General features: G+C 38.7%; 10 protein-coding genes and 1 long non-coding RNA gene across 20 annotated transcripts; 5 read left to right on the top strand and 6 right to left on the bottom strand.

Moving 5' to 3' along the window:
* Positions 1–470: 470 nt before the first annotated feature.
* On the bottom strand, positions 471–1,781 carry kcnj12a (potassium inwardly rectifying channel subfamily J member 12a; the record flags this gene model as incomplete). The annotated part of the gene is made up of 1 exon (XM_079260832.1): positions 471–1,781. The coding sequence occupies one exon, from the start codon at positions 1,779–1,781 to the stop codon at positions 471–473; it is 1,311 nt and encodes a 436-aa protein (XP_079116958.1).
* Positions 1,782–43,186: 41,405 nt separating this feature from the next.
* On the bottom strand, positions 43,187–45,688 carry lyrm1 (LYR motif containing 1). 2 transcript variants are annotated; one of them, XM_079260430.1, is made up of 5 exons: positions 45,644–45,688; positions 44,470–44,660; positions 44,296–44,375; positions 43,643–43,674; positions 43,187–43,540 (listed from the first exon to the last, which is right to left on the bottom strand). In XM_079260430.1, exons 2-5 carry the CDS (start codon positions 44,626–44,628, stop codon positions 43,437–43,439), a joined length of 375 nt encoding a protein of 124 aa, XP_079116556.1. In that variant the 5' UTR covers positions 44,629–44,660; positions 45,644–45,688; the 3' UTR covers positions 43,187–43,436. The 2 variants fall into 2 exon arrangements, with proteins under 2 accessions (XP_079116556.1, XP_079116557.1); XM_079260431.1 differs by having other exon boundaries at positions 44,315–44,375.
* A 2,418-nt stretch (positions 45,689–48,106) lies between these two features.
* Positions 48,107–57,577, top strand: dcun1d3 (defective in cullin neddylation 1 domain containing 3). Its single transcript, XM_079261444.1, has 5 exons — positions 48,107–48,467; positions 49,538–49,604; positions 50,642–50,684; positions 50,829–51,370; positions 55,658–57,577. Exons 4-5 carry the CDS (start codon positions 50,940–50,942, stop codon positions 56,172–56,174), a joined length of 948 nt encoding a protein of 315 aa, XP_079117570.1. The 5' UTR covers positions 48,107–48,467; positions 49,538–49,604; positions 50,642–50,684; positions 50,829–50,939; the 3' UTR covers positions 56,175–57,577.
* A 930-nt stretch (positions 57,578–58,507) lies between these two features.
* On the top strand, positions 58,508–73,602 carry katnip (katanin interacting protein; the record flags this gene model as incomplete). The annotated part of the gene is made up of 28 exons (XM_079260315.1): positions 58,508–58,598; positions 60,401–60,489; positions 60,763–60,938; positions 61,363–61,475; positions 61,566–61,667; positions 61,820–61,963; positions 62,851–63,088; positions 63,246–63,377; positions 63,510–63,661; positions 63,834–63,937; positions 64,148–64,244; positions 64,337–64,546; positions 64,944–65,081; positions 65,981–66,842; positions 67,437–68,204; positions 68,295–68,503; positions 68,584–68,662; positions 68,750–68,927; positions 69,041–69,206; positions 69,523–69,689; positions 69,778–69,842; positions 71,709–71,819; positions 72,314–72,453; positions 72,540–72,641; positions 72,727–72,887; positions 73,085–73,111; positions 73,353–73,438; positions 73,544–73,602. Exons 1-28 carry the CDS (start codon positions 58,587–58,589, stop codon positions 73,600–73,602), a joined length of 4,887 nt encoding a protein of 1,628 aa, XP_079116441.1. The 5' UTR covers positions 58,508–58,586.
* A 1,742-nt stretch (positions 73,603–75,344) lies between these two features.
* cox6b1 (cytochrome c oxidase subunit 6B1) lies at positions 75,345–77,642 on the bottom strand. Its single transcript, XM_079261109.1, has 4 exons — positions 77,518–77,642; positions 76,643–76,756; positions 76,297–76,397; positions 75,345–75,567 (listed from the first exon to the last, which is right to left on the bottom strand). Exons 2-4 carry the CDS (start codon positions 76,746–76,748, stop codon positions 75,514–75,516), a joined length of 261 nt encoding a protein of 86 aa, XP_079117235.1. The 5' UTR covers positions 76,749–76,756; positions 77,518–77,642; the 3' UTR covers positions 75,345–75,513.
* A 1,416-nt stretch (positions 77,643–79,058) lies between these two features.
* fam234a (family with sequence similarity 234 member A) lies at positions 79,059–85,403 on the bottom strand. Of its 4 annotated transcripts, none has more exons than XM_079260768.1 (12): positions 85,329–85,385; positions 84,420–84,727; positions 84,222–84,332; positions 83,952–84,122; positions 83,476–83,600; positions 83,219–83,351; positions 82,700–82,817; positions 82,453–82,593; positions 81,517–81,598; positions 81,271–81,423; positions 81,080–81,182; positions 79,059–80,951 (listed from the first exon to the last, which is right to left on the bottom strand). In XM_079260768.1, the coding sequence occupies exons 2-12, from the start codon at positions 84,688–84,690 to the stop codon at positions 80,743–80,745; spliced, it is 1,617 nt and encodes a 538-aa protein (XP_079116894.1). In that variant the 5' UTR covers positions 84,691–84,727; positions 85,329–85,385; the 3' UTR covers positions 79,059–80,742. The 4 variants fall into 4 exon arrangements, with proteins under 4 accessions (XP_079116894.1, XP_079116895.1, XP_079116893.1 ...); XM_079260767.1 differs by having other exon boundaries at positions 79,060–80,951; positions 84,420–84,724; positions 85,329–85,403; XM_079260770.1 differs by having other exon boundaries at positions 80,826–80,951; positions 81,057–81,182; positions 84,420–84,724; positions 85,329–85,403.
* A 392-nt stretch (positions 85,404–85,795) lies between these two features.
* luc7l (LUC7-like) lies at positions 85,796–93,032 on the top strand. Of its 4 annotated transcripts, XM_079260791.1 has the most exons (11): positions 85,855–85,998; positions 87,270–87,340; positions 88,462–88,556; positions 88,741–88,839; positions 89,018–89,128; positions 89,278–89,421; positions 89,574–89,750; positions 89,886–89,974; positions 90,072–90,101; positions 90,210–90,377; positions 91,257–93,032. In XM_079260791.1, the coding sequence occupies exons 4-11, from the start codon at positions 88,744–88,746 to the stop codon at positions 91,375–91,377; spliced, it is 936 nt and encodes a 311-aa protein (XP_079116917.1). In that variant the 5' UTR covers positions 85,855–85,998; positions 87,270–87,340; positions 88,462–88,556; positions 88,741–88,743; the 3' UTR covers positions 91,378–93,032. The 4 variants fall into 4 exon arrangements, with proteins under 4 accessions (XP_079116916.1, XP_079116915.1, XP_079116914.1 ...); XM_079260790.1 differs by lacking the exon at positions 87,270–87,340 and having other exon boundaries at positions 85,796–85,998; XM_079260789.1 differs by having other exon boundaries at positions 85,809–85,998; positions 87,270–88,556.
* A 130-nt stretch (positions 93,033–93,162) lies between these two features.
* On the bottom strand, positions 93,163–101,697 carry eps8l1b (EPS8 signaling adaptor L1b). 3 transcript variants are annotated; one of them, XM_079261244.1, is made up of 19 exons: positions 101,674–101,697; positions 100,906–101,003; positions 100,630–100,788; positions 99,923–100,072; positions 99,739–99,818; positions 98,619–98,731; positions 98,325–98,383; positions 98,105–98,234; positions 97,924–98,012; positions 97,547–97,621; positions 96,297–96,445; positions 95,787–95,931; positions 95,394–95,440; positions 95,214–95,316; positions 94,946–95,071; positions 94,692–94,845; positions 94,133–94,298; positions 93,859–93,991; positions 93,163–93,470 (listed from the first exon to the last, which is right to left on the bottom strand). In XM_079261244.1, exons 2-19 carry the CDS (start codon positions 100,933–100,935, stop codon positions 93,384–93,386), a joined length of 1,995 nt encoding a protein of 664 aa, XP_079117370.1. In that variant the 5' UTR covers positions 100,936–101,003; positions 101,674–101,697; the 3' UTR covers positions 93,163–93,383. The 3 variants fall into 3 exon arrangements, with proteins under 3 accessions (XP_079117370.1, XP_079117369.1, XP_079117371.1); XM_079261243.1 differs by having other exon boundaries at positions 95,394–95,443; positions 101,674–101,696; XM_079261245.1 differs by lacking the exons at positions 99,739–99,818; positions 99,923–100,072; positions 100,630–100,788; positions 100,906–101,003; positions 101,674–101,697 and adding an exon at positions 99,248–99,269 and having other exon boundaries at positions 95,394–95,443.
* A 676-nt stretch (positions 101,698–102,373) lies between these two features.
* On the top strand, positions 102,374–109,479 carry LOC306771964 (sodium-dependent neutral amino acid transporter B(0)AT2-like). Its single transcript, XM_079261333.1, has 12 exons — positions 102,374–102,396; positions 104,150–104,369; positions 104,674–104,831; positions 105,175–105,295; positions 105,419–105,594; positions 106,886–106,996; positions 107,092–107,333; positions 107,446–107,626; positions 107,787–107,988; positions 108,253–108,412; positions 108,522–108,684; positions 108,962–109,479. Exons 2-12 carry the CDS (start codon positions 104,150–104,152, stop codon positions 109,199–109,201), a joined length of 1,974 nt encoding a protein of 657 aa, XP_079117459.1. The 5' UTR covers positions 102,374–102,396; the 3' UTR covers positions 109,202–109,479.
* A 6,503-nt stretch (positions 109,480–115,982) lies between these two features.
* LOC306771769 (vesicular glutamate transporter 1-like) lies at positions 115,983–126,252 on the top strand (the record flags this gene model as incomplete). The annotated part of the gene is made up of 13 exons (XM_079261085.1): positions 115,983–116,044; positions 121,244–121,496; positions 121,911–122,029; positions 122,116–122,230; positions 122,328–122,415; positions 122,540–122,626; positions 123,468–123,604; positions 123,949–124,098; positions 124,279–124,411; positions 125,022–125,132; positions 125,240–125,367; positions 125,739–125,808; positions 125,957–126,252. 13 exons carry the CDS (start codon positions 115,983–115,985, stop codon positions 126,250–126,252), a joined length of 1,749 nt encoding a protein of 582 aa, XP_079117211.1.
* Positions 126,253–133,026: 6,774 nt separating this feature from the next.
* Positions 133,027–134,547, bottom strand: LOC306771328. The gene is made up of 3 exons (XR_013771760.1): positions 134,468–134,547; positions 133,404–133,439; positions 133,027–133,245 (listed from the first exon to the last, which is right to left on the bottom strand). It is a non-coding gene; the product is annotated as an uncharacterized lncRNA (long non-coding RNA).
* Between the last annotated feature and the right edge of the window lie 7,518 nt (positions 134,548–142,065).

Here is a 142,065-nt window from a genome sequence, read left to right as displayed (position 1 = left end):
AGTTTTAGAGAAGCATCATAACAATATAATTTGTGCCCAAGAACAAGTAGGAATGACAACTACTTCTCAGAGGTGTTTTTGGAAACTGATACTGCACACAAAACATAGCTTACCTAAGAAATGTATTTACACCTATAAGATTTGTTTATAAAGTTCTGTCATAACAGTTGTTGATGTACTAGCATTAAGCACTCTTAAATCAAAAGGACCATGTGAAAAAAAGATTCAAGTTTCTGTGTCGGAAGAAGGTCTTTCTTTAGCCTTTTCCTTGATTGTAGACATTCCTTACCACATTTTTATAAGCTGTGCACGCTTGTTTGTCCCCCATTCCTTCCAGCTATGTACCTTTGTAATATTTCTTTCCCACTCTCTCACAGTAGTCAGCTCCTCCTATGGCACTTTGCATTGTTCTGCATTTTTACGCTTGGATTAAGTTAATTGAAGTCTGACCCTGGGTCAGTGGGTATGGGTCATATCTCTGACTCTCTACGATAGGACCTTTGATCCAGCCCCCTGGTGGTCTGCAAGCGTTCAAACTCATGTCGGCTGTTCCGGTCTGGACTGAGATTTGCAAGAGCCCTGCTCCCACCACCTACATCCTCCTCCTCCTCCTCCTCATCATCACGACTTAAGAAGGCCAGCTCATTTTCATAGCAGAAGGTGTTAGAGCTGGGGACAAGGAACTTGTTCTCCACCATGTCCTTGGCACTGCAGCGTGGGGTGGACGGCACCTCGTAGGTTTTGTGGAAGTGAGAATAATCCACCTTATACAGGTTCTTCTCCTCAAACAAGACTGGCTCAAATCTGTGACCCCAAAGGATCTCAGAAGCCAAGTAGGAGCTGCGAGCTTGTGTGGTCATGGCAGTTGCTTCGACCATCCCCTCGAGGATGACAACAATCTCAAAGTCAGCTGTCTCCAAGTCCTGTTTGCTGATCCCAAAAAGAGGGCTCTCCTCATCTATCTCATGCAAAATTGTAATTGGCGAAACCAGGAAAATCCTGTCCAAGCCTTTGTCGAAACCCACATTAATGTCTATCTGGTCGAGAGGAATATATTCTCCTTCATCAGTTATACGAGGTTTGATGAGCTGCGCTCTGACATGGGCCTCTACAATGTGGCTCTTGCGAAGATTCCCTACCCTCCACATAAGACACAGCTTTCCATCTCGCATGGCAATGACAGCATTGTGGCTAAACAACAGTGTTTGTGCTCGCTTCTTGGGCCTTGCCATTTTAGCCATGATGGCGCCTATCATGAAGCAGTCAATGATGCAACCAACTATTGACTGGAAGACCACCATGAAGACAGCCACTGGACACTCCTCAGTCACACAGCGGTAGCCGTAACCTATAGTAGATTGTGTTTCAATGGAGAACAGAAAGGCAGCCACAAATCCGTTGACCTGCAGTACGCAAGGAGTGAAGTTGTCATCTCCGGCTGGGTTATCCAGATCTCCGTGCAGCAACGCGATGACCCAAAAGGCGAGGCCGAAGGCTAGCCAGGAGACAACGAACACAAGAGTGAAGACTACCAGCATCCATCGCCAGCGAATATCAACACATGTGGTGAAGATGTCAGCCATGTAGCGCTGTGACTTGTCGTCCATGTTGGCAAACTGCACATTGCATTGCCCATTCTTTTTCACAAAGCGGTTGCGGCACTTGCGGCGTGTGTGAATCTTGCCATTGCCAAAGCCGTTCATGCCATGCATGGTAGTGAGGCGGAGACCCTCTTCCTCAGATGATACAATGCTGTAGCGGTTGATCCTTCCCACACTCATGCTCCTGAAGACGCCTCCACCTGCAGAGTTGAAGCAGAAGGGCAGGTCTGGAGTCCAAGTGTGTGATCAGGGGCCCCTCACAGCTTGATCACTAGCTAAGCTGCATTTTAGCAAGTCATTTAGGGAGCAGGATTGGAGCTTTGTGTGTGAATCCAATCCCTGTAAAAGTGTCAGAAGAGAACATGTGTGAGCAACATAGTAGCCAAATCACATCATGCACATGTTAGAACATGTCAAAGAACAGAATGGAACCTGAAAAAAGGCCATTCATACATCCATGTCTTACATTTTAAGATTTAGTTTTACTGGTTAGATCCCATTCATGAGATTCTTGCCATACCCTTTGAGAAAAAAAGAAGAAAATCATGGTGGCTTGCTGCAGGCAGCTGCCATTGCATCTTTCCATTAAACATTCTGTACACATGACTTGCTCTTCAATTATATACTTTACAGTGATTGAAAGCAGTTTGAAACAGGAGTTGTGCCCACATCATGTAGAGGGTTTCCCAGGAAACAAAACAGTGGTCAGGTTTTTGTAACAGCATCACACATTGGCAAGTAATTTTGAACAAATTAATATTTTACATCGATTGAACCCTTTGTATGTTCATATTTTGCTTGAGATTTACTGTCAAATAAAGCAGCTGTATTTTCTTTTATCTATGTATACCTCAAGTCCATCTTTGAACTAACTAATAGATGTTGCAGATTTGTAACTGTTTAAATTTAGGGTGTTTTCAACGTTGCCATGACAACTTCATATACATGTTGCAATTCTTGGTAAAAGATCTGCGTTTTAGTATCCATAGATCCAGTTATTTTGGCTACTTTCCGCTCTCTCTGCTCACCATCTTGCCCACTTTAAATCACATGCTTCAAAATCCAAGTGGTCATCACCTAAGGTCCTCCTGCTTTTTGATGTCAAGTAAGTCAAGTGAAGAGCTGGGCTCACATCCCATCCACTTGTGTTAAATGGTCTTTCCTGAGCTCTTTTCATTCAAATTAGAAGGTTGGCAATGAAGACAAAGTCCTCCCTTGCCAGATGCTTATTATTACTCTATTAAATTCTTGACTTGAATGAGGAAAATCTGCTATATTTTGTTTTAATTTTCGTCACACATCACTTGCACTCTGTCAGCAGCATGCTGTGCAGTTATCACACATATAACAGACAAGTTGTGCAGCTTTATGTGTTCTCATGTGGCCCAAATTTGCCATTGTCCTCTCATTGCAGTATTTATATTAGGGGTACTAGAGGGAGTTGTTTGTGTGTGAATATAAACTCCCAAGTGACTTTTGTGTGTGTCACTGATTCATTGGACATCATTTCCAGATGCTGCATACAAAGATGGAGAAAAAGGGGCTCTATTTATTTGACCCCATTCTGTAGAAATTTGTGGTGTTATTGATCATGCTGTGAGGAGGCAGGAAATTCATGCTCTTTTTACTTAATAGTTGTCATCAATGCTATGATGACTTGCAATATTTTGTGGTTACACACTGGAACTTTTTCTCTCATTCAAGAATGTTATCAGATAGGATAATTAAGAATGTTTGTGTCAGGTCGAGAGTTTGAAATAAAGTGATTGTTGATTACATCAGAGCATCCTTCAGATCGCTGCCTCTGCCAGGCATGAGATAACCTGACCAGTGATCTTCACTGCTGTGCCCTGGGGTTAAGGAGTTTTTCTCCAGGGAGCTGGGCTGAGGTCCCTCTGGGTGCAGACAGCTCTTATCGCCTGGCCACATCCGCTGTGTGTCTGCCTGTCTGATTTGGACTCTGAAGACTCACTCATGTGCGTTTCCAAATCCCAAGTGCCCTGCCGTCTGCCACACACTAAATCCCCTCTCACTCGCACCCTTTCAGGTGGAAGTTCTCCCGATCCGGGGCCAGATCTTAAAAGTGTCCCTCAGGGTCACGCACAGACCTGTATCAGGAAAACGTACTGTAGCTAAATCTGCTATTTTTATACTTGCAAAGTATATTTAGCCTTTGACGATATAGCGGTGCACTCCCACAAGGGCACAGCTGTTGATACTAAAAATAGTCATCCTTTCTCTCCTCTCAAAAATGTAAAAAAAAACAACAAAAAAAAAAAAATGTGAAACAAGTTTCTTCATTAATGGTACATGTTTGACTTTTACACAGATAAAGTAAATGTCTTTGCTGTCCTTAGATCTCCCATGTTGAGGCAAAAGGGCTTGATTATATTAGATAACAAAACCTACTCAGTAACTACATTGGCTATGTTATGTAATAGAAATTAATCTTGAGTGTAGACATTGTCTCTGCGTGTCACATTATACATCTCATGTCCTGAGCAGCTCAACACGGTGCTCAGTCTCCTTATCATACTGTAGCCGTGCAGTGTCAGGTGTCCATTCAATTGGATAAATGAAAGTAAAAACCCCCGCAACATCACTGGAGTCATTAGATAAGTGCTTCAAAATCTCAAACCAGGTGGAAAGCCTTTTTCTGTAGCTACACAGCAAGCTCTTCAAATCAGATTTGCCTTTAGAGAAGATGTGAATTTAAGACACATGCAGTGCATCTTAAAGACAAATCTTTTCATTGACAGCTACCACTTTACTAACCAAAAAGTTTAAACTGGAGTTGAATCCCCATCTGATAGACTTGATTACAAACCTACTATGAATCTGAAGTGTCTTTGCTCCTATAAATTGGCTAATTGTCAGCCTCCACTTCGTTGGATATGTACATTACAAACCAAATTTTTTCATGTTATGCTTGAAAAAATACATTTTTGCCAAAAGGAAGAGTTGTTTTAGAGTTGATTTCAATTTTGATTAATGCATCTGAACTTTAATGCCTTAATTGTTATAAATCCAAGAATCAGAAACTTCTGTTCATTTAAGCAAAAAAACAAACAAACATCAGATTTAAGCTGAATTTTGCAGCAACACGTATTTTTTCAGATAATGTAAATATTTAAATTCAGAAATAACTAAAACAGAAATCAGCATTGTCCAAAGAGCATGATTTGCTCTTTACTGAATCGTTTCTTGAATAACCTTTTATGACCTAGCGTGCTGCGTGTGTTATTAGAGGAGTTGAGAGGAGCGGCTAAAAGGGGGGGACGATAAGCCTGCTGCTGATTAGGACGAATAATTGGATGAGCAAAATTATGAAAGGGATTGGAAGAACAATGAAGTCTAGTGGGAGAGAGTACTTCATCTTCAGACAAGCACGAAGGAAACTGAGCTACTGAGGAACTCCGATCTGGGCCCACCTCCCAAGGCCATTGTGAAGGAAGAGCCGAGTCTCAGGTGTCACTGTATTTTCCTATAACATACCACACGGAACTTACATGGTCTCGCGTGACCCACAGGTATTTTCCTACAGAATGTAACACCACTTTAAGACAGCAAGAAAGTATTCTGATTGAAAGTTTGTTCTACAAACTAGCTAAATTCTTGTTTTTGGCTGCAATTAGATGCAATGCAATAATCAGTGTGTGGTCTTTCAAAGTTTTTAATAACTTAGAACCAAACAAGCCTGCAGATTGGTTCCCACTGAATGATCATTGTGTGCCTCATTAATCCTGTTTTCAACTTTGAAATATGTGGACTTATTATATGTACCCATTGACGATGAATCATCAGTATTACATTCACACCTGGTGATTTCAAATTGAATGAAATACTGCCTGGCTAAAGCACACAGGCTTACATGAGTACATGCTAAATGTCCTATTTCAATCCCTGCTGAATCAAAACAGAAATAAAGGCAGAATGAGGTCACTGACCTCTCATTCAACATGGTACGATCTTCATCTTGTCTTTTGTTCGTCTATTTTGCACCTGCACATTGCTTATTTCTTTTATACAGTGACAGAAAAGTGCAGAGTATCAGAAGCAGCTTCAGCAGAACAATGTGAGAGATGTGATGTCAGGAATTAAAAAGATCACCAGCTTCAAGTTAAAGGGGATCAGACTGACAGCAGTCTGGACGGAGCTAATGAGATAAACATGTTCTCCAGTAGGTTCAGTTCACCCACTGCCTCCAGCCCCAACAGACCCTCCATGAGCCCACAGCTTTCCTGTCACCTTCACTCTGTCGCCTTGCAGCTCAGTCATGCACCTTAACACAGCTTCCACATCAGAATACACTGAGACCTCCTCTGCCTCCACTGCTAGCCTGTCTGGCTCCTGCAGGTGAAGAAACAACACTGGATAAAACGGATCCAGAACAAGGCTGCAGGTCCGGATGGTGTCAGCCTCAGGTTTCTGAAGACATCCGAACAACTATGATGGATTCTTCAGCACATTTTCAACACCGGCCCGATTAAGAAAAGAGCTCCTGTGTTGTGGAAAATATTCAACCTTGTTCCAGTGCCTAAAAAAACACCAACAGTCTGAATCAAATGACTAGTTTCCTTAACATCTCACGTCATAAAAGTCCTTTAGAGACTGCTCTTGGATCACCCCAACAGGCAAGGAAACAGTTGCTGGACCCATTATAGTTTGCATATCGTAATGGGTCTGGGGTTAAAGGTGCCATCATCTGTATGCTTTAGAGAGCCCACTTTCATCTGGACCAGTCAGGCAGCAGATTGAGGATCAAGATCTTTGACTTCTCAAGTGCTTTTAATACAATTTAGCTGCTCTGTTATACGAGAAGCTCCATAAATTCCAGCGAGATACCTCCACGAACACCTGGATTTACAGTATGACTTCCTAACAAACAAACCACAGTTTGTGAGACTGACAGGTTGTGTGTCTGAGATAGTGGTCATCAGCACAGGAGCACCACAAAGGACCGAACTCTCACCATTTCTTTTCACACTGTCACGTCAGACTTCCAACGCAATGCTAGGTCCTGCCATCTGCAGAAATGCTCTGATTACTCTGCAGTTAGGGGGTGTATCAGTGATGGACAAGAAGCCTAGAACAGAGAACTGGTCAGTTAGATTGTGAGATGGTGTGGAAACAATCTCCTCACCTTGAACACAAACAAAATTAAAGCGATGCTTGAATTTAGGTGGAACAAGAGTAAACAGAGCACTTTCTACATCCTGGGAGAAGAGGTGGAGGTAGTGGAGGAACAGGAATACCTCCAGTTTCAGCTAGACAACAGACTGGAGTGGAAGTGCAACACAGAAGCATCTCCAAAACAGAACAGAGTGGACTCTACTTCTTAAAGGCGCTAATATCATTCAATATCTGCACTAAGATGTTATAATCTATAATAATACATATAGATAATCTATAAGTGTGTGTGGAAAGTGCAATCTGCTTTGGGTCAGCAGCATCAGAGATTTAAAGAAGCTGGAGAAACTGATCGAAAAGGCTGGTTCTATGCTGGGGATGACTCTGGAGCTGCTGGAGCTGATTCTGCACAAGCTGTTAAAAATAATGGATGATTCTTCTCATCCTCTATGCAACACAGTGAAGAAACAATTGTGTTTAGTGGGAGACTTCGTTAACTCCAATGCAAGACAGGGAGGTATAGATCATTCCTTCCTACCAGCAGCCATCACCCTCTGAAAAAAGTCACTATCTTCTTCATCTAGTTATTATTACTATGTAGTAACTATGTAGCTATTTTTGTATTTCATTTACAACAACAACAACAACAACAACAACAACAAAAAGACAACATTGGAAGTACCTTCTGGGACAAATGAAGAATTCTTTGTTTAATTGTATTCCAATTTATAAACCTGCACAGAGGTATCCTGTAGCAGCATGTAAACTTTTCTCTAGTTTAGGTTTTATTTCTCATGTTAAGGACAATGTAAACAGTAGAAATAGACAATGAAGTGGTTCTTTCACCCATTTTTGTACTGGCTGGTTTTTGTCTACTGGTAGAAGAGTACCTCCAGACTCCTCCAAGTTGCTATCAACCACTGTCTCCTGGTCTCCATTGTCAGCCACATTTAGCTTGTGAACCTTCACCATTTCACATCTCATTTAATCCACCTGTACAGAGGTCGTCCTCTATGGATCCAGGATGGTCATGGCTCTTGCCATGCGTGATAGTTTAATTTGATGATAAACCTGCTTTAACGAATTATTTTGCTCAAAATAAACAGTATAAAGACAGTTAATTATAATTGTCTTTTATCTTTTAAAATAAAAGATTAGACACATATGGAAAAGAAAATACTCTCTGCACGTTTTACATTCATCATTAAATAACATAAAATGAATTAGGCATCATGTGATGATGTAACAACGCTACAGAGATGTTATCACACAGTTTACTGCCTTTTTATTGTCTTGCTCTGCTTTCCTGTCATGGTGGACTGGATTGAAGTTAATGCCTCAAACACGGTAGATTGAAATTTTACTGGTTGAACTTTAACATTTATTGTCTGGTTTTACCTGAATCGGTTGTTTGCCTTCTAGCTAATGTTAATGGTGCACCCTTTAAAATCTCTGGGCTTGTCAATATGAAGCTGTGATGCTGCCCAAATGGCCTTCAGTCTGAGGTCAAATTTAAAGATTATCAGCCCTGGATTATTATTTTTTATCGTGTTTGAATGGAAGCTGCTTTGTCTCTTTGTTACGACTTGACGACACAATTTACTCAGTTTTCATTTGTACCGTTTGCATCACTCTCTGGGATTTAAGTTTTCAGCAACACGGACAAGAGATTGATCAAGATTGACAAAATGTGTCATATTTAAGCTCAATAGCACAGCTTAGTTCAACTCAAACATATTTATATTTATATAGTGTCTCAGAAGGCCTTTAAAATCATTTCTAAAACACCATCTGAATGGATTCCACTAGGCTGATCATGAATGTGCTCCACAGCTGACTAACAAAATACATGTTGTTCCACAGCCAGACATCTAAAAACATTGGTGTGACAGGCATACACACAAGTTTGAGAGAAAGTTTTGTGGTTTTTTTCTTACCTTTATGTCTAACTGTCCTACACCAGGCTGCAGAACTAAATGTGGTGTCTTCTCTCCCAGTGTCCCTGTTAACCAAACTGATGCATTCTTGGCATCTGCCGTTACAGCTACTCCTTCTTTGTGCTACTCGAGTACCCAAAAAAAGCACTCCATCATCTTCATTGCGAGACAAGGACCACCTTTGAATTTCTTCATCCTTGAGCTCTTGTCTTCCCCTCGCTTTCAGGAGCTTTTGTCAGAGCAGATAAAATGGAGTTCTGACCCTGATGAACCTTGGGCCAAGCCTACTCAGCGCTGGACTTGAAAAACAGGTGCAGAGCTTGAAATTGATGTTTCTGTATCTCCATCTTCTGAGGCATTTTCTTCAGCTGGTCTTCTTTACTTTTGATCCTTTAATTTTTCAACCAGATTTTTGTGTTTATAAAGTCTATCTTTCACATAAAAAGCTATCTAATGTCTAATGTCCCCCAGCTCTCTCTATCAATCTTTTGCAATCTGATCTAGTTGGACTGCTTTTCTCTCTCCTTCTCGCTCTCTCTCTGCCTCTCTCTCTCTCTTTCCCTCCCCTGCTTCGTGTGGTGTCACAGAAGCTGCCATTTGCAGCCTCCCTCCCTCTCTTTTCTCCTCCTCTACTCTATTGCACTCCCTATCTTGTTGTCTCACCCTCCCTCCCACATTATGGCACTACCAGTTGACAACAACTTGATGCACAGACGCATCATTCAAAAACACGAGCAGCTCCTCTCCATTAATACAAAGTGGACGGAGGCAGCTTCATGATGAAACAAAAGTATGTATCTTGATTTCCTACATCAAGCTGTTTTGCATTCATTTTGTTCTGCGGTGTAATTCCCAGCTGGTCCACAACGCAAAACATTTCCAAAAGAATATCTGCATTTCTACTTACTATGTTGTCACAAGACTAAAATTTAAATCTTTCAATTTCTAAGGATGATGATATGTACTCCATACTATTTTTGATACTATTCAGGGTGGGATTTTTTTTTTAATTATTTGTTGGTAAAATTAAACACCACAAAATTAAGAACACAACTCAAACAATACAAAAAAAAAAAAATAAAAAAATAAAAAAATACATTGATGAATATAACTAAAGAAATTAACATTGTAAACTGAATGCATTGTTTTAAGCTCTTTTAGCCGGTTGCTCACTGTAATTAACTGTAACTTGACTGTAGTTTTTTTTCCCACAATGTTTGTGAACAGATCAGGTAAATATTCGAACGAACAACAAGCTTTAAGGCTTTTTAGATTATTTGATTTAAAAAAAAAACATTAAAAAAAATTTTTTTTTAAATTTTTGTCTACATTCTACACTAAAGGCCAGATGGGATCACCCAGTGGCCGCTTTAGAATCCGGTCATGGAGCAGGGGTGAACATCTTCTGCTCTGACTCCAGCTGGGAGCTGAGTGCTGGGACTGCTGCTGAGCTGGACCGAGCGTCTTCTGAGTGCTTTTGGACGGGGGAGGGGCCTACGGCAGCACTCGTTGCTCAATGAGCTCAATGTGCTTTCCCATCAGTCACAAAGTCACTAATAACACCAAAAAAAGTCACTAAATTTGTCTCTTTTTTTTGTAAAAGAGTCACTACAGGGGTTTAAAAACTCTCTAATGTCACAGTTGAGTCACCAAGTTGGCAACACTATGAAGTATCAGTGACTAGATTTGTGTTGGTTAAAAAGAGGACACTCTATTAGCAGGTTGTGGTTAAAAAACCCCAATGAGTGTGAAACCCATCTGAGACTATGAGGAAAGAGTCCGTCAAACTTTCTCTACATTTTTGCACTAAAATCCATTTATTTTTATTGATCTATCAACATTAATATTAAACTGCCATTTTTCTTCATTTGAATAATAAAATCAGTAAAGGTTACAACAAACATTTGTGTTTAAACTAAATTAACAACAAATAAGTTGCAAATGAACTGATTTCATGACAGAACATGAGCTTTAAGGTGCAAATCTCCACAGTTTTACTGCAGACATTCAGAACACCAGTAACAGCATTTTATTATTTTCTTTTACTCTTTATTTGTGGCATGTCTGATACATGTATTTCTGTTTCAATGCATGATTACGTTGATGATTGATGTCCTCTCTTTCACTGCCATCTACAACACTGCCATTTACAGGAAGCCAAGATTAAGACCCATCCAACACATTTTCCACTGTCCTGTCGATTTTTCAACTGTACTTTCATTCTTGATTCATCACTTTTCTAGTTTATTCCCTTTGTAAATAAAGTTTATATGTTGTTCTTTTCACTGACCATATTTTCCCTTACTGCAAATAAATGATGCAGCACTTGAAACAACAGGCGATGGAAGCATTGTCATCTGACAGTTTCCAACAATATGTAACTGGGGTCAAACATTGTCCTCGTTCAGTGAACTGGGAAATGTTTTTTTTCCCCCTAATAACAATTACTTAATTAACAGTGTGGTAAATGTCCCATTACAGAGCAGCACTACCCTATGTATGCAGGTGATAGACATTAATTGAATAGATTGTACTACCTAACAACATTGCTTTTGCTGTGTACGATGTGCCAGTGGTAGATGGGAGCAACTTGAAATATTGTTTCTCCTTGTTTGATTACTGTGTATGATATTACTTGTACAGTAAGTGGTTAAATCCCCTTGTAGTAACTAGAATAGGGCTATTGTCAGGTCACAAGGGCTGAAACCAAAATTATGTTTAAAGTATATCACTCACCCACTTGTCAGAATTCTGTTAAGATAGTCTTTGTAAAAACCTTTAATGCTCCAAGTTATGATAGTATTGAAAGCTTGATATGCTTGGACATGGCTGTAACTTGTTTATTAAGGAAAAACAGATAATATGAGCACCAAAATATTGCCTACATTTCGGTTGTTGTATTTTTTTTAAATCAAATTTGTACTGTGATGAAAATTATATTCAAGTCTTAGCAGGTCAGACCTTAAAAACAAGATTAAAACAAAAATCCAACACACTGAACTTTCTGTCTGCATATATGTAGCATATTACAAGTTAGTCAGACTTAAAGGCCTGCAAAGGTATTTTCAGAGTTTTTTTTGTGCCTAATGCTATTATTTACAAGATGGAAAATGAGCAGTTTATCTAATAAAGAAATGTGTTAAAGCTCCTACAACATTTCTTGCTGAGTGTTTTTGTTCCTGCATTTTCCTGTAAAACAGAAGATTAGGAGGTTGACTTTACTTTACGCTAATAAAAAAAAGTCTTTTCTGATTGATCAACTCTAAAATCCTGAGAAAGCACCATCAATTGTTCTGCATTAGGGCTGGTGTCCTTACAACTAGAAAAAAACATTTAACTGGAAGGAAATTAATGATACTGACTGCAAATGAGTCATAAACGTGTTTTCTAAACAATGAGAAATTCTAAAATTATTAAATAAGAATCTGTCATATCGCAGTTAGGAGGAATGAACTAAAAGTAGATTAATTGAAATAATTTCAATTTAAAAATAAAGGCCTTAAAAACACAGACACAACAAAACTCGATGGGATAAAGGAAGAAGAAAAGGGACATGGAGCAAAAGAAAGCGAGGGTAGAACATATACTGAGGGAGCTGATTACTTAACAAGGCACAAGTGTGTCGGTCAGCAACAGATGACCAGATGCAACATGGGAAAAAAAAAAAATCCTGAACTTGAACTTAAAGACAACCTAAACTATAAACCAAAGAACAAACTGAGAAAATAACACCAGAAACAGAAATGCAACAGGATTCAATCCATGATTCAGAAGCTCCTTGATGGCTGAGAAGGTAATTAGTTAGGAAAAACAACAGATCACATCAAATCTTGACTTTGTTCCAATCCCCCCATCCTGAGCATGTATAAAGCAACAGTGATGCTAATAGATAAATAACCCAAACTTAAAAAAGCTTTGACAAAACAGATACTTTTGGCTTCTGCCCAAAAGAGAAATGGGGCAGGTTTACCTCCACAATCTTTAATAAGATTTATTATAGTATTTAAAAAAAGGTACTTTATAAAAGAGCAGAAAATTAAAGGGATGAAGAGTGATGACATGCTCGCTGCCAAATTAAACATTTACTTTAATGTTCAAAATGTTTATTCTGTTGAATTGGAACAAATTAATTGTGAATGTGTTATAATTAAATTGCACATTTCTAACTTGATCATATTGAGAAGAGTAGCCTACTTTCCCTGTATATTGCTGTGAGATCATTTTTTGTGAGTGAATGTCGTAAAAATAAGGAGAATTAAATTTTTTATGTTCATGTGACTTTGACATCATAAACATGGTCTTTGCCCCTCAAAATAATCAGTTGTAAAACATTCATTTCATTTGTCTGAAGTTAACATAAAACTTGCATTCAGTAACCATTATCATGCAAGTAGTGTCATCCCAGTTCACAAGACAAACAATTCTTTGCACCCAGAGTCATTTAATTGTCAAAAAAATGCTGCTCAACTGTGAGACCAGATGAGAGTAATGTGACATTTTAATAAGAGTCAGATGCAGATCTGCTTTAAGGCCACTATACAGAACCAGACTAAAAATTCAGACGGTATCCAAGAAATGTTTCAATTGAGTGATTGAATCAAAGTTTGCAGTTTGTTTTTTCCTCTGGAGATAAATCCAATTTTCCAACTTTCTAGAAAACTTAGTTAGCTTCTTTTGTCAGAGTGGCACAAAACATAAAAAACGCCCTGCTCTCTGCAGCAATACGCACAAGTATTTAATGTTGCTCTGTTGACCGGGCCAGAACCTCATGTGTCTTTGTGACCTGTTTCTCTAATGACAGACGGTGTGGGTTGAAAATATCATGCTACTGGGTGCTGTGTCTTATTACAGATTGATGCCTTTCACACTTGTCACCAGTGACTAATCAACCACAATTTGACCTGAGGATGCTTGTGTACTTGTGTGCATGTGTGTTTGATGGCATTACATTACTCCCGAACCAGGAACCCTTCTGTCGAAAGAAATTCAATCATTAGAATGATGCCAATCATTATCAGCACGCTCTCTTCCTCTTTAAAAAGGTTTTACATATAAAGAAAGATCAGTTGTCAGTGTTAGCACTGAAAACCGGTCTGGTTGTGGCACTAAGTCTGTAGCATTCTCCAGCGTCTCTGATTTTTTTTTTCTTTTGCCTTAAAGGTTTTTTGGGAGCAAGCTCCAGCTTTTTCTCAGTCACTGCCACCATCGAGTACTGCTACCCTTGTCAGCTTCTGAGTGTGACAATATCCTCAGAGCTGACTGCCTGCTTCTCTTTTCTCACATCTTCTCAGAGAAGCAGTCATCAGTTAAACGCAAAAAAAGATGACAATTAGTAAGGGAGGGGGTTTAAAGAGTGAGAAGTTTCTAAATACAGCCATACTGGCTTGGCGCCAGCTTTTACCAGTGATTCATCAGAGCAGGAACCCTCTGTCTCTCTCTTTTTCCCTTTCTCTCTGTGCACTCCTGTTCTTTCTTCCTCCCAGCCTCTGATTTCAGGGTTTTGAGGGTGATTTGCAATAGCCTGTGTGCAATCATCACCAAGCTATTGTGTTTGGCCAAGGACGTCAACTAATGGAGCTCAAAGCCTCCTTTTCAGGCGTCTCTGGGTCTGTGTAGGCAACAGGTACAGTACTGGTACTCGTATAATGTAAGGCCTTTGGCGGCATAGTGCGGCAAGCTTGGAGAACAGTAGATCACAAGGTTCACACATCCACACTGTAAACCCCGTTATGTAACTGCACCATAATCACAGGTGGCTTCTCAGATATCCTTTGCAAGTCTGTGTCTAAATGAGAGGGCTTTGCCTCCCAGGGAGATGGCTAAGTGGGATTCACTGCTGCTTCCATGGCTACAGGTATAACACATTTATGACTATTTTCAGACCAATAAGAGCTTCAAGAAATGAAGCGGAAAGATAAAACAAGACTATTACTGCAGACACATGAAGTATCGCTGTATTTTTGCAACCTTTTGTTGACCGGTTGTGGAATGTGATGGAAAATAGTCAAATTTAACTACAAGAAAATACTGGTAACAATGTAAGTTTAAAAAACAGACTAGATGGGGTTTGAAAATAAAAATAGAAGTAACAGGCTGGTGTTTAAGCAGCAGCTGGGAGGGGAGAGTAGAGAAAAGGAGGAGTTGGCAGTAACGCGCTCTCACCATCGTTCTGGTTGTGTGCAGCAAGGTGTAATTTGCATTAATCAGAAGGGCCCTAAGAATAAACTTTTCATAATCTCTCTGGTGATACTGACTGTGGCATTTCATTTTTTACAATGACACTCGCCTAAGGCGGTCACTGCACAGGAGCTCTGTTGACGTATTGCTGCTGACAGCTCGATCTCTCTCCATCATAATCAAGAAATACCATCTTAAGGGTTTTGGCACACAAAGGGGAATATAGAGAGGGAACACTTGCTCCGGTAGTGATGGGTAATACTTAAGCTTAATCAAATCAGCATGTTTGGCTCATTCTAATTTGGTCAGAGACTCATTTAGGGATGCTTCATAATTCGGCTCTCATGTCACACTGAGTGCTACTAAAGATAATGAATTCTACACTTTTTAAACACTTTGAAGCCACAGTTACATACTGAGAGAGAATCCTCCTCTGCTTCTTTACCTCTCATCTAAACAATCATTTGTCTCACACTAATGCATCTTATTATTGTGCAGATGCCCGGAAGAGCCGTGAACCCCCCCCCCTTGCCTCCTTGTTCAGCTTGTCACTAAAGCACCCCAATTACATTATTCTCTGAGACTCCTTTCTGATGCAGCTATTTCAGGCTTTGGAGCCATTTCTGTTCATTTCGTTTTTGCAACTTCAGTTCTCGTCAGCAGGGATCAGCAATGTGATATTACCGTAGTACTGGCTGAAACAGTTGTGAAAAGGCCTTCTTGTTCTTGGGCCAGCTGGTTGTTGTTTAGCAAGGCAGTTGTTAAGTGTGTACGTGTTGGATTGTGTGGTGATATTTTACATAAAATTAGAAAAAACAAAACAAACAAACAAAAAAAAGACTCTCAGAGTGAAAGCATAAAGCCGTACTTTGTGTGTGTATTTTCTTAGGTATTAATTCTAAGTTTTGGCACCATCGAGGACTGTAAAAGAGAAAATAATATCTTTTTATTCGTTAAAACATGCATGTCACAAATCTGCTACATAAAGTGAGTGATCTGCTGGCTGTCACCTGCCATCAGGCTGTAGCAGTTAATCCCACCTGATATTTGTCAGCCAAACCCACATCTCATTTTAAAAGAGGTTTGACACTGGTAGATTTCTAAATAGAGAAAGTAAATGTGTCCAAGAAAGCAGCCTTCTGCAACACCTACACTGTCACAGTCACAAGAGCCATGTGAGGAGAGAGTATAAACGCTTTATATTCATACACCTTTGGTTAACAGCCCTCTTTCCCCACCCCTCACTGTAGGCGGCTGGTGCTGCTTTGAATCCAGGAAAAACACCATGATGTATATTTGATCTGATGGACATTTTACCAGCATTTATTAAGGTTAGTCAGTCTTACATTACGGCAGTGGTTTCCAAACTTTTTCTGCAGGGCCCCGTTTTCATCGACGACAATAATGTCGAACCCCCCCCACCCCCGTCCCGTCACATGAACCATACTAAGAAATGCCTCTTTAGTTTTAGTAGCTGTATAGTAGGAACTTTAATTAAAACTGTGTCAGTAGTATTATCCATTCTTCAGTTTTAGAGTGAAACATTTTAAACCAGGAATCTTTGCAAACTACTTTAGGTGAGTGGAGTTTTCTACGAGACGGATGCTGCTTCAGTAAAACTACTTTCCTATATTTGATAGTTGGGTCGTTGATTTCTAAAGTAACCTGCAGGCTTTTCATCGTGTTCAGGATGAAAAGTCCCCAAGTGGTGTTGTAAATTGTTTGGCTTCATTATATTAGATGATAATATTTTGGTACATGCAAAGGACCGAAGTCTCATTGTTACCCACCATTGGTTCTTACTATTACTAGTCAAGCAGGGACAGATATGCTCCAACATATTTTGTTCTCTTTTTTTTAATTACTTGAAGTCGCTCTTGGATCTAGGATAAACTCATCATGACCAACACTTGCACACTATTTTCCAATCAGCTTACATGCAGGCGCTTAACAAAGGAGTAACAGGCAACCTGACTGACTTGTTCATTAAAACTGTATTTAAGGATACCACAAGCTGCAACACTGAACTGCCTAACTGATAAACTAAAATGGATTTAACAACAGTGGCCATTAACTCGCCCATAAATGAAGCCACTCGTTTTAGTTTAGTATATATACATATATATATATATGTATATATATATATATATATATATATATATATATAAATATATATATATATATATATATATATATATATATATATATATATATATATATATATATATATATATATATATATATATACATATATATATATATATATATATATATATATATATACATATATATGTGTATATATATCCAGAGTCCTCGCAGCCACCCCTCTTCCTGCCGACTCTGACCTCTGCTCCAAACCAAACTACTGTGTTGATCAGAGTCATACAGTCCTTTAACATTAACATAAAGGTATTATTTACCCAGAAATTTTTCACATTTCAATTCTACATTTCATTAGACAGACATAGAGCAATTAGTTTTAAGGATTTAAATATCAGTGAACCAGCTAATTAAGGTTTTGCATATAAATCATTCATGTTTTTTGGTGATTATTGTCACTGAAGGGGAAACTTTTCCCGGTTTGCACCCTGTAAGGCATGATATAAACATGAGGAGGGTTTATATCACAGCTAGTTTGAAATTTAGCTCCTTGCTGAATGTGACAACTGGAAGCTTGCCCTGTGCACGCTGCAAAGCTTAGTGACAAAGTCAAGGACATACTAACTTAATGTTTTTATGAGGTGTTAGGCCACTACATGCCTTTTGAACTTATCATCTTTATTTGATACTTTGATCATGGCAAAGTGCAATATATCCCCTCAGACAGCACAGGAACTGTTCAGCGGGAAGGTCTTTGTAATGTATAGGGTATAGAATGTATCCTACATCCAGAGCAACTGTGAGTTGATAACAGTGAACATTTTCTTCAGGTCATGCCAGAAAAAAACCCTCAGATGCCGCCATCAGATCCATTCACTGTAGGGGTCCAGCATTCAGGTGTATGCCAGGTGTATCTTTTTGTGTGACACATGATCTCACCCACTTGTGCACTTATGCATTCATCTTTGTAATGAGGGTTTATGCATGCAGCCCTGCTACAATAGTCTCTGCGTAATTGTCAACACACTGTTCTAGCTGATGGTCTGACGGCTGGTGCTGCTTTGAATCCAGGAAAAACACCATGATGTATATTTGATCTGATGGACATTTTACCAGCATTTATTAAGGTTAGTCAGTCTTACATTACGGCAGTGGTTTCCAAACTTTTTCTGCAGGGCCCCGTTTTCATCGACGACAATAATGTCGAACCCCCCCCACCCCCGTCCCGTCACATGAACCATACTAAGAAATGCCTCTTTAGTTTTAGTAGCTGTATAGTAGGAACTTTAATTAAAACTGTGTCAGTAGTATTATCCATTCTTCAGTTTTAGAGTGAAACATTTTAAACCAGGAATCTTTGCAAACTACTTTAGGTGAGTGGAGTTTTCTACGAGACGGATGCTGCTTCAGTAAAACTACTTTCCTATATTTGATAGTTGGGTCGTTGATTTCTAAAGTAACCTGCAGGCTTTTCATCGTGTTCAGGATGAAAAGTCCCCAAGTGGTGTTGTAAATTGTTTGGCTTCATTATATTAGATGATAATATTTTGGTACATGCAAAGGACCGAAGTCTCATTGTTACCCACCATTGGTTCTTACTATTACTAGTCAAGCAGGGACAGATATGCTCCAACATATTTTGTTCTCTTTTTTTTAATTACTTGAAGTCGCTCTTGGATCTAGGATAAACTCATCATGACCAACACTTGCACACTATTTTCCAATCAGCTTACATGCAGGCGCTTAACAAAGGAGTAACAGGCAACCTGACTGACTTGTTCATTAAAACTGTATTTAAGGATACCACAAGCTGCAACACTGAACTGCCTAACTGATAAACTAAAATGGATTTAACAACAGTGGCCATTAACTCGCCCATAAATGAAGCCACTCGTTTTAGTTTAGTATATATACATATATATATATATGTATATATATATATATATATATATATATATAAATATATATATATATATATATATATATATATATATATATATATATATATATATATATATATATATATATATATATATATATACATATATATATATATATATATATATATATATATATACATATATATGTGTATATATATCCAGAGTCCTCGCAGCCACCCCTCTTCCTGCCGACTCTGACCTCTGCTCCAAACCAAACTACTGTGTTGATCAGAGTCATACAGTCCTTTAACATTAACATAAAGGTATTATTTACCCAGAAATTTTTCACATTTCAATTCTACATTTCATTAGACAGACATAGAGCAATTAGTTTTAAGGATTTAAATATCAGTGAACCAGCTAATTAAGGTTTTGCATATAAATCATTCATGTTTTTTGGTGATTATTGTCACTGAAGGGGAAACTTTTCCCGGTTTGCACCCTGTAAGGCATGATATAAACATGAGGAGGGTTTATATCACAGCTAGTTTGAAATTTAGCTCCTTGCTGAATGTGACAACTGGAAGCTTGCCCTGTGCACGCTGCAAAGCTTAGTGACAAAGTCAAGGACATACTAACTTAATGTTTTTATGAGGTGTTAGGCCACTACATGCCTTTTGAACTTATCATCTTTATTTGATACTTTGATCATGGCAAAGTGCAATATATCCCCTCAGACAGCACAGGAACTGTTCAGCGGGAAGGTCTTTGTAATGTATAGGGTATAGAATGTATCCTACATCCAGAGCAACTGTGAGTTGATAACAGTGAACATTTTCTTCAGGTCATGCCAGAAAAAAACCCTCAGATGCCGCCATCAGATCCATTCACTGTAGGGGTCCAGCATTCAGGTGTATGCCAGGTGTATCTTTTTGTGTGACACATGATCTCACCCACTTGTGCACTTATGCATTCATCTTTGTAATGAGGGTTTATGCATGCAGCCCTGCTACAATAGTCTCTGCGTAATTGTCAACACACTGTTCTAGCTGATGGTCTGACGAGATCCACCATTAGAAATATCTGTCAACAGTAGATCTCTTCTTGTTTTTCTATATGTTGTACTGATTCTTAAGCACTACTATTATCAATTGGGTGGTATCTCCCACAATTTCTACTAACTATGCTTTAATCATGGCTAATATTGAAAAAAATACAAACTAATCTGTGTAATGTGCCATTTTGACACCTTAATACCTGTATAAATCAACTCAGGATCACGTGATTGGAATTATATATGTGTTTTCTTATATTTTTTCAATCTGTACAGTAAGTATTGTTTTCCACTGACACCTTGAAACATTTTGTATCCTATTTGGAAAAAGCATTTGCATGGCTAGAGATCCTTGTCTTTTATTGAAGGAAATCCTATCGATGTTCTCTTACGAATGTTAAACTCTCTAATGTTTCCTACAAATCAAAGCACCAACTTAACTTCTATCAACAAGATCCACACACTTCAGACATAAAAAATAATTTTTTTTGAAGATAGCTGGAAATATATCTATAGAATTAGATAGTTTTTGCTGACTTCAAATTGATTATAATTTATATATCCTGTCATGTCTACAAATATGGCAAAATAATGAGTATAGTAATAATCACTTTAAGTTGTTAAATGGTACCATGTAGAGAGCAGATCTTTGAGTAGTTGATAAAATGGGCGATGCATGACTGGGTTCTGTTTGAACAATTCAAGTTCCTCAAGTACTCTTAATTTGGCCATATAAAACAAGCCTTGTCTGCATTTATATAAATACTATACAATGAACTCTAACACAAAACTCTAACACTACTACAAGAGGCATTCTTCCTTCTTACACTCCCAACTCAAGATGCAGCAGTTAACATGTACAGCAGCTCACTATTCATGTTTGTAAGGTACTTAAATAAAATGTCTCTGAATAAGAAGTAAAAGTATTCACAGAGCCAAATCTTCACATTGCACTCTTGATTCTGCAGCACAAGGTATTCAACTTAAAAGTACACACCAGTACAAAAACAGCTGAACAACTGGATCAGAGTGATAGCATCTTTGCTTTTTTAAAGCTCAGTCTCTATAGAAAGATGCTTATGATGGTCCTGCTTCCCTATGAAACACTCATCTTGGCAAGTTTATTACAACAGATATTATTTTGTTTCCTGCTGGGCTCTCTCTATTTTGTGTATTTTTTTAAGAGAACACTATTAGTATAAACGAAGCCATGTCCATTTATACATCAATGGATGCACAGACCCAGTCAAAGAGGTTTGTATTTGTAAGAACTTTTAAGTCTCCAAACCTTAAAAAAAATCAACTTTTTTTTTTTTTAAAAGGACCACAAAAGCAAGGAGAGTTATGTGTGAGCAGTCACATTTTGACTTTATCAAAGTTATTACACGCGCTCCCTCTTTATTCTGTCCTTCCAACCTTGATGATGATGATGATGGTAAAGCTGCAGTGTGACTGAACAGTTTAAATCAATGTTGAAGGCTAAGCACTGAATTTTATCAGAGACTTTAGAAAAGAGAGAAAAGGACCAAAAACAATCATCTTGTCCATGAATTTGAAGAGGGATACAAATCTTTATCCTGTTCCCTTATTAAATATATCTTTGTGTAGTTTATTTTTTTTTCATCTCACAAAGGTTAGCTAAAGCTTCTTTGTGTTGACAGAAAAAGCTTAAACTGTAAAATGTTCCATGAGGTTTTGTTCAGATTTGTGTGTGGGTGGCTGTACATCTGTGTTAGAACTTGTTTTCTTGTTCTGAGCTTCTTTCAGGATTGCATGTGCATGCAAACACAGCTATTTGTAGCAGGTCTGGCTCCCTAGGAACCATCCTCCATCTGTTGGAGCCAAGCAGCCGAGCCCTAATTTTACCCTAAATTTACCAGCAGCTGACCCTTTTTCTCAGCGGTATCATAGACCCTGTTATCGCCTTGAATCACGAACGCTTTCTCCTTGATTTCTCACTGACTTTTGTGCTTCAGTCTCTTCCTCTTTCCCACCACCATACACACTCATAAAGACCTATCTTTATTCTGCGTATGCTCTTTCACACACTAAGGCGCAGTCACTTTCACACCTACACGCACTCATCTGCACCGTCACTAGAATAGATACAAGAGACAGCAGGTTTATACCAAATGGCAAGGCGCTTTTGCGAGTCAGTTATAATTTGATGACTGACATTTCATACAGAATTTCTGCATGTGGTGCTGTGACCAGCATATTGAGAGGCAAAAAAAAAAAAAAAATAGGCCTTGTGCCTTGGAAAAATGAATTAACCAGTGGTACATATGGTGGTTTTGTGTAGGCATATGGTGAAATACCACTTGCCCCTTTAGCTTGAGGCTTTTCAGAGAAAGTAGAGAGAGATGCCATTCATAAGAATATTTCAAGAGGCTCAGCTTTACATGAGAACTAGAATAAATAGGATGTTCCGAAGCCATGTAATGTATTCATTTAGATGACCATATCTGGGGTTTTGCAATGATGAAATAATTTGAACATAAAAATGTTTCAACATTTGATTCAAACTGTTAAATGTAATGAATCAAAATCCATTCATATAGCAATGAGTGGTTGAAGACACTTAAGTGTTTTAAAAATGCTCAGCAACCTTTTATACCCCAACCATCTGTGTGGAAGAAATCAAATAAGATCGAATAATATTGTGTATATTATAAAAAAAAAAAAAATCATGCTATCAAGTTTAAAGCAATATTACTGAACTTTGGAAGCATTTTGGAAGCAAATTGATTAATAAAAAATAGTAAAACATGACTTGACATTTTGTTGGCATGTATATTTGATAGTTATTAGAAAGTTAAACATGGGACAGAAGAGTTATGTTTATGCAGGAATGCTCTTCTTCTTATTGGTTGTCAATTCAACAATGAGCAATACACCTAACATTTTGTAAAACTTCAGCAACCATTTAATTTGCATCCACATCAAACTTATTCCTAAAGCTTCTCCCAACGCTTGAGCTTCTCACGTTGGGTCCCAGTGTTGCATGGCAGGAGCTGATAGCTAGGTCACAGCAGTGCCATTGCGTCAGCTGTATTCTCCGCTCAGGCTTTACGCTAATTCACTGCATCCGATCCCACAGCAAGGCGCTCAATGGCCCCGCTCACCGGCTCCAAAGGCCAAACATTTCTGCCATTGTTCCCTTGAGGGAGGCTGGATTTAAAGGGATGGATGGAAAGTTCAGCAACTTTTTTTGGACTGCTACCGTATGCATAAGGGAAGTTTACCAGTACATTTTGTCAATTGTTTGTGAAAATCTGATAGTTAAGTACCTGGAGCTTTGTGTGTATGTGGTCGAGCTTTTGGTTTCTAAATTTGTTCACAGAGACACATTATTGGGATTTATTCCCGTATAAGGACAAAAAGCAAATCCACTAAGTTAAATCAGGGCTAGTGTTCAGAACAGGACAAGTCTCACTGATTCTCAACTATGTGTGTTTACCCAATTAGAAGACTTAAGTTGCAAGAAAATAGTGAAGAATAAATAGATAAAGCACTCAAAAGTATGTGACATCTAGCTTGTAGACATTTAATCTTGAGCCATTATAACCTAAAATCAATTTCCAACTCAGGAGACACTGTGATGGGGTGCTCTCATTATGGCAATTGGCCTCCTGGGTGAGCCCTCATGTCAACATTTGGCTTAAACCCACAGCACCATGACAGAAGAGGTGCAAACTGGAAGTCACCACTGTTCTCTATTTCACTGGTGGAGAGAAGCTCTTAACAAGCTGACAATGCACATGTCAGAGAGATTAGAAACAGAGAACCCCCTGTGAGGTTTTTTCTCACCTGTAACTCCATCCCGTCCGCTCTAAACAGCGTCCTTTATTTCAAATAACAGCTGTTTCTATAGATTGCAGCGGAGAGGTCAGTAAAGTTGTGCACTACTGCTGTCACACAAATCTCTGTTTATCTTTGCAAATGTTTTCATGTTGGAGTTGACTTATTACTTGTGAATCGTCATAAAAAGGTATCTAAAGCATAATGTATTCAATGAATGTAATTGTCTTTCTTCCTGGTCAGTGCTAGAAACTTGTATTTTCCAATGCCTACCCCAGAAAACTGAATCCCTTCAGCCTTTAAGCTGCAGCACACTCCGACCACGTTGCAAGTGTCCTACTGCTTCAGACTTATTCAGCGTGCTGCATTAGAGCTTTACAAGGCAATAACAGCAGAGGACAGGAAGATCCCAAGTGGTGATGCCTCATGCTCTCATTTTGGAGGACTTATTTTATTTTTGGCTCATTCACCACACACAAGAGCTCAAGTAGGTGTGCCACTAGCACTGTACAGTAACCTCAATGCTCATGACAGACAGAACATGCTTTGCTCAGAAGCATCTGTCATTTTAATTTATGAAAATATATATATTTAACAATGATTCAATCCGCTGGGGGTTTATGAAAAAAGACTAAAGTAGTGGAAACTTTTTATGATTTGTTGTGCATCAAAAAATGTGACTGAAACCCATGTTTTCTTAAGTAAATATCTACACTCAGTAATCCGTCAGGATATGATTTAGCTTGCTACAGACAGGCATAATCTGCGAATCCCCACATTTTCATAAGATATTAGATATGAAGAGCTCAAAGTTTCTTGCATGACAGCTAAAACTGAAACAAGGAAGAGTGAAAGTATCTTATCAGCCAGGAAATTAAGCGGATAATCTTTCAGCAAATGGAAACGATCCTCTAATTACTGTAATTGGCTGGTGAGGACGCAGGTGTGGTGGCATGGAAAAGCCATGATGGCACCCTGATCACTGGCCTCTGGCTGTCCTCTGAGTGTCATCGCCTCAGCTACTTTGTCACCTCTGACCACACTATACTGCTGGATTGTGTTTCAGCAGTCTGTACTTTACCTCAACCCCCTCCCCCCCATGATGACCCCACAGAGAGGGATTCTGTGTTTTTTCATATAGTAACTTTCAACAGAACTAGTCAATTAATTTGGTTATTGGTGGTTATAGACTGAGAAAGCAAACATATCAAAATTAAACCAGTTAATCAACACGTACAATACTACAACTGAGTTCCAGTATAACCAGTACATGTTGAATGTCACAAAGAAGTTTAATTATCAAGCCTGCTCACATAAAAACTATGTTCCCATATCTGTTAGACTTGTTACATCAACTGCTGCCTTTAACATGTGTTTGAACAGACACAGTTAAGGGGCTGGGTCTTTTTGGAGGAACAGGAAGGAGAGGCGACAGTGTACTGTGCTGTCAGTCTTACTTAGTGTGAGCGTCTGTACAGTGAGACTCCAAGGCAGGGAAATGGCAGAGCGGTGACACTCCTGGGATGTGCAACCTTTTCCTAACAGTCACCCTGGACTGTTCTCTCCACTGGGCATCTCAGGACTGGTCCTTTTCTTCGTATTTCATCTCATTGTACACAGTTGTTTGTTTTAAATCAATTCACCATTTCCTTCTGGTCGTAAAGAGTAATGAACATTTTTTAACTTGAACTTTCAGTGACGGAGTGTAAACACAATACATCTGCTGCAGTTTACATGTGTATTGCAGGCAGAAGGCGCATTTAAATGTACTGAAGTGAGAGATTTTCCAGCTGATAAAGGCAGGGTAGCACCCCTCAGTGAACACAAAATACCTTTTTGTACTTTGCATCTCGGTGCCTTGAGGCTTCTGTTTACAGATAGTTTGGCTATTTAAACACCTCTATGAGGGAGTTTCTTCTGCACTTACAATAGTGTTAAAAAACTGCTTTTTCAGGCAGCTGCTACTCTTAGATTTAAAAAGAAAATCACAAATATAAAGTAGCAATCAAGCCATTTTTAGTCTAGTCCATAGTTTCTGCTCAGATGCTTATATATGTTTATGCAATTTAAAAAAACAGTTATAATCTAAATTATCATCACATCACAAGTTATTATGTATATTTGTGTTCATATAAACATTTAAGAATCATGCATTTAAAGGAGGAGTATGTAAGTTTTTCAATATTTTCTAAATAAATTAACTAATAAAATAACTACAATCATAATTAGAAAGTTTTTTTAACATGTAGGTTCCAGTCTGTTCATATTTGGTACATCATTAAATTACAAGTTTAATTAATGACAAATGACAAAAAGCACTTTTTTTTTACTGGTAGGCAAACATTTAAAAAGGGTCTTTGTCGTTAATTAAACTTGTAATTTAATAACACATCAAATATGGACAGACTGGAACCTACATGTTTAAAAAACCATCTAATTATGATTGTAGTTATTTTTTTAGTTAATTTATTTTGAAAATATTGAAAATCTTACATACTTCACCTTTAAAAAATCAGTCTTCACCCTCCTTATTCTCCTTAGTTTGAATTTTTTACTGGCAAACTGAGGATGGTTCTTCTTACTAGCATCGCATTTGTGATCCCTCAAGTTCATTCTAGTTAGTGTACATCCTCAGCATGTGATGACTTTCTCTGACATACCTGACCCCAATTTAACATGTTAAACTAGTCAAAAAAAAAAAAGAAACTGCACAGGGTTCAACACTGCCATTGTACATCACACAAAAAGCCGAGAGAGACTGACATTCACTCATGCACCCAACATACTGACAGCTGACTGACAACTTGGTGTATAAAAACCCTAAAGCATGAAATAGTGATAAAAGTCTGCTATAAAATGTGTGCTTTGATTGCAACCTGTCTCAATTAAAGACCTTTTAAGACTCTTACAAAGTTATTTGCTCTCATAGTAATCAGAGGCACATTATTTATGGTTCATTTGTCTCTTTCGGTCCTACGTATTCCTTGCTGCCTTTTCCTCTGGGAACATCTAATCAACTCCTAAGTAATTGGAGCTGTGTTAAGATGATCTGAAGGAGTAAGGACGTCGGCTCTAATCACACACACACAATGTGAACTGTGGCGCTATGGCCAAGGCAATTATTACTTCACCACTGGTACTTTTAGTCACAATAGGGAGCGGCATGTCCTCAGAGGGTAGGACCTCTAATAAGATGCAGTTCATTTTCTCACTTTTTCTTTTCATAACCTTTAAGAAAATTCCTAATTATCCAGACTTGGTGATCTTTGTCAAATGTGAAAGGATGATCAGCTCTCACAGTGGGTTCTGTCCTGTCAGGAGTTTCTTGACAAAAACAAGTTTTCTGTGCTGCTTGCTTTTGGAGAAGATTATACTGAGTGTTACGTGCATCTGAGTATTAGTAACAATCTGACAAAGTGTGAAAATGCATTGAGCAGCGTGTTGCACTTGTCTGCTGATCTTTGAATGAAGCATTCAAGGCGCTTCAAGATTTGTTTGGTAATAAGCAGCCATCACAGAGATGTGCGTGTCTGCTTGGCACTTGACCAGTTTCACTTAAGTGGGTCAGACGGATGTAATTTATTCCCACTTTCACGTTTTTTGAAAAACCAAAATGGGGTGTCAGTTTGTGTTTGTTTTTGCAGTCTCCCTGAGGAATGATAAAGTGCTCTGTGCTTTTCTAGACCTCAGCATTGCTGAGCGTGCGGCTGTCTAGCAAAATAACTACAGCGCTGTCAAAGAAGTGAGAGTCCCAAAGTACAACAGGACTTTTTTGTATTTTGCAGGGTCATTCTGGTGTTTCTTTCTCTTCAGTTCCTGTGAATCAAAACTGGGTCAGATAGTTGACTATATTGTTGAATCACAACAAGTCTTAATTTGAGGATGTAAAAAAAAAAAAAAGATCTTGGGTGTTATAACCAAGCACTGATATGCAAAACAAGAGACCAACATTGACAGGTCTTTCTCCTGTTTGTTATTTCCTTTTTATTGCATGTCCCCAGCATTTCCCACCTGCCTCTTTGACATGTCTTTTATGGGAGCTGGTTTTCTCAGCCAATGGCTAAAGAGGGTTTCAAGCAGACATCTCATTAAAATGCATGTAAAGCTGGGTGCTGTTGCAGACAGAAGCTGTCTGACACCTTAACATGAATCTGATCCAAAAATATGTAAAGATTTTACAGCTGCTTTTTCTTTATGTTGTTACCTTGCATGATGCATAGAAATATTCTTCATATGTTCAAGTGCTTCACTAAACAAGACAAATTTCTTTCCTTGTGATCTGTGATTTTGCTCCCAGCTGACGGGTAAGATTAGTCTTCCTTTGCTCCGTCTCTTGTCTGTTTCTCTCCAATCAGCAATCTAATCTTATTACTTCATTAATTAACTGCAGCCAGTGGTATTTTTAGTTTGTAGGTCAGCCTGGTGTCCATCTGACCTGAGCCCATGGGATGGATTTGAAAAGCTAAGCTTAGTGATAACCTGTGAGGTTGAATACTGATAAATGTAAGTCTCACCCCTTCATGTTCTTGAGCAATACACCTAATTAATGATTCAAGTGATTAATGGTTTATAGAGGCTTTTGTGAGGATGCTGCATCTGCAACCTGCAAAGATTGTTTGGAGATAAAACATACATGTTTTATTAAAAAATTTGCTTGTTGGTTAATCTGATTTTAGAGAATTTGTTTCATACATTGGTCAGGAATAATATCTTCCCTCTTTTCAAACACAGCACTGACCTTCAATAGGACACATCTTTTGAAACAGCTAAGAGGCAGTCTAAGAGTGATGTGAAGCGACAGGACTGACCTGCCCACACAGACAAACATCCAGCCCATAAACTTTCCTACCAGAAATTCTGTCAGGCTGTTAAAGTCAAAAAGACTATTTCACCTTTATTTTTTTAACCAACATTTGTAACTAATTCCCATAGATTTCTGGTTCAAACTTCAGGATGATGGTCCTGCTCTTTGTCTTGACTGTAACATTTCTTAGAGGATATTATGTCCTGCCTTTTTTTCATTGTTGTATAAAAATTAACTTTATTTGTCTAAGCACTATTTTGTTTTCAAATTATAATGTTAGTTTACTGTCTCACAAATTGACATTTTATCTGAATCTCCTGCCATCATATGGCCTCGGCTATCCCTTTAGTACAATTTAGGCATCATCAGTAAGTATTTATTTGTAGGAACCTCGCAGGAAACCTGAGTCTGGATCAAGGGGTCTAGAGTATAAGTGTATTCTGCAAAAGCACATTTCAAAAGCTTTTTCATAAAGCATAGCCATCAAACTTGATGTGATGTATCTATTTTCTTGGATTCCACATGCATGTGGTGATGACTGTGAAGATAACCTGAAGACACCATCTAAATATTGTCAATTTTCACGACAAATGATGAAGTACTGTCCTTCTGGTTAAGGATGAAGCAGTAACTGCATACTAAAGACAAGGCTGACATGGTGGTGTGAGTTGAAAACTCATGCCTGAAGAAGGATTTACATGTAACACATTTATATTACAGTAGAAGCAATAGGTTTGAAATTAACAACTCCAGGCTGATGAATGTTATAAGTAAATAAATTAATTAGGCAACAATAGAGGATGAAAAATGACTAGTGGGGACAGCAGGTGTGGATGGCAGGAAGAGGAAAACTAAACACAACTGGTGTAAAAGAGAGAAATTAGGCAAATTTATCCAAATTTAATAATAAAGAAATATAACAGAAAGTAACTAAAGATCTGTAAGAAAATGCAAAATTACAAAACAAATAAAAAAAGAGAAGACAAAAGAGCAAAATAGAGGCTAAAGAACAGTAAGATAGATGATCCTGCTGTTCAGAATCGTAATGTACACATAACAACATGGTAGCAGTAAAGATGAACCTGATTCTGATGTAAATGTGGAACTGTGAATCGTTTGTCTTCCTACTCATGGTGAGTGTTTTCTCAACCACGCTCTCTTTGTCTGTGCTCAGTGCTTTGTAATCACACTCGAAATGAATCATCTGCCACTCTGAATGCATTGTTTTCTGACCAGGTTACATGCTGCACTGACATTGGTGCTACAACAGAACAAACCCAGGCTGAACCTCATCTCAGCTGCCCGCAGTGAGTTTGCACCCGTTGAACTCTTCTCAGTTTAAAATGAGTTAATCCATGAGTGACGAACAACACATGAGAGTCCCATTTCTTTTCAAAGTAGCCAGAAAAAGATAAATAACAGTGGCAGAATAAAAGGATTTTGTACATTTCAGGCTTAAAAATGAAACTGATGAGCCACCAGCAATGCTTTTGTTAACCCAGTTAGAAGTATGATATGACAAGACAAGTTTATGACAAGTTTATGATATGACAAGACTTAAAAAATGCGATGACAACTGGTGTCATCTTTGTTTCACCAAAAAGTCTCTGTATTCTTATAAGAATGCATCACACTGAAAATGAAAAGAAACATTTGTCTAAACTTGTTAAAGCAATCATTTCAACCTTTTTTGTCATCCTTGTAATCCTCTAAACATCTCCAAAAAAGTCTAGCTGTGTAAAAGTGCTTTAGTGGTTAATGATTTACCCAGAGCCATTAGTTATATTCTTAATTTACAGGAGCACTTCAGTGCTCTGTCCCTCGTAACAAGGCATATGTAAAGGATGTGCAGAACATCTCACTTTAAGACCTGTGATTATTAATTTTCACTTCCATCCACTACCTAACACCTTTGAGGATGAAGCATGGCAGATTACGAGGTACACTAGCTCTGAACATACATTTATTTATGTGTGTGTGATAATGCAGTACTTCAGTAATCTAACATGACTGTTTTCAGCTATCCTGCAGTGTGGATCGCATTAGTGTGTACTTTTAAGGAGATTCCAGCTCTGGTTTCCGCATTGACCATGCAACACTGGTCACTTGAAACCCAGCACCTGCAGCCACCTACAAGCAGCATCATTTGTCACTTTCACCACAGAGCTGCAGATTTGGGTTGAGTTCACATTACCAGCCACATTCAATTCTAACTTTGTCCAGTTCAGATTTGATGGCTCACAATCATAAACAATAGTGTCTTGCCCTTCATATAAACACATCTACTTGTTGAAACAACATGCGAGAACCTTCTGTAAGGGTCATTTTTAAGGGTCACAGCAACAAAAAAGACCTTACTTGTGAAACCATTTAGGAGAACAGATCAACCCAAATAATTTTGAAATTGAAGTTATGATATACAACTTTTGGAGGACTTAAATTTCTCATTTTTTAATTGAATAAACAAAACTGCATGTTGTAAAAGAAGCTGAAGCGCTAACTTGGGCTGTTGCTAGCAGGCCTGTGGTAGTTCTGTAGATTAATAACAACAATGTTCAGTGCATGCCTATAACATCATCATCATCATCATCAGTTTATCGATAAACACTTTAAAATCAGCCGCAGCTGAACAGAGTGCTGAACATAAAAGATAAGTAAAACAAACACATAAAACTATGCATGCAATCATGCATATCCATCCCCACTCTGTGTGTTCAGTTTGGACATGTTATCATGTTGGATTTTATGGGAAAGTGTATCCAAATATTCAACTGGTATTTTCTATAGCCATAAATTTATGATATACTTATGTCTATATATTTTTTACAGTGCATAAAGCACTTTACCTCCTGAAAAACCTTGATAACTCATCATATGGGACTGCAAACGTTTGTTTTTGCTAAGTAAGGGTGCAACCACACTTTTTATAATAGAAATCGGGATCAGATCGTTTTTATTTCCCCAAATTCTATTAAACAGACTCTCATAAAGCTGAGTTAAACTATGATGGTGAGGCATGTAACAAAATCAAAATGTCCATTAATCATGCATGATCAGGCACACTATCATATTGCAATTGAAACAATGCCCACCCACGTTGTTTTCCACCAATTACACTGAGAATGAGGAAGGTTATATTTCCAGTTGCAGCTGCCAGTGGTCATGGCTGCTTCCCTGGTGCTTGTTTGTCTGGCTGGCGAAACTTTTTCCATTTTTGCATGATGAGTCTGGTGCTGGCTGGGCCTTTCAGCAAAGCTGTCTCCTCACTTTCAATGCTCAGTGCTGAGACAACCTGGCTCCCTGCCCTGCTACCCTGCTTCTTGTGCCCCTTGCATTGTGTCTAAGCACCTCATCTGCTGCACAAACTTGCACAAGCTCCAACCCCCCCCCCCCCCCCCCCCCCCCCCCCCCCCCCCAACGCCCGAGGAGCCGCAGCAACAGCACTTCAATGACTGAAGATGTAAACTAAGCTAGTCCAACACCAACACACCCTGCTGCATTATTCATCTGCCTCCCTTCAATGAGTTTTCCATTCACCTCAAAGTATCAGCCCAATTAAAAGAAACAGTTAATGTGTTTGATCAATTTATTTCTGTCTTTTGAAATGACTATACAATACATGTGCCCAGTATTAAGTGCTTCACTAAGAATGAGCAGTGGACCAGAGAAACAAGGGTACATTTTTCAGAGAAGAAACTGATTTCATTTCACATTTACTGGTTAGTTATTTTACAAAAACCAAACTGTGCTTGCAGATTCTGCATAATCTTCCCAGTAATCCTATCAGCAAAAATGAATTTGATAATCAATCCTCCTCTGTGACCCTCTCCTCCTTTTAACACTGCAGAGCTGTCTAGGCTTTCACCCGCATGCCAGGCCAAAAGACTGTGTGTCAATCACACAGATAATATGTTTGTTTACATACCATGATCATGAAAAGGAGGCCAGTTAAATATTTGATGGCATCTTCAAGTTACTCAGGAACCTTGTGACCTAACACTATAGCAAGACCTCAGCACCTCCAGCCATTGTTAAACACCTCTGCACAGCACTGGCTAACATGACTCTGGAAGAATATGAAGCCCTGTCACGAATACAAACAAACTTTTACACACTCTTTCTCTCTTGCAAAGAAGATTGGATTATAGGGGCTTGAAAACACCATATGTCTTGCATTATGTTCATCATATGTTAATCATCACAGAGTTGCCCCTGACCTCCCCTTGACTCTGTGGTACATCCCCGTACCATTCACACACTTCCCATGCTGTGTCCCAGTAGACACAGCTTAGCCAAGCATGTATATGTGGCTGTCTGCCCTCTCCAACCTGCAGGCATCCTGCAAGACTGCTCAAGTCAACCCACACACAGCTCAGTCATGCCCCCCCGCAACACAGGGCAGCTACTCTAGAAGCTGAGACAAAGTGAAACATATAGTCCAAACAAAAGGCAAGTGAAGACAAAGAGTGAGTGGGACGGGAGTGAACAAGAGAGCTGGAGATGAGACAAAAGTCTGTGGCAACATGAAAGAGCAATTAGGAGCTTAGTCATGAAAGAACATCTCATCCTCCCTTTTTTTTCTTCTTTCTTTTTGTTTTACACGCAACATATACTTTAAGTGGAAATATATGCGTGATTGGTTTAGTTGCTTTGCTCTTTTCATTGACAAAGAGGCTTTATGAACACTAAAATAAAATTTTAAAAAATTGCTTCATAACTATATTCAGCCTTTCTGTTTTAGTTTGGTTCAACATGATTCTTTCATGGCTTATTATCTATATTGCTCATTTGACTTGTGCAGGTTGTTGGATGAAAGCTAATACAGATGTGCAAAAAAAAAAAAAAAGCTACTAGGTGCATCAATATAAACCTGGACAGTATTATACAGACATAACTACCAGTACTGTGTAATAAACCTTTATTTAAAAAAGTTTATAAAAATCTGATCATGTAACCATTGTTTACATCTGAAGTTCATCAAAGGTTTAAATTTTTCCATTTTACATCAGAAAGCTTGAAAAGTGATGGAAGTTGTGGCCGCAGTGTTATGCAAAAAAAAAAAAAAAAAGAAGTCATTGTCATAGGAGCAACCTGTCTGTTGAGTCTGTTTCATACAGTAATAACTCCATTTAGCGATGACCTGCCTTTACAGCGGCTTTGTTCTATGCCCTATCATCTGTCTTTTAACTGCATTGTAAAGTGAAAACAAGCTTGATATTTATTTAATGACAGTTCAAGTGTTGTCAGGACAGTTGATAAGGTGACCTACACCAAAGCTGCAGGCTGACCAGGTAAGAAGAGGAGATGGATGTCCCCAATTACAAGCATCTAATTACCTTATTGCAGCTCTTTAAATACAACATTAGATGTTCAGCTCCTGCATTATTCTTTACCCTATCTGTTTCTTTTTTTTCCCTTTTATCCTGATCCCACTGTTTCTTGCACCATATTTCCCCCAGGGTCTTTCTGAAACCCCTAAATAATGCACAGCGAGTGAAGGGCTTAAAGGGGCTGCATGATGGATCACTCTCCTCTTTCTGGAGCCATTGTATTCTTCTAGTACTGAAGCTTATTTATCATTTTCATAATGACACTACTCTCAGGTGACTGTCTAAATATCTATATTTACAACAGACAGCTTTTAATAAGAACCACATTTTTCCTCTATGATCCAGTTTCCAGTGTGTGACATCACAGGAGAAATGGGTCACACAAGATTTTTCATTTTAAGTTTGCATACTGACAGAAAGTGAAGAAATAGACAGTTATTGCTGTACATATTCTTTAACGCTGGTAATGCCATATGATACACAGTTTTGATAATAATGACATTTAATTTGAATTCAAACTATCATAATGCTTTCTTTTTCACATTATTTTTTTTAAACATTTCTAAACTTCACTGAAATTATTTGACCATGAAATTTTGAGCAAAAGTGAATAATGGCTGAGGTACTTTTATGAAGCAGCTCTTTTTGCAACTAAGCACATTACTTCACAATTTTGCGTATTCACATTAACAATTTAAGAAAGCAACAAATCAATAACAAAAAGCTGACTACATCTAATGAAAAGTAAAACGGCATTTTTATTGATTTATGAGACCGTTTATTGAAAATGCCATGGAGAGGTTGTACTGATGTGGACCCAGACGCTGAATGACAAGACAGGAGGGAGAGGAAAAGTCTTTAATTAACTGAAGAACATGGGAGAAAAGCTACAGAAAAAGGCAAATAGGAACTGAAACCAAGGGGTTTAAATAAAACGAATCCAGGTGAACTAATTAACAGGAAAGGGAAGCTAAACTAAATACACAGGTGGAAAAACTAAAAAGTAAAACAGGAAACCAGAACTAAAGAGACAGCACAAACTTCACATCATGATTCATTAATTACGTAAGTTTGTTTTTTTTGTTTTTTTTAAAAAATAAATTAATCTTTAATATTCTCCAAATAGCTTGTTGCAGATAAATAGAACAATACATATCATATACGACCACAACACAGAACAATAATTACATCCACAATTACAGAGGAAAAATCTGTTTTTTCTAAACTATGAAAAAATGAAATTATTGTTTCAATAAAAGCATCAGCCAATTTATTGGGTTGACTTTACCAGGTATGAGTTCATTTATCTCCATAATTGTCTCAGTTATTTGTGGTACAGACTCAACTATATGTTGAAAATATCCCCCCGAGTTTTTGTTCTATGCTGACATGAGCATCATGCATCTTCTTCAGATTTGTCCCCTGCACATCCATGATGACAATCTCCGGTCGCATCACCTCCCAAAAGTGATCTGTTGGTTCTTAATTAATTTTGCTTTTAATTATTTAATATAATTTATGATTTTATTGTGATTTTGCTTTTTGTGTTGTCTTTTATGCCTTTTTTTTTGTACACCAAAATGCTGTTAATATGTCATGGGAAGCACTTCAAATTGTTTTGTACATGAAAGGTTCTTTACAAATAAACTTGCCTTGCCTTTGAGATAGTAAAAGTAATGGTGTGTTCAGGAATACAGTCTGAATTGATTTGGGCTTTGTGACATGGCATATTATTCTGATGGATACAGCCAGCAGACGATGGTACACTGTGGCTATAAAGAGGCGAACATGGTCAACATTAATGTGGTGTTTAAATCAGGTTTATTTGGTACCAAGGCATCCAAAGGGAGTTTTCACATCAAGCAGGCATTTTTTTCCAGATTAGTTTCCTGATTAGTTCTCCCTACTTTCATTTTAATTTCTCTTTTTCAGACCATTCCCTGTAAGCCCAAGACACGGTTGTGTTTGACCAATTACAGTATATCAGTCATTTCTCAAATACTCTGATTAACCTGTATGGCACCAACAGCCATGTCATGTTCAAAGTAACTCAAACACACTTTATTCTCCATTCTGATGCCCAGATTGTCCTACAGCAGGTCATCTTTACCATGTTTACGTGCCTAAAAGCAATGAGTTGCTGAGTTGGAAATGAAACAATTTATCATGGGTATTATCACACTTTACAGCAAGAACAAGCCCTGCTTCTTTGGTGCCGTGATGGCGTGTTAGTTGGGTGGTATGCAGACCAACACGGTGTTGTTAGTTTTGCAGGAATTTATTCATGATCTACATCATGGATACTGTAAAGGTTAGTTTGCTGGTGCTCTGTTATAAAAATAAAAATAAAAATGTGGACAACTAAAAAAGTAAGCCAACCAACAACACAGCTTTTTTTGACCCATTAAATTTTTTACTTGCATATAGAAGGTCAGTTATAATTAAGTTTGGTTCATTTCATACATACAATTGTATCAACACGTTCACATATAATTAGAAATAGTCTAATAACAATTACATACATTTATTCAAATGTATGATCTGATCTAAATAATAACAGAATGTTTGACTTGACTATACATTAACTCTGTGGTTACTCAACCTTTTCTCCAGTTCCCCAATCCCTCAATCCCGCTATCAAATGCACCCTGAAGCTTACAAAGAAATCTACAAAGAAGAGCAACATGGAAGAGTCATTTGTTTATTGGCTGAAATGTATTAATTATTGTTAAAACTGTGTCAGAATTACCGTCCATTCTTCTGCTTTAGTGTGAAACATTTTAAATCAGGAAACTCTGCAAACTGCTTCAGGTGAGCTGAGCTTTCAATGACACAGATGCTGCTTCGGTAAAACAACAATATGAAAGTTGGGTAGTTTATTTTCTAAAGTGACCAACAGGCTTTTTCATTGTGTTCAGGATGAAATGTCCTCAAGTGTTGTTGTAACTTGTTTGGCTTCCTATTTTGTAATATCAAATGATAATATTTTGAAACATACTTTCTTCATTATCCACCAATGATTATTACTATTACTTGACCAATACCTGGTCAGGCCTAGAAAACAGTATCTATTCCTCTGTCTTCTGCTTTTAAATAGTTGAAGTCTTGTTCATGCATAATAATAATATTTTCATTAACACTTTAACAAACTTGTGCTGTTCCAAAACTAAAAGTTTTATTAGACTTGCTGTGCCCCTCCTTTCATATCTCTGTGGCCCTCCAGTTTGGGAGCCACTGCATTAAGTTCTCTCTTTCTTGTTGCATTAAAAATGTTACACTACAGATGAGTTGTTTCATGTTTCACCAACCATCAAGTAATCAATAACTGGTCATCAGACAGTTTATCAAATTTCACTGGAATACAAAGCTTTAGTAATCATCACTGAACAATTCGACTTGTTCCTCATTAGTTTCTCATCACTTACTGAGACGCTGGGGAAGTTTTCCGGCCCCTATTGCAAAGTTAGATATGTCACAGAAAAGCATTCCTCTCCTTCTAAATGACTTCTTCTGTTATGAGGAAGACATTAAAGGCTGTTGTTTATTTCCATCTGGCCTGTAACACTGTTTTTCATTAGGGCAACAACACCAGACTAATATTTTAAAACTTGTCACAAGATATCAAGTGTTTCCATCATTTTGAGCAGAGGTAGAGTGATCATGATGTGCACATACATGTACTCTAATGTGAAGTGCATATTAGGTGCACACGTGAGCCTGCCTTCCTGTGGGTGTGCTCCAGTATTTTAACACATAACCCCTGCACCTGGGGACATGTCAGTGACGTCACACAGAACGTAATATCTGATGTGCACGTTCACACCTCCTCCTAGACTTTAATCATGTTTTTGTGATTTTCTCTGCATCTTCATGAACAGTGTTGCCTTTAGACCTGATGTGGTGGAGTTGTTTATTTCTCATTTTAGATTTATTCAAAGACAGTAAATGAGCTATAATTTGTCCAGACATACATAACCTGAGCTGTTACAAGGATCTGGACTGTTTAGAGGAATGTCCCCAGTCTTACTCTTTTGCTTTACTCATCAGTTGTCGCTTGTACTGAGAATCAGAGAGAAACAATGACAAGAATAACTGAATTTTCTGTCCATCTGGAGCAGGTAAAGGCTGATTAATGACAGCCCTCAGAGGACCGAACGGATCATTCATGACTTTGAATACATATTTGTAATCCAACCATCTTCCAGAACTGCCTTTCTGACTGAGTTGCAGATTGTGGCCAACTTCTTAAGTGGCTTTTCCTTATCTAACCATCAGGTTTACGTCACCTGACAAATTTTGTCTGTGCTCAGCTGTGGCTTCAGTCAGGGCTTACTAAACTACAAAGCTTCAACACTGAGCGAGGTGTGACCCCTGGTGGATGCAGAGTAGGTCAGCTGATTGATTTTGGCATTGCCTTAGCTGCACTAAATCTTGGGTTTGAGCTAATATTTATTACTTTTGGGGGGGGGGGTCTAAGAATTTTAAACAAAATTTTATGGAGTTACACACAGATGTCTTGAATTTGATTTACAGGTTTCGCTCATTCTGATGTTGTCACATCTCATCTTCCCACTGTTTCCTTGTCTGACCTCTTGTCATCAAGAAGATTGCTTTACAGTCGGTCTCCCTTGAGGATTTCATTACAAACCTTATATTCTATGTGCGTCACTGTCCAGTTTCTGTGGCAGTCCTGTAGTTCTGCAACTGAAACATATATCTACCTCTCTCTCTGTCCCCTGCAGTGTGAGGACACTGCTGTCTATGTAGGACACATTAGCTCCACATTTAAACCAAGGCCATTTAATATGAGCAGGACTCTGCTCACTTCTAAAGACACTATGTTCTAGACGCCTGAGGTGGTACCCCTTTGTGTGTCAGTCACTATACTGATTTCACCAAACAGCACAGCACCTTAACCCCTTAACTTCGGTATTCCATAGGCTCCATCAAGTGGCTACATGGAGGGTATGTACCTCAAAAAGAACAAGGGTGTCATAGTTTTTGTCAAAACGATTTGATCTTGAATGTGAAGTTTAAAATGATCTGATAAAGTTCAGGGCTGTCACAACTCAATGATAGACAGCATTGAACTAACTGCATGAGCTGAGAACAATACTGAACTATGGATGTTTGCCCCACTGAGATTATCTGAGGTTGAATTTGCCACATTTCTGATATTCCACTCACTGCTGAAAAGTGGAGCAGGACATTAAATGTATTTTAGTCCCCACTGAATACACTACAGAGGGCTTTTCAAGTACTTTTGTCTTGTGTCCATCTCCCTGAAATGTAACACATTACTTTCAGTAGAGGCCTGCCAGTCGCATACGTGTCATTTCATTACCAATCTAAGCAAATCAAGCTTAGTCTTGTTTGTAACTGCTGATTTTTACTACCATTTCTGCAATTAAAAACATTTTCCTTTGAGTGTTTTAGAGGAGAAGGGAACTATTTCACAAGGATTCAATGTCTATTCAGTCTAAACACTGTTCATCATTCTCCCTGTTTGTCACACGTGACACTGCTTGCTATCAGTGAATGTCGCACACAAAGTGAAATATAATGTTGGGAATAAGACCGTGACCTGTGATGAAAAGAAAATGCATTAATGTAAAATAAAGCAGAACATTTTGAAACTATTCACTTGTTATAGAAGCAAGAACAAATGGATGGTAACACGAGTCATGCTAAAAAGGAAATCTTTAACCTCCCTCCCCTCTCTGCAGGTCATTGTTGCTATTATCAGTATGTGAATGTTTTCTAATGGACCAACCGAGATGCCCTTTCACTCTGCATGAATTAATATTGAGGAAAAATGGAGGCAGGCAAAAAGAAATGTCAAAGCAAACCTGACATTATATTGTTACAGACTTGCTCAGTAGTATGTATATTAGCCTTCAAATGTAAAATGTGATAATGACAATTTTTAGGACTGAATGCACAACAAGTGTTAGCCTCAAAACGGAATTATGCACAATATGGTCATCTTTGAGCATGCAGAAATAATGAACTCTTTTCTGTTTCTTTTTTTCTAACATCTTGCCACAGCAACAAAAACTACACCAACACCATTGATCCAGATGAGCAGAACAACAACATAGAGTGAGATTTTATTTCCTTCTTCTGTCCCACCATCTGGTTTTGTGAATGAATAACAAGATTACGTTGGACTAGGCTAACTCTGACCCCTGCCCATTACCCTATCCAAGCCAACTGCACAAATGGATGGAGAAATAGTGCGCTATACAAAGTCTGCTTTACTTTTACCTGTATTTTTACAACTTTGCATATTGCTCTTTAGTTTAATTATGTCCCATAAAACCACGTGTTATCAATGTACACAGTACAAGTGCAGATGTTTACTGTATGACTTTCTTCTAAAAACCAAAACATCTCCATTCAACTCTTAAAGACAAGGAGCCATATGATAGATGGTGTAAAAACTGCACATCCTTCATACTCATTAAGGAAGACAGCCCAGTGATGCTGTGTGCACCTGGTGGATTTTTCAGACCATATGTACATAGGTTCCTGGAACAATTTAACCCTGACATGGTAAAATGACAGGAACAATGATTAGTTTTTTTTCCTAATATACTTTTATTTAATTGTGAGTGCTATAAATAACGGCAGCCGTGCGTCACTCTGCATAATTGCTCTGCAAGGCCTTGCAAATGAGTTTTTGAAGAGAGAACAAGATCGTTTTGATTTTCTACCACAAGACAGATTTGTGCACTTCTATAAACTTATAACCTGTGCACAATAAAAACGACCAACATTTTTGTCTCCCTATTCATCATTTCCACACATGATTGTTTACTGTGTATGGGAGATTTGTTATCTGCTGCACGTAAAGCAGGAGTTGCTGAGTTTCCCTTATGTGCTTTTTGTCTCAGCTGCTATCCTTTTGTTGTTGTTTTTAACAGCTGTTGAGTCCTTTGCTCTGAATTAAGAAGGTTTTTGCATATTTCGTTGCCTGTAACTCTGTTGACTGTGCTGCTGCTTTGCTTCTGCTATCATCATCATCATCATCATGTCTATTTATGCTGACATTTATTTCTGTAAGATTGACTAATTAGAGGTGTGTCTGCATCTCTTCGTGGCTAAAAATGTGAGAGGAAATTAGGTTTGTGGGTGTGCAAATAGTTTTACTAGTTTTGCTTTTTTTTTTTATACATCTATACAAATGCTTAAAACAATTATCTAATAAATCCATCACATGGAGGCAACTTAGTACATTTAGTTATGTCGTTCAGAAGTTAGAAGATATTGTGTGAGCGGCATTTGTCTGATTGAAAATGGCTTGTTGACGTCAAAGTTCAAAGGGAATTGGCAGACTGGTTGGAGAATATGCCAAAAAGGTAGAATACCATCTCTGAACACACATCATGTTCAGCCTTGGAGCACATGGGCTAAGGCAGCAGATCACCACACCAGGTGCCACTCCTGTCAGCTGAGAAAAGAAAATTGAGGCTACAATTCACACAAGCTCATGATAAAGGAGTGAAAAAACATCGCTTTGCCTCCATTTCAGCTGCAACATTCTGATTATAGGGTCATAATCTCATGAAAACAACATGAAAGCACTGATCCTTGTATAAATAGCTCAGGCTATGTGGGTGGTGTGGGGAATATTTTCTTGGCACACTTTTGGTCCCTCAGTAAAAACTAAGTATTGCTGAAACACTGCAGGCTACCTGAGTATTACTGCTGACCATGTCCATGCCTTCATGACCACAGTGTAGCATCTTCTGGTGGCGGCTTCCAGCAGGATGATGCTCCATGTCACAAAGCACAAATCATGCTAAATAAAGATTTCTTGAACAAGACATGATCACTGTGCTCCAATGACTTCAGTCATCTGATCTCAGTTCAATAGAGCACCTTTGGGATGTGGTGTAAAAAAAATCTCCAAGATGGTGTTTCCTCCTGATATCCAGATGTTCATTTATTTCTTTATCTACTTGTTGGCTAGGGAGACAGAAGATAGAGGTGTGCCCTGAAACATGGGATTTTGGGGGAGGGGGGGGGGGGGGGGGTCTGTATGAATGTGCAAATGATCAGATATATCCACATATTTGTTTTCTTTGTTGTTTATATGTAAAGCACTTTGCACGGCTTCAGGTATGAAAGGTGCTATACAAATAAAATTTGATTTGATGGGAGATTTTCATCATGGATGTACAGCTGTCAAATCTGCAGCGACTGCATGATACTAACATGTCAGTATAAAGCCAAATCTTAGAAATGTAGCCAACATCTTGTTGAATTTATGTCAGGAGGAAGTCGGGAAGAAGGCAGTTCTGAAGGCAAAAAGGGTCCCAATCTGGAACTAGGAAGTTGTATCAAATCAAGTGAGTGAACACTCTTTTATCACAGACTGGAAAAAAGGATGTGACAGCACATTTCTGCTTTTGTGCATGTTTCTATAAGCATGTGGCCTCAGATGTTAAGGACAAATGGTGGGAATTATCAGAATTATATTTCTCAAAAGGCTAAATTAAAACAGGTTTTTACTTCTCCCTCTGCAACTTTGTCAAAGTGGAAAACATGTCAAATTCATTTTTTGTCTTGAGTATAAAGCAATTTTACTCCACTATGCTTAATCTAGGTCAAACCTCAACTGCTGATGATATGATCAGAACAGCTGGGACAATTAGGCTACTCCAGTCTTTGCAGTGACAACTTCCTTCCTCTTATCGTTACTGTTTACAGCAAAAAGGTGCTTCATGCTATTATTGCATTTGCACAGATAACTGGTGTTGGAGTAATGCACTTACTAAACAAGTCTGGGTCAGATGCTGGGGACAATGCTGCATATGTTTTAGGAATGTTCAGTAATTCATTAACTTTTGCATTTAAGCCACATCATCATCTTCAGTTGCCAGGGATATTAATATTACTTAATCCTTGCCTTTGTCTGTTTCATGATTCACTGCTATCTCTTAATTTATTTATACATACACACACATATATATATACTTTTTTTTTCCTTTTCTGTTTCAAATTTTTTTATTTCCATTGTTTATGTGTGTGTGCATCCTTTTAAAATAGAAATTAAGAAGAAAAAAACAAGAATTTTTTACGAGAATAAAATAAGCATTCTCTTTATGACAGCTTTAAGGAAGAACCAACCAGCTGAAGCACCTAACAGCTGTCAACCGTATGAAAGCAAAGTCTAACCTAAATTTATTTCCTGTTTGAGAAGGTAGTTTTTGTCATATTTTTGAACATCCTGTTGATTAAAAATAAGTGCTAAATTCTTGAGATACTCACATATGGGACACTTTATTCTTTTTTTTTTTACATAAAGACAATTTATTACTCAAACAGAATAGTTTTAGCAACAATGACTATAATAGAAAACCAGTAATTCTTCAGTGGCAATGTTCCTGAGCTGAACATAAAATGACACTCTTCATGGACACTTAAAAATGGACTCTAATTCACAGCTAAAGCTTAGAATGAAAGTGGCTTTATCCATAATAATGACTTGTTTTTGCATCAGGGAGTGTTTGCAGAAACTTAGCCTGCAATATCACCCACTGACTGAACCCCACTCTCCTGTCCTTGGTAACCTGAACTCTGGATGAGGATCAGGGATATCAGCCATCAGGTCTCATCATGTGACTGTAAGTAAATTGGCTTGGCCTGTTTCCTGAGGCGCTGCTGCGCTCGCAGCTTCCTGCCCTTCTGAGTAGCCAGTCCGAGCGGTGGTAGGTAGGTCTACAGGAAAATTGAGCGAAAGCAAAGGGCGGTTATTAGATCAGCTTTCTCCACATCATAACTCACAAAACGTCTTCTGTATAATATCTGATTATGACTTACGGCTCTTGGATATGGATTTCTGTAATGTAGACCTGGTAAAAACGAAAAAAAGAAAAGCTTCATGTGAATGATAATGTGGGCTTTTCAACACCATTTTGCACTATTTCTCTGAATCTTGAGAGGACATTCTCCTTATCTATTATTATTAGCATCTCAAAGCTAATCAGAATGTTAAAAGACTAAGATAAAATGTACATGTCCTGCACAACTTAACATGGTAGCACCTGTTCAGTCTTTCACTGGTTTTGGTCTAATACAGGGCTATTCAGCTCAGTCCCAAGAGGGCCACAGCCCTACAGGTTTTTAATGTATCCCTGCTTTAACACACCTAACCCAAATTAAACTGATCCAAAAGCCAATGAAGTTCTGCACAACCACTCATTAATTTGAGTCAGGTGTGTTGTTGCATGGAAAGGTTGCAAACCTGCAGGCTTGTACCCCTCATGGGATCCAGTTGAATAGCCCTGATCTAAAAAACTAGAGGTGTTAATTAAAGAATTAAAGCCAAGCAAGACAAAAACAATTAAAATATCTAAAAAAAAAAAAAAATTAAAAAAAAAAAACATTATGGTTCTGTTTAAAGTGTAATTTGGGCACCTCACCAGCACATACTAAAAATTGGTACAATAATGTTGCTTTTATGGAAATCTTACAGAATCTCCTGATTCGTACCGATTTCTATCCTTGCTTCACATTCTTCTATGCATGTCTTTATTGATTCTCGATCTGTGAGCTGAAAAAAAGAAACACAAAGAGAAAACATTTAATCTTAAATCTTGTTGTGAACAGTTATTTACAACCTACCAGCAAAGAGTTGGTCTTAGCACCTGTTGGTTGTGTCTGAACAGAGTGCGGGCTTCTTGCACAATGTACTTTCTCTCAGTCTCTGTGTCAGTTTTAACGCCACTCTGTGCCTGCCAGGTCCGGGCGATGCGAAAGACACGCATGTACAAAGACAATACCTTACTGCGAGCAGACGCCGTCATCTGGGCTCAAAATCTGATAAAACACCAAGTACCTGCACAAAAATGGAAATCAAGTTTGAAGACATTAAAAACAGTCAGTTCTGATGTACGATACATTTCTGTTCTTTAATTGCATGCTCAGTATCACACAACTGCTTTCTAAACGTGATCAAGAAAAAAGTATGCATAACAATAACAACATAAACATGTTTCAGCTTGTAACAGGTGACTCTGACTTGACTGGTAGGTGGACTGTTAATTGCATGACAGTAAGTTTGATCTCTGACCCCTTCACATGCTGAGATGTGACTTGATTGCTTCTAAACGCCACCAAGCAGCACTGTACATGGCCACCCTATTAGTTTGGATGTGTGAAGGAAAAACACTATGTAAGGATCTTACAGTTCACTTTTTGCCTTGTGTAATTATATTTCTCCAGGTTATTTGATGCTGAAGGATAATATGTTACATTTGATGAAATCACTAGGTAGTTTAAATGATATGCTGAGAAACAGAGTCCTTAAATTGATTACCTTTTTATCCACCATATCACATTGTTGATTAAAGGTCTCTGGAAAGCTTGTGTTATGCTTCCGAACATATCTACAACTAAACAAACAATAAATCCATTCCAATAAATGCCTTGGGTCAGCTGCTCTGTACAATTTCGAGTGTTCCCATCATTCACCACTAGATGCCACTAAAACCTCCGATAGTTTGATCGCTGAACTGTTACATGACTGATTGAGATATCTTGGGTATTTTCTTTAAAAATGTAATTAGTTGACAGAAAATCCAGAAATTAATCTGCTGGTGTATTTGTACACTTTGTTTCCTAAAACAGAAGAATTTGTGGAATATTATAGACATAAAGTTAGGTGTATTTGGAAGACTGAGTGTCTGTAAGTCAGAGGTAAAATAAAATCAAATCAATAAATAAGCACAGTATAATTTATATTCACATCAGTGGTCTAGAATAACTTATCGTAACCATAGATTGTGACGTATTTAAAATATAACTACAAAAGTGACCTACCGGCAGTGTGTGAAGATGTAGCAGTGACTGCTTGTTCTGCAGGACAATTGTCCCTTGTTGATGACGTCACATCTCAGGACCAATACACAGAATCTTAAAGAAATAGTACATAATAGGATTATCATTATTATTATTATTATTATTATTAATAATAATAATAATAATAATAATAATAATAGTAATAATAATAATAGGATTAGTGCTATAATAATAATAATAATAATAATAATAATAATAATAGCCTAATCACATGTTCAAATATTCAGTTAGATACTAGAATATTTATATATTTATTCAAAGGTTACCTAATTTAAAAAAAAATAATCTCTGCAATTATTTTACCTTCATTGAGTGATTTTAATATTTTGTTTTCATAACAAGAAGAGGGACAAAAACCTGACAATAAAGTTGTTCTTTCTTCTTTTTCATGTGTATAACTATTTTTTGTTTGTTTGCTTGTAGAATAATATATCCATGCCATTCTTCTTGGCTTTAGTCACAAAAGTTATATTTTGAGACACTTAATTATTAGTGAGGTGTAAAAACGCATAGATGTCATCTCTTCAGATGCATCTACAAAATGTCAAAGACATCACATCATGACAGGCATATAATAGCGTGTATATAACCATGTCCCAAGATGGTGTGCCTTCAAAGAGGCCAAAATGCAACAAAAATGGCAGGCTTTAAAATTTTTTGCAGAACCTTTACAGTAAATGAGAGCGAAGTCCCAAAGAAATAATACAACAAATTCCAGACCCAGTATCCGAGAGGCTCCTCTTCTTTGAGGAGAGCCATTTATTGTTGTCTGAAGCCTCATCAGAAATGTTCTCCTAGATTCGCTGTTGAGACCCATAAGAAAGAAAAAGAAATGGAGTATGCCAAATTACACAGTAACTGGACTGAAAATCTGTGACAACAGGTCACATGCAGAGATGAATTCTCCCCAGAGGCAGGACCTCAACATTACCAAAACAAGTATGTTGTGTGAGATTGTCTTGACAAACAACAAAGCAAAAAATGGCAACATCCAAAGAACAACTCTGAAATGTCCCAAAAGAAGCCTGGAGAATTATTCCTGAAAACTACTAATGTAAGTACAACAAACAGCTTTTCAAAAAGGTTTCAGGATGTGTTGAAGAATAAACTTAGTCAAATTGGTATATCAACTTTTTTACACTTATTAGAACAGTAGACATTACATTTTATCACCTTATGTACCGTTATCTCTGCAAATTTCAATAGCTTGCTGCACTTATTCTTCATTTTCTTATAAATACGTTTCTCTGATAATGCAAACATAAAACCCCTTGGCAGCTTTTTTATTGTTTCATTTGTTGTTATTCTACCTCTTGTTGTATTTAAAACCTGAATGCAGCTTTTATTTGTTAACTTTTGAAAAGTTGTAAGGATTTTCTGTTTTAAGAAAGTTTCAAAGTGGATGTTGACATAACCCTTGCTTATCACACTAAACTTTTAATTTTTTAACCAAATAATGTCTAAACAAATGGGTTGTTGCTCTTTTAGAATAAAAATAGTATTTTTTAGTACTGTAGATTGTTGATGATCAATTGTATTAGTGCATTTAGATGGATAAGTCACCCTCATACTAAATTAAATGTAAAAGATAAAGTAAGTATAAACAGCACCATCAGCCATAAGTATAATTTCTATTTTCCAGTCTGTAAATACACAGTGAGGGCTGAAGTTGTGTTTATAGGATTTTGTGATGCGTGATAGAACTTTTTAATAGAAAGTTTAACAGTTCATAAACACATAAGTTGTAATCCTTTTAACTTAAGTTTTAGGAAGATGTACACATGTCTCTGTCAAAAGTTCAATATGTTTTCCTGCAAATGGATTATGATTGGGCTTTTTAAACATTTACATATCTGAAAATGACTTAACCATGAGTTTGACGAAATAGAAACAACAGAATACATACTTGAGTATTTTAGATGATGATCATACTTACAGTTAAAAAAGACAAAAGTTCTTATCTTAATATTGGTAAGTGTCTTTGTTGCTTAATCACTGAACATGTAACATCATATTCAATTACCCAAATTCTGAGGAATGTCCTTCTATTGAGAAATATTTTGTCACACTTGCCTCATGTATTTGCATACTTACAAGTGTTACTGGTAAACAACTGTGCATCAGTGACAATCAAACAAATTCTTGGTCAACTCTTTTTCCATATTTTCTTTAGAGTCGCAATTTGTGATGGGGCAATAAATCCCTTAAATTACAATAAATGTTAATGCCTTTTTTTTTTTTTTTAAGTATTGACAACACAGAAATGTACAAAAAACGTGAATGTTAGACCACACGCTGAGACTTGATGGCAATTCTTGCTCAGGTCACAAAGTGTGATGGGTGACAGGATTTGATGATACACCACGGCTCAGATGGAGATCAGCTGTTGGCTGCTTGTTGGGAGGGAGAAGTGATGCAGGAAAATGTAGCTACACTCAATGACTAAAAGGGGGAAGCACAAAGAAATAGGGTGCTTTAGTTCGAGACGGTCTTTCCACTCATTTCAAAGAGCAAACACACTGAAGATTTACTCAAGAACAAACTTCAGCTGCTAGCTTTGAACACATTTATTTGGCAAAGACGGAACAGAATTGGACATTGATGTGGAAGTTTTTTTTTGTAAGCAGCCAGCTAGTAAGCTAGCAATCTGAGTTAACGCGACGAGTTTGCTTCAGTTCGTTTCTAGACGTGTTTTTTTAAACGAACTTATTTAATTACTTAATTTATACTGGCATTCTTGGAGTGATGTCCATCCAAATTCAACTCAGAATGTTTTCCCATAAAGGTAAGTCTCTTTTAGCGGATGTTTGAGGTACTTCTCGTATCAATCGGAAAAGACCTAGCATAGCCGATGGCTAACTTTTAGTGGACCGAGCTGATGCTAGCTAGCTATGGCGACATCGTCAGGGCCAGGCAGTTCAGATGTAGCTGTTAAATGGCCCTTTGACGGACATGTGTCGTTGATCAATAACCGAGCTGTCAATTAAACCTGAATTAATGAGTAATAGTTCAAAGTGTGGATTTCAAATGAGTGTTAGAGCTCTGTTTACATTTAATGTCTACGTGTTGTACATGCGCTGTTAAGCTTACTTGATTCTGTTAAAGTCGCATCTCTTCAACAAACATAACTTGTGATGAACTAAACCGTGACATTACATATAGATGTTTGAAATTAAAGTGAGAATGTCCTTTTGGCAACAGTGTTACAGATGTTACTGATTTGCCATTCTAACTATACTTTACCTTTGGTGGTTTAAAGACTGGCTAATCTGTACAAAGTACTGGCTGAATGTTGTTTGGTGCTTGCTAAACTTTCTTACTGGTTAATTGTGGATAAGTAGACCTTCATATGTCCATTTGATCTCAGTGAGGCAAACCTAGCCAAACTGCCTCTGAGAAACTTGCCTCTACATGCCCAGTGCATTGATCAGTCCTGTTCATTTGCTCTGATTCAGTATTGCTCTTATTACTTTAAGAGGCAGCTGTACACGATCATTGATCGTTACACACACTGAACGTTGATTTCAGATCTTTCTAAAGTTTTGGAAAGTGCAACACAAATGTTCTGCGATCTCTGAGATATTCCTTACTGGTTATCTGAAGTTGGACAGGAAACCTCAAAGCCAGAGATGTAAAAGCCTGATAAAATCCACATTGCATAATTTATATGAAGTAAAAACATATTATTGTCTCATTTAGCAGATTTAAACCTGTACTTTCATGAACCAGCAATAAGATAAACAGTTGTGCTCAAATTACCAACTCAAAGCACGTTGACGAAAATAGTCCCTCTAGGTTTGGGAATGATGAGCTATCACTTTCTGCTTATGATGACAAGATAATGTGTCTTTTCAGCATTACGGATGTCAAGGTCACAATGATGGAACAGAAGTGAAAGACAATGCCATCTGAAGGAGTGTCTGTAAGTAGCATCTTTATCATTTACACTGTTGATTATGATACATGTCATCTTCCTATAATATGCTGTTGTTGTCCCATAAAATTTTGTTTGTTTTATTACTTGCCAGTTAGTACCATACTCACCGTGTGATGTTTTGAAATCACATTTTTTCAGTACAATCATCCTTTTGGTTATATTGCTGTCTAAATAACTTTTTTTCTTCACATTTAAATGGTGATGGCTGATAACAAAGTTGATTACTTCAAGGCCTCATTTATTAAAACACAAATAATATAATGAGAACTGCTTTTTCATATGCTGCAACATTTGTAGCCAAGCATATATTTTGGATGCTTCTTCCAGATGCGAATTTTATTTATGAAACATTAACTCACTAACCTATCAAATGTAATACAATGCTAATTGTATGCTACTTGATAATATCAGTTATGACCAGAAAATGACGCATAAACAGGAGTGGAAACTTGCTTCATCACTTCAATTGAGGGATTAAACTAAATTTCCTCACAACACAAGAAAAACGACACATTTAATTTACGCAATAGGCATAAACAGCAACTATTGGCATAATAGTTCACACAGTGTACCAAAGGAATTCAATATACAGCTCTTTCCTGTAATCTTGAGGCTATTTATTCAGCCAGAATGTACATGCCTGGATGTCAATTTGTCCCTGTTTTTCTGACATGCTATAAGGTTATGTGCAAGGTAGCAACAACTACATGTATATACATACAAAACTTTACATAACAAATTACTTTTGTTTTAAATTACCCCTATATGACTTTAACTTAATTTAATTCACATCTGATTTCAGGGGGAAAGAATGTTAGGTTTACCCAAAGTAATACTTGAGATAAAATCCTTTCATTGCTGACACACAAAAAGTTAAATTTTTCGGCCCCTCACAAAACCAAAATGATCTTATCAGGTTTTTGTGGTTACCAGTGATGTTGTTCTTTTCGTGGTGATGTGCACGTTGTATTTAGTTGCAGATATATAGACAATTGTTTTTTTTTCTGGTCTTCACTCTTTAGGGTTTTTAAGTTTGCTGATTGAAGAGCGACAGATCTGGCACAGGTATTATCATTATCTGTCCTTAGAAGTTCACAAATATGTGTGTGCTAAATTATTTGACAGATATTAACATGTTGACCTTTTTTTCTGAATAAGATTGAAAGCTGCCCTTTGTGACAGTCAACATTTATTTATTCTATTCCTTAGGCCTGAGGGTATGTTGAGACGTCTTGCCAGGGCAGAGCAGAGGTGTCTAGGTGGTTTGGACGGGGACTGAAGGTGAGGAGGAAAGACAGACGAGGGACCAGGGAGGAAGACATGGGCCAGTGTGTCACAAAGTGTAAGAATCCGTCGTCCTCACTCGGCAGTAAGAGTGGAGACAAGGAGAGCAGTTCGAAGAAGAAAAGTGTCGGTGCTGGCGGTGGAGGTCACAAAGAAGAGCCTAGTGCCCCGTGTAGCAAAGCTAATAGTGAGCTGTCAAATGGCACCAAGCCCTCGGATGTTACAGTGGAGACGCCCATCATCTCAACAGTGATGAAGGAGACTAACAAAGACTGTCCAGGTGGAGATGGTCTGTCAATGCTGCGCATTGAGGAGCTTTTCTGCTGCTACAAGGATGAACAGGAAGATGCTATCTTGGAGGAAGGCATGGAGAAGTTTTGTATTGATCTGTGTGTGGATCCAGCAGAATTTCGTGTGCTTGTTCTTGCCTGGAAGTTTCAAGCTGCCACAATGTGCAAGTTTACAAGGTAAGGTGACGCTTGAGGTCACTGAGTGTGATATTTTCTTTGCAATGGCTACTGATGTACATGTCTAAGATAATCCAAAAATAAATTCCTGTCTCCATTTACATAAATTGTAGATGTAGCATCTGTAGCTGCATATGTTTACAAGCTCAGATTTAGAGATAAAAAACCAGTTCAACATTTGGAGGGGTATCCTAACTAGGCTTGATTGTCTTAATTAGAGATTGGATTGACGACTCTGTTTTGTTGGATTGGGCAGAATCACCAAGTGTACGTTTTACAAGTGTACAAGTACAACAGTTAAGAAATGTATTAACATAAAAACTATATTATTAGATATAACACAGCCAAACTAAAAAAGCACTTGGAGAGTGCATACACATTTAGATTTCAAAATTCATAGACAATGAATCCACATAGTCTTGGCTATATTGTAGTGTTTGTTGTATGTATATATGTTCATTTATAATCTCACAGTGATAAAAATGACAAAATCTCATGCTTTTAACAGCTTTTGATTGAAGTATCCAGAATTTTGCCAGGATCAAGACCTATCTTTGAGACCTTAAAAAATTTTTTGGGAACTTCAAACACCCCCTGTATTTTTTGGCCAAGCACCCTGACCATTTATTGTGGAGCTATACTGAGAATGTCTTAAAAACGATAAAGAATCCTTCAAAAACATGGATCCAAATGGTGATCCAAAATACTCCCAAAAATTAACACAATGTAAGTTAAACCAAGATATTCTTCAAAATAAAGCTCTGCTGTAGTTTTGCATAAGGTTGCTCAGAGACATGCAGAAAGAGAGAGATACACCAGCAAAAACATAACCTATTTGGCAGAGGTAATTATTATTCCACAAGTCTTATTGTAAGTCATATGTTGAACACTGGCTCAGGTGGGTGAAGATGAAAGTGGTTGTCACTGATAAGACTTAATAGATTTTTGATAATTACTGCTAAAATATCACCCTAAAAATATGGTCTTTGAGTGCTGTAGGGCACTACTACGCATATTAAAACAGAACAATTTGCTGACAAAGTTTTCTTCATAGTTTTAGCCTGGCTGTAATGTTTAAAGTAGATTGCATATTCTTTCTTGTCTGTTTTTAAAATGGTTACAAAATTTTACCTCTTTCCATCTTTAGTGGCAATGTGATGACATAAAACCAAGAGGTTTCCTAAGTTTGTTAAACTACCTACCAGTAACAAATTAATCATATGACAAACTCATCTTTTCGAAAGACTATTTTCTTCATTTTCTGTGACTCACAAGTCCACACCCCCCCCCCCCTCCCCGCCGCACACACACACACAAACACACACACCTTTTACTCCACGCCCTAATGACTCCAGACTGTTGATGCATCTACTCATGACTTGAAATCTACACAGACTGTTGCTCAGCTGGGTATCACTGAGCATAGCAGTTTATTTTATTTTATTGTTTTGCTTTGTCTTTTTTTTAATAAATGGAGTCCTGTGTAAATGGAACCTTTTTTTAAAAAAAAAAAAAAAAAAGCTGATTGTAAAATTTTGAATACATTACATGTTTATTATTTTAATTAAAAGAATTGCATTGAGAAGCTGATTTAAAATAGAAGCAGTATATGCATGCATTCACTGTATTTACTATCCAAGTTATGAATGGATTTTTTTGGGTTCTGGTTGGGCATTGAAGATACCCTTTTGATATGCTTTCAGAAACCCATACTTGGTGTGATCTGATAGAAACATACAAACTATGGCATCTCTTCACTACCATTTAACACAACTAGGCTGTCTTTATAACAATTACCTTGGAAAAAACTAGTAAGAAATAATGTTAGTCCAAAATAATGGATACCATGACTAATTCGGATTTTTCTTATTTAATTTTAAATACCATCTGATTATTTTTTGCACTAAATGGAAAATTTTACCGGGCAGTTGTTAAGAAGCGCATTTTGTTTATATTAAATGCAATGAAGAGAAAAAATCTTGAAAAAGTAACACTGTCCTTGTATTATGGTAAAAGCCAAATACTGACATGTTCCACCTATCCACTCTTAAGGCTAATTGTGTGTCTTTTCTGTGTGTAATTTGGTCAGTTTTTCTGGGCTGTTGTATATACAAACAATGAAAGAGTAAATGGAGTAGTACTACTACCAGAAACCGTGGTGGCAGTGTTAAAAACCTTAGTTGATGTGGGGCCAACAAAAGAAACAAATCGGAAAAATCGTCATGTAGTTAATGATCGTACAGACCCCAGTTGTCTACTTTATTTCCTCCTTTGGACCCTGTGATTGTACATTATAATGATCTCCTCCACTGTAGCTGTGTTTGCAATTGTTTAAAACTGACATCAGGACTTGGAGATGAACTATGAACTCTGTCCTGCCCTCCGGTGGATGTATTTTGTAATAACCATGCCAACGGAAGGGGTGCATGAAATTATGAGGGCTCTGATGTTTGATGTACATAAAAGGAGCATAAATGGGCTTTTAGGGTGCATCCATACTGGCACAGTTTGGGCCCCTTTGAAGAAGACCATAATCCGCTTCCACCAATTGCCCAGTTTGTTTATTTTTGCTGTGAAATTGACCTTTTAAACATGGGACTCTATTGGAATTTGCTGTTTTGATGCCAGCCCCTAACACACGGGTGTCAAACTCAAGCCCTCAATGGTCAGTATCCTGTGGTTTTTGTTGTCAACATGCTCAACACCTGACCAAAATTAATGAATAGGTTGACAAGAAGCCGTTGTATCCATTTGATTTGAATCGGGTGTGTTGGTGTAGGGACAGAACAAAAGGAAGTCCTGGCCCTCAAAGATTGGATTTTGACACAACTACCCTAGTGGATTAGGGGTGAACTGCAATTTTTGGCAATTAAGGCTTCAGGCTTCACTTTTAACTGCTGGAGGTTGCCGCTTGATTGAAACCCAACATGACAGTGAACAGCTAACGTAGACACTCACCAAAATTAGCTAATAGGCTTACTAAACTTAGAGGGTAATCTTCGAGCAATGATATCCTAATACAAAATATTAACAAATATCACCTTGATCAACAATTTTGTTGATGTCAGCACCTTTAGAGCAGGATAACACTTGGATACCTTTGAGCAGATGTACACATGCTTGTTTATTTAGACATTCAGCTGGGAGTGAGGCCTTTCACACCGTTTTATCCATTGTAGGCACTGCTCCAGTTGTGTTTTCAGCTTTGGGAAGGGAATAAACACAACTTCCCAAATCAGCTCTTGGAATGCTCACTCTTATTTACACCATCCATAGGTGCATTGCTTCACCATCTTGGGGAATGTTGGACCTAGCTTACATCAAGTGCTAATACCATGTGATTGAGCAATGAGGGTAGGGTTTGTGAAAGGTCAATTGGAAACTTGTGTAAACATGTGTGTACTGACATATTTAGTCTGATCTGAATCATTGTTGGTGACTTTCATTTTGTACTCATTTCACCTATCCTTGGTCTCTCCTTAATCCTAAAAACATGTTCTTGCTCCCAAACAGCTCCTAGAAGTTGTACCACCATAAAAGTGCCAGTCAATTGTTCTTCCCAAGAGTTTCTACCCCCAAGTATAATGTAGAGGGGGGGATGCTTAAGATAGCCATACACACATGAACACACAGTTACCCATTTCAGATAGTGGGCAACAGGAAGAGGATCCTACTCTGAATCCTCTCCCTCCCTCTCATGCAGTTAGTTTCAGAGATGAATAGGCATGCCTACTGTGGCTGGGTCACTTGTCTCTGCACTCCTGCTCATATTTTTAACTCAGCACTTTTTATCCAGCGGCTTTGGACAATGCTACACTCTGGTGACCAACATGCTTCATTGTCAATTGATGCTTACTGAAGCTCTTTATGACATTTGACTTTGAAAAGCCTACAGTGTTGTTGGGGTTGAGTTTTGTTGTATATCTGCCTTAGTCACAGCCCACCACATTATCCTTTGAATTGGAAGGGACTGGGCCTAATGTACAGGTAATGCTAGCAGTACTTTATACATACATCAGCATACCCTTTGAAACAATTATGTCATTTGGTAGCACACCCCACTGGACACAAGTATCAGTTCATCTTCGAAATAAGATATACACTCCATGTGAATTATATTGCATGCCTTTACAATGTCCAGCTGTACCAACTGCAAATGCAGCTGTTTGTTTGGTCTGGGTTTGTAAATATGTCACTCAGAAGGGAACTCTATGGTATTGATCTGTTTTTCAAGAAATTATTAATTGCAACTCTTAACATCTGATTTTGTTTTCTGTATGTCACTAGGAGGGAGTTTGTTGAGGGCTGCAAGGCAATCCAGGCAGACAGTATTGAGGGAATCTGTTCACGGTTTCCCTGCATGCTGTTGGACGCCCAGGGTGAAGAGAACTTTAAGGACCTTTACCGCTTCACTTTTCAGTTTGGCCTGGATGCTGAGGAGGGCCAGCGCTCACTGCAACGAGAAATTGCGATTGCCCTTTGGCGTTTGGTTTTCACACAGGACACACCCGAGATCCTGGATCGTTGGCTGGACTTCCTAGCAGAGAACCCTTCAGGCATTCGAGGCATCTCAAGGGACACATGGAACATGTTCTTGAACTTTACCCAGACTATTGGACCTGACCTCAGCAACTACAGTGAGGATGAGGCCTGGCCTAGCCTCTTTGACACCTTTGTAGAGTGGGAGTTGGAGCGCAGAAAAAAAGAGGGAGAACAAGCACTGATAGCAAAAGAGGACAAGGGGAGATGTACCGAAAGCCAGTGTTCGCCCACTACAGATAGACTTGAAACAGAGGGAAGCTGAGGCTCACAGATGCTGGGAGGCCACAGACCAGAAAACAATAAATATTTGAAAGGGAGGCAAAGATAATACCTATAAGTGAATTGTACATCTGTGAAAAATTGGATGACAATTAGTATTATCATTTCAGCTGTTCATTTAGCTCTCCTTTTATGTTGGAATTTGGGTTTCAGCTTTTTTTCTGTTTTTGAAAGGGCTCTAAGAACTATTTTAAGCACTTCTTTTTAAGTTATTTGTTTTACCATTTTCATCCTCCCTTGTTTTTAGTACTGGACATGTGCTCCATTTTAATGTGTCCTTACCTACCCATCATCCAGCAGAGTTAACTCATAAAAATCATAGTGTTAAGTGGACAAAGAGAATTATTCCCAACAATTTTGCAGTTTAGACCCAATTTGAATTATTAGGTTATTATTTGTACAAGAAATGTCTTTTTAATAAAGAAGGGAAGTTTTGCTGCCTGTCTGCAAATAATTTTATACTACAAAAAAGGAAATTTAACATGAGAGTCAGTGACATTATATTAGTCTTATACTAATATAGTTGTATTGAAGGGTTAGATCTTGCAGCGCCGTGAGGTTGAATTGGATGCACTTGTGTTACATTCAGAATTGTTGGCCCACAATTACATTTCATTTATCAAAAGTTTATAACATGGTAAAGGCATTTTATATTTCAACATAATGCAAATTAGTTACATTTGCACATTGCATTAGTTTCATGATCATTTTATACCTAAGCTGATTTCATTGGCAACACCCCCCTCCCCTTATTCTTTTTTGAGTGTTTTTGAGTGCTACTTTTGCAGTCAGCAGCTTAGTTTGGTGAAGCAGCTGCTGTGCTCCTTTTTGACCTCTAGCATCTACGATATTGATGTCCAATTATTTTCAATAGGTGGGTATGTGTATGCAACTGAATGACATTGGCTTTTCTCAGCTGCCTCTTGATGTCACTTAAGGAATTCTCTATTGCAACAAAAAAATCTAAGGTTATCCCTTTAGTAGCCTAGACAGTGGATGCCTAAACCTGCATTACATTCAGGACCATTAAACTGCGTGCCTCACAAAGCTTATATTGTCGTATTATTATTATAAGAGCTTAAGTTGTCACTTATATAAGAAAAAATAAGTGTGCAATTCACAAAAAAATGTTGACTTCTGGTATTGGTTGTAATAAATTGCACAGAAACCAATGGCATGCTGATTTACTGTACTTTGCAGAGAGATTGACGTTAACCACATAACCATTTGAAACCTTTCCCCAAATTTTGAATCAGTATATTATATGGTGTTATGGAATGAGAGTTAAATTGGCCTTCTGCTGAATCAAGAGACTGTGATAAGGGTTCAGTATAATAGGGTGGCCAATACCTGATTTCTATGGTTTACATCTACAATGGTTTTATTTCACCCCATTTATTCTTTTTTTATATATGAAATGTACTGATTTATAATAAATAAAACAGTGTTGACGTTTTGATCATGATAGTTTTTTTTTTTTTAAACTATTCATTTCCCTGAAAATATATTTTGTCTAAACCCAATGGTACACAAGATTTAGGTGGATCTTGTGCGGATGCTGGAGACGAAGCCAGCGGACAGACTGGGGGCGTGGCTAAGATAGATGTCGGTCTTCCTATTGGTTGGCTGCTATCCTGGTTACCAACCAACACAACACAAGGCACATGAGGAAAAACGCAGAAAAAAATCCCAGTAATTTCAAAGCAAATGGCTGCTAAAGTTATAAGTGGACAATGAGAAGGTTTGAAATATCTACCGTATCTTGGTTAAATGGCGAAGAATAGATACAAGGACGATACAAGAAGAATACTTAGTTTTGTGTATATTTCCATGTTAACTCGTTACATGTTAGCGCGTTAGCCTTTCATATTGTTGTTAGCATCAGCGCTAGCTTAACTGAGCTTCATGTTAAAATAACCTCCGCTTCTAATCACATAAATCAGTTTATACGTCTTGCCGTCTACAGTTATTTTAGAAATGAGGAAAAAGCATTTGCTTACCTGTAACATAACTCGCTAGTTAGCTGTTTATTGTATTCAAAGATGACAAGCCTACTAAACATCAGCCTCTGTATGGTCACTTTGTCTGAAAGGTATTTTGGGAAGTTAAAAAAAAAAAAAAAAAAAAAAAAAAAAAGGTTCTTTTTTATGCTCTGCTTTAAAATAAGAGCAACGACAATAAACCATCGACAATAGTTATTTGCTTTGCTCACCAGTACATCGGGTGTGGCGACGTTAGAAACGACCTGCATCCATGTAAGGTGGGTTTTGTGTCACGGCTAACCTTGGGGTTCCGTTTGTGTCTCTCTGCAGTGAAGAAAAACGCACAGATTTCACATGTATATTCTGATCTGTCATCTTCAAAATATGGGATAGGACATCATCTGCAGCACACAATGGATTACACGGTAAGGGAAGTTTTATGTAACACTTCCTACACTAAATCGTTATGTTCTTGTTCCCATCATCCGTCAGCTCCCTTTCCACGATACCCACTGTTATTAACAATGTGGCGATTTCAGTAATGCATGCATTATTTTATAGGAGTACCTGAGCTGTCACTTTGTCTCTCTGTCACTAACAAGTATTTTCTTTTACATTTTTTGCCTCCCTTATGCGCCTGACACTGATGCTAATTGACTTGTAGACACTAAGTAAGAGCTTTGTGATTTATTTATATGTCTTGCATGGTTATTTATTTATTTATTTTTTTTTAAAAAAGGAAAAGCATGAGCCATAAGTGACTGCTTTGCAGACAATTGATTCTTTTTCCAAGACACGGTCCTTTTTAATCATTCAATCACAGATTGCAGACAGCATTTTTCTTTAAATCTTGAAGCAGCCAACAGCTGGTACCTTAACTGAGATGATTTTATTTGAGTTTCATCCAGTAATTTCTGAATCAAGAGCAAAAAATATGGATTAGGCCTGTCACTTTTTTGGCATGACCAACTAACTGTAGGGAAATGAGAGGACTGATCATTTTTCAGATATGGTTTTGAGAGAGTTTTGATTGTACTGGCTGGAATGTCATGTTTCCATCACTACTTTCACATGATTTTCCCTTTTTCGGATGTCCATTAAATGCACTAACTGTCCACCTTGAAGTGCTTAACCTCTGGTATTAACCCAACTGCATGTTGATGAACATATATTGCTATTAATGTCATGGATTAGGTTACAAAGCCAAACATTTTGGTTTATTTCCAAAATCAACAAGGAGATCACAATAACGTTGTAAACCAAGTAGATTCTTAGATTTGGAAAGGAAAGTGTCAGACACTGTGCTAATACAACTAATCTTAAACTGTTGCTGCTATAAAACTATTCATTATTCAATGCAATTATTTGAATAAAAAGGCTGCTGATTGTGACTGTGCAAGCCAAGACTGGAGGCCCTTGATGTCACCTGTTTTCAACTGTCACTTTTTTTTATTATTTATTTATTTATTTTTTTTACAGTTTTACTTAATATTAGATTATTAAAAGGATAGATTTGTGACATATATTGTGAGTACTAGCTTTTTGTTTGTTTATGTGAACTGGCAGCCATTCATTGTACAGAGGCATATTAGCATAAGGTGCAAAAGTCCTTACTTCAGTTATTTTGCTGCAGTAGTTTTGCTTAACCTTAAAAAATAAAGGATAACTTTATAAATCAAATAAAATAAAACTTCATTTGTATAGAACTTTTTATACAGAAGCATATCAAAGTGCTTAACAACATAAAAAACAGTTTCACACTTACAAACACACACGCACGTAACACATACACGCACACAACCCAACCCTTCCTGTGACCATTTATGCCAAGATAAAAACCACTAACTTCAGGATTCTATCTCTGTATCTGACTTGACACTGCCTTATTTCACATGGTATACGAGTGTTGCAGTCACATTTAAAAAGATAATGACCCTGTCAGTGGTATACCTCAGTTTAAGTAATGCTTTTTTCAATTATTTTGCTATGCTTGAATCTCAGCGTTGAGTCTGCACCATTTTAGAGATACACAAAACTTGAAGTGATAACCAATCCAGTTTGGAAGCTCTACACTGGATGAGCATGTCAAATGCATGAATGTCGTGGCACACAGAATTAAGTGTTTTAGCCCTTGAATGTAAATATCTGTGAGTGTACCTTTTATGAAGCAGAGGTTGTGTTTCTGACTATTCATTGTGTGTGTTTATTGATGCATTTGTTCTTGAAGGAGAGTAAGACATGTCAACGGGAGAAGCTTGGCTCTGCTGTAGATGGCACTTTGGATGAATATTTAATCACCCTCCAGCACAAAAACAGGTGAAGTGTGAGCACATCCTCACGCTACAGATGGACAGATAGAATTTCACTGTGGAGATTTCCAACTCCTCTATGACATTCAGTGGTACCCAACAATAACACCGGTGTGGTTCTTTCTTTTGAGAGACACCAAAAAAGAGTGTGAAAGGTGGTAGGATGTAGGCTGAAGTAGCTGGAGAAGAAATGTATGTTTGTACAAGTTTTAACACTGTGATCGTTTCAAACATTTTGATAATTTTTTAAGGAGGGTTATTAATGATCTTTGATCTGTAGGATCTTAAAGCGACTCAGGGCGAAAGACCCCAGTGAGATAGAGTTGGAAAGACTTGAGCAAGGTTTTTCTATTTATCTCAACGGAGCCAATGCCGAATCCAGTAGGAAGCATCTCAAGGGCCCTAACAACAAGTCTGCCACCGCTCTGCCTGCCTGGAGGCCTGCACGTACAGCTGGTATGCAACTAGGCAAATTTAAACTTACATTCAACTCTACATCTTGTTAAATTCAACCTCATTGCTCCTCTTGATGTTTAGTTTTTACCTCTTGTGCAAAAAGAAAATTTGTGTGAAAATGTAAATATATACACTAAGGTTAAAGATATATTTCTCACTGCTTCTGACATTCTGTCGACCATATGAAATACTAGCTGATGGCCACCTTGTCTCAGTTTGTAGTTTGCTTGGTGTAATCCCATACACAGTTTCCGAGACTCCGTGAATAAGCAGTAGTGACAGTCGTAGCTGGCAGACAGTTTTTTTTTTTCTTTATTTATGCACTGTAGACCATCTGTATATGTGCCTGTGTGTTCCTCTCATCTGAAGCAGTAGTCTGCTGCACGCTGCTCATGCTCCTTTCTGTACTGTGACTCATCTGCAGATTTCTTCAGAAGCGCCCACCAGCTAACTGAAGATAGCCATAATTTGGATCAGACCGACAAAAAGAGAAGCCAAACCGCCCCAGAAAAGGCCAGGAGGAAAGAATGGATGCAGGTACAGCCCGCCAAATAATTAATCTGCAATTTTGCATCAGTTTTAAGAAAGCTGTGACAGTACCATATTTCTCTTTTGTGACATTTGCAGGATTCTGTTAAAATTCGAACAGAGGATGGCCAGAGTTTGCACATATCTCCAGAAAAGCTCTACACTGATGGTTTTGAGCCTTATGAAAGTGTAGACATGGAGGTAGAGTGAAGATTCCTACTAAGCCAGTGTGTGTGGGTGTTTTTATTTTTAGGGGAGGGGCTATGTGTCAGATGCAACTGTCTGTACTGCTTAGCATCTCTCTCTCTGTCATTTCCCATCTATCCAATCAACATGGTTTTATATAGAACTCAAGTCCGCGCTCACCACGTAGTCTTTGCTACCAGAAAGACACCGGCAAAGTTTCACAGTCCTTCAGCTTCCGATCAGAAAACCAGGGAGTCCAAGCAAACCAGGAGCATAGTGAGAAGGTGTTACTCAACCTTGAAGAAGTGAAGGTAAGCAGAAAATTTTGCAAGAATACAAGATATAAGAATACTTTATTCATCCCCAACGGGGAAATTCAAGGTTCAAGAACAACTCGTCCAAGATTTAACAGACAGACATTGAACATTATGACACAGATCACAAGTCGGACCCTCATTAGACCCCGCAGCCAGCTTTATTCGGCACCGCCTTACAGCAGTAAGAACAATGGTACATTAGGATCAAGGGAAAAGGGCAAAAAACAGGTACCACCAGACTGTACCTCATTTACACATAACCACAAATTCAGACGATAGACAACACACAGTCCAGGAGGCGCTGAGTCAAGGGTAAGTGTGGACCACGGCCAGGTGCCACAGCCCATGTGACGGGGGGGAGGGTTTGGACAGAGCGTCAGTGAACATCCCATTCCTTTCTCAGGGGGTTGCGCCGGCCCCAAGGCCTTTGAGTAAGCCGAACCCAGATAAGATTGATTTTTAGGGTTTCAGGCCAGGATAATATTCTGCTCCCAACTTTGAGTCCATGACTGGTCTCACACTGGCAGCTCCAAACAGCCTGATGTCGGCGGGGTCAATTTCCACTGATGCGAGCAGATATCCGCTCAACGCTGGAATCAATTCAGCGGACCAGCTCTGAAACTGCCACCAGTTTGCCAGTTTGGGCCAGATTGACTTCCTGTTTGCGATCGAGCTCGGTCAACTGGCTCGGTCAAAAATGGCTTGAAATGTAGTGAATGATCTAAATTTCTTCGACCTATTTTGCTGCAAATTTATGTCCAATTTCAGGGGTAGTCTTACAAGTGATGGGAATACTTAAACTGTACTCTAGGGCCTGTGAGAGCTTTAAGTGTTGAATTTGAGCATCGATGCATACATAAATGCTGACATTTGTAAACTAGGTTTTGCGTCAGAGCCTGGAGGTTAGCATGCGGAGGACCAGCAGCGGCTCGGCAGGGGAGGAGTCAGACGAAGAGTGGGTGGAGGAGCAGATAGAGAGGGACGAGAGCACTGAGAGTCTGGATGAACTAGGACTGCCTCTCTCCTCCTCTAAGTCCTCTAACTCTCGCCAAAGTGGGACTCAAAGCCATTTCAACTCAACAGACCTAATCGTACTGGACTTTGGACCCTCCCCTAAAGGTATGGTTGTATATAAATGGGGTTTTTTTTCAGTGACAAGTGCATCAGCTACTACTGAGTAATGGTTTGGGTGTCTTGTTTGGTTCGTCATCATGTGCAGATCCAGATACAGATCCATCTCTTCATGTTTTACAGTAATTTTCTATGTTTTTCCCAGGTCGGAAGATTGAGCGTTCTCTTTCTGCAAAAAGAAAAGAAAGCATTGACGCCTTCATACCTACAAAGCCTATGCTGGTGAAGAGCAAAACATTAGATAGGCCACCTTCAAAAGAGAGCTGGGATGGTCAGAGTAAGTTCTTTACCTTTTAGCAAACTGTGCTTGATGTTTAGTCGTCACAGTTTAAAAAGATGATCCAACTGATCCTGAGGTACATTGAAAAGTGTTGACATTGGTTGCATAAATTCACGATTTTTGCTTAAGGGTCAAGGAGCCGGGTGGACAGACCCCTGTCAGCAGCCAGAAAAACTTCCTTTGAAGAGCGAGACTCAGAGGAGGTTGCGTACAGAGTGTGTCAGGCCATACAGAGAGAAAACACTCCTCTGCAGAACACTGAGCTCTTCAGTCGCAGCACGGTCTGCTTCATCTTTGCTCTGTTTTCGCATCTTCACCTCATATTCCAACATTTAAACTTCACTCACAGCAGATGTTTTAGTGTTAATTCATATACCATTGCACCTCTTTGCGCTGTCCAGCTGTAGAGCTGCATATGGCTTCCGTCTGATCATTTTGTCCCTTTTCACCCAGGCCCGGGGACACCAGATGATTAATGGCTTAAAGCACCACAACATGCATAAGGATGAGAACAATGTCACTCTGGCCATGCAGAGAATAACACTCATGGGCCCAAGGTATTTTGATAGACAGTGACACTTCAACGCCATATTGTACAGTCGGTATCATGAATGATAGAGGGATGGTCAGGGCTTATGATAACATTGATATATTAAGCTTAATGACAACAACCAGTGACGTGTCTACAATGCTACCTTTTAGAATTATGTTTTGAACGTTGCTCAGCCATTTCTCATTAATAACATGAAGATCATAATTCTGCTTAGGCAACAACAGAAACTCCTGAAGGCCTTGGAGAAACTCGACGCTATACCCAGCCACAACATTACCCAGAATACCCAAACAGACTACAGCAGGCAGCTGGTGAGTCAGTAAGACTGTCTCGTAAGGCTGAATGAATAATCTTGATATCAGCAGGTGTCATGCTTGTGAATGATTTTGTGTTGTTGTTGCAGAGAGTGCAGTCATCAGCAGAGGTCACTCCTGCGTTGTATGTTACCATGGAGATCTTGTCAAACTGGGGGAACATGCTGCAGGTCGGTCTGACTGAGATGCAGTTCTTTTGCCTCAGAAACAAGAAGTTGTATGTGTCGCCTCATGACCTAGACATCAGGAACGCAGACCACCCAGGGAACCTGGCGGTTCTTGTCAACGGGAAGGTGAAGGTGGGTTTCTGCAGCCTCAGCACCCCGTTGGATTGATTTCTGCTGCACAGGTTCAACCTGCGTGCTTGTTTACCATCAAGGCCGAGAGGGACTGAGCTATAATTGATATTGTTAGTAACACCTGTGCTCTTTATGCTGCGACACGTCACCATGTGTGTACAGATAAAATGGCAGAATACTGGTAGAACACTTTGTTTGCTCATTTTTAATGGATAATTTCATGTTTAATTAAAGACTAACAGGATCCTAAAACTGAACCAAACAGCTTCATTAAACATTGATGCTTTTTTATGTCTGACTGGAGACTAAAATGACTGTTACATACAGGCTTAAGGTGTTTTTTTTTACTTTCAGTGATGTTTTTGCTTGTCTTTCCTACGTTGTTTTTAATTGGTAGACCACCAAAGAGCGTCACATGTGGACATGCCCCTTTCACCCTCCAATCCAGCTCTACTTCATTATTAGGAACACAGAGCGCTCCCCAGATTTCGGAATATCTTTTATAAAGATCTGGAACTACAACAGAAGCCTCAATGTGAGTGCATTTCACTTTTTTTTCTCTGTTGCATGTTTTTAAGAAATTCTTTAACAGTGTGATCATGACAGGTGCAATCTGTTTCTCACATTTTTTAATTTATCCCTTAGTCGAGTACAGAGATTACTCATTTTGATGTGTGTAGCTAGCAGATGGATCCTTTCGGCTTTGCTGTCCTTATCGTAGGGGGTGATTGTGTTGGTGTGGTTACATCAGGGGTGTGGTTCTCTTTAAGCAGTGGTTGGCTGAGCTGTCTGTCTCTGCATCCAAATGTGGAACACTGAGAGATTAGCCCCAGAGGATTAGTGTAGCATGGGCTTTTTGCCTCTCAGCGTCACTGCTGTTCATAGAGGGGTACGAATACCCCATCATATCTTTGTTGAGTTGCTCACCACAGCCATCCAGAACCATCCAGTGTTTGTATTTGCTAATGGAGTTTGCCGTTTAAGGTAAGAAACTTCTGATAGGATGTTCTTGGTTGAACTGGGTTTATAGTGGTTTACTGCCTGGAGGATTGAACAGATTTGGGTTGTTGTGATCGCACTAATTACTGCTAGTCTGGGAAGCGCTTGTAAGGAATAGATAAATTAATCAGTAGTGGGTGTTGATTATGAAATTTGGCAAGTGATCTACTTTTTAGGATGCCTGGTCTTTGGTTTTCAGTCTGTGTTGCTTTGCTTGAATTAAAATAGAAGTCTTATGCACTCTGCAAAGACTTAACATGAAGTTCTCAATATTTATTTGCTTTGACTTAATCCCAAAGCCCTTTCAGATGTTAATCTGCTTTGTTCTAACATTTTTCAGCATAACGTGGCCCTAGAAGTTCGAATGTTTAGAACCTGTTAGACAACTCTGTGAATTCAGGATGCTGGTAAATGAAAGATCTGTTTCTTTTTCAGGAGCTTGATGTCGGTGCGCGCCACATAAAGCTGTATCTTAACAGCACATTGGTGTTTGAAGGTGAACTGGAGAAGGGCTGTGGTAACCAAGTTTTTGACTACAGCACCACAATTGATCTCAAGGATTTCCAGGTGTCAGATTCTTTTTTCTCCAGTCCTGTGTCTTCAGGACACAATCTTCGGGGTGTGAGCCCCCATCGCTATGAAGAGAGGAAGGGTGGCGAGGGCTGTAGCACTCAGCGATACTCAGCGAGTTCAAATGCCCTGTCAGATTCAGCAAGCCAGACTATGGTAGACATGCAGGAGAAGTCGCATACACCGCTCCCACCCATGACACCTTCAGCAGGTGTTTCATCTTCAATGCGTCGCTCCTCCACCCAAAGAAACTCTTTTGACGTGTCAGCTTCAGATGAGCCACATTCCCCCAGGCAGCAGTTGGAACAGCCACCGACCAAGGAGCAGACAGTCACCACCCAGCCATCCTCATCTCGGGTTGCCCCCCAATGGCTGCAGCCTCTGAACAGAGGAGCTCCAGAGGGCTGTGAGGCCAACAGAGAGAGGCCACGGTGGCTGGTACCTCAGCATTCAGCAGAATTTAAACCACCATCAGCCTCATCCTCTTCCATGCTCCCAGAGCTGCCTTGTAACCCAGCCCGGGTGTGTAGAGGGGTGGATAGGACGATGAATGGAAGTCAGTGGAAGGCTGACTCTTTGGATCTGAGCTCAGACCTGCTGGAGGAACTTGGGGATCAAAAGCCAGACAGACCTATCAGTGGACGCAGGAGTTCGTTCAGAAACCCCTCAGTCACTGCCAGGCAGTCCGAAGAGCAACACCACAGAGCCACAGCAGTGGCAAACACAGGTATGCAAGGTTACCTCCTCCAGGTGTTGTAAGACGGGACCAAACGTTACTTTGTATGTAAAGTCAGTTTTTTGTTTTTCAATTCCTAAAATTATTCTCCAGTCCAGCTGGAAAGAGGTTAGATGTCTTTAAAATTAGATTTTCTAATGAACATAACTTAAAATTCAAATGTTTGGATCCTGGTTTAGTCGTTCCCGAAAAAGAAATAAAGAAACATTTATTTAATTTTAGAGGAAACAGCTTCATATTTTTATGCTGTTCTTTCTTCACTGGAATGCTGTCAGAATAATGTGGTTTCAGTCACCTGTGAATACTCTACAAGGTGGAAGTGTATTTATAATTGATTATTTATTATCAAAGATATATAAAATGTTTTCTTGATATTTTTGATTACTGATATAGTCAACCGAGTACCTTTTTTAAGAAAAACATTTTTCTTCAACTTCAAAGAGTTCTCTTCTCTGCATGCTTTTTTTGTGTTTATATGCATATGTCATGATTGGGAATAAATGTTTGACACTTCAGCCACAGATGAAACTTTTATTTTCTTTAGTTCATTTATTGTTAAGATTCAAATGTTTGTGTATTTTCCAGAGGAGCCAATGTCTTTGGTGAGCTCGAGCAGGTGGCAGAGCAGTTCTCGGGCCCAGCTGCACAGCCAGCAGGATGACACCCTCATGGAGTCTTGGGACTCTCTCACTAAATTCAACCAATGCCAGCGTGGACGCATCTCCAACATGGGATTTGAAGGTGACATCTTTGACGAGTTCCTTCAGCGTCATGGACGTGGTCCTCCCACAGTCCTACTTAACCCCTCCACAGCACCCAGGAATCCGTTGTCTTCCCTGACAACACAGGGCCCTTCATGTGAAGGCCCTGATGATGATCCGTCCATGGAGAGAGAGGATGACTTCGAGATCCCGGTGTTGCCACAGGGCCAAAGATTGGTTATCAACATTTTGTCCACATGGGGCGATCGCCACTATGTGGGTCTCAATGGCTTGGAGGTGTTCAGTTCTAGTGGAGAGCCTCTTCGGCCTGCTCACATTCGTGCAGACCCTCCAGACATCAACATTCTCCCAGCATATGGCAAGGATCCACGTGTGGTCACGAACTTGATTGATGGCATCAATCGCACTCAGGATGACATGCATCTTTGGTTAGCTCCATTCACCCCTGGTCGTAGCCACACCATCTTCCTGGACTTTGGAAATCTGTATCAAGTTGCTATGATCCGCGTATGGAACTACAACAAGTCGCGTATCCATTCGTTCCGCGGTGTGAAAGAGGTGGAGATGCTGCTGGACGGAAGGTGTATCTTCAGAGGAGAAATAGCCAAGGCCTCTGGAACTCTTTCTGGAGGTATCTGATGATAGCATCCCAACTTTAAACACTGTTTGTTGTTACTCTTAATCAACTTTTGCTTTTTCCCCGACTTGATTGTGACACCAGGGTTGGACCAGTTTGGAGACACTATCCTGTTCACCACTGATGATGAGATCTTGGAGGCTATGTCGCGTTATGATGAAACCTTCCTCAGTGAAGGTGAGGGTCCTGAGAGCTTGGTGTATGAGGAGGAACTGCAGAGACCACGCACTGCAGATGGAGAGGGGGAAGAAAGACCTTTCACTCAGGCTGGTTTCAGAGAAGAAGATTTCGCTGTAAGTCTTGGCTTCATATACTGGATGTTTAATTTTTATAGTTTGATCCTTGTTTAAAAAGTGCTCACATGTTGTTTTAGCTGAAACTTCAACTCAATCCCAACATGAGCCCATCTGAAGAAAATATGGAGCACATTCCCGGGATGTACACTGGAAAGTGTAAGTATATTGATATTGTGCGTTAACATATTCACTTACCTTCTCGTTGTGGTTTGAAATTAGATTAAGTTTTATCTGCTATCCCAGGCCTTAGACTGGAGCTGATGATGACTTGGGGTGATGCCCATTATATGGGCCTGACAGGACTGGAGGTGGTGGGGAAAGATGGTGAGAGCTTACCTTTAGATATCAGTATGTTGGCTGCTTCACCGAGGGACCTCAATGACCTACCTGAGTACGGGCATGACTTGCGCACACTTGACAAGTATGTATGACAATAATTGGTTTTCAACCTATGATGTGTCAATGAAAATCCCAATTTAGATCAGATGGGTGTTGTGTTTGTTGCGGTCTTCAGTGCTTATTTTGATCACACAGGCTCATTGACGGGCACAACATTACAACAGAGGACCAGCACATGTGGCTGATCCCTTTTTCCTTTGGAGAGCCTCACATCTTGACCATTACCTTCACAAAGGTCCAGACTATTGCTGGCCTCCGTATATGGAACTATAACAAGTCGCCTGAAGACTCGTACAGAGGGGTGAGACGCTTTTCTGCTGTGCTCAAATCTAATTGATTTATTTTGATGTAGCTGTCGGGGAAAACAGAGTTACCTTTACACTACTGACTCTAATAACATTAGTATGTCAATCCTTTTAGGTGGGACAACTAATCAGTGATTGTTTTTGTTCAGATAAGTGCAAGCGTGTTTAGATATACACAAAGCTTGGAAACACACCTGAAGCATCACAGGCATAATTTTAGCTAAATCTGCATCATTAAGTTGTTAATGTGCAACAAAAACAATCGCTAAAAATTAAAATAGAAACATAATTCTGTCTTAATGTGTGGTTCAGGTGAAAGTCATACATTTGTATGTGGATGAAGTTGCCATCTCACCAATGGAGGGATTCCTGATCAGAAAAGGACCAGGCAATTGTCACTTTGACTTCGCCCAGGAGGTCCTCTTTGTTGACTTCCTTCAGACACCCACTGATAACAAGAGCAGCGAAGACTCCCACAGGTTTGAACCACATTTTAGTTGGAGCTATTTTATTTCAAAATTTGAAAATTGCACTTGCTAACTTGTAATTGCAATGTTTCTTAATTAGAGGAAGCTCGAAGAAACAAGAACAAGCCAGCATGGACTATGAAGCTCCCATCATGCCTTGTGGGTGTATCCTTTTATACACTGTATGGATGTTTTTTTTTTCTTCCCAGTTCAGGAGTTCTGCTTTCTGCCCCCAGCAGCACACATACCAGATGACATTGCACAGATACACTTTTATACATGTGCTTCTTGTTTGTCAGCTGGTTTTATTGCTTCTGTCTGCATAGGAAGTAATATTGATATACAGTTTTTTGTTTTTTTTTAAATCACTGATCAGGTTTTAATCCAGGCAGTATTCAGTCCCTTGCATTAGTTCCTTTGCTAGTAACACTGACACATACTTAATGGCAGTTTTTTAAATAAAGAAGAAAAGGACAAACTTGAGGAAAAATGGTGAACAAATTTCTTCTATATACTCTATATTAGAAAGCATTAATAACGAGTTTTGTGCATCATTTATCAACCTGCACATCCATAAATTTTTTGTAACAGTGAAGTCACAGGGTTAAAAAAAAAAAAAAGTGAATCGACACTAAGCCACAAGATGGATGGATGGATGGATGCATGTTAAAGCACAACACAAAAACAAGGCACAAAGCAAAGGTTTGTGCATACTGTATGGCTGGTAATGAGTAATTCTCCCTCAGGAAGTATCACAGCTTGCTTTCACTTCCTAAAAGGCTTGTTCTGTTTTTGTTGTTGGGATTTTAATCTGTTGTACTTGTAAAATACAACTTCAGTGAGATTGTTTGTTTGGCCGTCTCACACATGCTGCTCTTTGAGGTCTATCCAAAGAATTTGTTGAAGTTTAGATTGCCTGTATGATCTGGGCCTTTTGAAGTAGTCATGTGTTGACTTGAGTGTTCACTGTCTGTTTTAGAAGCCCCCCTCTCTCTCTCTCTTTACATCTTCCAACTTTTTCTTAATAGTCATATTAATTTTTTCTTACAGAATTTGCTGGTATTTAGTTGAATCTTCTAACACTCGCTCCACCAGAAGCTCAAAGCACGATTGATCCACCCTCGTGCTTAACAGTTTAAAGCCCTCTTTTACCAAAATTTTTACCTCCTTTCCCCCCCTCCTAACCGGGTCATGCTCAGTGCACTTAAACAGTTATTTTTAGACTTTGTTAGTCCGCAGCTTTTTTTTTTTTCCCAAATGCACCACGACTTGTGTTTGTATTCGTTGGCAGTCGTGTAAAACATAATTTTGTGAGGATACTGCACGGTAGAATAAATGCACTAGCTCTTTAGAGTAGTTAATTATTCCTTTTGAAGTCTAATGCAGGTGTTTTTTTTAACCTTTGTAACATTCCTACTGATAGAGAAGAGCTACCTCAATTAAATGTTTAAAACCAGAGGCTGCCCATCTGTCTGGGGAATGTCCTTCAGCCAGTCGCCATATGGTATTAAGGTGAATGTCATTCTACAAAGCCTAGGGTATCAGATTAACACTGGGCCTAAAAAGCAAAAGATTATTCAAACAAGTTTTGCTGGTCCTGCTCCAAAACTGGTCAGCAACTCTTTTGTACTTGCATGAAGTCATTACTTGTTTTTCACTGAGTCTGTGAGCAGCGCAGCACTTACCTTGTGAGTGCAGTTAACCACAGTACATCACAGGGTGCTATATTTTTTGTAAGATCATTTTTTTAAAGTGTTTATTTTGTGAATTTGCTTTTCTTAGTTGAAATGAAATTCTCCATGTTTAAAAATAAAGCAGCGCAACTGTTAAAATCTGGTAATTTGTCAAGCAAACTCCTTTCAGGTTATGCAGGAGTTTAGAATATAGCAGTAGACTGCCCCAGTATTTAAATTAATAGGTTTTACTTTCTGTCAACAGCCATTTAGTATCCAGAACAAAATGAAAATGGAGGGACTTCCACGTGGATACAAGATGCTCCTTGTTGTGTATTCCTTAACCCCCACTTTTCAGTCATCTTTCAGCTGCAGCTGTTAACGACCTGGGGTGACCCTTACTACATCGGTCTGAATGGTTTGGAGTTTTACAACCGCAACCATGAGAAGATCAGTCTCAGTGACAACAGTATCCTTTCTTATCTGTCACTCAGACTTATTGCAAATACCTTTACAAGTCTGACCTGGCTTCACTTGTAATGTGGTAATAGTTGCATTAAACACTTGTGGTGTAAATCTGCATTTAAAATACTAAAATGGCAAGTTTCCTATTTTCTATTAGGGGATGCAAGACTGAAAATATTACTGTGTATCCTGATACTCTTATTCTAAGTGGCGTCACTAAGGCTTACCAGATGAAGGTGCTATTTCATCATTCTGTCAAAATCAGATAAAGGCAAATGTTTTAAACATCTCTTATGTCAAAGCTAATATACGTGTTACAGGAAATAAAAGTACCAGTTATATTTAGTCACAAGTGCTTTTACAACTGTTAACCATAACCTTCGTATACAGTTAAGTTTTACAAAACTGTTTATATTCATAACTGTTGAAGGAGTATTGATGTTAGATTAATATATACAAACAGAAGTTGTCATTAGTCCTCAACACTGTGTCAACTAGACATTGCAGCTTTTCCAGACAGTGTGAATGTACTGGACAATGTGAGCGGTGATGTTAGAACTCCAGATAAATTAATAGATGGGCTCAACGATACCCTGGACGGCAGACACATGTGGTTAGCTCCAGTTCTACCTGGGCTGGTAAGGACTCTTAATAATTGACTCATCCTAAGTAAAGCAGATCTACGTGCAGTTGAATAAAGCGGATGTGGCTTGTTTCTATGTAGGTAAACCGTGTGTACGTCATCTTCGATCAGCCTGTGACAGTTTCTATGATCAAGCTGTGGAACTACTCAAAAACGCCTCAAAGAGGAGTCAAAGAGTTTGGGGTAAGACTATCTGTCCACTGTTAGATGTGGCTGCTTTTTCTCAGGAAATTCACACTTCCAACTGCATGTCTGTCTGCGTACACAGCTACTGGTGGACGACCTTCTGGTGTATAATGGTATCTTGGAGAGTGTAGGCCACACATCACGAGGCATTCTGCCAACCTGTGACCCAGTGGTGCCCTACCACACCATCCTGTTCACAGACGATGTCTACATTGCACATCGTGAGAGGAACACAGTAATCAGGTTTGCTTTTTTAGATGCTGTCTTGATCTTTTTGCCTATATTTTCAGTAGCGCACTTTTCTTTAATTAAGTGTTGTTTAATTGTCAAAGCCTACTTACAATCTATTATTGACTATTGGACTGATTCACAAACAAGGTGAGTTTAAACCTCACTGCCCCAGTAGTTCATTTGAACTGAACAACTCTTCTTCACCTTAGCCCTCGTGGCAGCAGACTTCACCACCAGTGAGTAACAGAGCCTTGAAAGCTTCATGTCAGCGCCTCCCTGTGGTCAATCCTTGTACTGAAGACTCCAGTTCCCTCAGATGTCCCTTTGCCATCCCTCTCCTTCCTCACCACATGCTTGACTTGTGATGTCTCAGTCTCTCTTCTATCCCTTCCTTTCCTCCCTTTATCCTTTTTTGGGTCTTAAAAGGCTTTGATCTACTGGCTTTTAAGTTTGTGTGTGTTCTTTGTTGTGTTGCAGTAATCATGTGGAGGATCAGGATGTGAAGATGACCAATGAGAATCAGATAGTTCATCACAACAAGAAGAAGCAGACTGCAGATCCAGGTGATTATCAAAGAAACAGCTGGACTAGGTTAACAAATTTGAGTACTTCTTTGCTGCATGTGGTGTGCAGATGTCAGTGTAACTTTTGTTTGTTCCTTCGTTTAGCTCTGCGACCTAAAACCTGCATGACTGATGGTGGGAAACATGGGAAGAGGAGGTACTGACTGAGGAGCAGAAAGACATGAACTCAGTGTTGATAATCAGAGCAGAACAGAACAGGGGCACCCATGGCTGATTGGTACTCTCCACTTTTTGGTGGGTGACTTTTTGAGAACATGAAGATTTAAAGCAAGCATGCCATCTTGTTTCACCATGGAGTTATGCAGAAGAATGAGCCTTGGACATCAGGCTTTCACACACACACACACACACACACATACACACACAAACGCACAGATTCCACTTTATGGTTGGATGATCTCTCTGTCCTTTTGCTGTGAAAACACACACCCTCCCACAGACACATGTAAACCCAAACGTGTACTGTACCTTACATGTCATCCTTCCCACAGTGCCAAGAGAAGTCTGAGGCTGCATTTTATCAGCCCAGTTATTGTGCCTAGTACTAAACATTATATCTGTGGCTGCTATTTGTGACTTTTGTGCTGCATATTCTAATGCTGCTTGTGGCATGTAAATACTTAAGGGGGAAAAAAAGAAAAACTCCAAGGCCAGAGGAATACGCCCACATCAGGATGTGGCCAGTTTTACGTCCACAGATGAGCCTCATGGCCTCCGTGTACCAACTAATTGCAACGCTATGCAGCAGCTAATTTATAACTGCTAATAATTTTCTCTTGGCTTATCTTTTTGAAAAACCAAATGGTTTTATCTGGAGAAGAGTTTTCAAAAAGGTTTTCACCAGAGGAAGATTTATATCAAAGGCTTACATTGTTTAAAAAAAAAAAAAAAAAAAGGTATCAAAGGAGTACATTTTGATATAAATAAAATAAGCTAAAGTTATGCAAAGCTTCACTGTATATTAGTGCATCTATGTGGCTCCATAATATTAGGCTGATATATGTTCTTTCTTCTTAGCAGCAGCTTGTTTGCCATCCAAGTGCCCTTTATAGAAGTTGCAATGTACATTAAATTAATATTTGGAGGCAAACATCTCTTCAGCTGCTGAAGCAATTTTTGTGTATTTTGAAAAACAATTGTAGAAAAATAGAAAAACATGCAACTTCTCATATGCAAATACTATGAAATTACCTTAAATGAAGAAATAGGATATTTCTAAAGGGATATTTATGGTTTCATCGTAACTACACTATTTGGTAGTCTTTGTTACATCATTCAGTATGTACTCTACTAGCTTGTTGCATGGAAGAGTTTCTTCAGAATTAGCTGTTATCTTGAAAACATTTGACTCGTTTGTTTGGAGGAGTTTTTACTGCCTCATTGAGCCCCTGTATAAACAGTTTTACACCCCTGGTGTGAACTGTATATGAAATGCAGTTTTATGTATTTAATTTCATTATGTTCAACAGCAGCAAAAGCCACTGCAGGTCGTATCAGCCAAGCGCTTTGAGATGGTGACTGTTGTTGTTTGACACTTTGTTTTTAAGTATTTATTTTTCTAATCTTAATTATATGTGTATATTTGATGTGGGTTTATTTAAATGAATAAACAAGAAGAGGTTAACTTCAGCTTTCTGGAAAATGTTTCAGACTTTTTTTGTCTCCTGAATATTTAAATTGATCATAGCTGTTCAGCACATCTAAATTTGGTAACAAATCTAAGTTTAGCAGGTCAAGTTTGTATGTTTAGACTTGCTGTTCGTCATTTAACCGTCATTTGAACGAAGCCAAGCAAGAGCATCTGTTAATACTTGGTGGAAATAAGGGCATGCCTTAAAAAGGAAAATACACACGAGACGGTGGAGCTCCATAAATATATCCTGAGAATTTTTAATGCAGAATCTGCTGAACATTTCATGTTAAATGTAAGGAATGACCATTCAGGTTCAGTATGCTTCTGGGAAAAAGCATTTGTAGTGGAAGAGCACCACTCTTATAAACATTTTGCTCAAAAGATTAAATCTTTGCAGACAAACAGTCTTAGACAGACCGTTTTAGATTTTTCCAGGAAAGGTTCCTTCTTCTCTCTGCGAATCCCATTTCTCAATCTAAAAGGAAAAAAGAAAGAATGAAATTATTCTGTGACAAGCAAACTTTTTTTTGATACAAGAAAATTTCATTTAGTTCATTTATTTTGTACCAATTACAAAAAGTAATTTTAAGGTATGGTGTCGGCATGTACTGAGAAGTACCTCAGATATGTAAACATACATCTAAATATCAAAACATCTTTTGTCGTTTAATAGGCGATTATATAGATATTTCAGACTCCAGGAAGAATAGCTGCAGCTTTTTCTTGATGCGAATGGAGATTTTAAACTAAATGAAAATAAACTGAATAAAGATTGTGCCCTGAGGCGTTTCAGCCCACCGATAAAGCCTGAAAGAGTGGGGGGGTTTTTTCCTAAAGTGGCACATTATTTTCTTCATTCTTATGCAACAGATTTATTCTAGCACACCAATTAGAGGGATAGTGATGAAGGCAACTATTAGTTTTTATTAAACATGCATAGTTTGATAAGTGTGTTAAAGATCTAAAGTGGACCATAATGTAGATTTTCTTTTCTAAAATTAATTTGACGGGGGGACGCTATTTCTATGTCCATGTTTTCATTCTGAAACTTGGCAGACTCTCAGGAATGCTGGGAACGATAAAGTTGTTTGACCCCTGCTAAACAAACTGAACACCAACAGCAGGAGGTCATTATTCCTGAACTTGCTTACACCCCCCCTTACCCCACCCAAAGTGTCATTTGCATAAAATGTTGAATATTTACCCAGGACATGGGGCAGAGAGACTTATAGACCCTCCTATACCATTCACATGGGGCAGTATCTACTCCTTTGGCATCCAGAGCTTTCTGGCAGCGATGGTAGTCTAATAATAGAGAACCAACACAATGAGTATCAAATATACAGTGTTAATGATCCTTAACAAAACCTGACCTAGACCTGCTCCATTTAAGAGTTCAGGGGTCAACACCATAAAAGATCCGTAGTAAATGCAATATTTGTGCTAAAAAGTTCAACACTTCTCACATAAAACAGCAAAGAATCACTCAATCAGTGTAATGGATAACCAACACATAAGGAAGCACCTTTGACCTTGTCATCTTTTCTTACCTACGTAGTTGGACCAGCAGTTTCTGGTCTGGTTTTGGTTTGGAAATCTGGCATCAAAGGGAGCAGTGCGGTAATTCTCGAGTTTGGTCTTGATATCCTCAGCCATGTTTACCTCTGTCAGGAAGAGAATATCATTAATGATTACTGGTTTTTTTTGGGGGGGGGGGTCCTACATGTGGATCTGGTTACTGGTTTTCATGCAGAACAGGCTCGTTCATTAACGTCAGGGAAAGGCAAGCAGATATAAATGCACCCTCGTTGGTAACCTTGTTACGCAGATGAGCTGCACAGAGAAAGGTCCGATGTGTTTCTCTGAATCTCCAGCCTGAGCAGAGGATTCATTATGAGGGTATTTTTGGGGTGCTGCATGCGGCAACTGATGCTTTCTAGAAATTTGACGCCGTCGTTAAAAACTCCCTTTACTGAGCTTATCATAAATATAAATTTGTAAAGGGGGATTTAAAAAAAAAAACAGTCGCATATCAATCACCTTAGTACCTTTTTATTCTTATTTTAGCCCCAAAACACGACAAACAGAAAGTCATAAACATATTTTGGGTCGTTTGCGACCATAAAAAGACTCGTTTTTCAGGACGGAGAAGCATTTCCTTGCTTAGAGCTGTTTTCCTTTCTTTTCGTACAACTGTTTGGTTGGATCTTTCCAAAGTGTTAAAATGAAATGTCAACGTTGATTAAATATTTTGGAGAAAATGGAAAAGTATCTGCAAGCATAGATGCAATTTTCAGCTAAGCTTTTTTTCTTCTTCTTTTTTTAACCTATTAAATGTATATCCCAGCATGATAGTTGACACATTAATGGTCTTGCTATGACTCAAAACTATTTACCTGTATCTTTTAAATAATTCAAAGCTTACCTTTGTCGCGGTCCTTGGCTCGAGCTCAAAGTGACTTTTATACCAGACGGTTAAAGTGTGTCGTTCCTCTGATAAGCAGCGCGCGCCACACGCTCGCGCTCCGGTTTGGAGGAGGTAGTGCTGCCGTGCCGTCCGATTATAAAGGTATGGCGGACTCGGGTCACATTGGAATGACAATCACGAACATACTGATGGTTCACACTACCTCCACACAGGTCTTCAGGATGTGTGGATACTAATTCAAATCATCCTATGAGCCGCAAGGCATTGTGTTTGGTCTTTATTTCATATTCTGTATAGTCTGCAGATGTTCAGCCTTTTCAATGCGGAAGTAGGCTACATTGTCTTTTTTTTTTTGTCAGTCATTAACAGAGCTTTGCAGGATATTTGCTGGGGGGGTTAGGGTACTTGTGTAGACCACTGAAAAGCCTGTAAAATACTTCTGGCATCCAGGTGTGGAAATAATGAGGTGGCTACAGATGCACTGTTCAAATCAGAACCTCATCTTGGAATTTGAGCTCTCATGTCCTGTGGAGGCGCAGCAAGTGGTTCTTTATAACATATTGTAAATGTAGCTACTATTACCAGGGAATGCTCCTTTTTAATGGATGCGTCATGCAGAAACTACAGCTTTGTGTATTGTTGAGCGGATTTATGTAGACTATAATCAGAATTTCTGCTTAGGTTGTTTATCTTTAAGATTAAAACTATATCCCGCTATTTTCAGGAAGTGCTTGGAGTTGCACACGTGTCTGTCGTTAACGAGCGGCTTCGTAGTATTTCGTCATGAGCTCCAGTCTAGTCTCGTATTGTCCCCAGCTTCTCTCCTTTTTCATGTGTTGCTACGATTGGCATCAAAATGTCAGTCCTGTGGGGTACTTTGCTCTACTATTATACCCCTAAAAGTCGCGGTTCTCCGCTCCTCACTAACATTAATGACTGGAACCTGTGTCTGCGTCACACGTCATGATGACGTAGGCTACGGTAATTTACTGTACGCGCTGCAGCAGCTGCTGTACGTGACCGTCTTCCATGGCCCCATGGATCCGTGCGGCATATGGGCGCTACCTGGATGGCTGCTGTTGCGACCACGTACACAAGAGGACGACAAACCCCCAATTTGATCAAATTGATTTGATTAATTAATTAATTCTTAATTTTGTGGAGTACTTGAACTGTTTACCTTCACTGACAGCAGGTTACTGGGTATAAAAGAATTTCAGAAAAGCAGACCCTCTCAGGTGTAATTATAGGCAGAGATACACTATTTCATATATATATATATATATATATATATATATATATATATATATATATATATATATATATATATATATATATATATATATATATATATATATACTGCATTAAAAATAGGGAAAAACGTTCCTTAATGTAAAATTGTAAAGACTTTGAAGATTCCACCATCTACAAAGTATAATATAGTTAATGGGGACAAGGCCACTGGTTAATTCAGGATGGTCGTGATGTTCGAGCCCCCAGGTGAGACTGCATTAAAATAGCCTATGTGTGACTTTAATGGAAATCATTGAGTTCAGGAACAATTCCAGAAATAACTGTGTGAACACAGTTCACGGTGTAATCAACCAATGGAGGTTCAAGCTCTTTCATCCAAATTAAACAATTTATATCAACACAATCCACGAACAACAAAGAATATGGTCATCAAAGCGTAAAACTTTTCTGTTGTCAGATATAACCAAATTATTTAGAAAAACATGGATGCTGTGTCTTCAAACTAAAGAGGAAAAGTACCATTTAGCTAGTTATCAGATGAAAAGCCAGCATAATAACATGGGGTTGGGTTGTCTTAGTTCCTGTTTTTTAAATTATATTGGGAATTATATATGGATTTATGAGACTTATTTACTTTTTACACAGGATCACGATTTATTTTTTCTTACTGTAGGCTGTAGTTTATCTTTTATGTTGGAGACCGTAGCAGAAATGTTGGTTGTTTCTAGTCAGCTGTGTCAAACAAGGCAATATGTGGCGTAAATACCAATAAAATGGGAAGGTTTTTAAAGAGAGGTTTTTACAAGTTTAACATATGTTAAAACATTCATTTAAAATTAAAGTATGTTAGCAGGTTGAAACTATGCAACTTTCCTTGTTCAGTTAAGATTGTGGTTTAAAGCGCAGTCACTGATATCATCCACAAACACATGGGAGACAACAACTGCTTTCTTGACTCAGCTGCCTGAGGCCAGCTGCCTTTCAAGACCTGTGTGGAGTCTTTGCACGAGAGGCAGGGTACATTTCAGGTAATTTTCCCAAACGTGGATTAATCTTAGCTATAGACTAGAGGCTTTTATTCAGTGGAAATCTTTGAATACCCAGCTACTCTAGTGCTACTCCAGAGCTAACTTTAAACCATGTCTAGGAAACTGCCTCCACTAGTTACAGCAACTTGGATTAAAGTATTAAACCAGCATTTATGTCTTGACTGTCAATAACTATCACTGGATAAAAAATAAAATAAAAAATAAAAAACTTACATCAAAACACTTCCACATACAGTTCACATAAAACAAAAAGGATTTGGACTTAGTTTACAGCTTTAGATTATGGGTCATACTTCAAGTTTCAGTACACATACGGGTTCTACATAAACACACCTACTGAGTTGAAATGATTGAATAAGTAGCTGTTTTTAAATAGCTGTTTGGAGTCTTTATATTAGTTTAATATAGTTTTAGAAGCTGTTAAACTAAACTAATTTTATTATGGCATAAAACATGTCTTCAGACTACCGTAATCTGAAATACTCAAGTGCTAACTGCTAAGGTATCGTTTGTTTGCCATCTTTAAAGCACAGAAGTGACACACAGTTGCATAGATCCAAATAATAATCCAGCCTCTAAAATTCAAGGAAAGCCTTGCACAAAAGTGCTAAAAAATAGAAATAACAAGGCAACTTCGATGAATTGTGTGTGGAGAGATAATCAGTGAACAGCAACTCCTTAAATTTCTGATGGTAAATATGAAGTAAAGGTTGAATACAGGTAATGCCCACATAGCCCAGTAAAGACTAGAGTAGAACCCTGTCAAATAAAGTCAAGCTTAATTCTTTGAAACACAAAGGATTTCCTTTGGTGCTCAGCAGCTGGAAATAATAATAAACTAGTGTACAGACTTTGGTTTTAAAGTTGCTTCAAGCCAAACAAAACTAAAGATGCACGGGGCATTTTATAGATGCCCCTTTCACTCGTCGCTAAAACGAAGCCGACCAAAGGCCTCTTTGATGTCTTCGTTGGTTTCTGAACCTCCGCCGGTGCCAATCCGGAGAACTTTGCAAAAAGGCACATCTTGCTTCAGCTTCCGCTTGTTGAGGACCACAGTGCCTTCAGCACCCTTCTCTGGACCCATCAGCAGGAGGTAGGCAGCATGACGTCCACGCTCCATAAGTGTGGCTGAGATGAAAAACAACAACACACACAAAAAAAAAAGAATAAACAAAAAAGTCACCAAAAGAGCATAATTTCCCAAACATATCTTACCAGGAAGTTACAGCTTACAAGTAAAGAGGATTAAAAAGCACCTTTGAATGTTATAATGTGGTCCATGACATTGGAGTACTCGAGGAGAACTTTAGAATAGAGAGGATGCAGCATGTAAGACCGTCGATCACTACTGAAAGATTCCTGGAAAAAAAATGGACTAGTTTGTGAATCTCTGAGTAATCGAGTTTCAAATTAAGTAAAGAGTATTTGATAAAAGCAGCACACTTACAGATGAGTTGGATTTTGAAGGCATCAAACCCCAAAACATAAAGACGGAGAATGAGTTGGTGGTGTGTACTGAGGCGGATCTCGGTGAGTTAGCAGCAGCCAAAAGACTTAATTCCCAAAGTACGCCACCAGACATCCCATCCAGAATGATTATCTACATATATGACAGACAGTGCCATAGTTTAAAAGAGTTACAGCACAGAAAGGCAAAAACTAAGTGTGATGGTTAATGTAAAAATGATCGTACCCTTTTCGTGTTGTTGCCTAAATTTTCCTCAACCACAACATCAAGAACACCATCTTTGTTAAAGTGGCCAAAGGAGGGCTGACTGAAATGTAACAAGACAAGATTTATTTGACTTAACATGTCTCAAAGTAACATTAACAGCATCATAAAGACTCTGTTCTAACAAGGCTTTTATACAATGAATGATTAATATGAGCCATGAATAATTATGTAAGAGTCATCAGACTTGTAGAAACAAGCATGACACAACACAAACAGGCCATAAAAAAATAATTAAAAACCTGTCGTCATAAATCATATGACATCCTTATGTACTGCTTCACGGCATGGTCCGCAGGTAGCTCACAGTCCAGACAATCACAGTCTGCTCTCCGCCCAGCCTGGAGGACATCTGCAGCTCTCGCTACCTCAGCAGAGCTAAACACCTCATCAAAGACTCCCCTCACCCCAGTTATCAGCTGTTTGAGCAGTGACCCTTGGGATGGCACTACAGGTCACACATAACCTGGACTAGTAGACTAAGAGACAGTTTCTTTCCTAGAGCACATTAAGTCAAAATCACACCGGCAAGAACAGCTCAGAAATGTGCAATAAAGCCGGTCCTTCTGTGTAATAGCTGTCTGAGACTACTGCCTATATTCTCTTAATCTCTATTTACTGTTTATATTCTGTTCTTCATTGTGTTTTAGGTACTTCTTGCACTATTATGAATTATACATATATCTATTCTTTACTGATACACTTTATTTAATACATGTAAATATTTCAAGAGAACCATTTTAAGAAGCAGCTACTCAAATTTGATTGTTCTGCAACAATAATAAAGGTGATTCTGACAATGCAGCAAAGCCAGAGTCACACACATAGGAATGATTTAATATGCAACACTGATAATGTGAAATTTCTTTAAAAAAGAAGAAGAGGAAAAAGTGATACCGGGGAATGGAGCTGGTGTTGAATCTCCACTTAAGCTGTAAATTTCCTCCATCGACTAACACCACGCCCTTCTGAGTCACAAGCAGCAGGTCGGAAGAATCATCTGCCTCTTTAGTTCTGAGCATGCTCACTGACTCAGACCTGCCAGTTATAGCACATACTTGCTTTAAAAAATGGTTAAAAAGGCTTTAGCTAACGTGAAGGTAGCAACAGTCTGGAGTAGTACGTAATGTAGACTGCTTCTTACTCAAAGATGGGTACGAGGCCATTTGTGGAATCAGCATTTTTGTCTTGCAGGCCTGCATCCGTCCCATCATTCGCTTTGGCAGCAACAGTGGACAGAGCCAGTCCATACACGCCAGTGTCTGTGAACAAATAAACACTTACTCACTACCACCTTCAGATGTTTCATGTCAAATTACACATGTTCAGTAGCTACAATATGTGTTGTGGTTGGTTTGTTTTGTCCTTCAAAATTAGCAACCAAACTCAAAGCTGCCTTCAGAAATCAGAGTTTATTAACAGAAGACCAAAATAATGCAGTCATAAGAGTCCAAATATAAAGAACTGTTACAGATATCCTATTATTTAGTGGCATTAAGTTTTACATCAGCCTCTACTGTTTTCATGTCTGTAATAAAGGTTATTTAACACTTTAAAATGATTTCTCTGCAAAGCTCTATGGAGCACCTGTACTGCATATGGAAATCTTTTCACATGTTTGATTTGTTGCACCTTGTTATCAATGATGATTTCACACACAAACCTTTTTGCAGTAGTATGTTGTCAGAATCATTTTTCATCTGATGGAGAAGGTGACTGGTTACGTTTGTGAAATCAAGAATCACAGTGGAGCCAATCTGGGCGCCCGTCTTGCCTGAGAGCAATATCAGCTGAGTCTGCAGAAAGCACATGTAACAATGAAACCTCTCGCTCCACAAAACAAGTCATGACAAAACTGACCTATTAGTTATACAATGAGTTAAGGCAACAAACTTGATTTCTAAAATTACTGCCGTTTACCTGGGTATAGTCAGATGCCACCAAAACCACATCTTTGACACTGTCCCCATCCAGATCCTGGACACTGAGAACTGGCAAAGAGCTCTGCAGACCAGTAGGCTGAGGCTGCTGCCAAATTATGTCACCTGATAAATACATCACCCACGAGCAGAGCATTCAGTTTGACTGAGTTTGCAAATGACAGCATTCACAACAACCTCCAATTGTTTGTCCCAGATATGTGTGCAGAAAACTTTCAACAGACCACAACAAATCCCACAAAAACATCAAAACTATTAATATCATGATGATGTAAAATCCCTTTAATGAAACAAAAATGACTAAATAACTTTAATGGCATTGTGTTGTTTTTTTAAGTTATTAACAGAGGAATTACTTTTAAAAAACAAACTGATTCTGCACTCTCCAAACTTGTTAATAATACTCACTATATGTCATGTCATACACAATACAGAGACATGCAATGAGCCATTTACCTGTGTATTTGTCTATGGCCGTGATGTTGTCCGAATGGGACAGCAGACAGTGCCAGGTTGTCCCTGGCCCACACTGGGCCCAGTGAAATTCAGGATGCAGTGCCCTCTCCCACAGTGTCTCTCCATCTGTGCCATCTACTGCTACCATAAACAAACATGGCGAAGGAAGACCTGGAAAATACACAAAGTTCATCTGGATTACAGTTTGCAAACCAAATATACCAAATATAACAGTCTTGTCTTACATTTAAGCTGACAAACATTTGATACCTGTGTCAGCACATGATTTGTTCTGCGTGCCTTCTGTGTTTTTGAGGACAAACAGGACATCCATCACCTTGTCGCTGCTTGCATGCTCAATAGCTAGGAAGTCATAAGTTGCTTTGGTGGGAAACAAAAATATAGTAGTTGGTCTCACATTTCATTTAAGACAGTTTCAAGACCTGAAAGGCATAAAATAATACACACCAGCTTCAGAGAAAGTCCTGTTCCAGGTAATAAGATATTGGGGTCTCACAGGACATGGGATGATGAAGGAGAAGGCAAACACGATGGTGAGACATATGAAGAGAGACAGGAAGAAGACGGCTGTTCTCCAGTGGCTCTGTCTGGAAAATCCCAAGGTTTCCTTACAGCTGCTCTTCTTCAGTTCTGTTGCTGATGGGGCAGTTGCTGTTTCTGTCCCATCTTCTCCTCTCTTCAGGGGGTCGCCCTCAGTGGCATGGTCTGTGGTCTCCATAGCTGTCTCCTCAATGCATCACTGGCCCACACATCTGCTTGAAAAAGAAAAAGTTATTACAACACTGTAAATTTGCAATGTGCCACACAGTTTACATTTACTTCTGCATCTGCCCCCAGACTGGTTTGGATTACAGGTCTACATGTGTGTAAATAACTAGACAATAAAATATGCACTGCATGGGGAAAGTATGGAGACAACAAAGTCTGATAGTCGAGCTATTTCTGCTGCATTATTCTTTGTGGGTGTGTGCTTATTCAGACATGGCAGCACTGGCTCCAGAGATTTCTCAGTACAAAAAAGGGACAATCATCCTGACAGACCAGGGTGGCACACACTGTTTGCTTTGTGACCACAGACTTATTACTCGTGTTAAAACGTAGAAATAATAAAGATGTGCGCCATAACCTTAGTCACCTGGATATAAGATACAACTCCACAGTCAAAACATCTTAAAACTATGTAATCCTTGACGGGTAGCAAAGTTAGCAGAACTATGACAGTTTGCTAACTTGTTGAACAAAATCCTCTCCCGCAAAAACACGATTATGGGAGACATTCCCGTTAGAAAATATCCCAAAGTATGTTAAATATACATAATTGCGGCAGAATGATAAAAACGGATGAGTTTTTCTTACTTGAACCAGACTTCCCGTTGTCAGTGTCACTGTTGTGCCTGAACACGACCAGCAGGCCTAACAAACATGAGTTGCATAAACAAATCCGAGAAGCCCATGAGCTAAGAGAATTTATAACCCCGAGTTAGTCTGACAGGTGATAAAAGGTTGGAAACGTATCAACTCAGACCGTGTTAAAACGGCAAAATATCATACCATGTGCATTATAATTAAATGAAATGTAATATAACTCAATCTAATTTGCAATATAATCAAGTTAGAGGTCAACAGTCGGGAAAAGCTTCAAGTCTGTGATATCTCGCCTAGAAGGTTAAATTTAGGGAAAAACAAATATTCGTTTAGGTGTGCTTTGATTGGTCGAGTTACTCATCTTTGAACGCTACAATTGGCTGATTTCAGACGTCTCGCGTGTCGAACCTGAACTTCCTTCTTCTTTCTGTCGTCATTTCCCAAATATCAAACGGAAACTGGCGAGCTCATGAAATAGAGGAAAACTGCGAGAGGTGATGGTTGGATGAATAAAGTATCCTCATAATCCAGCCAACAAACTGAGAAACTATTGTCAGTGGTTTGACTTCTGTATAGAGCTGTCGACGGGACTTTGCGATAATGTCTGCTCAGGCTCAAATGCGAGCTTTGCTCGACCAGCTGATGGGAACAGCGAGGGATGGTGAGTCGCCGTAACATGCTAACTGAGCTAGCGAGCTAGCCAAGATGGAGGCTCTGCTGAGGCTGGCTTGTGTTGCCGTGTGATGGACAGACCTGCATGAATGGATGTATCGCAGAGGGCTGCAAAATACAGTAATGTTAGATTCACGATATGTTTCGTATCCCGACATAATAATTTAATCTCAGTTTGCAAATTTTATATGTATTTTTTCTGGTTCTAATTTAATGTGTTTGTGTGTATTTATATATGTTAGCATTTAAGCTAGGCTAGCTTCTGGCCGCGTAATGTTAATTGTGAAGTTACGGAACTGTCACGCGCCATGACGCCAAACCTTGGATCACATCCAACTTATATATAAAAGGAATTAATTAATGATAAGTTTAAAATAATCAAGATAATAACTAAATGTATTCAAGTCAGTAAACTAAACTGACGCGTTTGGTGAAATTTGTAATTGGTCTGAACCTGAACGGTGATAAATAAGTTAGCGTGCTAGTTTTCTATTAATCTTGTCTTTATGTCTAACAATGTATTCATTTACTATAACATCAAAGTTTACAATAACATTTCTTTTTAAGGTACACATGTAATTGCCATAGCTAATAATAAACATTAAGAGTATTTGTGTACCCGTTAAATTTCTTAGAGCTATTTCATGCGGTGCTACGTTGTTTATTTGTGGATGATTTATTTCCTAACATTGAATATACCTTAATGGTCTAAATATTTTTGCGATTTTACTATAGTATAATATTAAATTTGGCGACTAAGAGTTTTAGGAGCATACACACACACACACAACGTTTAATAATAATAAAAATAGTAACATTTGTTACAATTTATTTCAAACAATTTAAAACCACTTATCATTAAGTGCGTTTATTAGAGAAAAGTTATTTCATCATTTACACAATTATAAATGTGTTGCTACAGATAATTTCAATGTAAATATATTTATTGGCTGAAACAAAGTTTTATTTGCATATGGAAGTGCCATTTTCAAGCCTTGCCTGTCTTTAAAAAAAAAAAAAAAAAAAAAAAGAAAAGAAGTTTTCTGCTCTTCTGCTTTACAAAAGTTTCCGACTATCTGTTGGAAAAAATCACAGCCCTGTTGATCATCTTTAAAAATGATCAATTTGGTCAGTGCAGACAGAGTGAACTTGTGTTGTGAGTTTGTGGGTGTATGTGTGATGACATTGATATAAAATTCTTCCCATACATTTGTTGCATACAAACTGAACAATTGTGGCCCCTTTATTTTATTCATTAAGGTTCAGTGTATCATTGCCAGCCTACATCAATCTGCAAAGGAGTTGCAGAAAAGCCTCATGTTCATCGAGCCGTGAGTCACACATAATTTTTAAAGCTGTTATGATTAATATCCCAACAATTTGTTTGCCTTCCGGAAGTTATTGCAGATTTCTATATAGATCTTTTGAAATCATACAAATACACAAAGTTGGTAATTCCTCAGTGGCACACAAACACACAGCTTGAGCTAATACGTTTACTCGCGTTGCATCCCAACAAGCAAGTCTCAGTTTATTACACGTATTCCAGTCCTTTACACATCTGTTTCTCAGAAGGCAGTCTTTTACAGTCCACAAAAAAAAAAAAATCATTTACAATCTGATTTTTGTATGACTCCCAACTTCTTACTACAGGTATGGGGAAGAAAACTGTTCCCATTTATACTTTTCTACAGCGGGTTTAAATTTCTGCAGCTGAGATCTTGAAGATGCAGAAGGGTACAGTATATGGTGCAGATCGCAGTGTGTATAAACTTTTTTTCCCCCTTGGATTTATTTGTTTTTTGTTTATTTAATGTCCATTCAGTGTTTCATGACTATAAATGGTTTGAATGAATCATTTGTATGAAACTTTTACACTTATGTCAATTGTCTTAATATTAGTCTACCATGCATAGTCAATTTTAATTTAATGCAAAGAAATAAGGTAGCTCTTCTGACACTAGTTAATTTACAGTCCCGTCTTTTAATTTTAAGTGTGCTGCACCCCTACTAGCACAGTCGTTTGATGGTCCATGTTGAAGAGTGGAAATTAAGCTTCATAAGTTAAACTGTGTTGAGGCTCTGATAGCTCCATGCTTTTTATTTTTCTTTTTATAATGAGGCTTGGGTAAGGTAAGCACAAAGGAACAAAGTACAATATACATGTAAATCTACATTTCATGTTGTTGACAGAATTGAACAAAGAAAAAGATCCAGTGGAGGCCCAGTTTCTTGTTTTGATATAAGACTTTATTTTAAGAATTAATGAAAACTCTAATAGAAACATTGGTTTTCATTCATTTTTATGGTTGTATCATTATTTAATCCAACAATGGTGACAAATATCTGCCAAATAGATACATTGCAATCATGTTAGTGAAACCACTGGATACCTCGCTCTGCTATCAAGTATGTGAGGTCTTTCTCACAGATGTTTTCTGGATTGTTTCAGGCGATGAGACACGGCAGAGGGTCAAATTCACTGATGAGCGAGTCTGCAAAAGTCATCTCCTCAACTGTTGTCCACATGATATCCTGTCTGGAACTGTAAGTGGGCCACTGCAAATGGTTAATGGGGTCTAATGTGTTGTGTTAAAAATTCAAAGCCATAACTCACTTCATTATTCACAAGATACTGAACTGTAACACTGGAAAGCAGAAAGACCAAATGTTACCACAAGCGGTGCAGAATGATTAATTTGTGTTATATTTTCTGCTGCTTTTATGGTAGCGTATGGATCTGGGGGAGTGCACAAAGATCCATGACCTGGCACTTCGGGCAGACTACGAAATTGCTTCCAAGGAGAGAGATCTTTTCTTTGAGCTTGATGTAAGTAACATTCTTCATTAAGACTTGATTTGTTTTGAAGAGTAAGCCACAAGGCAGGTACTTCTGCTCAAATAGTGGAGCTTTTTTGTATCTTCATGTCTGTTGGCAGTGTTTCAACTTATCTGCTTAGTGGTAAATTCAAGTCTTGTGGTGGTAATGCATTTTCTCACATCTAAAGGCGGTGGATCACCTAGAGTCTTTCATTGCTGACTGTGACCGAAGGACAGAACTAGCAAAGAAGCGCCTGGCTGAGACCCAAGAAGAGATCAGTGCTGAGGTTGCAGCAAAGGTAAATGACACAAAATTTACAGATTATATCTTTAGAGATTTTTTTTTTTTTATTTTAAATTTTCTTGAATGCAAGGTAACTGTTCTTATTAGTGAGTTTTTGTTGCTGCACATAACCTGATCTAAGGCATTGTTTTACCTTTATGTTAGGCAGAGAAAGTGCATGAGCTTAATGAGGAAATTGGAAAGCTCCTGGCCAAGGCTGAGCAACTTGGAGCCGAAGGCAACGTGGACGAGGCGCAGAAGGTTCTGCAGGAAGTGGAAAAAGTTCGCACCAGAAAAAAGGATGCAGAGGTAAGTAAGGAGTGCTTTGTAGGTACTTAATATGTAGTAGAATGGGGTTTGTTCCTTTTTTGTTAATACTTTTTATCTTTTAAGCTTTTTGTGTCTCTTTATGCATTTGAATAAACTTGGAACTTTCTCTAACTTCCCTTGTGCCCCTTCAGGAAGAATACAGAAACTCCATGCCAGCCTCCAGCTTTCAGCAACAGAAGCTCCGGGTGTGTGAGGTGTGCTCTGCTTATCTAGGTCTCCATGACAACGACCGCCGTTTGGCTGACCATTTTGGTGGGAAGCTTCATCTGGGATTCATCCAGATCCGAGAGAAACTGGACCAATTAAAGGTATACACAAGCCCGCAGCATCATCTTTGCAATGCACTCAGTTGCATTACAGAGAAGAAAACTTATGAGACTTTTTATAAGATTTTGTCAAACTTGTTCCAACGCTAATCATTTTGTTTTCTTTTTAACAATCAGAAAACTGTGGTTGACAAGCAAGAGAAGAGGAACCAGGAGCGCTTGAAGAGGCGAGAAGAGAGGGAGAAAGAGGAAAGGATGAGGAGAAGGTGAGTGCAGACATTTAAAATCTCTAAAGCATTTTATGTATTTTTGGTGTGCTTTTTAGTGTTTTAATCTCAAATTTTTCTTTTATGGTTTTCATAGAACCAGATCACGGAGCAGAGAGCATAAAAGGTAAAATCCTTTTACTGAGACGACTTCCTCTTTCTCTACTCCTCTTTCTCTTCCAATAAGATGGAAGATTGATTCTTGGTGTAAAGTGTTGTCTGGTTCTTTATTCAGGTCTCGTTCACGTGACCGCAGAAGGAGGCGCTCTCGCTCCTCATCACGAGACAGGCGCCGCTCTCGTTCCCGCTCCAGGGAGAGGAGGAGGCGACATCGCAGCCGATCTCGCTCACGCAGCAGAGGACATCGTCACAGCCATAGCCACGAGCAGAGCTCAAGACACAAGTAAAAATACAAACACAACATAACTCATACTTTCCTCTGAGCTGAACTGAGTCAAACTTCTAAGAATCTGTTCTGATTTGATTTCAAAAACACTGTAAATGATTTCAGGAAACAAACCATCCTGATTGGGGTTGAGTCTTATCTGTTTAGACCGTGAAAAACACTGAAAGTTGTTTGGCATGATGATTATTCTAGCTACAACTTCTAGATGAGTATCTACATGCAGAATGCTGATAAGCACCTGCATCATTGACCATATCGGTGAGATAAGTTACTATGAGATATGTTATATTTGAATTCTAGTTCACTTGCTCAGAAAGTCTGGTACAACTGAGCGTGAATGTGCAAACAAAATCAAAATAGCGAACTCTGCTCCACTTATAAATGTACGTCTCAGTCTGCTTACAGTAAACCAAATACAGAAATCCCTACAAAGCAGAGGAAATTATGGGTATTACATAGAGCATTATGGATGTACACAATTAAAACGTGTGTGTGGGACGATAGTTTGCAGAAATTGCTCGCAGTCAGACATGAAAGAATGAAGAAAAAGTTCTGGTAGAAATATGGTCCATCCAACATCGCTATGACCTGAAGCAGCTTGATGGTTTTCTTGCGGTGGAAACAAAAGTTGTCCTTTTATTAGCCAAGAGATGAGCAACTTTCCATCATCCTCTCCTTTAGCAATTCTGTATGCAGCGCTTGGTTTGCTCAAAGAAGCGCAGTATGAAAGAATGTTGCACCCCCCTAGGTGTAGAGTCCAGCACACTATTAGGTGTGAAGGCAACAAGCTGCATAGCAGTACTGTTTTGAGATATTATCTGAATCTGTTAAGTGGTTCGTTACGCCGTGAGTTTGTAATGTGGTTTGTTTTCACAGGTCGTCCAGGGATCGAGAGCGCTCATCAAGAGACCGGTCAAGGGAGCGAGACAGGAGGGATGGAATGAATGGCAGGTCGGACTCCCGCCGAGCAGATGACAGGGACATGGGTGACTTCTAAAGACCAAACCCGATGACACACCACCTCCTCTTGTCTCTGTTTGTCCACTTATAACTTAATGTTATACACAGTCCTTGCCTTGATTCTTCGGTTTTCCCACTTTCTTCCTTATTTTTGCTTCGTTAATGTAGCCAACCCACATGACAGAATTATTATACATTGTCATTTTTCTAGCATTCAAATATGAGACTGCCTCTGGATTTTAGAGCCGATTGATAATTATTGGAGAGTTAATGTAATTTGGTGGCCATTTTTATGCAATCCACCCCTTTGTCTTGTTTACAACTTGACCATAAAGTCAAATTGAGAAAAGCAGACACAAATAGTGCTTTTCTGTTACATGGCACTGTATGGTACTGTACTACTCAACTCGCTTGTTTTGATCTTCCATTGCATGTAACTGTCTAAAAAAAAATTTTTATTTTTTTTTTGGCGCTACCTCAGCTGAGGGTCAAAGCAGGCCAAGGCAATACCATATGGTTTCACAGAAACACTGCTGCATCCTGATTGGTCAGAGAAGATCATTGTCAGGCAGACCATTAACAACACATTATGGATATCTTGTTTCTACACACAGATCATATTGTGTTTGTTACTAGTGAACACAGGAATGTGTTCATTAGCCATGAGAATGGATATACTTTAACTAAAAGCCTGTTTAGTGAGTCCTCTTTATTCCCCAGTTAAACGTTGCTTTAGATGAAAGTACCTGCTTAATCATTGTGATAAGTCAAACACACACAAACAGAGCAAAGATATCTCTAGTCTCTGTCACCCTACATGCAGATGCAGTGGAAAAACAGCCACCATTAAGGTTGCCTCTAACAGACACCAACACATGAAACAGCTGTGCTGAATCAAACTGTATTGTATCATACCATGTAATAGAAAAATGCCAAAAGTGTTACAAGACTGGAGCATAAAATGTAACTGATCCATAGTCATTCATGTGAAACTGATGGTCTTTTGGAATAAAATGTAAATATGTTTTGGCCTACAGATTGTTGCTGTCTGAAAAGCCTTGCCCTATATCAAGTAGTTATTTTTCCCCTCTCTCCGTCTGACGTTTTCCTGTTGCTGTGTCATGGGTAACGTGCATTTCTTGAATGTCTCTCCACATAAATGTTTCCCATTACTTTATTTCTGGAAAGCCCGCTTAAAGTTTCAAATTGAAACCATAAAGGTTTTTAAATTTCTAGTATTAGTATTTGACTTGCATCCCCACTCTTTATGGTTTTTTTTGTTGTTTGTATTAATTAGACAGGTTTTATTTCATGCTACTGGTAGTCAAGATTGTGAGTTTGGCCAGTTTCAGTAAAGGTTTGACTTGAATTATATTGGTGGCAAGTTTGTTTTATAAGTTTAAGTCTTCATATCTTTTTATTCAACATGAAACTAAATGGTATTTTCAGAATTGTTGGCAGGTGAAGCAGTAAGTTCAGAAACAAGACATTGGAAATATAGTGCTATAACTGCACGACAAAGTCAAGCTGTTAAATTTTGGCCCAATGTGGAAAGATTACTTTTGATTAGACATAATCAAATGCAAACAGGTTTTAATGAATGCACTGCTTTACCTAATGTGGAGTTATGTTTATGTTCTGCTGGAAATCTTTCTTTAAAATTTCAATTAAAGAAAAAAATGTCTTCTGACTTTCTTCCAAAGGTTGTTGGTCATAATTCAATCATTAGTGTTTTCCACATAGATAAATACATGTTATTTATGTTCGTCCTCAACTAGAAAGAAGGAATGAGGAGAAAATAAAAACAGAAAAATTATTACAATTGGGGAACTCACAATAAAATATTTAATTTGTACAGCACCTGTTTACATAAAAACAAATTTCATATTGACATTTGTGATAACTTGTGATGGCACACTGCTCTTCAAAGGCTTAGTATTAGTCAAGTCACGTTTTCTGGCACTTTAAAACAATTCAACAGTCCAGTGGCAGCTCGTAGCAGAGGCACATAATCCATCATCTTCATGGTGTAGATTCAGCTGTTTATAATGTGCTGCTCTCCAGTTTCAGATCAACCTTCATTTTCTGCTTCTCCATAACTGCTTCCAACTCTGTGGCCTTTTTGGCATCCTGAAATAAGCAGAAGCAGATTCAGAGGAAGGACAGGGTTGAATAAAAATGGGGCATGATAATATAAAACATTTGCTGGGTAAAAACAGGATGTTATGCAAATTTAAGCAGTCAAATAATTCACAAAATCCACTTTGCTTGGAGCAAATTAGGTGTTTGCTTATTAGCCCCGAGTTTCTGAAACTTTGCTGATTTGTAAATATGGTTTTCTTATCAGGAAGGCGTCTGTGGCAGGACAATCAGCCTTTAACTGTGACAAGTGCAAATAATACATCTAAATGCAATTAAAATGCACCCAAGGTAAAAAAAAAAAAAAAGATTTCTGTGTATAGACATAGACATTTAGTACATAAATGCTTTGTGAAACAGCTCTGGTTCTGTGGTTTACCTCTAGCAGTGCTTTCTGCACCGTGAGCTGACTGTACACTCTGGCACCCTCATCTGGAATCACAGATCGTAGCTCTTCCTTTTTGAGCGAGAACAGCTGTGCACCTGTGAGCACACCCAAACATTTCACCGTCCTAGTGAGGAAAAAAAAAGTATTCCACAGTCAATTTTCAGGTACTGAGGAAAACATTATGCTCTTTGTAAATAAATAAGCGTACAGCATGTAAACACTGCATTTAATCTGGTCTGTAGTCTGACATTGCTTTGCAACTCACGGTTCACTGAAGCCCTTCCCCTTGAGCCACTCAGCCACTTCTTCTGGAGGAGAGTAGTCGTCCAACTTGATGGACGTCTCGGAGGAGCGAGGTATGACGAGAGGTTTGTGCAGACTGGCCTTTCCATTGGTCAACCTCTGAAGCAGCTCGTCATTCACCATCATGACTGAAAGGCAGAGATAAATGTGACAAAAATTCTTGTGTCACACAAAACTGAAGAAGACTTTTAAAAAAAAGGTGCCTCATTAACCAGACCTGCTTTATTTGCTTGTTCCACTGAGAGATTTCTCCAGAAAGAAATGTTTTACTGAGCTTTTGTTCTTGCAGAATCTCAGTTTTGGACTTGAGAATCATAAACAAGCCAGCTCGATCATCCACGAGTTAAAGATAACATGACAAACGGAAAGATGATCAAAGGTAACCGAAGAAAATGTCAAATTAAACATCAGACAACTAAAGATATTTTTCCTTTTTTTAAAAAAAACAAAAAACGGTATGAAACCAGTGTGGTCCGTGGTGTTATAACACCTGTTTGAAACCAAAACATGCAGTTTGGTACCTTTATCTGTTTCCTCTGCAGCTGGCACATGTTGGTTGAATGCTGGTAAGCCACGAAGATGAGTGTGTGGTGATTGGTTGGGGGTGTGGGGCATAGCCGGAGGGCTGGGTGGGACTGCTGCAAAAGTTTTGGCGAGGGGAGGAGGAGCTGGAGCCTGATGAGCAAAAAACCAAAAAAGCAACATGGAGGTTATTAACATAGAAGGCATCTGTGAAAGCCTGTCTTGAAGTGATTTCTGCATTTTTGTGTCTTACACTGGGAGGTTTGTTCGAGACGGGGCTCTCTATGTGAGCCTCTGGTTCCAGGATGTTGAAGGGTACAAAGCCAATCTGGTTGAACCGATTACGACACTTCCACCAGCGTTTGGATGATTCAATCACCTGTTGCATAACAGCATTGCCATCAAGGTGTATCAACAATATGAAACAGCTTTTTGAAACTGGTCAGAAAATCACAGATTGGTGATTCACCATTAACATCCCCGACTGCTAAATTTCAGATGAATTCACTTCATGATGTTACCTCAAGAATCTCTCCTTGCTGCACTGAAAGCTCAGTATTGTTTCTGGCTATGAAGCCATAACTGCAACTGTAAAGTCTCTCAGACTGTGGTGGGAATTTCTCCCTGTAACAGAACAAATCGGGTTTAAGCAGTCGAGGTGAGTGGCATTAACTGACTGAACCATATTAAAGATTACCTACATTTCATTGCTGGTGAGGGTGTCTGGAGGACCGAGACGCAACTGCTGCTGCTTTACATAAACAAAACAAGAAGAAAGAACTTAAAAATACTTTTAAAAAAAATAGCAGCTAAATGGATAAAACATTCACATTCTTCAGTCAGATTGTGCATTGCGGGCCCACTTTGACAAGTGAGGTATCAGAAGAAAACCAACTTAAACAGGAAGAAAAGCCACACAAAGTAAGCCACAGTGTTTGGATGTTGTAAATAAAAAAGATCAGTAAGTTCGGTACAGAAAAATAAAAAAATAAAAAAAAAATCACTACTGTGTTGTTCATTTCCAGATTCAGGTTTTGAGCACACACACACAATGGAAATAGCTCTGAGCAATGTCTTACGCAGGTATTTCATACCTCTTGTTTTACTCGGAGGGCTTCATATTTGTGCTGTGACTCGACCGGATCCTCCCAAACCTGCCCATCCGCACTCACAGCTTCCGGCTTCCAGCCATCCAAGAACACAGGAGTGTATGGAGCTACAGGTCCTCTGAGCTGAGAACTGAGAACATGGAGCGAATCACTGCCTCCTTCCTTGTTGCAGTTGAAGTTTGGAGCAATGCAACAAAAACAAAGCTATAATAACAAAGCTTCACCCAGTGATATCTACAAATGTACCTTAATCACACTTTGTTGTTTTAAATGCATATATATCATGAATGACCAAAGTAAAACTGTCTTGCAAAGTGTGAAAAGTATTTATAATTCCTTCCCTAGTAATTTTATCTTTTTTATCTTGGTGAGGGAGAAACCGCGTTTCCATTCTTCCATGGGACCGGTGCAAATAATAAAAGTCTTTTGAATCTTAAATAATGCTGTTGACCAAGATTAAACAGGTTTCATTTGTTTTTGATTGTTAGCACTAACAGAGGCAGCGTCCAGTTGGGGCCCAGTGATGTCCACAGCTTCCTCTCCTCCTCATCCAGGTTGTCCTGCAGCAGACTGACGGCTGAGTTGGTCAAGGCGGGGCTGGACACCGCGGCTGCAAAAGCTGGTCCCCCCGTCGTTTTCACCATCTAAAACACACCCAGATCACAAACATCTATGCTCAGCAATTTTGATATTCAAAAACTAAAAAGCACACAGAGGAAAAAGTGACACGTATTTGACATGAGCAGCTACATGTTTCCACTCAGGTTTGTCACCAATAACAAACCCACACACACACCTATTTACGCTCTTGTTTCTTTCAAGTTAGGACACAAATCATCAGCAGCGACAACCTAAAATTACATGTATGACATCATTGAAACTTATTTGTAAAGTAGTGAAATTTAATGAATTGAGACTACTTGGGAAAAAAACTTTGGCATATCATGCTCTAAATATGATCGCTCTGATGATGATCGCTTTTCAACAGGTGCTGTTTTTAAACACCAAAATGGGAACGAAAAGTTTTTATTTCCTTCAGATATCGGCTGTAATTTGAAGCAGCAGCCAGATGACAAAGTTTCCTTTCCATCTGAAAGAATGCTGCAGAAATTCAAACCAAATGTTTGAGTAGTCGGCACAAAGAACTCTGTCTGCATTCAAATACCGCTGCAAAAAATCTAGATCAAACAAAAGCTGTATTTGATCACAAGTTTGAACTCTGTGTCGGGCTTCTCTGTGTAAACACCAGATAAACTTGTAGTTTCTGACAACATTACACTAAACTACACTAAAGGTTTTCCGTTATTTTGACATGACACACACTTATGATTTTTTCACCTGTATTTTCAGTTGTACCTCAAAAACACTGTCCGCACTCTCTCACCCAAAGGGTTAATGGGTTGGGTTAATGGTCAGGTCAAAGGTCAGCACATTTTTCGACATTTCCATCAAAGCAATGCCACAACACGTTCTTGTCATAATCAGAGCTGTAGTTGTGCCAACAAAGCATTAACATGTGTGTGTGTGTGACTTTCCTTTTTGCTAGGTGTCACATTTCCATGACAAAACAATGGTCTCCATGACTTCATGGAACCCGGCGCCTGTGTCCAAATGTCCTGTTCAAAAATCTGTCCCTGACTATCAGACATGTGGATACTGTATTTATTTTAAGATGTTGCTTTAACAACAACAGCTTGTGTTTGCAGCAACAACAGGTGCTGAGGTAGAGCGTGTAACTGACTCACCATATCCAGGGGTTTGAACACGTGGTGTACGAGCTCCTCTGCTGAAGGACTGGTGATGGTTGATTTCAGATGAGCCTAAAACAGAAAATGAACAAAGAGATTTAACAACACGGGGAGCTGAATAAATAAAATAAAATAAAATAAAATAACAAATGAAAATTAAAATTAAAATTAAAATTAAAATTAAAATTAAAATTAAAATTAAAATTAAAATTAAAATTAAAATTAAAAAAATAAAAAATTAAATTAAATTAAATTAAATTAGAAGAAAATAAAATAAAATTTAATTAAATTAGAAGAAAATAAAATTAAATCAAAACTAATAAAACAAAATAAAGAAAAATAAAATAAAATGAGAAAGTTGACTGGATACACACCAAGAGGCTGAAGCAATATTTGAATTTCTGGAAGATATCAATGAATTCTCCCTCTGGTGGAGGACGGGCCTTTGCAGTCAGTAAATCATCTGTTGTTCAGCAATTCAGATCAACAAAATAGTTACAGTTGGTTACTGTAGCTGTACTATGACAATTTGGAGGATATTTCCATTTTTTTTACCTTCTGAACTTTGCTTTTTACTTTTCTTTTTCTTCTTCTTTCTCTGGTTCAGCACTGATGCAGCCTCCGCAGCCTGCTGCAGCTTGGCCATGAAGTTCTCGATGTCATCAAAACAGTGATTGAGGATCCCCTAAAGGAAAAACAAACCAGTTTTTCTTTGCTGTTAAGATGTGAAATGCAGGAAACCAAAAAAAGACACAAATGTGATGAGAATATGTACCACTTCTCTCTCTGCTCGCAGGAAAGAGATGTCGGGCCCACCGTGCAATCCGTTTGCTGCTGTAAAGGAAAGCACAGGATTCAGTTCATCCATTTTCATTCATGGTTCTCCTCTTACTTGGATTTGAAATTCCTGTCCTGCTTTTTGACCCTGAAAGCCAACACCCTACCCCTAGAAACGCAACCTCTCAAAGCCATTTCTGTATTCCTCAGAGCTTTTCATTTTTTACCTTAAATACCCATCACCGAGTCTCGCCTTCATAAACCTTTCACAGCATACAAGTGTTTTGCTTACCTCTGGGTCCAGGGTAAGGTGGTGGTTTAGCTGGAGGGGCATTTGGAGCATGTGGGACTGGGGGGGTTGGTATCTCAAAAGGGTCAAGCATCTCTTCTCCACTCTGAGGAAGCCTGCAACACAAGATTAGAGTTTGAACACACATCATGTTTTTATGGACAACAGGTTCACCGTGAAAACAGACTTCTTGTTTTTGTCGTTGCAAGCAAGCACTGTCACCAGAAACACCCTTTAGGGAGAGTTTAGGAAGCAAAACACACACGTAAAAACATATTTGATTGTTCAGATTGATCCATCTTCATCCTCTTTGATCAGTTAATTAAGGCAAACTAATGCTGTCGCTATTAAACGAAGCCCCACACCATTAATCCATTGTGAAATACAGAAAAAAGTATGACCCTCCTTTCATACAGCTGTAATTTTTAGCACAAATAAGTGCTTTACATTAATAAGTCTGGTGCAAAACTGTTCTGAATGCAAATGACAGGGATGTGGATCACTTAGGGTCACCCTTCTTTCTAAATCACCCTGCTCATGTTCTCACATACCACAAAGTGCCGACTAAATCATGTTGCTATTTTTAACAAATCAGCACCTGGATTCAAAAGTCTAACTCTTCTCGGTCTTACCAGATGACTCTGCCGTTAGTGCGTCCTTAAAAGACAAAGTTTTCAAAGCAGGTAATCCATTCAGTCCCTGAAACTGCACACTAATGTGGTCATCACACCGCCGTTCTCTCTGCTTTCTGTCACAATGGCCTTGTTATCTCTGTCACACCTTCTTAAGTTATGTGGAAACCGGTAAAACGAGTCTCTGGCTCTCAGCTGTTTACACTGTCCTCCCAGTGTTTCTCCGTCCCAGGTGGAATCGTTACAAAAGGCCACTTTGACTCAGTGAAAAATGAGACATGGCAGTAAAAGGAATAAAATACAAAAACATTTAATGGAATAGTCCACCGTCTGTTATTATGTGGAAGTCCATTAATATCTTTCCATATAATATGGATACAAACAGTGAGAGACATTAAAATGGGCACATCAGACCAGTGGTTTTCTTTTTTTTTTTTTAACCACAGCTCATTGTGCTCTTTTACAGCTCATGACCATGTCCTTTACTGTACCTGGGGGCACCGGGCACCTTCCTGCTTCGGGTGGAGGAAGCCGAAACCACATGTCTTATGTCAGCACAGATTTGCTCTGCCTGTAAAATAAGTGGCATCACTTGTAAAACTTGAAGCAGCAAAACTACACAAACTGACTCACCCAGTCAGCCATGACGCACTGAGGAGTTTCTTGGGCACTCACCCCCACAGTTTCACAGCTGAAGAAGAGAATGTCCGGCTTCTTCTGATCAAAATTCTGGCAGACTAATAGCAGCAGAGATGGGAAGTGTTTCTCTGTGTTAATGGCCTCACAGCGGTGGATGTTTTTGAAATTGTAGTTCTCCACCTCATCCTGCATGGCATTATGAATGCAAATATGAGTATTATTTATTAGCTGAGGGCTTTTTAAATGCATTTAACATTGTTTTCCTTTTCTAAATGGTGTTTTATAGCTTTGTGTGCAAGTACAAGGTCAGCAAAGTTATGAAGCTTAAAGAGCAAAGTGGAACCTAAATTTAAAAAAAAAAAATCCAATAAGATCTATTTGAAAACCTTTTTTTTTCTTTGTTGCTCATTGACATCATTATGACACAATATTTGCATAAAGCTGTCTGTGTGGGCAGTATAGCATGCCTCAGTTAACAATGGGGGAGCTGCCATAAAAGTTCGACCAATTACATTAAGCTGAAACTTTCAGATAACAAACCATTAAAGATAAAGAAACTAAATCAGGCTTTTGTAAACAGAAAGTGTCAAAAGATACAGCAGAAATGTGACACTGAAGAAAAAAAAAGGAGTGTAAACTCCTTCAGCCGGTCTCTTCACTAAAAGGGAAAAAAAATGACGAGGTTGTGAACAAACATAAAATAGACTGTTTAACCTCTAGCCACCTCCAGGCTCTGCTCTCACCTCACTTTGTATGTCTCTGAGGTGAATGGCTTCTCTTCCAACATCTAGGAACATCCGCTGACTCCATATCTTTTTTTGTTCTACCAGAAAGGAAAGACGAGACATGGCTTCCTCTACACCCTGTACACCACCATCCTGGAGTGAAAACGTCAGAAGATGCTGCACATGATGAGGACAAATGAAACGAAGAGGTATTAAGGGGAAAAAAATACCACAAAACATTAATCTCTTTGTTAAAGGGTTAATTAAGACAAGCATGTGACAGGTAAGACTCACATCAACAAGATGTCTCGTGACTGTTGTCATTGTGTGGGCTCTCTGTCAGCTGCTTCTGATGCCAGGAGAGGAAATGAAGTTTTTCTATGAAGATAAAGCTAGAAAGCAAGACCAGGACATGAATCAAATCATTTTTGCTGATGTTTCTCTTAACCTGAAACAGGTTTTTATTAAAATCTGCCCTCCCCCTATATTTAGTGTCAGCCTGTTTTATACTGCGAGTGCATGAGCTGCCCAACCAGTTCTGGCTACAGTACATACAGTCTCGCTGTTACATCGCTTTGCTCTTCAGTGACCATCCATACTGGACTCACCTGTACCATAAAGAGAAAGCATGAAGCATACTTATTGTTCTTCCAGAGGGGTTTCAATATTACGCTTTAGCACTCATATACATTGGATTTAACAGTCTGTGCTCAACTATTTGTTGGCATTGTTCACCTACGTGATGCAATGTCTCAAAATAGACGACTGTGACAATGCAGATACAGGAATATCCTGTTATCTAGATATATTTTGGTCTGACAAATGGTGACAAGAATTATGATTGAGTCTGACATTCAAAGAGCAGCAGCTGTACAGCAAACAGTTCCTCAGTAGAAATGTAAATAGAGAGGCAACATATCAAACAATCAAACATAACATCTTCCAGTTCTGTCTGTAATAAGATTAACTTTTCTTTTAGACCAGTTCGCTGTCAAAAATCATCTGTGTGAAACCCCCAAACAACCACACAAATAAGTAACTTGAAAAACTAAATGAACTCACCAAGGCTGAAAGTCTTCCACTCCTTTCCCTCGAATCTGATACCAAAACCTGCTGAGTCTCAATGTGATGGCAGGTGTATCATGCTCCTCTTGAAACTTATAACGAAGAAAAGGTGTGCCACCCTGTTCAGTATGGCCCAGCCCACAATCCACCTCTTTAAGAGACAGAAATATTTACTCTGCTTTTTACTCTTAGCCAACGCACACTTCCACATATATTTATTTTGCAGGTGTGCACATCTCACAAGACCTGATATAGTTAATTTTTTGCATGGAATTTATGATAATTAATATTCACATGGTGGCAGATTCAAGGAATGTTGATATTTTTAAGTTAGTCAGTTTACAATATCCCTCAAGGAATAAAAAAGTACTTTTAATTCTATTTAAATGAATTAAATTGTAAGATACACAACCTAAGTATTATTATTATTATTATTATTATTATTATTATTAATAAGTATAATTGTACCAGCTCTTCTGTTAAGGGTTTTTTACATTACAGTATGATTGTGATACTTCAGCATTTTATATAAACTAATATAATTGTGCTGTGGCATTAGCAAGTCCAGTGTTAAAAATGGTCAAAAGTAAGAAAAAGAAAGAGTTTTCTCCTGCGTGCAACTCTGGTGGGAGGAGTCAGGCAAACCTGGCTTACAGTTGACTTTGCTTTGAGGACATTAGAACAACTTTTTCAAGAAGGTCTACCGTTTAATAACACAAGGTATTTAACATTTCTTACTGACTTAATGACGCTACTTGAAATTGACATACGATTACGTATAACTGTACTTTCTGAGCTGGGAGTCACAGGAGTGTTTTATTTATCTCCAGGACAAGCATACGTGGCAAAAAAGTGCGCGTGTGCGTTTGTTTGTTCAAAAATAGTTTGTGTCACGAAATGAATATAGTATCCAAATGTTTCAAAGCACAGTGTCAGACTCTGTTATTGCATCAGTTTTTTCTTTTTCTGAGTATTTTTCTAAAAGATAAAAAGACTAAAAGAATAGTATCATTTTACTAGTTTAATTTCTGAAACTACCAGGGAATTTTTTCCTCTGTCCATTCAATTGAAACTTTTCATTTATTTATGTGGTATCTGATATGGTATTGGCTCACTTAGAAAACGGATCTAACCAATTATTTACCGCAAAGGTGCGCGTTTCTTCTGCATCATACATCATAGCTTATTTACGTGCATGTCATAACCACTAAAACAAAATGTCACCACATCTATCAAGTGAGCTTTTATTCTCAATGAAATGACCATCAGACAGAGTGACGATAATAATACACTTAACATAAATAAGTCATTTAACTGTAATGTTATTTGGTTATAATGAAAAAGAACGACACATAATACATATAAGACAGTTTTTCATTCTAACATATAGGCAGTAGTTTCAAATATATACGGAGTTGTAAATAAGTAATGGTTTTTATGTATAATGTTTGGTTTTCATCTGCTGGAGGATGCAGCCCTTAAAATGACCAAGGTACTTATGTTAATACAGACCGTGAACGCAGCATAGTGGCGTGCTAGCTACGTAGTGACGTTGCATTACGTAGAAGAGGCAGGGACAAGACTCGCTTCCGATTCTGTCCTAACCACAGAAACACGCGGGTAGTTAGATTTTATCCCCATTGAAAATGTCTTTCTTTTAACGAACTAACTATAAACAAGTAGCAGAATTGTTACATTTCACTGGGGAAAATAAGAAGCAAAGAAATAACACGCGGCACGATTCACATCATTGTGGGAACAGCAGCAACACGTGCTCAGATCAAAGATCTACGACGTTTTGGACATTTTTCAACTCTGAAATATTTTCACTGTTACCTCTCGCTTAACGACGTTTTTGTGGTCAGGTAGGTTTTTTTTTTTTTAAAATTATTAATGTGTCTCATTTCCTAAAAATCCTCCTCATATATTGTTTCTAAAGATGATTCAGGTATTCGGAGGATGCTCCACGTTGTATCAGCGGTTTCCCCACATGGTCGACTCTTACCGGCGACTGAATTTAAGTGACGAAAAATACAACAGAGGATACTTGTTGGATTTATTGAATCTCTAATCAGGGATTATCTAAACCCTGAGCTACAGTGACAACGCTCAGACTAATTCACCATCTGGCTGGAAAGCTAGCTTTCTTTTTCAGTCACAGTTAATTTAAACAAATAAATCCATCAACTCCTTTGGACAAATCATGATTTAATTGATACGTAAACGCCTCATACAGCTTTTTATTACAACCATAGCTATTTTAAAGTTAAACTGAAGATTAAAGGGAGAAAAGGCGGTGTGTATTGCAGGGTTTTTACGGAATATATTTCTGAAATTGGTCTCGGAGTGGCTCAGTAATGACTGCTTTCTGCACTGAAGGATCATAATTACAATGTATTTAGGCCTTTTAGCATGTCACACACAACTGCGACCTCTTTTTTTTTTTATTTTATTATTATTCTTTATTGCACAGATGGAAAAGCAGCCTCTGCCAACTGATGATGACAAGACAGAAGGTGTTGATTTGGAGGTTGATGCCTACACTGGAGGCGAGAGGCAGCAGGGCTCCTCTGAGCCTGCTGCGCGAGCTGGGTGGAACAGCAAAATAGAGTATTTTTTGGCTCAAGTGGGATTCAGTGTGGGACTCGGCAATGTCTGGAGGTTTCCATATCTGTGCCATCAGAACGGAGGAGGTTCGTACATCTATTACTCCTGGCAGTAAACGATGGGTGCTGCAGAACTGTAATGTGCAAGAAACCAAATGCAGTTGTTGTGAGTGAAGTGATGCCTTTGGTGGTCTTTGTAGTCATCACCGGACAGCTATGTAATGAAAGAGACACTGTTGCTATTGTACTTAATCATGCATGCAGATGCATTATCTGCCAACTATAATGCCTGCTTATGAAACCATAGAGTGGCAGCTCTGAATGTCTGTTTTTTCTTTTTTTTCTTTTTTTTTTTTTTTTTGTTAACTGAGTGTGGGTCCTCTCTTCTCAGGAGCATTTCTCCTGCTGTATGTGCTGCTAATGCTGATTGTGGGCATTCCCTTGTTCTTCCTGGAGCTGGCAGCTGGTCAGGCGATCCGGCAGGGCAGCATCGGAGTGTGGAAATACATCTCTCCAAGGCTTGCAGGCATTGGATACTCCAGCTGTGTGGTAAAACTGCATGTTTAAACTCCTACCCCAGATCATGTTTATTATGCTTCGTACGCGATCGTGTTTTCTCAGAGTCCTGTAGCTCACTTCTGCTTCAAACATTGTGTTTGAGATGCGCTAACAGAAAGGACACGTGTTCGGGTTAGTGAGAAGTGCTACCTTTATCAGTCTGATAAAACTACTCTGACACTGAGCATTGATGTAATGAAGTGGAAAGGATGTTTTTCTGCCTGCAAGCAAGACTTGCTCGGCAGTTTTGAAACTACACGCACATGCATACTTTTTGTCTTGAACTCTTTTAACCTAAAGCTAAATGCATAACCCCTTTGTAATCTGTCCACAGGTGTGTTTCTTTGTGGCTCTCTACTACAACGTGATCCTTGCATGGAGTCTTTTCTATCTTGGGAACTCATTTCAGTATCCTTTACCCTGGGAGGAGTGTCCAAAACAGGGAAATGTAACAGGTAAACACACATCGTTATGGTCCAAGTCAAATAAAACATGAGCAGCATTAATCTGTCAGTGTGTGAGCTGTGTGTCTCACATTAAGGTTGTGATTAATTAATGTTTACTCCTTTTTATACCAGTAAAAGAATGTGAAAAGAGCTCCCCAACATCATATTTTTGGTTCCGCAAAGCTTTGGATATTACAGACTCAATTGATGAGGTGGGCTCTTTTAACCCTTACATCGTCTGCTGTCTGCTGGCCGCCTGGACCATTGTGTGCCTGGGAATGTTCAAGGGAATCAAGTCCTCTGTCAAGGTAACTGTCCAATGAAACGAGCAACTATCTGTTTGATGTGATAATGAACCTTAAATCTTTTCTGGTGAGCTTAATTGGACTTTTTCCTGAACATTTTAATGCACGTGAACAACTGTTCAGTGCTTCGGTACCTATTTCAGAACATGTTCTCTAAGTGTTCAGACAATATATAAACCATTAAATGTTCTGATTCAACCACAGCTTGTATTTAAACACTCTGGTTCATCATGGTGTTCACACATAGATGTCATCAGACCAAGACGACACCTAACTTGTCATATAATTCAGACTTATTTAATTTACAATTAACACCTCTTAGAGACTTTCTGTAGAGTTTGTTCTAGCTAAGCATGTATCAGTTGTTATAACAGCATTATAACATGAATGCTGGAGTTGGAGATTTTTGTATTTATTTTTGATGTATTTTTACATTTGAACTTGTGCTATTGTGGGGGTTCTGGGGAGAAAACTTTTACAAGTGTTATAATGATGATAATAATATTAATAATAATAATAATAATAATAATAATAAATTAAAACAGTCTTAATTACAAAATGTCATGCATTGTTTTTCAAACACCGACTTACTGACAACGTTTCATAGAGTTGGTCAGTCGGGTCAAATCCGCGTCATGTGTCGGGCTTGTGTTTCAGGGTTACTGTACATAACAGAATGTGTGGAATGTGCGGCTTAGGCGTTGACCCATATTCAGTCTAAAACCACACAATATGCTTCTGATTTATGTAATTTCTTCCCCACATTTTTTCTGACACCGTGTTGTTTTTCCCAAACACATGATGTGTTTTTGTGTCAGGGATTCTCTGTAAAGCTTTAAACACCACAATGAGCAGAAAAGCAAGAAGACAAATGGTGGCAAGGTGCCACAATATGAAGTCCACAGCAGCTGGAGATTAATAAGCTCCTTCATATGCAGACACGCGCTGAAATGCTAGTAAAATACCTTATAACATTACAAAGGAATGATAGTTTTTATGACTGTGATGTGAAGCATTTTGGAAAGGTAATATTTGTCTTCTCCTACCAAACTGGGCCAAATGTGCAAATGTTTGCACTATTACCAACAAAGAGTTTAGATTTACTTTTGAACCTGATCATTTTTTTCTCCAAGTAAAAATCATAAACAAGTAATTTGAGGACAGGCGTGTCGGAGAACAGTCTGCTAACAAAAACTGAACTTTTAGTTATTGTTTGGACAATATGAAATGCTTAAATATTGGGTTTAACTTGGGGAGATTTGTGCCATTTAACACAGAGTGTCTGTTTTCACAGGTGATGTATTTCTCCTCCATCTTCCCTTATGTGGTGCTGATCTGCTTCTTGATCCGAGGTCTTATGCTGGACGGAGCCTGGGAGGGAATCACCTATATGTTTTATCCCAAGGTATCCGCTGATTAAATATCTGATGGATTAAGGAAAGGGGGAGCAGATGTGAATATTTACCTGATGCCTTTATTCTTCTCACTCCGCATTTATAGATAGAAATCTGGGCAGATGTGCAGGTGTGGCGGCAGGCAGCCACGCAGGTGTTTTTTGCGTTGGGCCTCGGCTTTGGGTCCATCATCGCCTACTCCTCCTACAATCCTAAGAACAACAACTGCCACCGTGATGCCTTCACTGTCTCCTTCATAAACTTCCTCACGTCTGTGCTCGCCACCCTGGTTGTGTTTGCTGTGCTCGGCTTCCGAGCCAAAAACAAGGCCATTAAATGTGTAGCCAGGTATGTTCAGAAATAAGACAAGTCTGTGGTTTTGTCTCAGATTGTTTATTGTCAACACAAGGACCATTTGAATTTATATTTCTGACTTTTCATTTGTTTTTCTGTCTTTTAGTAACCTTAGGAAGTTTTCAGAGTACCACAATGGTCTAGTGATCGAAAGCCAAATGCCAAACTTCAACTACTCTGATCCCGATTCTGTGGATCTGCAGCACTACACCGCCTGGTTCAAACAGTATGGAAGTCAGGTCCCTGGCAATTTAACAGAGTGCAACCTAGAAGAAGAGATGCAGAAGGTGAGAAACGAAGATGTGTGGCCCAATTCCCCTGATTTCCCTTTAATTATTATATATGGAATTTACCTGGGTCGATAAAGCGGGCCGTCCTGTTGCAGTTTCCCTCCGCCAAATGGCGTGTTTTTCATTTGATTTTCTTTACATTTCTCTTGCTGTTCAGGGTGTCGAAGGCACAGGTCTGGCTTTCATTGCCTTCACAGAGGCCATGTCACTCCTACCTGGAAGCCCCTTCTGGTCTGCACTCTTCTTCCTCATGCTGCTCAACCTGGGACTCAGCACCATGTTTGGAACGATGGAGGGGATCCTCGCCCCCCTCACTGACTGCTTTAAAACACTCGCAAGAAACAAGACCAAGCTCACAAGTAAGTACCAGTTTTTTCCTCTTAGGATGGTGATGTTTTATATACTAGTATTGGAATAAACTAAACTACGTACGTTGTTCCACCTGAGGGCATTACAAGAGTATAGTTTAAGGTCACTGCTCTTCTTGCTGATGAAGCGAAGAACCATATCCATGACATCTTATTGCAGATGCACCTGTTGTTTATTTATTCCAGGCAAGCTTGTTGGTGTAGGATTGTGTGTTCTGTGTGTTGTACTTTATCGTGTCCGTCCTGTTTTTTTAGTTTTCAGCTGCATCTTAGGCTTTCTGATTGGCCTGCTTTTCACCCAACGCTGCGGGAACTACTTTGTGACGATGTTCGATGATTACTCCGCCACCCTGCCTCTCATAATCGTGGTCGTTTTTGAAACTTTCAGCGTGTCTTGGCTTTATGGAGCAGATAGGTGAGGCTGCTTTCTTCACTGCTGATATCTGATGCTTTCTAGTCATTATTGTCCGGTTTGTACACTGACAAGTCCCACTCAGCAGTATGTGTAATGCCCCCCTCCCCAGATTCCTCGACGACATAGAGGCAATGCTGGGCTGGCGTCCCACTGTCATTTACAAGTACCTGTGGAAATACGTTTGCCTGCTGGCTATGCTGGGACTGCTGGGAGCCACCACTATCCGCATGTTCATCAAACGACCCACTTACATGGCCTGGAACCAAGAAACGGTACGAGGAGTCGGCAAAAACACACCCATGTTTTTAATTCTGATGAATCAGCTGTCAGATGCAATGCTTCAGTGGTGCATTTATGTTTTTACATGTTGCTCAGTATTCTTAGCAATCTATTAGTTCAGTCACATGACGTGTGTTATCTGGTGTTTCTGCACTTATGCAGAAAAACAATACAATTGAACAAGTTGATTCTTGTTCTGTCTCCACTTCGCTTCTCTGCATGAAGGAATTTACACAACAAATAAGGAATCCATTTCATTTTAAATTTCAGGCTTCTGACGGTCATTTGCCGTACCCTGGTTGGGCTCTGGCTGTCCTGGCGTTACTGATCATCATGGCCATGCTGCCGGTCCCTGTCGGTTTGATCCACTCTGTTCTGCTGGACCGGAGAAAGCCAACTTCCAGAGATACAGAGAATGGTCAGTACAGTATAGTTAACACGGATGAAACTCCAATGACAGACATGTCTGAGCTGGATCATAGAAACGGGTTTGCTGCTTCTGTTTCCTGAATGCTGGACCCCAATCAGTGAAACTTGACCTCGAATGGGTACTAAACAATTTAAAGGAGCCATTTTTGAAGAAATAGCACGTGTCTGGGACAAGTATCTTTATTTTAATGTTTAAAAGATCTTTTTTTCTTTTTAAAAAAAAAAAAAAAAAAAATCAATGTCTTTTTATTTTTCGCTATTTCCTGGTAAAAAATAAAAAGACAAGTTTATAAAAGAACTGTGGAACAATTAATTTATTACTGTATGGAAACTCAAAGTGGGATTTATTACAGTTTTTAGCCACCTGCCACATGTTGAACAACATCTGTATTTCATCATATGTCATAAACACAATGTTACTTTGTGTTTTCATGTCACATGTCCTTTTATTTAATATGTACTTTATCACTTTTTAGACATCTTTTTAAAGGGGAACATTTACTGCAGTGCATGTATTGTTACAGCATTAAACAGGCGTATTTCATTTTCTGTTCTGCTGTAGAGCCCACCCATGATCCCAGCGATGGGCTTCTAGGTTCATGTAAACGTTATAGAACTGAACTTTAAAGCTTGTTTACATTAGCGGTAGCTGCGTGGAGGGCCAGTGAAAAACGAGAAAGTTGTGTTTTTAATCACTGAATCAATCAAAGCTAGAAATGAGTATAATCTATCCCCTTTAAGATATTCAGAAATACGCTTTGTTTAAAAAGCTTAAAAACATTTGATTTCCTGAAAAAGTAAAAAAAAAGGCCACTAAATTATTTTATTTATCAGCTTGTAAAGAAAAACAAGTGGAAAAAAATATTTAAGGTTAAACTTATTGTTGTAAATGACTGATGCTGATGTTGGACTTGGGGTTTTTGTTCATATTAGCACACATTGCTTGATATCAGAGAAAAAGCATGAATGTGTTGCATTAGATTTTAAAAGCTTGCATCGGAAGAGATCTGTGTTTGTTCTTTTGTCAGACTTTTGGCTTTTAAAACTTTCTGTTGAAGACAGACTCGCACTTCATCACTGCCAAAGATCTCTGAATGTTTTCTAAGGAACACTCATGTCTGTCGCTTTCTGAAAATGTGATTTTTGGACCAGTACAGTAAATGTTTACCAGGACTGTTACATTAGTCAGTCTAGCTACATGTGAGGATATCAAGCTGCTCTACAAGCTAAAGGATTATTGCTACTTTCAACACAAATGTAATCGGTGTTCACTGCTGGAAATCCACAGGTTCAGACTCTGCGTTGTGTCGTTCATTTGAACATGAGCAGGTGTAGCTGCAGTTTATTCTAAACATGTGGGTTTCTTTTTTCACTTTCTGAAATAATATCTGAGTAACTTTGTTGTTTTAGTCCTGATTGACAAAATGGTGCTTTGTAGGGAAAAGTCAGCCTTACAGATGGATGTAGCGCACACATACACAAAGATGTTGAGACAGTATGTTAATTTAAGTGACAACCTGGTAAAACCACCAAGATAAACTTTTTATTTCAATGTAGAAATGTATATAGCAAATTTAAAAAGTTGTGATCAAATGAACTGCTTGTTTGTGGGATTATCTCCTTTTGATAGTTGAAAATGAGAAATTAGCACGAAGCGTTTTGTTTTTGTAAAGCTGTGGGATGAAAAGGAACTGGCAACGTTCTCATTACAACAGGTGGAGCAAAGCCGGCGACCTGACAGTCATCCTCTTTATTTGAACTAAGTATGTGATGTGTGTTGACACGAGCTTTTTTAAATTGTTGTTCTTTTGTTGTTATTGTTATTTTTTTTCTTTCCAGTGGTTGATTCTGTAAATAAATTAAATGTAGGAATGCTGTTGTATATCAAGTGCCTTCAGTTTCAGAAGGTCTGAGAACAAAATGTTAAAGTCATTCCAGCTTGTTTATAGTTTTTAAACACAGTTTATGATGGCTGAACAGTGTATGTTGTCTAGGTTTGTGTATAGTAGTTTTTTTTTCAGAGTGTAACGTGCAGTTTGAGATGTGTTGCCACTTTTAATAAAAAGCTTCATCTGGAATCTTTTGTGTTATTTATTTATATTGTTAACGTTTTGTCAAACTTTTGTGCATTTTAGTTTATACGTGGAAAGTTAAAGGATCTAGTTAGAGAAAAGTTCTTTATATGAAGAACAAAGCGGATGTATGAGGACAATTTCCTCTTTCAGAGTTGGAAATGAACATATACGGATAGCTATACAGAGCTCGGGTAATTACAGCTGCACACTCATGTTTTACATCTAACTGATGATTGACTTGCACATATTTACTATAAAATCCAGTTTTTCTGGCCTTTACATGGAAGCATTAGGTGCTTGTATCACTTGCGTAAGAGCACAGAGCCACGGGCCGGTGTACAGAATACTTCTGCTCTCATATTCGCAACCAAAACAAACTTCCATAACCTGCTGTGTCCTGCTGCACATCATCACTATAATCTTCCTGGGAAAACTGAAGCATGGTAAGACTTGGGCCAACTTGCATATCTGGTTTCAATGTGAAACTTTGTTTTCTTACCAGTGTCGGTACAAGCTGGTATCTGGATCTGTCTTTCTCCAAAAGACCAGGGGCAGATTTCAGTTTGCCTTGTTGTGTCTTGAAGGCTGTGCTCAGATTTGCAGATCCCTCACAGGTGGCCTGAAACATGAACCTCAAGGTTATCCAGACCTGCGCCGAGGCAGCTGACCTGTTGTAGCTTTTCTCTCAAAACAATTTTGCTCTGTAAATACAGCGATGTTACGTATGTTATAGTTAAACTGTGATATCTTTAAGTCCTTGAACAACTGCAGATCCCCTGAAGGGCTTTGCAGAGTATGGGAATGGAAACACACTGCTCTTACTAGAAAGTGATTCAAACCAGGATGAGATATCAGACTGGGATAATAAGCATTGAACCAGTAGATCTCCACATTCAGACTGTTTTCCTACTGAAGAGCAAATCAATTAGTGCATCTAATCTAACCTTTATCTTTAATATACAGCACAGCTACAATCTGATGAGTTAATGGAATGAATGTGACATTTCACTGGTAGTATCTTCATCCCACAGTTTGTTCACAGAAGCGGTGCGGACGTCACATTAAATGGACGTAGCTGCAGCTGAATTAAGTGTTTGCATGTCGGTGGGGAGCAGTCTTACTCTCATATCAGGCTATCATGTTTCACTGCCTACTTTCTCATATCACAGCTTTATTCATATATTTTTAAATTTATTGTAACTTAAAGTTTCTTGTAATATTCTTTTCATTTTCATTCAGTGTTACAAAAGCTCATAAATCATGGCTCCAGAGCAGAATGTGTTGAAGGAAAGTGGAAGTAATTGCAGGACACTGTAAGCCACTGTCTGCATGTGCGTGCTTACATGGAGGAGTGCTCACAGGTGTCCCCTTAGAAATAATTGTGCGCCAAGGGAGTTCAGTTGTCTTGGATGCAGTCTCACTTCAGTCAGTCGGAGAGGCAGAGAGGACAACACCTGACAGACAGAACGCCGATGTCCTCGCTCTGAAATCAGGTAAACACAACTGATCTATTTGTACAGTTTTCCCCTCTAAGTGTGTAGAATCACTGTGAATCAAGGAGCTTGTTTGAGGAATAATTAACCTTTTTGGGGGGGGGGGGGGGGGGGGGGGGGTTTGGAGCAGGTGAGATTTGTTGCACTAGGAAAGCGGCGAGTCTTATGAGAAAACTAAATCACAAATGTTTCCAGAGAAACGTGTGTTTTTTAAAGGTCATGAAGAAGCAGACATTTGGTAACTGAAAATAAGTGAAGCACAGATGAATAAATCATGAGTAATTTTTGAATAGATGTGCTTTTATTCCCATTTTATTTCAGTGGATGATTCTCATGGCGGGCCTGGCAGCTTTGTGTCTGCTGCTGATGCTCCCACTGAGCATCTCTCAGAGCACTCTGCAGTCTAAGCAGGAGGTCAGTGCCCATCAGGCCCCAGCAGCACCTCATCCTCATGATATACAAGACCTTCTCAAGAAAGAGGAAAGCACACATTTAAACACAAAACGGACATGTGAGTGTTGTTTTATGAACCAAAATTAATGTTTAGTAAAGCTGCGACCATTTGGATCTGTTTTACACGTTGTTCATATCAGACAGTGTTTCCCCATAAAGACTGGGTGTTGCCGTGGGCAACTATAGCACTGCAGGTTTGCTCAAACTGAATTTGAGCTTCCATGCGTCTTCTTTTTCAACTCTCTTTCTCTGATGGTTCTTATTGTATGTTGTGCCTGTACAGATGTCCACGTAGACAAAGATAACGCCAAAATAGGTCTGTTCGTCGCTGCATCCGCTGGGACCTTCACTCTGATGGCTGCAGTGTACTGCATCTACAGCAAGTTCTACACCAAACACCAGTACCTGCACACTCAGCTTAACAACGACCCAGGTAGCGCTTAAATGTTACTGACTTACAGCCTGTTTAAAGATTGCACTTCTTTAAAGATACTAAAAGTGCTCGTTTACATACTGCTTCTGCAGGAAATGCTCATTTTCATTTACTGCTGAAATTCATATAAAAACATTGCAAAGGCAGGATTTTTGTGTCTGTTAATGAAAGAGCAAGAAGGATCACTGAGAATGCATGAACATGACTAAACATATTTCATTTTTTGCTGTTAAACTCAACTTTTGAAGTTGAATTTCCTGACATCTCTCTGCAGATGTAACCTCAGACTGCATGGACCCCGCCCCTGTGTTTTTCCACACCTCGGCCGCCTCCAGTTCTATGGATGTAAAAAAAGCTTGTTATGGCTCACTTTCAGACACACCATCTATCATTTCTGTTCCCCCAAGTCTGTCTCCTCTTCCTTCTGCCATGCCCTTCCCTCCGCTCTTCCTTTCCTCTCCCTCTCTGAGAACCATATCAGCTCAGGATCTGGAGAAGAGCTGCATATGATTTAGATGTTTGGTTAGTGATGCATGGCTTCTAAAGAATAAGTAGTTGTTCATTGTTAAATGTGTTCTCCAGCGTCCTTGTATTCATATTGCACTACTTTAGAAAACTTAACTACATTTCTGCTGTAATATCATTGTCATTTGCAACTGTTAAATCTGTCACTTATTGCTGTCGGCTCCTCTGTCTTAACCAGCACAGCTGCTCTCAAGATTTGCTTCTACATCACAACCACACATATAAACTGTATTCATTTGTGCTCAATGGCTGTCAAATGTCAGGATAAACTGGAACTTTGAATACCATCAACCCAAATAAAATACCCAGAGTTGAAAGAAATGTCTGATGTATGTGTAGTAACAGGATGGGAGAATCTTGCTCAGCGATATCCATCAGTCATTTTTACAGAAGATCACATTTTGTGAAACTCTTTTTTTTTTTTTTTTTTTTAATTTTTAAGAAGTCATGCTTTACATGCTTCTACTGTCTATATGTTTTTTGTCAGGTGAAAACAGTGTTTATGTTTACTTTTAATTCTGTCAACAATATGAGATTAATTTGCATGTTCATTTTATACATAAAGGATGCCATAAATATTAACCCTGCAAAGAGCAGACGTGTGGGCTATTTGTGAAAGAAAACAATAAATCCGAGCTCTTCTGATGTAGAGCCTCTAGAGTAAAGCCAAAATTATCAGGTTGTGTAATGAAAAAAAAAGTTTTAACCCCTTCAAGCCTCTTATTGAGAATGTGTGACAGACTATTTCAACTATTTCTTCATTTATTCGTTCATTCATTTACTTTTAGTTATTCAGTTGTTTAGTTTTTTTTAAATATTTATTTATAATTGATTAATAATTAATTTATAATTACTGACTAGTTTGATATTTGATTCCAGCAACTTTCTTTTTTACTTTTTAAAAAAAAACTTTATATATATATATATATATATATATATATATATATATATATATATATATATATATATATATATATATATATATATATACATACACATATATATACATATATATATATATATATATATATACATACATTTTTAGGGTGTATCAGCCTGAGACTTTCCTCTGCTGGAGTGACGCACTGGACGCAAAGAAAATCCCTTAATCAACGCACAACAAAGTAGAGCCGCAAAATCTGGAACCTGGACCTTTCAGTTCAAGCAGTTTTCTTTTATTATCTTAATTTACCTCCTTTAAAGCTATTTTTAATAATACACGGCCGACAAGTTGACTCTTAAAAGCTCCTTTTGAAGGAATCCGAGAATCACCACTCAAGCCCACTTTCACCTCCGTGTCCGGTGGGTACTTCGCCAGTTTTGCCTCACAAATTCCCGATAGCTCTGTTAATATGGTTAGTTTGAATGTGTTTACTCTCACTCCATTCAAGGCTTGTGTGCTCCAAAAATAGCCGTTGCTTGAACAGTCGGTGCTTAAAAAGCCGGGCTGCGTGGAAGGAAGTGACATGCTATCTTCCACTCACTACACACACTTGGAGAGATTAGTGCGCAGGCAGCAGTAATCTGTTTTCAGGACCATGGCCAGAGACACCGTTTGACCATGATTCTTGTCGAAAGTTGCTCACAGGACGTTTTGAACCCGCACGGACACAAAAGACTGTAAAATAAGTTCATTTGGACCACAGATATTCTGTCAACTGGGACTGAAAATGTTTGCTCGGTTTATTACAGGAAGTTGAAGTAAAAAAAAAAAAAAAAAATCTTAGTACACCCATCTCAGGACAGCAGGTGGGTTAATGTTGCTGATGAAATAGTGAAATCAGTTTTTATGTGAGAGAGAAGGACGAAGTAGAGGAGAAGGCTGTGCGCTCAGACAGGGGCGCACAAACACACCACATTGTTCCGGTCCTGGAGGCGCGAGGATGGAGATCCGGCCGGACAGGTTTAAGGCTGTGGCAGCCAAGACTCTCGGGAAAATATACGGGTATGTACATTTTCTGTTGGATTAAAAGGCATCCAGTAAATAGCTTTCTGCTGCTTTTTGATGTTAAAAAGAGAAAGTTTATTTTTGGCAACAGATCAGAGAAAGAAAAACAATCTTCTGGAATATGAAACTACTTCATTATCGTGAGAAGATAAGAGCAGAGGAGAAGATCAAGGTGTCCAAGTGCCTGGATAATCTGACACATCTGTCTCTATCACATAAGAAAGGGAAACTCTCTGGTTTTTTCTGCCATATTGAAGGCATATGACCAGGTTTCTAAGTGCCCAAAATCTTTGAAACCTAAAAATAATATCTGAGTTCTTTTCCTGGGTGAAGTGCTACGTGAAATGATCCTCGTTTGCTTCCTGAGGAAGGAGAATTTACTTTAATTTTAGACTCAAACTGTTCTTTCAGTGTCAGATGAAGCGTTGGATCAATAACTGGATCAATTTCGTCCAAGCTTTTCTGATGTGCTGTGGCATGATCACATTACAGAAGCCGTGTGACAGTTATTTGGAGTTTTATAACTGAAGAGATAAACTGTAATAGTCGACTCAATACAGACTGGAAAATGTTTAATATTGTGTTTTGTTTTTCACTTTCCAAAGAATAAGAATGTTTTTAGTGTGAAGCAGGCCTGAAAAGGCTTGTCACACCTGCCATTTCACCTGCACAGTAACCTTGAAAAGACTGAAATTAACTTCGGAGGATTCTCTATAAATACCTTTTAATGTAAGAAAAATCATCTTGTACTTCCGCTTTCAGTTAGTTAAAATAAACTAATTTAGTCTGATTAATCAGTCACTGAAACAGTGAACAAAAGACACTCTTTTCAAAGATTGTCCCAGATTGCAGACTTTTGGGAAAACTTTAGTTATGAAATTTGCAGCACACTACAGACATTCTGGGAGTGTTTAAAGCCGGGAGAATGTCCAGTGATCTGAAAGCAGGAGGTATTGATGGACTCCCCTTTCTCTCTCTCGGGATTTGATGCTGCGTCTAAACACTTAAATCCTCTCCAGAAATAGCCTCTCCTCTTCCAAGCTGTCGGCCTGAGTAAATCCCCGCAGGCCGTACACCTGGGCCACCTCTCCTCCGCCTAAGCAGGAGCTCGTCATCGTGTCCCTCCCCACCACTGCCGCCCCCGCCACAGGGCATCTAACTACTAGGATTAGGCCATTCGACCTACGCCAGAAAAGCCACCAGCGGCCTGTAAGCTGTCATTTCCGCTGAGCGCACGTGCTTGCATGTGCTCTTTTTGCTGCTGTGCGTAACGCGCACCGGCCAGTTCAGCGGTCCTGTGAGCCGCACGCAATGTTCCAAATGGGTGCAAAAGGAAGACTGGCGGCAGGCTGGTTGCCCAAACTGGAAATTTCTCAGTTTTTCTGCTCTGACTCCCTGAGATTTTCCAAAGAAAAGCAGTCTCTGATCCAGATGTCTTGATTTTGATAACCTGGAAAAGACACTGCTTGATTTCAATAACACAAATTGATAGGCTCCATTTAACCGTTTATTGAATGTCAAACAGTTTGTGCATGACTTGCTTGTAGGCATCTAATCTAACCACTTTTTACCTGAATGAACAGCTCTGACTTTTCATTTGGAATTAAATTTACTCAGTTTATGCCATTAGCAGCATGACAACAGATTGTTATTGGAAAAAGACCACCTTGTTATATTTGATACAAATCCTCTCAAGTGACTTTTTCAATTCACAAAACTTGCGGATTTTATGCTTTACGATTTAACTGTGTTAAAGTTAATGTGGCTGGACTTGGATCTGAATCCTGGTGTCCTTTCAGCCTTTAAAACAATCTGCAGTAGTTATTTGACTCTCTCTTATCCAATCAATGATTCCAAGCTGCTAAACCAACCCTGAAGCACTACGCTGAACTGCTCTGACATTTGTCCTTGACGTATGATTCAAGAAATTTCTGTTTGTGGAGAGAAAACCAGGTGTATTCCCTGAACAGAGCAAGTAATGTTTGTTCAATTCTCTAGAGCCTCCCCCTCAAAAAGGTGCTTGTTTCCAGATGAGCTACACTGTTCTGCAGAATTGCTTTGCAGGCTGTTACCACAGGGTGTGGCAAGTGAGAGAAGGTCAGGTAGCTTTCAAGGATTACAACGGATTTCCCTCCACACAGGGTTAGTCATGAAAAGTCACTGCAACAGATTTAGTGTGTGCGAACAAATATTTAGCAGAAAATTCCACATGGACGTGGTCTGGACACCCGGTTGGATACTGGTGTTGAAAAAGGAATAAATCTTGTGAATTGTACGTGAGGCTGCACATGAGTCGAGGGAGCGGCTGGTATGAAACGACAAAGTAAAGATGAAGGGGAGACAGGAGAGATGAAGAGAGGTCTGCACAGACAAAAATAGTCCAAGGGAGCCAGAGATAGTCTATTAATAATTTAACAGAGAAAATCATTAATACTTGATTACTGTTGAAGATGGTTTGAAACCAATATAAGCACGCTTCGAGTCACTAAAAGAACGGTTGTGTAGCTATTATTTCCCAGTCTCCTTACTGCTAGAAGTTTAATATAAATGCCATCAAAGGTTTGTTTGCAGGAACATGTCTCATAAAGCAACTAACTGAAACATGATGTTATAAAGATTTGCATATATATTTATTTGTGACTTAACAGGGTGATAAAAGCTTCAAGTTTACTCTATTGGCAAACAGAATAGCTGTGGTTCAGATATAAATGCATTGTTACACAAAACAAAGTCATATTGATATTGATAACTCAAACATCACACACCTTTTTGTCTTTTTAGTAAACACAAAAATAGATGTCGTGATTTAGAACTAGGAGAGGATTTCTTTGCTTCATGTCTCCTTTGTTTCTATAATTTCTGGCATCTAATCAGTTACAATTAGCTTTAGAAATGACACATATTAAATCAATGGAAACGGTCAAGTCTCTTTATGTCAAATATTAGACAAGAATAAATATCTTTTTCTCAAAAATGTTAAGATCAAGATTGTTTCTGCAAACATAATGTGTACTGGCTTTGTGTACCCTTAAAAGTCCATTATCTATGGACATTATTATACTATTATCTGCACTGGCTAGACACTCACATAGACCTGTAGTCTATCTGTCAAAACATCAGATAGTTATAGTTTGTGACAAGAAATCAAGAATCAAGAAGATCACCTTTAACAATAAATCAAAACAATACCTAAAAGGTGTTTTTGCCGTTTTCTTCTTGTTTTTAAATGGCTATTATGCTGTATGTTTTCCCACACAGGAGCTGCTGTTTGACATGAATGATTTCTGTTCATCTGATATCTTAGAGAAATCTATGTAACATGCAGTATCTATAAATCACATTTACCAGATCAATACTGAAATATCTTTTACATGTACATTTTGCATAGAAGTCAAGGTAGCTACAAAAAGTGACTGTTCTCCATCAGCTGGATATGCAGTTTGCCAATCTGATCTAAGAATTCAGCATTGCACACATCATGATTAAAACATGACTGCTGTGCTTAGATACATATTTGATGCTTGTTAGACAGAAGGCTGACAGAGGTCACGGTTTCCCAGGGCTTCTCACCACGCAGCAAAGACAGGCTTCTGCAGTTGCTATTGTCTTTTACACAGTCTTATTCGTTGTTGGCTAAATCTGTCAGGAGATGAAAGTCTGAAAAAAAACCCCACAATGTATTAATAGCTGAGAAGACAGGATATGTCAAAGTCTTTTCAAGCAAAGCCCAGTGGAGGGTGACTAACAGACACCTGTACTGACTGCTACTTGTTAAGGTGCTGGTCTTACCAGTCAAATTCACAGCAAGAGAATGTCTGAACATCTCGATCGGAGCCCTTATATCAAGCAGACCTGTCAGCCAACAAGCCCTTTGTAACAGGATCTTATTTCACTGCAACAGCAAGCGTTTGGAAAGCTTAAGCTCACTGGCTGAGTCCTCTGAAAAAAAATCATTAGCAGATAGTGCAAGTCAAAGATGAAACTATACATTTTCCATTTAGATATGAAGCTATTTCCTATTCAGCAGAAAGAAAAACTGCATTCAGATGGGAGAGGTCATCCTTTGTAGTTTATGCTGAAAGCAATTTTTCTAAGGTTTGATTTTCACTGTGATTGTAGACCTGAATGTCATGCCAAAGCACCATATATCAGATTCTTCTTGCTCCGCCAACCTCTACTAATATAATAAGGAACAATGAGAAAAACGTATGTGTAAACATACAATCAAAGCTGTAGAAGCTTCTAATCAGTGTTAACCATGGCTACTTCTTCAGTTAGTTGTGTTTTCTATCCATCATGCATGCATGACAGCCTCCTCTGCAGGGAGGAGAGCTGAAACACAGCAGAGAGGCAAAAGCTGCTTAAAAGGCAGCTAAAATGAATTATTTGCTAGGTTTTAGAATTAGGTTAAAGCAAAGCCAAATGAACATGGAAACCATTTCATTGCATTGTTATTCATTTTACAAGAACTGAGTCAAATGTGTGGAACAAAATACCCATGTCATCAGTAATGACCTTAGAGTAACAAATGCTGCAAACAGACATGATCAAAGTAAAGATATCTGTAAATAAAACACAGTAAATGTACTTAAAGCCAAACACAGGATGCCAGTGTAAACCTTTCATAGCAGCAGTCAAATACAGATGGGGAGGGGGAAATTATCTGGGTTGGTTTAGAAGCAACAAGACCTAAACACAGTGAATATGAATTCCTCTTGGTAACAACAGGACTGTAAAATCTGCAACAAAATGACTGAAAAAGAAAAGAATCAAAGTGTTGCAGTGGCCTGGTCAGAAACCAGATTTTAACCCAAACAACAATGTAAAGAGTGGACCACAATTCCTCTATGATGTTGTAAATACCTGATAACGTCATACGGAAAACAATAACTACAAGTCGCTGCTTTTAAAGCTTGTCCTAAAAGTTACTAAAGAAATTGTCTGAAACATGCTTCAGTTCAATTTTGTTTATCCGACAGGGTCATTCAGATCGATAGTCCACAGTTCAAACACTGCTTCTGTATTTTGACTTGATTTTTGTTAAATAAATAATAACAAAGATGCCATGTGGTTATTAATCCCATGAGGAATTTGCAAAATAATATGACATAAAGGATGTATTGTATTGATGTTTTCACATGACTGTATCTGTGGGGACTAGAAAAGAGACTAAATGCAATTGTTTCTCCTTCACAGAGCGCTTGAGAAGAAACAAGAAAATGGTGAGACCATTGAGTTGTCAGCGGAAGGCCGGCCGGAGCTGGTGCAGGAAAAGGAGATGCCAGTGGTGGACTGCACATGTTTCGGCCTCCCCAGGCGCTATATAATTGCCATCCTCTCTGGTATTGGTTTCTGCATCTCCTTTGGTATCAGATGTAACTTAGGTGTGGCCGTTGTCAGCATGGTGAACAGCCACACCATCTACAGAGACAACAAGGAGTACATAGAGGTGAGTGACATCTTACAGCTGATGATTCAGTCCCATCTGGAGTCCCAGTAAGCTGTAATTCACACTATCGAGATCCTGAAAGCTGCCGAACTGAGTGAAGTCTTTTATGTGTCTTGTTGCCATGTCAGTAATAAAGCTAAAAGTCAAATAAAGTATTCAATATGATCACAAGACTTACAAAGAAAAAAAAAAAAAAAAAAAAAGAAGTAGAGAAGGAGAAGTACTATTGGTTGTACAGTAGGTGTCAGCGTTGGGCCACATCTTGTGTTCAGATCCTTCACCATATCTGCTTCCTAATATACCAACGGCCAACTGTTTAAACTGTTTATTCTGTGAGATATCATCTTACATTGTGCAATGTAATCATTTTTGCAAAAAGGTGTGAATTCATCATGTTAAGTTACTGTCCCACAGAAAGCACAGTTTGACTGGGATCCAGAAACAGTGGGAATGATCCATGGCTCGTTCTTCTGGGGATACATAGTTACCCAAATCCCTGGAGGGTTTATCTGCCAAAAATTTGCAGCAAACAGGTTGGTTTGTCTTCAAAACTTAACATTATAGCAATGAATAAACTGTAGCGTTTTGCAAATCTCACCTTTTTGCATTTTTCTTCCAGAGTGTTTGGCTTTGCTATTGTGGCCACGTCTTGCCTAAACATGCTCATCCCTTCAGCAGCACGGATGCACTTCGGTTGTGTTATCATTGTGAGGATATGTCAAGGACTTGTGGAGGTGATTTGCTGTCCTGTTTTTTTGCAGAATTTTGATTTAAAAACTGTATTTCAGCCATATTTGCATTCATCTTGGTTTCAATTACCCTGTCTTGCAGGGGGTTTCATACCCAGCCTGTCACGGCATTTGGGCAAAATGGGCCCCCCCTCTTGAAAGAAGTCGACTGGCCACAACAGCTTTTTGTGGTGAATACGAATTCACTGCATCCATTACTCACTGTCTTAAACAGTAGAAGTTTATTAACTCTGACTTTATAATTATATGGCATATTTGCATCCATAACCTCCTTTTTTTTATCTCTGGTTTTAGGTTCTTATGCAGGTGCCGTGATTGCCATGCCTTTAGCTGGAATTCTAGTCCAGTACTCAGGATGGTCATCTGTCTTCTACGTCTATGGTTAGAAACCTTTTTCTTAGATGCAGACTGAAACATTGACTCAGAGATTATTTTAAAATACCAAAACAAGAGTTCAGAACATAGTGAACTGTCTGCACAGTAAGGCGTTACACTGCAGTCCTACAGTTATATAGGCCAACATCAAACTGATAGTGGTGCAAATACAGTGGCAAAAACGAAGCTGACACATCCTGAAACTGCAAGGACAGGGAGGAAAACTAACCAGCACTATAAATAAAACCCATTTTTTACATACTTGAATGCTTGCAAACCTTTTAGAATTTTCAATAATACTGCATAAATATGGTTTAAATCCTAACTTTTAGTATTAGTTTGAGATATTAAAAAAAATGAGATAAAAAGAGGCATAACATGACTCACATCCTTTTCTAAAATGTGTCTATTTTATTAATATGTATTTTATTCATCCAAGCTGGGAAGCTGGTCTCTGTATTTTACTCATCTCTATGAAGTAGAGTCTGCTGTACGATGTTTCAGTGTCTGCTGAGCAGTCGGGCGCTTCACAGCCTTGCTCAGTGGTTCCCCTTTTATGTCAGATCAAGGAATTAAACCTGGGTTTTCCAGACCCTCATCCACCTCTGTAACCAGTACGAAACCACTCTTTTCTAGAAAATGTGTAATCAAGCATCATAAATTTGACTCATAGTTTAATTTAAATTTAATTTAAAGATTATATTTCAGGTCATATTTAACTGAAACACTGCTGTGTGCACTCAGCATTTGCCACAACTCAGCTTGTTTCTTCTTATAGTTATAGTTTTTTTATTTGGTCATTTATTCTTGTTTTTTTGTTTGTTTTTTTTACATATATCTTTCACAGGAAGTTTTGGAGTCATGTGGTACTGCTTTTGGATCTTGGTGTCATATGAGAGTCCAGCAGCCCACCCCACCATCACTGAGGAGGAGAGGACATACATTGAGGAAAGCATTGGCAGCTCATCGCAGCAGGCCGTTACGGTTAGTACAGGTAGCAAATGACTCAGATCTAGGGTCATTCAGCTTCTGAATCATGTCACATCAGCTTGCAATTACTGGAAAGTGCATGTGATCAGTGTTGAGGAATGCTATTGTTTGACCTTTTTATTTTTATCAAAAGAGGATAGTCAGACACAGATAACAGTTTGCAACAATGAAAGTAACACAGACTGACACAGAAACTCTACCATACGTCCCTGTCTCTGCTGCATGCTTGTTTAAAATAAAAACCTTGAATAATGAATTGATCTTCGAGCAAACAACTGAAAGGTGTCAGAAGTTCAAAACAAAATGACTAAAATTAGCTGCATATATTCGTCTTATAGAAGTTCAACACACCCTGGAGGGCCTTCTTCACCTCCATGCCAGTCTATGCCATCATTGTGGCTAATTTCTGCAGAAGCTGGACTTTCTACCTGCTCCTCATCAGTCAGCCTGCATACTTTGAGGAAGTGTTCGGATTTGAAATTAGCAAGGTAATAAAAACCACAGGTAGGTGAAGTGTACTGTACAAGGAAGGTCATTTCCACATGTGCAATAACAAGCACTGCTGTCATTGTTAGCATTTTGTTAGCATTGTTAATGGTGGTGATGGACTTTCCCAGAAGGTCTAACAGGAAATATTTAGAATTGTTTTCTCTCTCTCGTACGTCTAGGTTGGCATCGTGTCTGCACTTCCCCATCTAGTCATGACGATCATTGTGCCCATCGGTGGCCAACTGGCTGACTATTTACGCTCCAACCACATCATGACCACAACCAATGTCAGGAAACTTATGAACTGTGGAGGTAAGATGTGAAATAAGTTCACTGGAAAGCCAGCTTACACATGCAGATATTTATACATGATGTTTTTTAAAGCCTTAGTTGGCACATGTAAAATTAGATTTTATTCATATGAAAAATTTTTTCATTGCTAATCAAAGATGTGATAATGTAGGTTTTTTCTTAGATTTCTCCCTCCAAAGATACGTTTTTTCCTCAACCTTTGCCAAATCAAGGAGGGTTTCTTTTATATATTGCGGGTATAGTCATTGTAGTGTAGTTTCACATGAACACAATTGGTTTTTTTTGCACTCTTCTGTTATACTGCTTACTCATGCAATCTAAATAACGGCATCAGCAGCATGTAATCTGTGGTGTGAAAATGTTCTTACAAGTCAAATGATGACACAGTGCAAAGCAGAAGCTCTGCATCTATCTGCTATTTCCAGCTACAGAAACAAACTGATAGCAAAGCCCACAGTGTGTATATTGGATCATCTTGAAATGAATAACCTCATCTTATAAAGAACTGTTGTCACCTGCATTCAATAAAAACACTTAGCAGAACAAAAACTGCATTTAAACTTAACATGTTAAACTTATTTGTATGTTTGTGTGCTCTCTTCCACTCCAGGCTTTGGGATGGAGGCTACTCTGCTGCTGGTGGTTGGCTTCTCGCATACAAAAGGTGTTGCAATCTCATTCCTGGTCCTGGCTGTGGGTTTCTCTGGTTTTGCCATTTCAGGTGAGATACATTGTATTCCTAAATATAGATTTGAATAATAGATCTGGAAGATTCAGAGATTTTCTTTTAGGATTTAGAAGCTAATCCTGTTTATCTTTCTTCATTAGGTTTCAATGTCAACCATCTGGACATTGCACCACGATATGCCAGCATCCTCATGGGTATCTCCAATGGTGTGGGCACCCTGTCTGGTATGGTGTGCCCTCTTATAGTTGGTGCCATGACAAAGCATAAGGTGAGAGCTGAATCTGATTATCATCTGAGTTTTCTTATTCTCACAAATGTCTCCATAAATTTGTACAGTAAATGTAATATTGTATAGTGAATCTACATTAATGTGGACAGATAGATTATCTGAAAATGCATTTTATCTTTATGACCATGTTTGGTCTGGAAATCAGTCTTAAATTATTTCAGACGACAGCAGATGTGTGACATCCTCTGAGTTTATTTTACATTATTGCAGTGACTTCAGCTTAGAGGTTTGACTTGAATGTTTATTTATAAAACAGTTTCCATGCAACTCTGTGATATGTTGTGAATACAGAATATGGAAGCATGTTATTCATATTTACTTGTGTTTTATATGTCATCTCTCCTTGACAGACACGGGAAGAGTGGCAGGGTGTGTTTCTCATTGCTTCACTTGTTCATTATGGAGGGGTTATTTTCTATGGTGTGTATATTTTTCTTCTCTCGTACCTAGCAACAACATGTTTTGCAGAAGTCTGTGTGATGATCTCAATGCAATAGCTTCAGAGAAACGCTTCCTTATGGAATCATGTGATTGATCATTTGATTGAGTCTGTGTGTTTGGGCTGCAGGTATCTTTGCCTCTGGAGAGAAACAACCCTGGGCCGAGCCGGAGGACCTCAGTGACGAGAAGTGTGGTATCCTGGATGAGGACGAGCTTGCAAATGAGACAGAGGAGTTGTATCGCACAAGTGGTGGAGGGGGTTACGGAGCCATGAACCAGGCGTCAGATCCCAACGGAGGAGGTGGAGCAGGAGGTGGAGGAGGAGGCTGGGTCTCAGACTGGGACAAAACTGAGGAGTATGTCCAACCAGCTGGAGCCAACAATTATCTTTATGGGGGGGAGGGTGAACGAGAGTTAACATAGAACCTGCAGGTCCATTGCACACAGCCTTGTAGTGAGGCATAAACAGTCCACCAGCCTGATGGCACTTTGAAAGCATGGATTGAATCAGGAGTGTGAGATGGGACATTTCTCAGCAGACCTGACTGCAATAACACAACTGAACTGATTTCAAAGAGACTGCACAGTGGAACCGAAGACTTTAGTAAATGTAAAATGTATGTGTGTGTGTGATTGCAGTTGTGTATCTTGAATGTTTTAGGAACAGCCAGCCCTTCTGTCATTTTTGTTGGAGAAAGGCTGTGCTTTAGCCCTGACGTGACTTTCATTGATGTTTAATGATTGTAGACGTTTCTATATTAACTGACTAGACTTGGTATTAATTTGTATGCCTCTTGTTTGTATCTGAATCAGTAAAGACAGTAAATTCTTATCACACTCACATTAGGTGAATTGCGAGTTGGTTTTCAGACGTGGAGTTTCTGCAACCTGCAGAAAAGTGAGCACCTCAAACAGAAAAGTTCTCCTAAACACAGTGTTCATTTTTGTCCTTAATCTGCACACATTTAAGAAAAAGCATTGTGCCAATACAACAAAATATTTTGTTCTGTAGTATTGGTTTACTTGTTCACAGAGGAAGTAATGAACACCTGCAAATATTACTGTATGCAGCTTTGTAGATGGAAAATAAAAACTAAGCACTTGACCTTTGGCCTGTCTGCCTGCTGGCAAAGTGAGGATTAAAAATGCCTCATATAGAACTTGAAGAAATGTCAATATATAGAAAATTATGAGCATCTTTATGATTTAGTGTCTTAGTTTTGGGACTTTTTGCCCATCAAGCCTCTTTGAGAGATTTTTCTTCAAAATCTAACATGGATTTTGTTCCACATGCTTTAGGTGCAACAATAAGCTACTTAGTTGTTGTCCTGCAGTTGTTCATCAGCTTGTGTCACCACTATGACTCTGCTGCAGAGAAAAAGCACAAAAAGCATCAAACTGAGGCTGTGGTGAAGCACTCTGTTAAAGGTTGACCTTCATAACTGCTTGCTTTATCATTAATAACACAAGAAAAAATAAAATTAGAAAGTTCATGAGCTACAATACAACAATGACACGGCCCTGTACACAGTCAATGTTAAGTTTGTTCGTAGGTGTTGAAATGTATATTACTCTCAGGATGAGGGATTAGAATGAAAATAATCTCGCTGTTTTAGGTCGCGGGATGGTAATGTTTCACTAAATTGAGTTCACTGATAGAATAAATTTTAAATGTCTGAATTTTTACTGTTTCTGTTATTTTTAATTGATTTATTGTTAACTGTTTTGATTGTACACTAAAACTGTATAAAAAATCAAGTATACGTGGAATACTGTATAATAAAACCTAGAGGTGTGAGTTTGTGTGCATTATTTGTAGATGTTGTAGGTCATACTGATATGCTGGCAGCAATGCTTAAAAGCTTGATTTTAAATGAGTTTATTGTCGACAGATTACCACAGCAGGAGCATCTGTTTCCTTCCTCAATTGTTTTATGTTCTAGCGCTCTTGAAGTAGGGCTTCAAATGCTCTTATGGTGTTTCATGTTACCCCTAATGCACCTCTCCAGACAGCATATTGATTACTGACTTAAAGTACAAGGACAAAGGAAATAAAGTAGAAAATTGGAAATTGATAACATCAAAATAATGTGCTCTCTAGTTTTTCTAGTCAGTAAGCAGCACTCAGAGATTCACATTCACTGCTCTTTGCTGGTGTCCACGCAATTAATGGCATCATCCTGTGTCAATCTGCAAGCGAAGAAAAAGAAAGGGAAATGAAAGAAACTCAGTCAATGCTCTGCTTTGGTATTGCAACACTACACCCTGTGCAACATTTCACACCGTGTGCATTTTGTTGCAAGATGGGGGAAGGAGAGTGTGCAGCTAGAACAAACAACTGGCGATATGGGTCAACTATGGCATCCTTTGCTGTTAATTTCTACTGCAATTTTCATTCTTTCAAGACTGTTGTAAACATATAAATTAAAAAATATATATATATAATATAATATAATATAACATAACATAACATAACATAACATAACATAACATAACATAACATAACATAACATTGTCATTTGTGTGTTTGTGTTTGAGTATTTTGGACAATAAAATTAATCTTCATTCTGGATTCCTGGCTCCTGTCCTGCATTTGGGTCCATACCACCACCCCAGCTTGACAAACATAAGATCTTTATTAATCCTGTGGGATTTTATTTTGTTTATCTATGACAGAAGAAATATCTCTAAAAATTGTAAGAAAACAAAAATACAAAAACATAAAAAATAAAAATACAAGTCAATGAAAGCATTTGCAAGAAAATATCAAACTGAAATATAAAAGTTGGTATTTAATATAAGATATTCTGTAAATGAAAAAGTAGAGAGTAAACTCTACATATATTATATATATGTATATATATATATATATATATATATATATATATATATATATATATATATATATATATATATATATAGTAGCAACAATAAAAATAATAATATAGGCCGTTCCAACAACACTCAAGTGACTAAGGTGCTTAAAAAAGATTAAACATCATTAAAACTAATCACACTGAAGGAATTACACTAAAACTACAGAAGTATGAATGAGTCATGAAAAAAAACATTAAAGAGTAGAAACAAACAGAATATCTGTATTCTGGAGAGATCTTTATTCCACATCATACCCTAATGATGCAAAGCCAAATATACAACCATGTAAGATCTTCAGGAAGTGGCATCTGTTGGTGATGTGTCTGATGTTTAATGTACACAGTGGGGAAAAACAGAGCACAACACTCTGATGAGCCTCTGTGTTGAAGACCACCACCTTGTGGTCTTCAGCCACGTGGTCTATTGGTGACAAAGTAGAAATGTTAACTTGTGAAGATCCCTCATTAGCAGTTTAAGTGATTAGAAACAGTTGCAGCAACTGTAACACTTAGCAATAAGGTTCACAAAACTTGGTCTTCTGACGAGGATTAAAGGGGGGGGGGAGGGGACTCTACTGCACCAGTTTCATAATCCCTGTATTGGCTTTCAGTGCATGTCAAGACTTTAACTAACAACGACTTGTTGATTTAAGTTTTTTTTTTTTTTAGTAGTTTTTAAATTCCTTAATTGTCTTGAGTCTTCTTTTTTATCTGACTTTCTTTTAAATTATGAACCTTTGCAGACCCTGAGGCCTCTGGTTCTGCCTTTTCAGCTGTTCCCAAAGTCAGAACCAGAACTACTGGCGAAGTTTCATTATAAAACACTACGGCCCTCCACCATGGAACAGCCTGCAGGAGATCCTCACAGCTGCAGAAGCTGTTCAAGTTTCTAAATAGAGGCTGAAAATCAATTATCTTTGCTTATTGTTATTTTTATTTTATTTTAGTCAGTTTTATCTTATTTAATTATCATTGTATAGATTAATTTCTCAATTTAAAATGTATATATATATTATACCATATTATATTGTATTATATATTTATATCATATTTTATTTAGTTTTTTTTATTGTTTTGTTTTACCCAAGTACATAGTTTCTGAAAACTTCTTTACTTTTGTTATGCTCCCATAATATATTGTCTTACAAACTGAAAAGAGGGGATGGCATGTACACTACCTGTTATAAGTTGGGACACACTTTCCTGTTCCATTTAATGGAAATGTGTGTCCAAACTTTTGACTTGTAGTGTATGTTGTAGGTAGTGGAGGATGATTCAGAACTTAATGTTTGAAATTGTTATACTCACTTTTAAAGGTGAATAAGACTGTACTCCAAATAAAAGCAGAAAAAAATACAGATCTGATAAAAACAAATTTATTTCAGCATGTAGAATATTAAAAAAGTTCAGCGCCTCCTTCTTTCAAGTGCATACTATGAGCATATAAACAATTTGACATCTATCAAAAAGTGCTTTAAAGTTGAATACAAAAAGGAATATTTCAGAAAACAATATAAAAATAGCTTACATATGCTTACAGTTTAACAGAAAGCTCCATTTTAATGCTAAAATATACCAATATTTAAAAGAAACATATTATAATATTAAAATAAATCAGCTAATCTTCCAAAGCAATGACTTACAAACCCTGTTTAACATGGCAGCAAGTGGAATTTCTTTAGTTTAAGTACGTATCATGCTGTGATATAAATAATGTGTATAACACGCTGGCAGTAGAAAAATATTATACTTACAGATAACCATTATTATTTGTTAGCTTTAAACCTCAAAATAAAAGAAAAGTGTGAAATAGCCCCTGTATACCCTGAATGTACTGTACAGTATCTGCTGCTTTGTTTTTGTCTGCTTTTGTCAGAAAATGCACATTTTTCTGTTTTGGTAACCTACATTTTTTCCTGTGGAGTTACCACAATGAATAGAAGCAACAAATGTGAACGTTTCCCTGCCAATAATAAGTCTAAAAAAAAATCTTCTGTTAAGTTTTTAAATACACAAATCTCTTTGCTTTTCTTCACAGTGTCAGAGGGAGACTTTATTCATGGAAAACACCCATGTTTGTCTTATCAGCGGATTTGAGTTTCAAAGACATCATCAGGGTGCGAATTTGGTGTAAATTAAATCTCATCATAAAAACAACTGAGACTTCATTTTATCTTTATGGCAGAGTCTCCTCTGTCTTTGCTTCCAGCGTGTTATTTGTCTATCTCTGGTTGTCCTACAGCACCCTTATTTTCCAGGGTCTGATATTCTCCCTCATCTGTTCCCTCCTTCATAGCTGACTTGTCCAGGGTCTGATATTCACTTCTGACTTTGTTTCCAGAGTCTCATATTCTGCCCCTTCCATTCTTTCTTTCTTAAGTGCTTCGTAGCCCCCATTTCCCCCCTCTGCACCTGTAGCCTCTAGAGTGTCATACACCCCTTCTTTCATTTCTTTTTTATTCAGTGCTTCATATTCACCACCTTTCTCCTGTCCACCTGATGCTCCGGGATTAAGTGTATCATATTCTGCTTCTCTCTCACGTGGGTGCAGAGTGTCATATTTATCATCACCTTGTAACCTCAGTGCCACATCCTCATAAATTTGTCCTGATAAAACCAAAGAGAGACGATGATAAGAAGCAGAAGCCAAAAGAATACAGCAAACAAATAAAATATGTGATAGTTACTCACCTCTGGCACTGTTCATCTTGCGCAAGAAAACAAGCAAGACTATTGCCCCTATGGCTAATATGACTAATATGATCAGTATAATCCAAACAATCATCAAACTTGATTGATCTAAAACAAAGAACAATGAAAGCATTAAGTAGGTATGACTGGCAGTAATTGTGATAAAATGTAATGCCTACTAGAGTCACATAATATGAAGCAAAATTGACTTTCCTCAAAAAGTGACCAAAAAAAAAAAAAGAAAAAAAGAAAGGAAAAAAAAGAAAACAATAAAAGCTATACAAGATGATGAACCCACAGCCCTGCTGCCCCTCAGTTTCTGAGAAAAGATACGCTCTAAACCCAGCCTCCTTAATAAATGCCATATTGACTATTTGTAACTCAAATGAAAACTCAATGGCAGTCATACAAAAGTTTAAAGAGACAGATACTCACAATCCAAAGATTTGCTGGGCAAAGTCTTCATATGATCTGAAATGCCTCTGCAATAATAAGTACCATCGCTCCACAATGGTTTGGAACCCTGATTCATCCACAACTTGCCGGTTCTCTTGTAATACCGATAAGTCATATCACTGGGACATGATGGACAAGAGCACTTCCCATCTGCAAGGAGCACTGCTTGAACAGGACTCACTGACATGGACAAAATAGGAAACAGCAATAATTAGAGTTGGGATCGCTCATGCCATAAACCAGCACTCCAACACAGTCAGAGATGGATTGTTTAGTATCAGTACCTTGGAAAGGCACTTCTTGTGTATCAGAAATCCACCGTTGGGTCTCAACAGTCTGGTCCTTGTACCTGTAACTGGCTTCACACCTATAATTTCCTGCCATAGATTTTTCCATATTGTCAATATTATAATCAGATCCAGAAACTGTGGTAAGGACTGTGTTCTCTCTGTAGAAAACAGCCCTGATAACCGTGTCTGCGCCCCAGACAAGGCACCTCAGAGTCAAGCTGCGTCCAGCTACTGCAGGCAGGGGATACATTTCCAGAGCTCCTCTGCTCTCTGAAAGAAGAGTGTAACTGTATCAACTTTATTCTAAAATGATAAATACAATTTCTGAAGCCAGAACAGTATTAACTTTTTTTAAATGTGGAATTTGTCAAAAAGATGAAAATTGAACCAGAAAATTAAGGTGTTGGGCGAAGGAATGTGAAAATCAAATGAAAAAGTAAGATTTAAAAAAAAAACAAAAAAACATGAACTTCAATAATTACTGAAATGATAGTAACACAGTGGCCCTACCTGAGGTCCTAATGGTGATCTGGTTACTTCTGCGTCTTTGATCCTTATCAGTACACCAGAAAATGGTCTCAGCGACAGACAGTTCTCTTGGTTGAAAGGAAAACCTCACTTCGTTGTCCTGCAGCCTCAACAAAATCATATTTGTTCGATTTTCCCTGAAGACCCAGCACCTCCATCCTTTCAGGCCATCGTCATTTTCAATGTTCAGGATAACTGAGCAGCCTTTTTCTATCACTGGTTGGCCTGTCTCAATGATGAGTGTGGCAATTGGAAGATATTCTGTGTGGTAAATTAGAAATTCAGATGGAAGATTAGTAAATTTTCCTTTACATTTTTGGGAGTTTGTACTAATCAAGTGGTATATTTACCAAAAACAGTGATGTCGACATTTTTACTCTTTCCACTGTTAATTTCACAGGAATAAGAGCCAGAGTCATCAGGTGCAGCAGCTGCTATCCTCAGAGTTTTATTTGTCGGGTTTAGTAATGTGTCATTCAAATACCATTTCACCTTATCTTCATTTGATTTGGTGTCACATTTAAAATAAAGTAGGTCCCCAATGAAGATCTGCTTCAAAGGGGGTGACATGGACACTAAAAAGACAGATGGAAATGGAAAGAAATACATTCATCATCAAAACAGTTTAGTTATTGTTTCAATCTAACAAGGATAAATGGATGTACCATTGTATGTGTTCATTTCTATAACTACAAAACAAATGTGGGTTGAAACAAGTAAAAGTGCTGATTACCTGTTGGTTCCTGACATCTTACCAGAAGCACAAAGGCTGTAACAGAATTTAGAAAAAATTAGATTACATTTCAAATTCTACTTTTTACAATTTATCTATTGAAATTCGGTCAGTGCTTTATTTTTTTTTCCCCACAGCAACCGTTTGGTGGAAAATTTTATTTTAAAAAAAATTTATGAGCATTTTCTACACTAGCTTCCTTTCTGTCTGATGAAACCATCTGAGCACGTTAGGGAAAAAGCAGAAACGAATGAAAGCTAACATCAACTCCTTTTACCATTTCACATTGCTCCGAGCATTAGTACTGCTTTTTAAGCATGATTTGTCTAGATCAGTGGAAATACATTTTCATGATTCAATCCTTGCTGCTTGTGTGTAGTTGTGCCTTAAATGGTAATGCTTCAAATTTGCATATTACAAAAATAAGTTTTATATACATATATATATATATATATATATATATATATATATATATATATATATATATATATATATATATATATATATATATATATATATATATATATATATATATATATATATATATATATATATTTCCAACATTTATCCATACAAGCGGTGACCAGCTCCGGTCCACGTAGACACGGTCCTGCAAGCGTTAGGACTTTCCCTGCTGCAACACACCTGACTCAAATCCACAGCGAATGAGCTGACCTGTGCAGACTCTGATGTCAAACTCTGCACAGGTCTCCCAATTAATGTCAGGTGTGTTGCAGCAGGGAAACTCCTGGCATTTGCAGGACTCCTGCCACTCCTGGTCTATGCACAAAAACAGGAAAACCATTCATTACAGCGAGTCAAGTTTAATCTAAGAAACAGCACAAGCATGTTAAACTGAGCGTTTGATAAGCTGCCTCAGAAGCTGTGGTCGTTCATTCAAGAGCTCATCGATATAGAAACTTTATTCAACAGCATTTCGTGTGTGACGTTGTATTAATGAAAGCAGAACCTAGAAAATGAATTAAAATGAAAACAAAATCTTATTAGTTCTCAACTTGTAAACACCCAGCAGACTAATTAATGTTTCACTGGATCCTCCCTACCTGACAAGAGCAGCAAATGTTTTCCACCTCCCATCCCCCAGAGACGGACCAGAGGGCAGAGCTGCTCTCACATCAGCTGCAGCAACCAGGAGTGACCAGACAAGAAGTGGCTGTGTCTGATATTCAGATGTATAGAGGAAGTTGAGCTAGGGTGATTGGGGGTGGGGAGGGTTGGAGCAATCACAAAAGACCTACAACACAGAACTACATCAGCTACTTCACAGACTTTCTTTCTTAGTTTTATAAAAGCACACAAGTACTTCTGTTCTTATGGAGGATTACTCATCTTTTTCTATCAACATTAACAAAAGTCACCAGGCTTAAATCTAACCACAGAATGTATCATCCTGAGAAATGACATGATTCATACTGTAGTGTTCACAAAGGAACACAATAAATGCAAAGTAAAATGAATAAAAAAATAAATACAATATTTTTCTTCTTTTTTTTTTAAAATACAGACTAGCACAAGTGGATGATTGAAATTTGGAAAATTGTTTAGACACTTTATTAATTTATATCCTCTAAGCTTCAACATATATGGTAATAACTGATTAGAAAAATGTTTATTTACCAAATACAAGTTGTTGTTAGTCTAACAAAAATATGGGATGGATTTATGATTAAAAAGCTGAAAATACATTAAAAAAAAACCAGAATGTAACAGTCACACATGACGCTCAAAAGCAGACCTAGGCTTCAGATAACCAACGCTATCTGCCAAGTGAAGCAAGGTAAAATCTAAATAAAGACAACAGACAAAACTGACCTCATGCCAGTTTTCAATGCAAATTAGTCATAATGTTCATCAGTGTGAAGACAGAGGTTTCATGAAGAGAGACACAGGCAAGTTAGGAAGCTGGAAACACAGTCATCAGCCCACTATTCCCACAACCTACCTTTAGCCTTAACCCTTGTATTAGATTTATACCTATGATTTAATGATTATTAAAATAAAATTTGAAAAAAGAGAAGGTTTATAAGTATAAAGCTCAACTCCATGAACATTTGCATGATTCTAAAATTTCTGTGGGGATGAGAGGTCTTCATACACACACGGGTTGGTATGACGCTTCTGTTGGCACTTCCCTGGAATTCCACCCGGAATGCTTTTCATTTTTGCTCGGCATTTTTTCTTAATGATTTTCTTTCTTAATGCAGACAACAGAACAACATTTACCAACCCATGATGTGAAACTGGATCCAACACATTCACGCCTTTCCAGCAAACCCTGTTTTATGTTTCTTGTACTTTCTACATAACCTGCAGACAAATCAGTAACTTTTATTTTAGCTCTATTTTAAGCAAAGCAACAATTTTTTTTAATGCTGCTTCTCTGTTACTCACAAAGGAGATAACATAAAGCTAAAAGTCACAATCCACTAATCACCTAAAAACTCATCTGTGTTCCAAAAGCTGTTCATGTTAAAGACCCTGCCTAAAAACAAATAACATCAAAACACAACTCTTGTGCCATTAATAATGCTTCACACTTTATTTTCTCATTTTTTCCTCATTCTAGGAATAATGATCTATCATTCTCTCATTCTGGGAATAGTGATCTATCATTCTCTCATTCTGGGAATAGTGATCTCTCATTCTGATAATCTGGCTTCACTCTGTCTCAAACCACTTCCTTAAACTTTCTTCTGACTCTGGAAGGCTTGCTCGTGTGCTGACACTGTTGTTAAAAATTCATACAATGAAATTAAGATCAGGTCTAGTGACTCATTACTTAGTTCGTGTTTATTTCACATATGAGGCAGCATTTCTCAAATCATTTTCAGCAATTCACCGGCAGAGCTGCTGCACCTCAGAGACTGCCAGGAAATTTGTAGTTTCTCCCAAGACTCGTGACTTAGAGGAGGCTGTGTAAGCTTTTGCAGACGGAAACATTATCTTGTTCAGAAACTTACAGACTTAAATCCCTCTAAGATGTGTTTACTGTATTTCTGTTCTAAACACCCACATGCATAAGTCAGAATCTGTTTTCTTGTGAAAATGGTTGCAGAGACTTAGTCATATTCATGAAGAGAGTTATTGGAAGGTTTGTTTGTTCCCACTGTTGCAGATATAGTCACATGACAGCAGGAGAGAGAAAAAAAAAACAGCATTGAGGGTCAAAATTTTAGGAAAACCTTTTTTTGTTACAGTTTGGTCATTAGATTATAAGTGTGTCAGTTCTTTCTAGTGGACCACTTTCTCGTGGTTTAGTGGCACACTGCCACAGACTGCTATGAAATGTCTAACTATTGATGGGTAGACACAGAAAAAGAAAACAAAGGAAAAGTAAGTAAAGAAGATTTGGGAGAAACTTCGTCTCACCAGCCAAACATTTTTAAAGATAATGGGAAAGGGCTTAATGTTTGTTACCAGAGGCAATGACTTGTCTTTGTATAAAATGTGTAAAATTCTTGGGGGAGGGTTGATAAGTGCAAAGTCTGGTTCCTTGAGAGAGTCACTAATTTATTTCATAGAAGAAAAAATGAATAGCCTACTTTCTGTTGCTGTGTGAACAGATGTATCAAAACAGTAGTGTTGCCTCCCTTAGCTTTCTTCTCACTAAAATCAATTTATGCACCTAACATTAACACAAGCCATGCATCTGAAACTGTTTCGCCACTAAGTGATGATGGCCAGAGTCACTTCCTCCCAGAAAAACAAGGTAAAATAAAATAAGATACCTGGTTCCATTTTGTCTCATTTCTGTCATTGAGCATATTGTGGTTGTTTTTTTTTTTTGTTTGTTTGTTTTTTTTTATCTGTTATACACTTTTGCTTTTATTCTTTTATTGTTACTGATTATCTTATATATACTGATTATATATATTTTAGTGTATATATGTGTGTGTATGTATGTGCTTTATTTGATGTATATATCTTGCTCTAAAGCACTTTGGCTGGCCATTGGCTTTTAAAAATAAAATATAGCTGACATTGACACAATCAGCTGTGAAGCGAGTAAACACTGGAATTGTACTGGTGCTTTTAACTAGGTTCATCATATTATGCTTTGAATTTGTTCATACTTGTGAAGCCGGAGTAAAAGGAACACACAAAGCTTCAAATACATTGTTGTGAAGTGGTGCTATACAAATAAAGTTGAATTGAAAATACATTTGTCTTTGTGGGGGTCTTGATCTCCTGTATTTTTTTATTGCCAGTGCATATAAACTGATTTAAAAAAACAAGAATTCACCAACAGACTTTAGGCACATTTAACAATGCCAATGTTTCCTAATATGTGCAAAACGTGATACATCAGAAAATATTAAATATGGGTACCAATTTGGTATTACAATACGGCAGTGGCACCTATATGGACAAATAAAAAAAGAATAATCACCACACTGCCTCAATATCATAATACAATTGCTGTGCAAACATAAAAAAAAATCTATCTTCATTTCAAACCATCTTATATAATAACATGTTACCCGTGCAAAATTACAAAACAGCATTTAAAACTAAAATAAGTGTCCTACCTAGCACATGCAATGACATCTAACACACATGTTCTGCTCTCTCATTAGCATAAACAATCCTAGTACTGCAACAACCTTCCAGAGTACTTCCTGGAATTTTTTCCCTTGAGCACAGGATATCACCTGTCCCAACCCACCTGTATAGCCCCCTTGCTGTTCACAATCGGGATTAAACTTCTAGATTTGTCTCACCAGCAATATTAGATAAAATGGATTTCACAAATTATTTCTACACCCTATATTCTGGTATTTTCTTTCACCACCTGGTTACACTTGTATAATAGTTTTAAGGGACTGGAGGATATGAAATGAGGGATGCACCCTCATTGACTTGGGGAGCTTCAGTCGGACCACGGTGGAATTGATGATGCGATCTACCTTGAACAGGTCCAGATAATAGGGAACCAGTTTCTTGGCATCGGTTTGTAGAGGAATGTGCTTAGCAGATAGCCAAACCTTCTTACCTGGTGCGTATTGGGGTCCAGGAGTCCCATGACCATCAGCCGTGCGGCGGGAACGTCCAGTCATCTGTAGTAGCACGGTTCGAGCCTTCCTCCAAATGAGCATTTGAACAGATGGAGTCGAAACCTCCTCCTCCTGGTCTGGAAACAATGGCGGCTGATATCCTAGGGAGCATTCAAAGGGCGACAAGCTGGACCCAGAGGAGGTAAGTGAATTACGTGCGTCCTCTACCCAGTCCAGATGTTCACTCCAGGAGGAGGGGTTAGATTCAGTCACACAGGGCTGTCTCCAAATGCTGGTTGGTCCTCTCTGCTTGACCATTAGTCTGGGGATGGAAATCTGATGACAGACTCAATGTGGCCCCAAGAGCTTAGCAAAAAAAGACTTTCATACCTGAGACATAAACTGGGGTCCTTTGTCTGACACTATGTCAGTAGGTAGTTCATGGACCAGAAGATTGGCCCTTTCTCTGGCAGAGGGAAGCTTCGGAAGGGCAACAAAGTATACATCTTTAGAAAAGGGATCCACAATAGTGAGGATAGTGGTATTACCTCGAGAAGCTGGCAGGCCGGTGACAAAATCCAGTGTCGACTTGTGATCTGGCACAAGGGTTTTAAGTTGGTTTTGCTTTTATTGCATTTTTATTTGTGTGTTTTTATTTGCTGTGTTATGTGTGCAAAACTTAACCCCCCTCGTTGCTATAATCACTGACTCATGATTGAATCAGCACACCTGCTGCAGTTCACCTGCTGGTATAAGAAGGGAGAGTCATGGAGCAGAGAGATTCACCTCATTTAGAAGAAGCTGCACGCACCAGGCATCGCAGACACACTGGGAGGAGAGGCATCCGAGGCAGCCGACACGTAGCGGCAGGTCAGGGGCTCTGCCAGCTGTGTTTCCCAGTGTGTCAGGATCGGGATCTGGACCAGCCGGAGGGGTTGGACGAGTGAGTAAGTGTGTGGCGACGTGGAATACACGCAAGGGCAGAGGAGAACTCTGCTGCGAGTATCATAGTCACACCCTACCTAAGCAGCTTAAGGCTCCCGCGCAGAGTACCCTCCGTGTTGGCATATGTTTTGTCCTCTCAGGTAGCCCGGTGCGTGCCGTCATGCGAGATCCCCGGTTTTAATCGTTGCCTAGCCGACAGCCTGCAAGACTCTCCCTACTCCGGGCCTGGATGACACCATTAAAATAAATTATTTTAAATTGTTAATTGTTTTAAAATAAATTATTTTAAAACAAACTGGCTTGCTGTAATCCTCCTTGGCAATAGTGTGCTCCACCAGATCATTGATTTTATTCTGATCGTACCACCATTACAGACTGAGGACAGGTAAAGGGCGAAGGAGTCTGGCGGGTGACTGTTAAGAAGTCTTACAGGTTCTGCAGGCGGCAACAAACTCCCTGACATCTCTCTCCATAGTGGGTCACTAGAAACGCCGTTTTAATAGAGAGCGTGTGTGCACAGCCCCAGGATGGCAAGCAAGGCGGAAGGAATGTCCCCACTGGAGGACCAGGGACCAAACCATGTCAGGATCAAACAGGCGGTCATGAGGACCCGTACTGGGGTCAGGCTGAGACTGCTGGGCCTCTCTCCTCCTTGTCCTCCACCTCACAGGAGAAAGCAGCTATGACACAAGTTGTGGGCAGGATAGTGTTGGGGGAAGTCAAAAGCTGAGATGAGAACTGGCGAGAGAGGGAATCGGGTTTCAGGTTCTTGGACCCAGGTCTGGGTCCAAGACGTAGAACTGGAAGGATGGGTTGCCCCAGGGGCCGTGCCAGAAAAACTTGTGTCAGAATGGGTTCTCCACTCTGTGTCTCTCCCGTGGCAATTGTCCACCCTGATGGCGAGGGAAATCCAATTGTTGAGGTAATTTGGCGAATCACGAGTGGCGAGCTTGTCCTTCAGCCGGCCCTGAAGAGCCTTATCGTTCCAACCGGAATCGGCAGCCACAGTCCTAAAATCAACAACAAAATCAGCAACGCTTTGATTACCCTGGCGGAGATGGATAAGCCGTTTGACTACGGCGCCTCCTCTGACTGGATGATCAAACACCTTCTGCATCTCCTCTATGAAGACAGACTATGGCAGGTTTCAGATACCACACCCATGATAATGCTTTGCCCTCTAAGAGTCCAATGACGTATGAGATCTTTGACCTGTCACTAGCATATGTGAGGGGTTTCTGATTGAAGACCCGTGTGCACTGTAACAAGAAACCCCTGCATTTCCCCAGGTCTCCAGCATAAGGCTTGGGACAGGGATGTGTCTCTCTTTTATCGGAACTGCAGGAGCGGAGTGTGACACAGGCTGCTGGTGGGGAGCAGGATGGACTAGGTCAGCAACATGAGAGGTTGGTTTGGTTAATTGAGCAAGGATGGTGTGATAATTTTGATCCAATGACCGTTCTGACCTGAGAGAGCTTGTTGTAGTTGGTCAGAGGCGTTTTCCGGGTGGGTGTCGGCTGAATCCATCCTTTTGGCCATATTGTTCTGTTGTGGGGTTGGGGTTAAGGATTCAAATGTAGATGGTTGGATCAAGCAAAGGTTTTATTGTAATTCTCCTGGGCAAAGAGATTGGAGTGCAAGTGGACGAGGCAGGCAGGTGAGCAGACAGGCAGATGGACTGGTAGGCAGTGGCAGGCAAGCAGCAGACAGGCAGGCAGACAGGACCCTCTTAGCGAGACAGGGCAAAAACAGGTTAAATCAGGTTGAGATTCTTGAGATCAAAATTCTGAGTTGGCTGAGAGCTGTTACCACTTGGTAAACAGCAATCTGGCAAAGACTGAAAGGCTGAGCTGTCCTTAAGTATGCTACTACTGATTGTCTGATGAGAATCATGTGTGACAATCCGTTGACATGAGAATAAGGCCCGCCCAGTGCTGCCACACAGCGGGGAGGGCACCATAACTTTATAAGTGTGAGATCGTTTGAAAAAGTCCGAGAAGTAAATAAGACACTGACGTTTAAAAAATAAAAAAGAAATAAAAATTAATAATATAATTTCAGTATACACTATAATTATTGTGTCAACTGTGTAAATAAAGAGTTATTGGATGTTCGTGGTATGTGGCTATTTACATACTGATTTCATTGTGACCAGACGTATTCTTTTACCCAGATATGTCTTATCTTTGATAGCTTCAATAAGAGTTCGACTGGAATGTAAAATTCTAGCGGAATTGTGCGCTACGTCAGCCTCATCTGAATGTCCAGAGAGGAAAATACTGTAAATGTTGATTACACTGCATACCGAAAATTAGTGAGCATAGATGGTCGAGCAAATCAAGCGGTGAAAAACTCTAGATAGCCTACTTCATTTTTAATAATTGTTTTATTGAATAGATATGCAACACAGAAATAATAATATTCAATACAGAGAAATAAAATATTTTCAGGGATTAGTGTACATATCACAATTGAGACAATAATGACAGACAATTCTAAAATTAATAAACTTTTTTAATAATTTTATTTACTTTTATTTTGTTCTTCTTTTTTTCTTTTTTTTTTTTTACCATCAATGTTTTATATACTTCTCGGACTTTTTCAAAAGATCTCCCGCTTATCACCTGTAAGGACTGAAAATTGCTGACTTCCCGTGATGTTACGTATGTCGCTGCTGTTGTGTTGTGGCTTAATTTAATGTA

The sequence above is a fragment of the Telmatherina bonti genome (genome assembly GCF_933228915.1).
Source record: "Telmatherina bonti genome assembly, chromosome: 21".
Classification (NCBI taxonomy): domain Eukaryota; kingdom Metazoa; phylum Chordata; class Actinopteri; order Atheriniformes; family Telmatherinidae; genus Telmatherina; species Telmatherina bonti.
This window is presented reverse-complemented; position numbering and strand designations above follow the sequence as displayed.

What these genes read in the sequence shown, in the direction of transcription:
- lyrm1 (XM_079260430.1), bottom strand. Translation starts at nt 44,628, where the DNA reads ATGACGGCGTCTGCTCGCAGTAAGGTATTGTCTTTGTACATGCGTGTC. An exon ending in TGTTCAGACACAACCAACAG is followed by an intron (nt 44,376 to 44,469) that starts GTGCTAAGACCA and finishes TCTTTTTTTCAG; the next exon opens with CTCACAGATCGAGAATCAAT. An exon ending in GAAATCCATATCCAAGAGCC is followed by an intron (nt 43,541 to 43,642) that starts GTAAGTCATAAT and finishes ATTTTCCTGTAG; the next exon opens with ACCTACCTACCACCGCTCGG.
- dcun1d3 (XM_079261444.1), top strand. Translation starts at nt 50,940, where the DNA reads ATGGGCCAGTGTGTCACAAAGTGTAAGAATCCGTCGTCCTCACTCGGC. An exon ending in ACAATGTGCAAGTTTACAAG is followed by an intron (nt 51,371 to 55,657) that starts GTAAGGTGACGC and finishes GTATGTCACTAG; the next exon opens with GAGGGAGTTTGTTGAGGGCT.
- cox6b1 (XM_079261109.1), bottom strand. Translation starts at nt 76,748, where the DNA reads ATGGCTGAGGATATCAAGACCAAACTCGAGAATTACCGCACTGCTCCC. An exon ending in CTGCTGGTCCAACTACGTAG is followed by an intron (nt 76,398 to 76,642) that starts GTAAGAAAAGAT and finishes CTCTATTATTAG; the next exon opens with ACTACCATCGCTGCCAGAAA. An exon ending in CTCTCTGCCCCATGTCCTGG is followed by an intron (nt 75,568 to 76,296) that starts GTAAATATTCAA and finishes TTTTCCTTTTAG; the next exon opens with ATTGAGAAATGGGATTCGCA.
- fam234a (XM_079260767.1), bottom strand. Translation starts at nt 84,690, where the DNA reads ATGGAGACCACAGACCATGCCACTGAGGGCGACCCCCTGAAGAGAGGA. An exon ending in CAGGACTTTCTCTGAAGCTG is followed by an intron (nt 84,333 to 84,419) that starts GTGTGTATTATT and finishes TTCCCACCAAAG; the next exon opens with CAACTTATGACTTCCTAGCT. An exon ending in CAAATCATGTGCTGACACAG is followed by an intron (nt 84,123 to 84,221) that starts GTATCAAATGTT and finishes TGTATTTTCCAG; the next exon opens with GTCTTCCTTCGCCATGTTTG.
- luc7l (XM_079260789.1), top strand. Translation starts at nt 88,380, where the DNA reads ATGTTAGTGAAACCACTGGATACCTCGCTCTGCTATCAAGTATGTGAG. An exon ending in ATCTTTTCTTTGAGCTTGAT is followed by an intron (nt 88,840 to 89,017) that starts GTAAGTAACATT and finishes TCACATCTAAAG; the next exon opens with GCGGTGGATCACCTAGAGTC. An exon ending in GTGCTGAGGTTGCAGCAAAG is followed by an intron (nt 89,129 to 89,277) that starts GTAAATGACACA and finishes CCTTTATGTTAG; the next exon opens with GCAGAGAAAGTGCATGAGCT.
- eps8l1b (XM_079261243.1), bottom strand. Translation starts at nt 100,935, where the DNA reads ATGACAACAGTCACGAGACATCTTGTTGAT. An exon ending in ACCTTACCCTGGACCCAGAG is followed by an intron (nt 98,384 to 98,618) that starts GTAAGCAAAACA and finishes TTTCCTTTACAG; the next exon opens with CAGCAAACGGATTGCACGGT. An exon ending in ACCCTCACCAGCAATGAAAT is followed by an intron (nt 95,317 to 95,393) that starts GTAGGTAATCTT and finishes GTTCTGTTACAG; the next exon opens with GGAGAAATTCCCACCACAGT.
- LOC306771964 (XM_079261333.1), top strand. Translation starts at nt 104,150, where the DNA reads ATGGAAAAGCAGCCTCTGCCAACTGATGATGACAAGACAGAAGGTGTT. An exon ending in GCCATTAAATGTGTAGCCAG is followed by an intron (nt 107,334 to 107,445) that starts GTATGTTCAGAA and finishes TCTGTCTTTTAG; the next exon opens with TAACCTTAGGAAGTTTTCAG. An exon ending in TAGAAGAAGAGATGCAGAAG is followed by an intron (nt 107,627 to 107,786) that starts GTGAGAAACGAA and finishes CTTGCTGTTCAG; the next exon opens with GGTGTCGAAGGCACAGGTCT.